Source organism: Gorilla gorilla, chromosome 7 (assembly GCF_029281585.2).
Source record: "Gorilla gorilla gorilla isolate KB3781 chromosome 7, NHGRI_mGorGor1-v2.1_pri, whole genome shotgun sequence".
Taxonomy (NCBI): domain Eukaryota; kingdom Metazoa; phylum Chordata; class Mammalia; order Primates; family Hominidae; genus Gorilla; species Gorilla gorilla.
The window spans coordinates 146,924,308-147,048,015 of record NC_073231.2 but is presented as its reverse complement, the minus strand read 5'-3'; the positions used below and the strand labels follow the sequence as shown (position 1 = coordinate 147,048,015).

Below are 123,708 nucleotides of genomic sequence, written 5' to 3'. Positions count from 1 at the left end.
GGCCTCAGCCCCTAGCCCTGGACGACCACCATTAGACCCAGCAGAACCGCAGCAGTGGTTTGCTGGCCCAGCACCTAGAGCTGCAGAATATGCTCCCTTGACCCTCAGGGAAAGATGCAGAGCTAGTGAGACTTACTCTCCTCCACCACCAAAGTAAGGTGAGTTTACCCCCTCCCTCATCCCAGGATCCTCCCTGAATGGGCCAGGGGCTGCTGCTAACACATCTCAGGACCGCCAGCTTCAGCCCCGCTCCCAGTGCCTTGTTAAAGGTGAGAGCACTAGCGGAAAGAAAGGCGACACGTCAGGGCAAGAGCAGCTTCTGAGGGCCTCTCCAAACCCAGCCCTGCCTCCTTGGCAGTGAGGTATGCCCACAACCTCCACTTTGCTCTTAGTACTGGGGCCAAAGTATCCTGGGTGTAAAATGGGGATGATCCTCTCCATGCCACGGGGTCCTGAGGATCACACACAACAGTGCCCCTAAAGCGCGTGGCACAGCACCTGACCGGAGCACACGGGCAACACACAGGCAACAAACAGGAGCTGGAAGAGTTTCCTGTGGCTGCCAGAACAAACACCACAAACCAGACGTGGCGGTGGGGGGTCATGCACCCGACATTTATTTTCTCACCGTTCTGGAGGCCAGAAGTCTGAGATCCAGGTGCCGGCAGGGCCACACCCCCTCTGAGGGCTCCAGGGTAAGAAGCGTCCTGGCCTCTTCCAGCTCCCTGTGGCTCCAGGATCCTGGGCTTGTGGCTGCGTCGCTCCTGCCTCTGCCTCTGTCTTCACGTGGCCTGTCCCCATGTGTCTTTTCCTCTCCTCCTCAGGACATTTGTCATTGGATTTAGGGCCCACCCAGAATCCAGGAGGGGCTCATCTTCAGATCCTTAATGACATCTACAAAGACCCTTTATCTAAATAGGTCAGATTCACAGGTCCCGGCGGTTAGGACATGGACATACGTTTTTGAGGGCGCCATTTCAACCCGCAACGGGAGCCATCACATTCTCATTTCTCCTTCCTTAATGTTCTCACGGGCCCAGCACACAGGCCAGGATGGAGCATTCTTTGAGGTGTTCCTGGGAGCCCAGCAACAGACTGGGTGTTCAGTGTGCCCCTGTCGGTCTCCACGTGGGCCATGCAAGAAGGAGCCACCCCCGTTTTACGGGGGGTTCAGGGCTTGTGGCCAGATGTGCAGCTAGGCCTGAATCAGGCTCCCGTCCGGCCCCAGTGTGTCTGCCGTGCCCGTGACCCCGGGCTGTGTCTCTCAGAATCCGCCAAGATTCCAGGGCAGATAACTGCAGAGCTCCCCCGAGTCCTGTGCACGCCTCGGCTCACACTGCAGCTCAGCAGCAGCAACGCGGGTGACAGAAACCAGCTCTGTGTCTGTGAGCCTCTGCCTCACCTTCTGGGGGATGGCACAGTATTGCTCCAAGACATACAAACAGCTGCAGACAGTGAGGCAACCCTGCCACACTCTCCAACCATGCCCTCCTCGGGCATGCGGAGAAAGCACCCCTTCATCTGTGCAAGGAATCCTCAAGAAGCAGACAAAATTCATGCACTGTTAATTCAGATGTTACAGTCACATCCAGTGCTAAGGGCTGTCCTTTGAAAACAGCTGAGGTAGACACATCTTCCAAGAACAAATCATAGAAATGTTACCAGGCGATTGTCTTCACAACCTCTGCATCAGTGATGGGGACTTGGGGGTAAGCTTTTGGTTGGCGTTGTGAACAGTGCCAGCTCCCTAAAGCAAGCTTGCTTTTCTGTTGTTTGAAATACTGCAGGAGAACTGAAATTCTCTTAAAATATACCGGTTTCTGGTTCAAGAGAAATACTTTTTTGCACCAATTTAATTCAGGTTTCTAAAGCTGAGGCAGGATGGCATCACAGTCTGTTGAATGAATTCCAGCTCATTTGGGGCCTTTCCATGACCAATCATTCCTAATGGAATCTCTCCAAAGCACAGGGGAAAAAATCGAAGGCATCAAAGTGCCCTTTCCATTTCAATAAACTCCACTGGCTAGGATTCTGTTTGCAGAACACAGAATAAACATGGAACCCAGGCCTGCCCAGCACATTTACTCCCTGGTTAGCACCTCTGTTCACCTGTTTTCTCTTTTATATGAGTGACCATTTCCTAAAACGCAATCAATCACTGTCAAGTAAGATCTTGAAATTATCACCATGGAGAAAAGACATGAAGAGTCTGCATTAAGGTAACGTGACCGGTGCCTAGAGTGAGGAAGGAGCACGTTCAGAATGGTCCCGGGTCACTTTCAAGACCTTTCCCCTGTCACTGTTGGATGAAGTAAGGAGCCGGACATCAGTGTTTATTAAACCAGATTTATTCTCCACAAGCTGAAGATACCTGAGGTTACATGAGGACTGGCATTAAATAATTTATAAATGTATTTCTGACAGACTTTTATCATAAGGATTCATGTGTTTACAAAAGCAAAATCCAACCTCTCCGCAGCTAGAAAGTGGGAAGGTGCCCGGGCTGCAAGCACAGCCTTGGGGGAGGATGAGGCCACATAATTCTCTCCGCCCACACTCTCAGAACGCCCCAAGAAGTTAGTGGTTACGCAAAGCCAAGCCTTGGGGGAAAACCTGGTCCGTGGTGTGGACTCTCCAAAATGCAGACCCAACCGGAGGCCGGGCCCGCCTTTCCATCTGGAGGCACTGCAGAGCTTCTGAAAGCAGCCCATCCCAGGAGCCTGGCAAACACCCCCAGAGACCCTCAGGATGCGCCAGCCCTGGGGCTTTGTCCTGAGAAGCTGGGGCTCCGTGGCCCAGCTTGTGGATGGGTGCCCAGGGGGCAGGCCCCATGCCCTCAGCATGTGCTGACACGCTCCCTCCAGCTCCGGCAACCACACCAGAACCTTCCATAGAACATTTAAGTAATGAAGTCTCAACATTACAGTAAAAAGGTGCAAAGGGTCTCTTTTGCAAATATTTATGTACAGCTAAGATCTTCTTGAGTTCAGTACAGCATGCTGTGCATACACATACGCAGTGTGCACATGGATTCAGGGAATTGAGCGGCACACTGGAAGACGAGATCACACATGATGCTATTTTACTTTTGATCCCATGTAGTTTCCTGGGCATGATATTTTAGATGGAACTTTTTCTGGTCTGTGATCTTTGGTAGAAAAAAGGTCTCTAGGATTATTATAAAAATTTTGCATCTATTAAAAAGAAAAGGAAAAAAAGACAGCTTGCCTCAGCTGGCCCAACCCGTCGCAAACACCTGATCGCAGGGTGGTCCCCTCCACCTGGGTAGGCCCTGTCCACCTTCTCTGATGGGAGAGAGCCCACAGTGGTTACCTGAACCACCCTTCTCAGGCCTCGCTGGAGGCCCCAGGGCTCCCGGCTCCCTGTCATGTGCCCAGCCCAGTGTTCCTCAGTGATTCGTAAGGACTGGGTGAGTGAATGAATGAAGTAAGGAAAGGTAAAACCAGAGACGTGAGGGCCACGGGTCATCTGTGACTCGGCCAAGCTGCTGGCTCCAGTGCCAGCCCCTGGTTGTGGATTCCAGAACTTTCTAGGCAACAAAGTAACCTCCCAGCAGAGGTTATCACCAACAAGATGCAGCTGCCTGCCTGAGACACACCCCAACAGGAAACACCCTTGGTGCAGTTTAACCAGGGGGCCCGAAGGCCTGAGAGAAGGTGCGTGGCCATGGGTCTCGCGGCTGGCCACACGGTAAGTGGGCTCCATGCTGAGCCTGGGCTGCTCTGGCCTGCCACCCCTCCAGGCTTCTGCTCCTGGCAGGCTCTAGGGGGCAGCCAGTCCCCACACATAGGGCACAGTTCCACTTGGCAGACTCAGCCACGTTTATTCCCCTTTCCAAATGGCGACCTTCCCCTCCTCCCTGCCCGACCCACTCAGCACGTATCTGTCCTCAGCCGAGCACAGCGTCCTCACGGTGTCCATGTGCGCCACCAGCTCCTTCTCCACGGTCTTCCTCTCGGCGTCAATCACGTAGATTTTCCCCTTGGGTGTTCCCTGCCCCAGCCCTCGGCTGCCCACCCAGACCTGCCAGGGAGAAACGGGAGGGGTCAGCAGGGAAAGAAGCCCCTCCCAGGAGCGCCAGGGCTTTGCCCGGCTACCCAGAATTGACACGTGTGCCTCCAAATTTATGTCCTTCCTGGACAGGGCCTCTGCCGCCTGAGGGTCAGGGCCGCCTGGCAGGTGCACAGGACCTTTCTCAGGCTTAGAACCTAATGGCCGAGGGGCCTCTGGGGAAGAAGACTGCATTGCATGCTGGAAAAGTGCTGGGGTGCATCTTAAGTGTTCTCACCAAACAACAGCCACCTGTGTGAGGTGACAGATATGGTAATTAGCTTGTGATTATTTCACAATGTATACTGAAATATCACCTTGTATACCTTAGATATATATAATTTTTATTCATCAATTATACCCCAATTAAGTTATGGGGGAAAACACTAAACGAATTCTGCCCCACCCCCGCCGTGTCTCCGACTTGCTCGGGGCCTGAAAGTCCAGCTTTCCTTCCAATTTCTCCCTTTTCGGATGAGAATGTCTAACCTCTGCCTGGCCCAGCCTTGTGTTTTGGGAAGAGACAGCCTGTTTCTAGCTGCGCAGGTTCACAGTGCAAGAGGGGTTGGTTCTGCCCCAGGTGGGACCCGCCCATGGCTCACCCACATCGGAGGGCTTTGGCTTCACTTGGAGATTCGGGGCTCAGAACTGACGCTGGAGGGACTAGGACTTCGGGGGATGTAGTGATGGAGGGGGTGTATTTTGCATGTGGAACAGATGTGGATTTAGGGGGCCAGAGGGCAGACTGTAATGGGTTGAACAGTGTCCCCCCAAATCCATATCCTCTCTGAACCTCAGAATGTGAGCTTCTTTGGAAGTAGAGTCTGCAGATAGTTCAGATGTGGTCACACTGGTTAATCCAGTACGACCAGCATCCCCATAAGAGACACACACAGGGAGAGAGAGTGCCATGTGGTGCAGGCACAGGTTAGAGTGCCACGTCCACAGCCAGGGCACGCCAAGGACGGCGGCCACATGAGCGGGTGGTGGAGAGAAGGGCCTGGAGTGCACGTTCCCCCCAAGCCCCCGAGGGAAGCGGCTCTGCCGACACCTTGGTTTTGGACCTCCAGCGTCGAGAACTGTGAGAAAATTAAGTTCTGTCATTTGAAGCCATCCAGTTTGGGGGAATGCGCTGCGGAGTGCTTGGACCACACCATGAAACCAGCACATGGTGACCTATGGGCCCGTTGGCACCAACCCTGCACGTGCCTGTTAGGAGGGGAGCCCTGAGAGGCGAAGGCAGGAGGGCACGAGGGCGTGCGGCTGGCTCTCGGGAGCATGGGGATGCGGCCAGGGCAAGCGAGACCTGCCAGGGATGCTGGGGATGGCGGGCCCTCCACCCTACCTGCTTCTTCACCCGGATCATGCAGTTGATCTCAGAGCAGTCCTCGAGGGGCACCCTCTGCGGGGGCTGGGCCAGGTCCTTCAGGCTCCAGATGTAAACCTCGCTGCGTCCTGCACAGGCCGCCCACAGCTGCTCCTCCTGAAACACAGGGCACGGTGTGGGCTATGGGCCCCGGGCCATGCACGTGCTGGGCCCACAGCCCCTGCTGGGATACCTCAGGAAGGAGCTGGAAGGCCAGGAAGGAGGTACTGGTGTCTTTGAAGTTCTCCTCAATCTTCAATTCTTGATGGAGGGATCCATTCCTTTTCATGACCATGATGCTGTTACCTGTGCCTGTGGAAGGAAGGAGCTAGGATGGGGCCAGGCAGTGTCATTGGCAACATAAGACGCCAACACCAGAGCCGGCCTCACTGCTCTTTCCAGCGTGGTGATGGGGGGATCACCATGTGCCACCTGGCACCTGAGGAGTGCACGGGTGAGGACTACTGGGAAAAAATGCAAGATAGAACCCTGGGTCTTTAAGAAGAAATGAGGCTCACCAGAAAACCTAAATATATGGGCAATTTCTTAATTTTTCTTAACTTTCTTGAAAGATCATTGACTGCTTAAGCAAAAATTTTAAAGAATATATTATTGGGATTACCACAATTGATACTGTTGTAAGCTTCTTACCCTATCCATGAAGCAGTATCATAGTTAAGGAGGAGGGTGATCGGTTAAGGTTGCATATTGCAATTCTTAGAGCAACCACTGAAAAATAAAACAAAAATATAATGCTTAAAAACAGTAAAGAAGATTAAATTGAACATAAAAATATTCAATACAAAAGAGGGCAAGAAAGGAAGAACAGAACAAATAACAGATGAGGGGAAGGACAACCGTTGGCTTGCACCCAACCACGTCGCTACCGGGCCTGAAAGTGAGCGGAACAGTGGGCAGAGGCCTGCACAGGCACTGTTCCCAGGGAGGTGTCAGCGGGCACCGGGCACACGACAGAGTGCTCAGCACCATCAGCCATGAGGGAGCCACAAATCCAAACCACAAGACACCACTTCACTCCCGCGGGGATGGTGTCAGTAAAAACAGGTGAGAACCAGTTTGGGTGAGGATGTGAAGAAACGAAGCCTGAGACTGCGGGTGGCGTGGAAGCTGCTGCCGCCACTTCAGAAAACAGTCTGACAGTTTTTCAAACAGTTAAGCAGAGTGAACCCAGTGCCCACTTGGGGCAGGGGAAGGATGAGCAAGTTGTTCCATATGCACACAACGGACTATTACCCTGCAAGAAGGAACGAGCTATTGATATTGATACTCAGAACATCAGCGATGAATACTATAAACATCCTGCTGTCTGAATAAAGCCAGATACAGAAGAAGGCCTACTGTAGAGTCCATTTGTAGAAAGTTCTGTAAAAACCAAATTCAGAGTGACAGAACTAAGAGCACTTGTATCCCCTGAATGGGGGCACGGCCTGGAAAGGGGCACAGATGCTTTCAGCTGTGATGGAAATGCTGCGTGTCTTGATTTGTTTCATGGTTATGTAGTTTAGGTGTTTGTCAAAACACAACAAACTGAGCACTTTTTGGTGAGCTTTACTATATGTGAAACACGCCTCCATTACAAAAAAGAAAACGTATTCCCAGCCGTCACTCATGTAAGCTGGCACATGCCGAGGAAGACCTCAAAGTGCCGGCAACTTCTGTGCTCTGGGGCGTCCAGAAATGCAGACACAGCCGCCAGGCAAAGCACCTGCTCCTCCCATCGCCCCCTGGCAAAATCCCCAGTCTGGGTCCACAGAGAGTCCCAGACTGCAGCTCTGTGCCAAGCAGCCGAGGGGAACAGAGCACGGGCTCGCCAGCTGCCCCCAGGTGTAGAGACGTGACGCACACAGAGGCCTCCCAGGAGGAGCAGCCATGACTCCGGGGGACACATGGGCCAGCTTCAACCCCAGAGCAGGGCACAGCGAAAGCCAAGGTGAGGGGCAGGAGAGCAGTGGTGCGTCCAGGCAAGACAGGCATCCCGTCAGCCGCTGGGTAGAAAGGCAGAGGGAGGCCTGGGGAGCCCCCAGGAGCAGCAGTGCAGGTGGAGTAAAGGTTGCTGCGACCACAGAAAGGGAACCCAAGTTTAAAATAAAGACTGGAAAGGCGTGAAGCAAAGGAAAGAGGCTTTCTGCTCTCGTTCAGCATCCTTTTCCCAGAGCAGGGAGGTAGGGTGCCCGCTCTGATGGCAGGGGCCGGACTTACAGCACCACAGGCAGTCGTCGTGCAGTCTGATGGACGTCAGGCCACCTCTCGGCAGCTGGAAGCGGCTGGTCACCTTCAGCGTGCTCACATTCCACGCCAGCACCGTGCCGTCCATGCTGCACGAGTACACGTCGCTGGGGGCACAAAACACACACACACACACCTTTAACTTGGACCCTTGAAAACACTGCGCACATTTTAACCCAGGAGAGAACCAAGTCGCCATGAGAGAAAATGTGCTCAACACGGATAACCTGCAAACATGATAATAACCTGCAAACATGATAACATGCAAACATGCTATGAATGCAGCCACAGCCAGGCTTGGCTCAAATGTAACTGACTTGGCAGGAAAAGGCGGGTTTCTCGGGACGCCCACCTCTCCCACCACCGCGGGCCGCAGGCTCAATGAGGTGTTGTCATAGAGCCATGACATGACCATGAACTGAAATGGAACCTCGTCAGTGGGCCCCGTTCACACAAGGGACCAGGGAGCCAGCACGATCCTCAGAGCTCTCGGGTGACATAGGCTGGCTGCAGGTGCAGGCGGCTGTGGGCGGGGCTGGGCTGGAGCCTGCACCCTGCGCCACCCCTGAACCTCCTGAGCCAGCTTTGCTTCCAGACTAGCACCTCCCTACCCACCCCAACAGGGCCTGACACAGGCACCCCCGACACTAAGTCAGGGGAAAAAGGAGTGGGGAGTGTAGCCCCTCACCCAGGGCTGGGGCTGCCCGGACCAAGTGGGCAGCCTTAAGCACTTTCCCCACCACGGGCCTCTGCTCAAGGAGACCCCACCTCCTCCTCCCGTCTCCCTGGATGCCCACTGTGTCCAGTGCTGCTCCCACTGTGGGAAACAGCAGCGAACAGGCAGCCCAAGGCCAACACTGAGCACTCAGGCGATTATCAGGCGAGTCCAGGCTTCTGACACCATGGCTGGTGCACCTCTGGGAGGCTGTGCCCTCTCGGGGCTGCCCCATGCCACCGTGCCCACAGCAAGCTCAGCAGGAAGGCCGGGTGTGGTGCCTTCATCACTACGCTTGGCCCACATTGGTGTCATGGGTTCTCCGCACCCGTGAGCAGAAGCAGACCGAGGACACCACCCAGCTTTCCTCGTTCTAGATCCACTTCACTCTGTACGCCCCGCCTGGCCCCTGTGGGCACAAGACTTGGGAACCCTACCCGCTGTGCCTTCTGCCCACCCACAAGCCAAACAGTCCCTTCTCCCCAGCAGAGCTTACTGCACCTGGGTGCCTCCTGTCCGTCCTGCACAATCAAATCCGTGACACTGGAGCAGTGGGCTGTGAGCTGCTTGTTGCAGGACATGCTGTGGACGTTGATGATGTAGATGATGGAGTCTTCCGAGCCAACCCACACCTGGTTCTGGTCGGCCATCACCATGCAGTTCTAATGGGAGGCCACGGGAACGTGAGAAATAAATCAGTCTCGATACTGGTGAAGTCATATTCTATATATTTACTGCACATGCCGAATTAGCGGATATGGAACCACTGCTCCTAGGGGACACGCCGGCTCAGGGTCCTGGGAGCCTCTGGCCCTGACGTTGTCATCCACCCATCAGTGCATAACCTTGTTCTCCGCGTGCTCTGTTCACAGACACCTTATTGACTACGAATGATTGATTCATTAACACGAAGCCCACGGCCGCCAGCACTGTCACTGCGGCCTGAACCAAGCTCATCTCACACATGCATTTTCTCTGCAAGACACGTCACCGCCTCCTTGTGCTTAGGGAGCTCCATGCCTGAGGCTATCTTAAATGGCAAAATCACCAACAAAAAGCAAAAAATGTGAAAACTGTGGCACCAATCAGGCCGAGGAGAGGACACTTGTTGGCCCAGAAAATCCATATCAGGCGACTCAAGTTTTTCCCCACTCTGTGCACGTGGATGTCTGTGGATCACCAAGAAAATACCACGAGTATCTGTTTTGGGAGTTACAAGTAAATATTAGCAGGTGGTCGAATTTGCAAATACGGAATCTTCAAATGATGAGACCGACTGTATATGAACAAGCAGAACTGGCAGTGCTCCCAGTGTCTAGAGAGTGTGCTCAGGGTTTCTGGCTAAGCTAAGCAAAGTCAACATAATGATTGCTTTTAGACTCTTTGAAATCAGAATTTTTATTTTTATTTGTTTGTTTGTTTATTTTGAGACAGGATCTCACTCTGCCACCCAGGCTGGAGTGCAGTGGCATGATCATGGCTCACTGCAGCCTCAGCCTCCCGGCTCAAGCGATTCTCCCGCTTCAGCCCCCTGAGTAGCCGGGACTACAGCCATGGGCCACCACGCCTGGCTGATGCCACCACGCCTGGCTGATGTTTGGCAGTTTTAGTAGAGATGGGGTTTCCCCATGTTGCCCAGGCTGGTCTCGAACTCCTAGACTCAAGCAATCCTCCTGCTTCGGCCCCCCAAAGTGCTGGGATTACAGGCGTGAGCCACTGCGCCCAGCCTTGAAATGCTTATAACTAAGAACGAACTGAAAAAAATTAAATTTAGAAAAATAATTTCCCTAATTTTTCCTTTTTTTGTTGTTTGGTTTAAAGCATTACTAGACTTTTGTCAATATTTTTACTGTATCATGGATCCTATTACTTTATCATCTGAGACTCATGATTTGAATATGGGGGGAAATGATTTAGCAGCTCTTATTACCTTCTCACATGTAAAGCTTGCTATTCAGGTATCTCAGAGTGGTCCCACCCTCTTGGTGGTATGTATTTGAATTCACAGTATTTGTTTTATAGCAGTTCTGCAAGCACATACTGTGCCATGGATTTTCCCACATTATTTTTAGACAAGGGAACACAGCCATCAAAACTGATACCATGGCCGGGCGCAGTGGCTCACACCTGTAATCCCAGCACTTTGGCGGGGCCAAGGCGGGAGGATTGCTTGAGCCCAGGAGTTTGAGACCAGCCTGAGCAGCGCGGTGAAACCCCATCTCTACTCAAAATACAAAAATTAGCCGGGTGTGGTGGTGCGCACCTATATAGCCCCAGCTACTCGGGAGGCTGAGGCGGGGAGATCGCTTAAGCCAGGAGGTCCAGGCTGCAGTGAGCAGCGATTGCATACTACACTCCAGCCACGGGCAATGGGAGAGAGACCCTGTCAAAAAAAAAAAAAATGATACCAGCCAATGCCTAATATATACTTAGGTATATACTCCACTGGAGTGTTCTTTTCACATTAAACATGTAAAAAAAAAAAATCCTATCATGCTCAAGGAGTAAGGCATGAGGATTTCTCAGCAGATCCCATGATGGGGTGGCTGCTTGGAGGGTGACCAGATAGGAGGAGAGTGTAGATGCGAAAATATTTTGAAAACTATAAAATGCAATTTAAATGTGAACGTCATCTGCAAATCCATGAGCAAGAACAGGAGAAACATGGACAAAGGGCGCGCAGGCCACGGTGCGGGGGAGTGTGGGGTCGCAGAGCACGGGGAGCTACTCAGCAGCCTCTCGGGCGACAGGGAAGCGCACACAGATCCGCAGGGAGGGGCAGCTCACAGCACCGACGGGCAAACAGGGAAAATCCCCAAGAAATGATGGTCTGCAGGCAGGAGGGGCCGCTGGGGGCCTGGAGGGATGAGCAGGGCAGGAATCCCAGCTTCCACACTCAAGATACCATGGTCATGGAAGAAGCGACACACCATGGCACTGCCAAGGACACACTACTAAAAATGTATTAACAGTTGTACTTGTTTTAAAATTATCAGAAACAGTTCAAACTTGCTTTAAATCAGGGGTGTGCACTCTTGTGGCTTCCCTGAGCCACAGTGGAAGAAGAATTGTCTTGGGCCACACATAAAATACACTAACATTAACAATCGCTGATGAGCTAGAAGGAAAAAGATTGCAAAAAAAACTCAACATATGTTTTAAGAAAATTTACAGATTTGTGTTGGGCCTCATTCAAAGCCGTCCTGGGCCACGTACAGCCTGCAGGCCACAGGTTGGACAAGCTTGCTCTAAATGAGAGGAATAATGTGTGACGAGTGGACACTGAGTTTTGCTGGGCCCTGGTCTCTGCCACCTGGCACGTGGGGACAGGTGGATAACACTCAAGTCACTGCAGAGGCAGCTGTCTCCTCTTTTGCTCCAAAAGAGACCCAGTAACCACTGTGCCACCAGGAAACACCAGGGTTCCCAGGAAACACTGCAGGTTCGTTTTAAGGCCCTGGTCCCTGGGAACCTTAGTGCTGCAGTACAGGATGGAAGACATCGTTCCCAGCCTGGGCAGCATGGCAAAACCTCATCTCTACAAAAAATACAAAATTAGCCAGGGATGGTGGCGTGCACCTGTAGTCCCAGTTACTCAGGAGACCGAGGTGGATCACTTGAGCCCAGAAGGTCGAGGCTGCAGTGAGCCATGACTGAACCACTGCACTCCAGCCTGAGCAACAGAGCAAGACCCTGTCTCAAAAAAGAAAAAAAAGAAGGAAATTGTTCCCAAAGGGTAGTGTGAAGCCTCTAATAAGCAGGCAGAGACCACAATGGCTCCACTTCACAGAACTGACGTCTATTTTTATTATTTTATTATTATTATTATTATTTGTCTGTTTGAGACAGGGTATGGCTCTGTCACCCAGGCTGGAGTGCAGTGGCGCAATCTTGGCTCACTGCAGCCTCGATCTCCCGGGCTCAGCGATCCTACCACCTCAGCTTCCCAAGTAACTGGGACTACAGGCACGCTCCACCATGCCCGGCTAATTTTTGTACTTTTTGTAGAGATGGGGTCTCACTCTGTTGCCCAGGCTGGTCTCAAACTCCTGGGCTCAAGGCAATCCACCCACCTCAGCCTCCCAAAGTGCTGAGATTACAGGTGTGAGCCCCTGCAATCTATTTTTAGATGGGGGCCCGAAATCTGTTTTTAGATGAGAAAGTCAAAGCCATTATCTTCTCCTTCAATAAGGACGTGTAAGTAGAAGTTTGGAACAAGCTTACATTTAATTTGAAAACTCCAGGTAAACGTTAAGACCCCCTGTTTACAGAAACTGAGTGAGGCTGTGGAATAGCTTGTATCCTACTGTCGAATATGGATGGACACACTTGGGTTTCAGAAATCACGTGAATTCAGAGGCTTCTTTCCTGACACTTCGTGTTACTCACCACTTTTGCAGTGCCTACTTTACAGGAGTGCTGGTGGATGGTCCATGAAGAAGCATCGAACACAGTCACCTTGCCTTCGCTCAGAGCACACCATAACTTGGGGTGAGCATCTTCAACTTTTTCGGCTGGGTCAAGATGCCCTAAAGAGGAGAGCAGCACAAAACTGTTAGGAGGAAACGCTTCTGCTGGAGCAGCAGGTGACTGGTGCCCTTACTCAGGTGTCTCCTGGGCCCTCCTAAGCGCCAGGCCCATGTTAGGTGCTGGACATACAAAGACGTGCCTAGGCAGAGGCTGCCCTGCCCTCTGGGAGCTCAGAGTCGGGGGGGCAGCTGGCTGGTGAGAGGGCCACAAAGACAGGGGCAGAGCCGCAGGCAGACGCAGAGCCGAATGCCTGTGAGCTTTGCTAAGCCAGGACCTGCCAGCTGAGTGAGCATTCACTAGAGGAAACAGCCAGGCAGAGGGAACTGGAAGAGGAGCAGGTGGACACAGAGGGAGGGAGGGAGGGCAGCTGGAGAGACGGCGGCAGGGGCCATGGTGTCCCCCACACCCTCATGTGCAGCGGGCTCCGCGTCTTTCCCAGCACTTGGTGGCGTCCATCTTTTTAATGTCGGCCATTCTTAGGGTGTGGAGCTTTTGGCTTTTAAATTGTGGTTTAATTGCATTTCTCTAACTGCTAATGAGCCTGATGGCTTGAACTGGCCATCCCCATGCCCTCTTGTGGGAAGTGTCTGTGTCTCGTTCTCCCTAGTTTGTGGCTGTTATTTTTTTTTATTTTTTTTATTTTTACTTTTTAATAGACGAGGTCTTGCCATGTTGCCCGGGCTGGAGTGCAGCAGTGTTCACAGGTGCGATCACAGCAAACCACAGGCTCCGAGTCCAGGGCTCTGGCCACCCTCCCGCCTCACTGGGACCACAGGCACGCCCGGCCAGCTGTTCCGGTGTTCTGGATACGAGCCCCTAACTGACTCCATGGTGCTGTATTCATAAATTACGTATGACATATAAAAATACCATAAAGCAAAAGACTGGTGAATCTGACTACATTAAAAGCAATGATTTTAGCAGCACCCATTTTAAAGATCCTTCCCAGTCTGCAGCTTACATTTTCACCCTCTCAAAAGTGTCTTCTGTCCATTTCCTGTGGCAGGGACTGGGGAAGGGGCTGTAGGCGCCGTGTCCGGCCATGAAGATGGCAAGAAGCCTCTGAGACAGCCCAAGAAGCAGGCCCAGGAGAGGGACAGGGATGATGAGGTTTCCAGCAGAAAGCAAAACAGACCAGAACCTCAAGGGGCCGAAAGCGCAGGCCGCAGGGAGGCCCAGCCACAGCTGGAACTAAGACCCCTGGCGGAAAGCACGCTGCTCCCTCTGCCTGGGCGGTGGCGGCCTGGACTCCACTCCTGTTTCAACACCGGCACCCCTGCCAGGACAGCTTTTGCCATCTTCAGCTAGAGTGAGCGTTGCCCTGGAGCCTGTTGCACTTTCAAGCATAAACTTTTTTTTTTTTTAATTTAAAAAAAAAAAAAAAAAAAAAAAAAAAAAAAAAAAATCTGACAGTGTCACGTGACGTCTTTAGTGGCTTCTCACCCGTCATTCCCACCTGAGCCTGCCAGAGGGCGCTCTTTGGTCTTCTACCTTCAATTTTGTGTCACCGTGAATTAAACCAGCTCATTTGAAAGGAGGAAAAAAAAGTGTCTTCTTTTTAAAATCATTGCTTTTGGCCAGTTGTGGTGGCTCACGCCTCTAACCCAGCGCTTTGGAGGCCAAAACCGGCAGATTGCTCAAGCTCAGGAGTTCAAGACCAGCCTGAGCAACACGGCAAAACTCCATCTCTACAAAAAAAAAAAAAATACAAAAATTGGCTGGGCATAGTGGTGTGCACCTGCAGTCCAGCTAATCAGGAGGCTGAGGGGGGAGGATCGCTAGAGCCCAGGAGGCAGAGGTTGCAGTGAGGTGTGATCGTGCCACTGCACCTGGGTGACAGAGCCAGACCCTGTCTCAGAAAAAATAAAAATAATAAAGTCATTGCTTTTAATATAGTCAAATTCAACATTCTTTTCCTTTATGGTTAGTATTTTATATATAATGTATGCATTTTTTTCTTTACCATAAAGTCATGAAAATATTCTTCTACCCTATCACCTAGAAGTCTGCTTGCTTTCATTGTTCACATTTGCCTTTTACCACCGGTTGAGATTTCGGCCCCCTTGGGCCTGACCGCAGGGCAGTCTGAAGGGGCGAGGTTTCACCTTTCCCCTGAGGATACTCAAGGGACCCCCCGCCCTGCAGTGCCGCCTCCGTCCTGAGTCCAGAAGGGCAGGCCTCCCGGTCTTTCTGGGGTGCGATTCCAGTGGTCTGTTGCTCCCATGGGTGAGACACTGCCGTCTCTGAGAGGCATGCTCCCCATGGGCAGAGCCTGAGCTGACCTGTGGCCTGGCCTCAGGGCTGGTTCTCCTAACTCCTAGGAACCTGTTGGAGACCCAGCCCCAAGCTAATGGGAGTAACAAGACTCCCCCTTCTTGATGGGGCCTGACCCCACCTCTTGTCCCTGCAATCTCACAAGGCTTGCAAAAGCCCTGCTCGGCTACCAGCTTCTCGGCCACCCCTTCCAGAATCGGCAGCCACAGGAAAAGGCGGCTTCCCCATTCTCCACGGCTGCTTTGCACACTCTCTGCAGGCCTTCGAGATGCTCCTGGAGGGGAAGCCGCCTGAACTCCTCGCCCGTCACAACAGGAAGCCCAGAGTGAGTTTCATTTCAGGGAAACCAACTGGGACCTAAAAATACCATGTATTCAAATGCCATGGTCAAAGTGTCTTGGTCTGTGGAGTTATCTCTGGCGAAGTCAGCACAGAGCCCGGCTTAGACACATCAGGTAGGCCTCAGGCGGGGCGGCCCTGATGACGCTGCCTGCTCACTCAGACAGGGTCTATCGCGTTCCTGGGTTTCTTGGCCTGCCATGAAGAGAGAAAAACTCTCTTATGGGGAAATCGCTTCACACACAGCTTCTCTGCCCACCTGAAGCATGAGCTCCGTGTGTGAATGGCCAGGTGCTCTGTGAAGCCGCGGACATGGCCTGTGAGAGGGGGTGACACCTACATCTGCATCCCTGACACCTACGGCTGACACCTGCAGACACAGATGCAACAAACAAAGTGACAATTTTAAAAATCCCTTCTGGGCTGGCACAGTGGCTCACACCTGTAATCCCAGCGCTTCGGGAGGCCAAGGTGGAGAGGTATCGCTTGAGCCCAGGAGTTCGAGATCAGCCTAGGCAACATGGCGAAACCCCGTCTCTACACAAAATTTTAAAAATCACTTGGTTTCGGTGGCACGTGCCTGGATTTGGTGGTACAAGCCGATGGTCCCAGCTACCCAGGAGGCTGAGGCAAGAGGATCGCTTGAATCCAGGAGGCTGAGGCTGCAATGAGCCATGATTGCACCAACTACACTCCAGCCTGGGCAACAGAGCAAGACCCTGACTCAAAAAAATAAAAAATACACAAAAAATACAAATCTTTTCTGCCGAGAACTGTATTCCTTTGTTTTCCACACTGTAAACCCTCAGCATAAGCTTCCCTGCTGCATTGTCCATAAGCCAAAATTAAATTAAAGTATTTTCCACAGTTTCAACGTGCAACATGACAGCCATCTTTTTTTATACCAAGATCCTTGGCCGCGCCCATTTCCTTCTCCTGCCACCACCCTGATGCGGCGTGCAGGGTCCCAGGAAAGCCAAGCACAGGAGGCAGGTTCAGCCGCACCCAGCGGAGAAGAGGGACTGGCAGGCACTCAGGGCCGCTCAGGGCCACACAGACTCCTTGTCATTCCAGTTTCTATGACAACAAATATCTGAGGCGCCATCACCTTATCACCATGACAAGAGGATCCGATTAAGAGCTTCTGCGGAAACGATGTGAGCGAGAGTGCTTTAGAAAGTGCCAGTGTGTTAGCCAGGCATGGTGGCGGGTGCCTGGGGTCCCAGCTACTCGGGAGGCTGAGGCAGGAGAATCACTTGAATCCAGGAGTTGGAGGTTGCAGTGAGCCAAGATTCACCACTGCACTCCAGCCTGGGTGACAGAGCAAGACTCCGTCTCAAAAAAAGAAAGAGCTAGCATGACCATCGACTGCTCTAGAAGGTGAGGGACGGCAGCCCTGGGGCGGGAGCTCAAGTGCTGGCCCCATTTCCATCTCCCGTGGGCTCTCTGGCTCCAGTCACCATGAGGCTGAGTCCATGGAGCGGTCGTGCCAGTTGCACACCTGTCACTCAGCACTTCACCTCAGAAAGCAACAGGCACCTTGTCCCCACTTATCCCGTGACACTGGCTCCCCTTTCACTTCAGGGCTGACCCTGAACCCAAACCTAAGCGCATCAGATTGGCTGAAAACTGGCAGCGAGGAGCGGGCAGAGGGGCCTTACCTGGAGTGTAGAGCAGCACGTCCACCGCTTGTGGGAACGCCTCCCCCGCCGAGGGGTTGATTTTATGCTTCAGTGTTTCCAGGGTTGTCTCCGGAAGCGTCATGGGCACTGAAAGACAAGACACTTGGAGTGTTACGTCGCAGCCTCAAGGAAACAGACGCGATGCAACGGCCTCACGCACTCTGATTTCTGCAGAATATCAGCTTGCAGGTAAAACTTCCTAATTTGTGAAGACGAAGGTCTCTTGGACCCGGGGCACTGAAAGAAAGCCATGCACCCTCGGCCTCCTTTCCTGGTTGTCACCTGGTGTGCGAGTGAGTGGCCAGGCGCATCCCCCACCTGTGTCCACACCACACCCCCATGCCCCTATGCCTCGAGCTGCCTTTGTTTAAACACAGCCTTCTTCTCTGCTCCTGAGCCATCCCATCTGATCTCTAGCTACACCCAAACATGACACAGTGCCCAGCAAAGCGGAGATATAAAATTCTCCTCAATAACGAAGCCCTCCCAAGATGAAACCCAGAGACCTAACCCATGAGCGCGGTTTCCCAGCCTAGAACCAGGGGCGTGTTGGGCTGGATAATCCTGGCTGTGGGCGAATGCCCAGCATCCTGTGTGCCATGGGATGTTGAGCATCACGAGATGCCAGTAGTACCTCACACACAACCACAGATATCTCCAGGTGCTGTCAAATGCCTCTCCGCAGTGAGGGGGTGCAACATCGCCCCCCGTTCAAAGCCACTGCTCCTCAGGATATCCTGATGCTGCTCTTGCCATCCAATCCATGTTTCCAGGCAAAACCTAAAGCGGCCTCCTGCCTGGAGGCCCCTGGGGACAGCCTGCTCTGACACAGCTCCTCATTGCTGCCCGGAGGCCCCTGGGACCAGCCTGTTCTGCGGTCCCTCCTGCCAGCCCCTGCGGGCGCCTCGACCTCCTGCGTCCAGGACTCCCTCAGTCCCTGCCGTCCAGGGCCTGCCCCCTAAGTGCTTCTCTTCCATCATTTTGTTACTGTCATAGCAACCTGATGAGATTGGTCCCGTTACCCCCATTTTGAGAAAAGAAAGATGAAGAAACCGACACACATCGACATCCGTGATCAAATGAAGATCACACTGTCAGCAAGGGGTCGACCAGGACTCCGCATGAGGCTGGCGGGCTACACCGGGCTGCGGTGAAAGCCAACTGGCCGCGGCCAACGCCTCTTCAGCTCCTGCCTCGGATTATGACATCTTCGGGTATTATTTAATTCTGTACAGTCTGAGACCTTCCATCATGAGTTGACCATAAGCTACTAAATTAAGCTCAGGCTCATGTGTCCTGAGCTTTACACATGGGAAAATGTTTCCGGATTTGTAACGAGGGAGCGGGAGCCAGCGCACCACACCAAGTGACACCAGCATGGCGGCTCCTCGTCTGCCGTCATGCGCTGATAACAGAGGCGTTAGAAGGCTTTCCTGTAAATGCCCGACAGAGATTAGGCATGAGTTTGGAATGAGATCAACAGCTGAAGTAGGGGGTTTGTTTGATTTTGCTCCCAAGGAAAAAGAAAAGAGCAATCAATGTCTGGTTCCAGGACTGTCAGACAAAAGCTCCTTCAAGCCACTCAGCCCGGCTGCTGCTGCAGCTCAAGGTCCCTCTGGGTCACGTGGGAGAGGGATTCTGTACCCAGAAAGTGGCAGAGGTCCTGCAGTTGGTGACAGATACCACAAAGAGAGCAAACTGTGCCCAAGGAAATAAACACGTAAGTGAGGTTTGTTCCTAATTCTGCGACTTTTTAAAAAGCCAGAGTCCCCTAGATCTACGCCCAAGGGAAATGAAAACAGATGTGCACACCAGAGCTTGCACATGAATGCTCACAGCAGCCACAACACAGAGGCCACGCCAGTGCTCACTCACTGATGAAGGGACAGACCAGACGTCCTTCACCCGAACGGTGTCTATCACTCAGTCACAAGAAGACCAGAAAACCCTAGGCTTGAAGATCACCTTTCACAAGAAAAAAATGGGAGTCCAGCACCAGCCTCTATGGCTTCCAGAATGCGAGAGCCAGATGCAAATCTACAGGACAGTCAGAGGATTCCTGTCTGGGGAAGCTGACCCAATCAAGAAAAAAGCGGATCCTGACGTGCAGGGCCTCTCCTCACTCATGCAGCGGTGAAGCCCGTCCGTCAACAGGCCAGCTGTGTAGAGGGTCCCAGCTTCTCAGCAGGTGTGTTCCTAACTGCAAGTCCCAGACACCCGCTCCCCACCAGTCAGAGATTCCAGGAGCCGCTCCACAACCTCCCACAGGTTTCTACTCTGCTTCAGCCAGCCAGAGGAAAGGCTGTTGTTTGTAACTACGAATCACCACAAATGCTTGCAGTGTACATTGCAATGCTATCCAGACATTAAAACGACGAGGTGCCTCAACTGGATGCGCAAGGGGCTCCAAGGTGCACTGTGCAGTGAAGGAAGGAAAGATGCCGGACAAGGTGTGCGACTCGAGAGTAAATTACAAATATAAAAGGAAAAACTGGGGGATCTGGGCTCGGTTCTACTTGATAAAACAGACATCGACCAGATAAAATCACTTAAGGCGTGTAATCAGGACAATGATCCACGCTAAGAACGGGCTTATCTTACTTTCGTTACTCATCTTATCAAAGTAGGATAACTTGGAGGCAGCGTAGATGGCACCTGGTGACTGCAGTGTGCCCACGACGGCGTCCATCAGCAAGACGTTGGTCAGCGCCTGCTGGACGTAGTGAGGGTCCTAGAACAGAAACACGTGCGTTTCAAAACAGCAAGAATCACTAAGATCAGTTCACCGGAGACCTTGTTGCAACACACAGGACAATCCTTCCAAAATGCATTTTTCCAAAGTGACATGAAGAGTTTAAATCACGGATGAATTTGGATTTTATGTCATATATTTCTTCTCTTACTTAAGACAAATATTGATTGTTTATACCAGGGCTCAGCCAGTCTTTTCTAGAAGGGGCTAGGCAGGAGGCATTTCAAGCTTTGTGGCCAGTCTCAGCTGAGATCACCCACTGCCTGCCACTGCGGCATGGGAGCACCGAGGGACATTTCATAAACAAACAGGCAGGACTGTGTTCCAATAAAACTTTACTTACAAAGACAGTGCACTGGCCCACGGGCTTTGGTTTGACTATGCTGGTTTATGCTATGTTTATGCTAAACCAGTGGGTATAGCATCAGATGGCTAGTCTAAAAGCCACAGGGCACTGGAATCTTAGAAAGGACCCAGTCCCCCTCTGCCCTGTGACCGGGAACTTCCTGTAATAACAGCAGCCCTCCTGCTGTGGCCCCATCTGTTCCTCCTAGCACTGCCACTGTAGTGGGTGCCATCGTCCCCGGCAGTTCTCTGAGGATTAGTGGGGCTACACACCTCTTCATAACCTGGTGAACTGTTCCCTTTCTGTGAGTTCCGCGTTCGTGGTCTTTGCCCATTTTCTAAGGCGTCTTCCTGTCTTGTGCCACCGTTGAGCAGCGTGGATGCCTCCTCTACACACCACCGGCCCATGGTTCCCTTCATTACTATGCAATTGTCATTTGATATCATCAAAGCTATCAATTTGGCCCAAAGTAAATTAAGGTACAACAATCCCTAGAAAAATCATCTCAGCCCTGTGGAAGGAAAGCAGTACTGCCCCTGCCGAATTCCAGATCCTGTGACTGTGAAGAGTCGCTCAGAGCAGGGAAGCCCAAAACACCCAACTCCGGCCTGCGGGTGTGGACGGCACCAGCACCGTACACCCCCGGGAGGCCCCACTCTCTGGGATGTCGCCAGTCTGGAGCGGGCAGTGGGGCACCCACACCTGCCCAGACCGCCCTGCGTTTTCTCATCATGCTCTTCCGTAGCACCATGAGGCCTCTCGCTGGGTCACACAGACCACATCTTCAATGCTTCTGTCAAGATGGTGTCCGACAAACTTACTCTGCTTAAGACACTCAGACCCGAGCCCGAGCACTCACAGCTGAGGACCGCCACAGGACCCACAGGTGGCGAGAGGCCCCTGAGGCAGCCACAGCAAAGGGCAGAGGGGACCCGCGTCTCCCACCTTGTGGTCATCGGCCAGCTTCTTCCCAGCCCACATCTCCTTCACCATCAGGTGCCAAAGGTCACACTCGGTTTTCAGGTTGGCTTCGAAGACTTCTTTCTTGGACGCCACTCTGATTTTTAAAGTGGGTATTCTCCGAAGTAGAAATGCAGTAGTGGTTCTCCTGACCTCCTGCAGAGGCAGAAAAGAAAAGTTAGGAATGTCACACTCAGAGAACACGTGGATTCACCAGAGACAGAGGCACAGCGGGCTCTGGAATGAAGAGGCAGATGGGCTGCAGGCACGCACCCTGCTGGCATGTGGAAGGCAGGGCCCCGGGTGAGGGGCAGTGTTCCCATGGACGGCAGGTAGGATTCACCTGCGGTGCGGCACCTACACTCACCCACACAGCTGGGCTCGCCCAGTGTCCGAAGGCAGCACATTCTTTCACATCCTTAAATACTTCTCTCTCCCTCTTTTTGGTTTTTTTTTTGGGTTTTTTTTGTTTTTTTTTTTTTACTTCCATCTCCCTTTCCTCATATTTATTTACATTTCTTTGGAATTCTAGAAGGAAGTCTGGAAAAGCAGGTGTGGAAAAAAGCATAAACTGAAGGCCAACAGCAAGAGGGGGATCTACTGGCCGAGCATTTACTATGGGCTGCGGCTGTGGCTTGACTGCCTTTCTGGCTTCTGTGACCACTCAGCAGGTGATCACATAAAACATTCGTGTATCTGACATGCCTCTTACAGTCCCCTTAAATCTGGGAAAACAACTATAAGGCGTAAGAGGAATCAGGATGAAATTCAGATTTCCTCGACAGGGAAAATGACTACCTTTAGAGTATAATGTTATAACTGTTTGAAGATTTTTTAATTGTTATAAAATAAGCTTGTTATGTTTTATATGAACCAGGTCCGACTGTGACTAGAAAATGTGGGCTACTGCAGCTCACCGTGGCTGGCACATGGCAGTTTCTCAGTAAACATCTCATGGATGAACGAAGGCGTCCTACTGTCCCTAATGAGAATGTCAGCCCACATTCTTACTTCCTGCCTCCCAGATGCAAGTCAGCTGTGTCAGAGAATCAGTTACCATTCTAAGCATGCTCCATATGCAAACTATTCAATCTCCACCACCCACTGAGAAGGTATCAGCCTTATTCCTGCTTTACAGATGAGCAAACTGAGGGACAGGAAGGCATTCGGTCTGCAGAAGGGCTGCAGCTGGTACTTGGCATGGCTGGCAGACTGCTCAGGGCCCACTCCAGCCATCTGTCTCGTAAACACAGGTGGGGTCTGGCGCCGTCTGCCCGTGCTGTCCTTACCTCTATATTTCTGAAGGTGGAAATCTCCAAGTAGCCTGGCCTTCCTTCGGTTAGGAGGAACAGGCGCTTCTGGGTCATGGCGATCTTGCCAACACCTAGGTTTGTCTTGACGGAGCTGGACAACTTACACACACACTCGTTTTTATCCAGGTGTTCCATCACCAGCCACGGCAGACTGACCTCCTGGGCTTCTGCTTCCGTCTCCTTCCAGCAGTTGTAGAAATCTTTGAATGTTTCTGGGTCGATTTGTTTCTCCTGTCCTTAGTTTGATAAGAAGAAAAGAGAGGTTATCTTACAGCCACATACCTCGGGAGCCCCAAGGGCTTCTCCATGACCTGATGAAACCACGCACTACCGGAACCTGGCAGCAGGTGGCGCCAGCACTCAGGGCGCTGGATGGAAACTGCCTAGAAGGTTTCCCAGGGCCTTCCTGGCAGCCCAGGTGTGTCCAGCTGTCAAGGGAGGGACACACGATCTAGGCTGAGCCCGCAGCCCTTTCCAGCCGCCCGCTCTGGGATGGCCACGGGACCTGCTTCAGGTAGTCACAGCAACTCTTACCTTTGGGTAGGAAAGTCCTTCCGGACAAGGACACTCTTCTAATGGGGGCAAAGACCTTCCGCATCACTAGAACTGGTGGCCACTGTCTTGGGGTCACAAGGGGAGCTAGTCCTAGGATGAAGCTAACGCCAGGAAGGTTGGATCCTTAGCGCCGCTGCCCTGCCACTGGGTCGGCCTCTCCTGTAACTGGCCCGACCTCCACACTCTTTGGTTACCAGCAAATCATTGACTTCTGTTGTCTGCAACTGAAATCACCTCCGCTGATGAGAAGCAGTAACCTTCCCACGAGGCCAGCACTCATGGGCTCTGGAGTCCGAGGAGCCTGAGCCTGAAGCCCGCTTCACGACCTTTCACAGAGACTCCTGGCAAGTCGCGGAACGAACCTGCTTATCTGTCAGCGGGAGATGGGACGACCCCTCGGAAATCCCAAGTCCCTGCCGGCAGGTCCTGCCAACTCAAGCCCCTGGCCTGCCTGCTCGGCTCTGCCTCCACCCAGTGTCCCTCTCTCCGTCCCCTGACGTGCAGCAAGTCCCCCTCAGTTCTGCACAGGAAAACCCTCCTCAGTGGCTCCTGCCTTCAGAGCCACCCGCACTCACAGCCTGCTTTGCGTGGCACTCAGAGCCACTTTTCTCAAATGCAGAGAGGAGTTCCCGCTCCCGTGTTTAACACTCAGGGCTGCTTCTGTATACCACAGCCACATTCTTCCAAGATTGGGCCCCACCTACCCACCCCACAGCCCAGCCGTACCAAGCATGCTCCCAAACAGGTCGTGTTGTTACACACACACACACACACACACACACTCATCCTGCCTGCTCACACCAGGAAACTCCTACCCATCCCTCAACACCCAGGTAGGCATGCCCACGCACGCCTTCCCCGATAAGGCAGAGACATCCTGGCCAGGCCACTGCTGAGCTGCACACATGCTTCCCTTATGGCACTGCTGTATCCAGCAACACTTGCTACACCCCAAGAACCAGAATCCACTCTATATGGGGTCCCACTGAATCCTTACAGCCACCTTATGAGGTGGCTCATTAAAAAGGGGAAACTGAGACACAGAGAGGAAAGCCCTTTGCCAGCAGACCTGGGCCGTGAGGCTGGGCAGACGGTCTGCCCAGAGCTGGGGTATGCCTTCCCTGCTGGTCGCTGCTTGAAAGGGGAGTACCTGTGACCTCAGATCCTCAGATCCTCAGATCCCGAGTCTGAAACAGCAAAAGACGTGGCTAATGGTCCAGCTCCGCCACGCCCTGTTCCGATTCCATACCAAAGCATCAACAGCGATGCCTGTCTAGGGAATCCACTATCATGGCCACAGTTGAGTCCGGGACGACTGAGTCGTCACGGCAGCAACTAAAAGACGACCGCCACGGGAAGGAAGTCGGCGCTGTCACAGGCTCAGGAGGAAACTTCCTCATCTCTTACATCTCACTTCCGAGTCACAGGCACTGCCGGCCCTGCAGGGGTGAGCTGAGCGGGAAGGCAGGCTTCAGCACGCGGCACAGGAGCCAGGTGGTTATGCGAAAATCTCCACCAGGTGGCGGGATTCCCAATGAATTATTCTTTTGGCCTGTCGGTATTTTCTAGTCACCAGATCCAACCAGAAGAGAAATATGCACCAGTAAGGGTCTCTGTAGGCCTAGTGCAATTGTTCCAAAGAAGTCACAGAAGGAGGATGCTGTGGCCCAGTGGGCGGGGCCTGTCAGGCCAGGTCTCTGCAGCCCCTGTGCTGGGCAGCAAGGTCATCTGTGAGGTCGCGAAGAGCATGGGGGTCCTCTCCTGACTCTGTACCTAAGATTGTTTGCCAGAGTCTCTCTTCCGTTTTACAAATACCACTCAATGCAGCCACCTCCGCCTCTGACTGGGGTGCCTCAGCCTACACTTCCCAGGGGTTCAAGTTGCTGGATTTATTTTAGTTTTTATTTTATGTATTTCTTTCTTTTTTTTTTTTTTTTTTTAATTTAGAGACAGGGTCTTGCTCTGTCACCCAGGCTGGAGTGCAGTGGCGTGATCATAGCTCACTGCAGCCTCGAATTCCTGCGCTCAAGCCATCCTCTAGCCTGGGCCTCTCGAAATGTTAGGATCACAGGCGTGAGCCAAGGCACAGACTCTGGGTTTAAGGCAGAAGCACTTGTTACATGAATCACATCACATAAAACAATCTTTTGGTCAGGTGGCCAGGCGAGGAGAGGCCCAAGAAACAGGAAAAGGAGAGCAAGTGAGAGTGAATCGGCGAAGCCATCACCTAATGAAGCAGCCAGACACCCTGAGTGTGGAGCCCCAGCCATGGGTCCTGCCCCTTGCGCCACTCAGGGCAAATCTTCTTGCTACCTGGTCCACAGCAGTTACTGGGGGGCTTGGCAGGGTGAAGTGTGTGTCACCAGAGCCTGACACAGCTTCTTCTCACAGATAACAGCACTGACCTCAGTGTGAGGGCGCTCAGGGCTCTAGAAAACCCCAACCAAGGGAGGAGCAGCAAGACCAAAGAAGTCCCATCAGGCAAGAAGCAACACTCACCGCAGCTGCCACCAGTGCTCAGCCAGCCTGTGGACACTACGCCACCAGCACTGCAGCAGAACAAGACAGTGCATGCCCAAAGTCACTGTGCAAACCCACCACCGTGCACACCCACAGACACTGTGCACACCCACGGCCACTGTGCACAGCTACCACAGTGCACACCCACACTGTGCACGCCCACCACCGTGCACACCCACCGCCACTGCACACACCCACAGTGCAGCATGCCCACCACTATGCTCACCCACAGACACTGTGCACACCCACAGTCACTATGCACACCCACTGTGCATGCCCACCACCGTGCACACCCACCACCACTGCGCACACCCACCCTATGCAGCGTGCCCACCACTATGCTCACCCAAGACACTGTGCACACCCACAGACACCGATATGCACACCCAGACACTGTGCAGGCCACCACCATGCACACCCACTGTTCACACCTACCACAGTGCACGCCCAGACACTGCACACCCCCCACCACCATGCACACCCACGGCCACTGTGAGTGCCCACTACCGTGCACACCCACGGCCACTGTGCACACCCACTGTGCATGCCCATCACCATGCACACCAACAGTGTGCACATCTAGGCACTGTGCACGCCTACTGCAGTGCACACCCACAGCCACTGTGCACACCCACTGTGCAGCACACCACTATGCACACCCATAGCCACCATGCACACCCACAGCCACTATGCATGCCCACAGCCACCATGCACACCCACAGCCACCATGCACACCCACAGCCACTATGCACACCCACAGCCACCATGCACACCCACAGCCACTATGCACGCCCACAGCCACCATGCACACCCACAGCCACTATGCATGCCCACAGCCACTGTGCACACCCACTGTGCATGCCTACCACAGTGCACACCCACAGACACTGCACGCCCAGCACCGTGCACACCCACTTTGCACACCCATGGCCGCTGTGCACACCTATGGCTACTATGCACACCCACAGCCACTGTGCACACACACCAACACTGCACACTTATGACCACTGTGCACATCTGTGGACACCAGGCACACTCATGAGCCCATGTGATCCACAGCAGCTGTCATGCACGCGGTTGTTGCACACACCCACGTAGACACAATGCCCAGTCCTCATTTGTCTCCAGTTTCACACAAACACCAGCCGTTAACCTCTCTCTCGTCACCCACACGCCTCCAATACAACTGTTCCTGCTCAGCTAGGTGGCGTGCAGGCGACGTCACCATTGGAGCTGCCCATGGACGTCTTGCTTCTGCACGGCCATGCTGGAGGTGGCAGACATGTCAGCGTCCCTGGGGAAGGCCACCTCACAGGCAGCTGCAACAGGGAGCATATTGGCCTTGCACTGTTAATAGCATATTTTGCCATTAAAGTATGTAATGATGAAATTGCAATATTTTTTTCAATAAAATCTCTGATGTATTCTTATATCACATAAATTCGTCCAAAGATGGTGACATTGAGCTCTGACCAAACCTTGTTTTTTTTTTAACAAATGCCCATTTGGCCAAAACATGTATTAGGTGCTGCTTTACATTGGTAACTTCAGGCTCACATATCCCAGAATCAAGACCACTTCCTAACCTAATCGGCAACGTAAGCAAGGCCAAAGTGACAACAGGGCCACTGATGGCATTATCACAAGCAGCCAGGTCTGCTGGACAGGGCCCACGCACCCTTCCCGGGCTCCCTTGCAACTGGGCGGCCACATGACACGATTCTGCCCAATGAGAGGAAACAGAAGTCACTGTGTGGCGGGGGTGGGGGTGCCTGAAAAGACAGACGGACCCTGCTCTTGCGGTGCTGATGCCCACGGGCTGGCTCGTGACCGGGAGACAGCAGGCCGCTCCAGGCCACAGAGGAGTGACAGAAGGAGCTGGCGCTAGATGACACGGAGGAGCCGCCATGCATGCCCTGGACTCCTGTCATGTGAGAGACAGTCACCCCCAGTGGGATTCAGCCCCTGCCCTGCCCCCCAGGTGGCTCCTGGGTGGTGCTCATCATCCGCAGGAGCTCGATGGAAGTGGGGCCCACCCTGCCCTGCCTGGCTGGTGCATCATCTCAGTGTCCCCGAAGCACAGCACAGGGAGTGACCACAGAGCATCTGAGCTCACCCTCATCGGACTCCACAACTGGGACCAGCGAGGCCATGATCTGATGGCTTCTGAGCTCACCCTCATCAGACTCAACAACAGGGATCAGTGAGCGCACAATCTGATGGCTTCACCACGCAGGGAGAGGTACAGCGCGCACACACACGCACACTCACACATATACACACATACACATTTTCACACCCACACACATTCATATACACACATACACACTCATACACACACTCGGCCATGACATCCCTCAGAGCCCACGGGCACGATAGGCAAGGAAACTGCATTCCGCAGCGCTTGTTTCACAGCCGGAAGAGCGACCTGCCGGGCCTCTGTCACCAGGACAGCTTTTCCCAAGGGCCTGAAGAGCCCTACACATCCCTAAGGAAAGGAGAAGCAGCCCAAGATAAAAATGGGCAAAGACCATGACAACACAGCTCACAGAAAAGAAACCAGAACTGCTTCCAAGCACGTGCACTGTTTGTGACAGCAGTGTGGCATCCTTGCACGCTCACAACGGGCGAGAGTCGAGACTGAGGAATGTGTGCTGCCTGGGAGCATGGAGGCGCGGCCCCCGCCAAGCCCGACTGACGGTTCTCACATCTCAAAGCAGGCCTTGGGTACACATCTCAGAGGAACTGACCCACACATACTCCAGGAAACAGGTGCGACACCACTGATGGTGAAACAGGTGGACAAATGGTGCCCACACACTACATACAGCACAGGCAGTGGTTGAAGTGAATGAACCCAACGGATGTGGAGCAACACAGATACGTCTTGAAAACACCATGAGTAAAACAGCACGTGCAAACTCAAACATACGGTGTGACAATTCCCATTCTCCCATTTTTGTGTTTAAACTCACGACCACTAGGTACTGTGTCAGGTGCATCCATTTGTAGTAAATGCATAAAAACATGGCCAGAAAAGAAAGCTCCAGCTTGGGACAGTGACTCCCTCTGGGGAGGGAGGGAGAGAGGCACACGGAGCCCCCGCTGGGTCTAAGCACAAGCCCACTGCACTCCATGGGAAACGCAGCAGGTGTTAGCCTGGGCGCAGGACCCTGGCATTTGTCCCGTGCCCCTGCTTTTGCATGTCTGCAGCATTTCAGCCGAGGCCATGGTTCTGTGTAGATGCTGAGCAATTCTCCCGGACAAGGAGCGCCTTCATCTCCCATCAGCAATTCTACGTCCCTTCCACCCACACAGAGCGCAGCTCAGAGCCCAGCCTGGAGACAGGCTGTATAAGATCTCAGGACAGGCACATTGCCTAAGGGCCCCGCCAACCACACCCGTTCCCAGGTAAGTGCCCAGGGCAACTGTAAAGACCACGGTGCTGCAGCGGTCTTGCCTGCCACCTGCTGGCAGCTTACCTCACCACTGCTGTTACCTGACCACTGTCGTTAAGTATTTAAAATATATAGGGTCAGGCGCGGTGGCTCACGCCTGTAATCCCAGCACTTTGGGGGGCCAAGGCAGGTGGATCACCCTGAGGTCAGGAGTTTGAGACCAGCCTGGCCAACATGGTGAAACCCTGTCTCTACAAAAATACAAAAATTAGCTGGATGTGGAGGCCCATGCCTATAATCCTAGCTACTCAGGAGGTTAAGACAGGAGAATCACTTGAACCCAGGAGGCAGAGGTTGCAGTGAGCCAAGATCGTGCCATTGTCCTCCAACCTGGGAGACAGAGCAAGACTCCATCTCATAAATAAAGTAAAATAAAATATATGGGCCCAGCGCAGAGGCTCACTCTTGTAATCTCAGCACTTAGGGAGGCCGAGGTGGGTGGATCACTTGAGCCCAGGAGTTCAAGACCAGCCTGGGCAACATACTGAAACCCTGTCTCTACAAAAAATGCTAAAATTAACCGGGCACGGTGTCGCATACCTGTAGTCCCAGCTACTCGGGAGGCTGAGGTGGGAGGACTGCTTGAGCCCAGGAGGTGGAGGTTGCAGTGAGCTGTGATTGCCAGTCCACTCCAGCCTGGGCGACAGAGCCAGACCCTGTCTCTAAATAATAAAATCTGTGATGGTGCCAGGCGTCCTCTTACCTACAGTCAAGGCCTCGAACAGCCGGTGTATGGTGATGGCGTCCTTCACGATCCCTGACTCCTGGACCCGCTTCATGAAGTCGCCCAGCTGCATGTGCTTCTTGGGCAGCTTGAAGTTCTTCACGTGGTCGTCCAGCTTCGAGGCCTCGTGCGGCTTGTCCAGGATCTCGCTGATGAGCCTCATCAGCTCCGGCGCCTGCTCAGCCCCCTCCCACTCAGGGGCAGACATGGATTCCACCGTCCTCTTCACCAAATCAGCGGGAAAGATCCGTATGTCTGTTTTATACAGATTCTGGAAGTCCAAGAGGGCGTTCAGCAGCTGTCCCTGCATCAGATAAACGAGCCCTCGGAGGTACAAATAGCGGGCCAGGAGCAGAGAGTTATCGGGGGCCAGAAAGCACATGGCCTCGCTCAGCATGGAGACAAAGTGGGTATAGTATGCCTGCACGCACTCGCTCTCCAGCGGAAAGTGGATTTCGGGAATCTTGAATGTATATGGGGACTTCGGCGTGACATTCAGAACTAAAACATTCAGGGGGAAAAGGAGACCATTAGCACAGACCTTACAAATGAACACGTGTCCCTGTCACATCACCTTGTCAAGGACAATGTTTCTCTGGATGCAAAATAAAATGAGAATGGGTGTGCTCCCTCCAGAAAGCTCCACACACCCACCCCCCTGGGATGCATGAGAGAACCCTCACTTTGCTTCCATGGTACCTCAAGGAGAATAGCAGCTAGCATTCACTGAACAATTTGGTTTGCTACAACTAGTAATACTACTGAGGTATCGGGTACTGAGGCTGTATTTGAGGATGAAGCTAATAGCCTAAGCCAAGATGTACTTGCTAGGCAGGATGAAGCCCTTTAGAACCATTGTTTCATTTACCTTAAAGACAACTCAGGACAGGGGTATTATTACTATAGTCCCGTTCTACAGATGTGGAAACCAAGGCTTCCACAGCCTGGGTTACTTGTCCCAGGTACACAGCGACTAAGTGCCTGAGCCAAACTTCAACCAGGTGTGTGTCTTGCACCAACTCCTTCTATAGATGTTACCTAAGGGCCCTCCAGGAGCTAGGCACCAACTGGGTACTGGGTTTCCTCTTCTCCCAGGAGCTCCAGAGGACCAAGAGAGCAGGAGGAGGGTCATGGGGGCTCCAGGGGAAGGTTCCGAGGGCAGGGAAAGCGGAGCATGCTCCCAGGGTGAGTGGGCACAGGGCACCTGCCAGCGGCAGACTGACAGAGGAACCGCAGAACCAGGGAGGTGAAGCTGCCTGCCCAGGGTCACACAGCCAGGGGCAGAAGGCTTGGACCCCACAGTGGCCTCCAGAATGTTCGCTCTGAGCTCCAGCGCTCAGCTGATAAAGACAACGTGGTCTGTCATTCATGCGCACTGCCCCTGCTAGACCATAGCCCTCGGGGTCATCAAGGTGTCACTCGTGCAGCTCCTGGGGTCCCAGCACAGTGATCAGGAGGAGTCACATGGTACTTGCTGCCTGGGCCCGAGACAGCAGCAGCAGGTGCCCTGGGGGTTAAGGCCCCGGCCTCCCGACAGTTTCTCCCATTCACTAGGGACAGGACGTACCTCCCCAAGAAGGCGCGAGGCTGGGCTTGGCCTCTCCATGCAGTCCCATCTCTGTGGAAATGTCCCAACCACAGTCAAGCCCCCTCCCCATCCCTGGCCCTGCTCACTTTAGCCCTGGCCCTGGAATGCCAGCTCCACGAGGGCAGGGGCACTGGGCTCCTTCACAGCTCCGGCTCTAGAAAGTGCCTGGTGTGCTCCCTGCCTCCTATCACACGTGTGGATGTGTAAATATGTATTTATACACATGCAATCCACACATACAGAGACAGGCACAGCCTACACCTGTGACGGATGCCGAACCATGCCGAGCCCCCGTTATCTTTAGCGGTGACACTGGGTGGCAGAAAATACAGACAAGAAATAATTTTCTAGAAGGCATACCTTGGCAAAATGAATATTCTAAACATTTCAGATAACTCAGCTGCTAAAACAAGCCCACTCGTCTCTCCTGAAACAAGTCCCAGTTTTGCTCAATGACTTGCAGTGCAGGAACGGTGGGACCGACACACAGCACCATGGTGGGGGGCAGCCCTCACCTGTGCTGCTGCCCCTACAGCCTGCGGTGTCCGTCAGCCGGAGCGAGGAGTTCCTGGGTGCCAGCTCAGGCATGGCAATGTCCTGCAGGTTGGGCATGCTGACCACCATGCGCCTGTGGGTGACAGGCAGGTGCGAGGACTTCCGGGAGGCTATTTTCTCAACGGTCGGTCTCCTTGGACTTAGAAGCATTCCATTTATTCTGGGGTAAGAAAAAGCAACGCTTTAGTTTATAGACACAATAATGATTGAAGAATAAGCCTAAACTAAGCATTTTTCCCAGTGCGATGAAGAGCATGTGACACTGTTGGACACCAGTGGAAAACAGACTGGTAAGAACATGTTGCCCAAATCTCACCAAGTGCAGCCTCAGGGGGACCCAGACACAAGCCCAGAAAAAACCAGCATAAGCCAACAGGGGCCCTGACTGCAGCGGACACATGTTGGAGAGGGCTCAGGAAGAGAGCAAGGAAGAGATGGAAAACAGCAGGCTTTGAGGATGGGGGCAGGTGGGAAGAGAGAAAGGAGATGGGAGAGAGCAGCACCGAGGAAGACGCAAGGGCCACAAACCACAGGGAGCATGCTAACATCCGGCACGTTTCAAGCGTTCCCTCAAGAAGTAGAAACAGGCCAGGAGTGGTGGCTCATGCCTGTAATCCCAGCACTTTGGGAGGCTGAGGTGGGTGGATCACCTGAGGTCAGGAGTTCAAGACCAGCCTGGCCAACATGGCGAAACCCCATCTTTACAAAAATACAAAAATTAGCTGGGCATGATGGTGGGTGCCTGTAATCCCAGCTACTCAGGAGGCTGAGGCAGGAGAATCGCTTGAACCCAGGAGGCGGAGGTTGCAGTGAGCGGAGATTGAGCTACTGCACTCCAGCCTGGGCAACAAGAGCTAGACTCCGTCTCAAAAAAAAAAAAGTAGTAGAAACGTGGAGAGAAGAGCTTCCTAGCTGTCGCCCAGTTCATCATGAGTTTCTAAGCACAAGGCATTTCCCATTGACTTTCTCATTTACTCATTCGAATAAAACTGAGGTCCTTGAACACTGTGATTCCTAAAGAGCTGCGGATCCAAAACACGACAGTGAAGCACCTGTCCTCCTCCGACTGGGTGTCGAGGTCCATCTGAGCAAAGGCGTCCATCCTCCTATTGAGCCGGGCTTTAAGAAAAGAATGGAACATGTAGGTGTCTAAGACCTGGAAAAGACAGAGGGGCTGGTCACTGGGCTGTGCCGACTCCCCAGGTCCCTGCTCCAAAGCCCCTGAGCCTTCCTGGCACAGAACTGGGCATCACCACTCACACCCAGTGGATATTGACTGAGTGAATGAACTCGAGGGTTTTCTGCTCTTCCTCATTCACACAGGAGAAGAAATGGCTGCCATACATTCACACACTGGGTCCCACATACCCACCCCATGAACAAAAGAGTATTTCATCATAGCTACAAGAGGTGGACACAAGCTTCTGGTCATAAGGCAGTAGACAAGGCTCAGACATATCCTCCTGACATAAACTATGAGGAAACTCGATAAAAAAGAGGAAACGACTGTTTTCAGATGCTGGACGAGAGGCAGGCTCGTGGCTGGTGCAGCTCCAGCACGGAGGGCATGGAGGGAGCTCACAGAGGCTGAGGCAGCTGGAAGCCTCGGGCAGGGCTCTGGAGAGGAGGGAATGATACAGGGAGCTCCCGGAGCCTGCATCAGGGTCTCCCTAAGCCTTTGCTGAATACCCAGCTGCCCAGTCATATGGCGAAACTGCATCAAACCAAAGAACGACTGGGAAGCTGTAAGCAAAACAACTCTCCAAGCTCACAGGGCAGAGAGCCAGTCACGCTCCCAACAGCCAAGGCGGAGGGCCCTGGCTGACCCCCCAGCCATTCAGGAGACACCCGGGGCAGCGTACATCACTTAGCAGATGGGTTAGGCTATAAACCAACCCTAGAGAAAGGCTGTTCTCGGCCCACCCCAAAGCTGTAAAAACAAACCCCCAAAGGATCAAGGGGCTCTTCAGGCAGCTTCAGTCGCCTGCCAGGGCAAAGCCCCCAAGGTGATTATTTTTTTGTAATAGTCACAAACAGAAATAACCCCAATGCTCAGTAGCAGGTGGACAGAAGAACAAAGCGCACTCTGTCCCAACCACAGGACATTCCTAGCAAAAAAAGGAGCTGCCGCAAAAAAGGAGCCGCCGCTGAGACACACAGTAGCCCAGCTCAGTCCGAGGCAGGAGGCTGAGGGAGAGAGGCAGACAGAGCGCAGACCGCAGGACTGCACGGAGCAAGACTCTGAGATGGGCCAGCCGTCTATGGGGACGCACACAGGTAGAGTTGCCAGGACCTGGGGAGGGATGGGGCAGACTGGAGCCATGGAAATGTTCTATGTCCAGGTTGAGGAAGTGGTGATAGATATGTACATTTGTCAAAATCCATCAAACCACACACTTAAAATGGCCATATTTTAAGTAAATTATACCTTTTTTTTTTTTTTTTTTTTTTGAGACGGAGTCTTGCTCTGTCGCCCAGGCTGGAATATGGTGACACCATCTTGGCTCACAGCAACCTCCACCTGCTGGGTTCAAGCAATTCTCCTGCCTTAGCCTCCTGAGTAGCTGGGATTACAGGCGTGCACTACCACGCCCAGCTAATTTTTGTATTTTTAGTAGAGATGGGATTTCACCATGTTGGCCAGTCTGGTCTCCAACTCCTGACCTCAGGTGATCTGCCCGCCTCGGCCTCCCAAAGTGCTGGGATTACAGGCATGAGCCACTGTGCCTGGCCATAAGTAAATTATACTCTTAAAAAGCTGATTTTTTTAAAAAAAGAGGGAGAGCCACATGGTCAAAAGGAACCATGCTAAAACAAACTTTTTGGAAAAATTGATACGCTTGAGAACACTTATTTTGAAAAGTATTTAAATACAGAAAAGGATAATGGATTGAACACACACAGGCACACCCAAATCCCACAGCTCTCACCTGCTTATAAAACCGATGGTCCCCTGGAGCCCTGGTTTTGAGAAATTCTTCACTATTAAAGATTCTGTGTTCATAATTTAAATGATTCTTTACATCCCTAACAAAGAGAAAGATAGTCTGAGTGCTAAAACTTTCTTAAATACATGAAAAATATACCACTTTTAGTAGCAGAAAAATGGTTAGAAGAGATACGAACTTTGAAAAAGCCGTGTTCTTCAGAAAGATTCTTGATTACCAAAATGATACGATGTGGATGTATTTTGTGGTCAAGCATAAATTTCCCCCAACTAGAACGAAAGTACAGGAGGCAGTGTTCCTGTTCTCACCTTCCTCCAGCCCACTAGTTCCTTATGCAAATTAAGACACAAAAGTCAGTTGCGGTCCACACACATGAAACTGAGTTCAGGGTGGGGAGCCCAGAGGGGCAGCCAGACTCTCCAAGTGCTGACCAGCTCGGCCGCCAGCCTTCCCGGACAAGTCACTTCACCTCTGTGTTTGTTTGTCTGTTTGTTTGTTTAGACGGGGTCTTGCTCTATGGCCCAGGCTGGAGTGCAGTGGCACAATCTTGGCTCACTGCAACCTCCACCTCCCAGGTTCAAGTGGTTCTTCTGCCTCAGCCTCCCGAGTAGCTGGGACTACAGGTACACACCACTGTGCCTGGCTAATTTTTATATTTTTAGTAGAGATGGGGTTTCACCGTGTCGGCCCTCAGGTGATACACCCACCTCGGCCTCCCAAAGTGTTGGGATTACAGGCGTGAGCCACCGAGCCCGGCCCACTTCACCTCTTTGTACCCGGTTTCCTCAGATCATGTTACAAACTCATCGAGATTTTAGCACCTGGTCTCCCAGATCTAAAGTAATTTATAAATAGAATGAATAACCTTACAGGGCATACTTAGTACATAATGTGCTCAGTGTTTTCTTGGAGAGAATAAATTATTTCATCTAGGGGAAATAAAGTTTTATCATATGTAATCATATTTTCTGCTTCTTTTTTTTTAAAGAGCCGGGATCTTGCTATGTTGCCCAGGCTGGTCTCAAACTTCTAGGCTCAAGGGATCCTCCCGCCTCAGCCTCTGGAGTGGCTAGGACTATTCTGCTTTTCTGTCAACTCACTGAGTTTGTAAAATATTAAGAAATTAAAAAAAAATTGTTCATAAGATATTTCATCTTCAAAGAACAAAAGGAAAACAACATATTTAGGACCACACTAATTATGCCTCTTTGGGCAGAGATAATATCACATGTCTGTAATACACCATCCCATTTTTTCCTAATAAATTATTCGCTTTATGTAAACAAATACATCAAAAGAATAGGCCATTCAGGCTGGGCGCTATGGCTCACACCTGTAATCCCAGCACTTTGGGTGGTCGAGGCAGGAGGATCACCTGAGGTCAGGAGTTGGAGACTAGCCTGGTAAACATGGTGAAGCCCCGTCTCTACTAAAAATAGAAAAAATTAGTTAGGCGTGGTGGTGGCAGGCGCCTGCAGTCCCAGCTACTTCAGAGGCCGAGGCAGGAGAATTGCTTAAACTTGGGAGGCAGCAGTTGCAGTGAGCCCAGATGGCGTCACCGCACTCCAGCCTGGGTGACAGAGTGAGACTCCATCTCAAAAAAAAAAGGCCATTCAAATTTCCATTTTGAAATAATCACGCAGAGTACGATCAAGCCAGCAGGCTCTGTGCTAACCACCTCCCAAAGCGGAAGGCCCCTCAAGAACAGAGGAGGCCAGCATCGGGGGTGCCTCCTTCACTGCTGGACTCAGGGAGCAACCAGCAAGAAGGAGAGGAGGAACACTGCCAGAGAAAAGGAGAAAGGGTGGGAGAAGCCCAAAGGCTTTTGCATTAAAAAGTACTTATCTATGAAGCTATCATTTTTGCCATACATTCCTTAAGTGACTGCATATTTAGGCCAGAAATAGCAACCCAATACCTGTACTGTATCACACTGAAATAAACACGCTTGACTTGTCCACTTAACCAATTCCAGCTCAAGTGCTGGGGAAGCAATAGCATGCAGGAGGTAGCTAATGCTGTAATTAGCGGAATAAGGAGAAAGAAAACTTGCTAACAGGCACATCTTGAGTGCCCCACCCGTCCTGTGGCTCTCCCATAGATGGTTTCATGATCTAGCTTATGAGTCACATCAAAATGGCCTGTCTGTCCCTCACTAGCCCCTGGATGCAGGCCTCTCGGGACAGAGCCCTCCATGGACTGAGCCAGAGCCCGGAGCCAGCACAGGCCAGAGTGACAGGTGCTCCCTGCAGGTTTATCAGATTTGCGTCTTCCTAGAGGGCTGTCCCAAAACAGCCACCTGCAGGGGGTCACCAGGAGAGGGCGTTAGTAAGGCACAGTCACCAGCAGGAGAAGGTGTTAGGAAGGCACAGGCAAGGTCAGAATCAAAAGAACAAACTCCCCGTAACTGCTGATTGTTACAGTCACAAGAAAAGCTTTGGCAGGGGGCGGGGACCACTCCTGTTTGCCAGGCAAATGGTACTAACGGCCTGCCCTCTGGGGCGGGGTGCACGATCCCCATAGAATGGATGGCTGGCTGGTTACCTCCTCATGGATAACGGGAATGTTCTCTCACGTACCTGAAGATGCTCACGAGCAGCTGCAGGGTGGTCTGCTGTATCTGGCAGTTGAGTTTCTGCTGCCAGGACCGCCGGTGGGCTCGGCCCTCCTTCAGGTCTGTGCTGGAGAGGAGGTGGGCGGTGTGCAGCTCGTGGTGGAGCTGGAGGCTCTGCACCCTGGAAGGAGGCAGACCGAAGCTAGCTCAGCCCCAGCACCACTGGCCACGGCCACTTACCAGCACACAGCCCACCAGGTAAATGAACACTTCACAGACACAAATACCGATCAATAATTTGAGGGGCGGGTGGTCGTTAAAGTACATCACTGGGGCTGGACGCGGTGGCTCACGCCTGTAATCCCAGCACTTTGGGAGGCCGAGGTGGGTGGATCACCTGAGGTCAGGGAGTTCAAGACCAGCCTGGCCAACATGGTGAAACCCCTTCTCTACTAAAAATACAAAAATTAGCCAGGCATGGTGGTAGGCACCTGTAATCCCAGCTACTCGGGAGGCTGAGCCAGGAGAATCGCTTGAACCTGGGAGGTGGAGGTTGTAGTGAGCCGAGATAGTGCCACTGCACTCTAGCCTAGGCAACAGGAGCGAAACTCTGTCTAAAAAAAAAAAAAAAAGTACATCGCTGGAAGACTGGAAGAGTGAATTCACCTCCACACATGGACTCACATGGGCCTCGACTTGGACTATGCACACTTCACCCAGGCCAGCTCATTCCTGTCCTGCCACTGCAGTGAGGGCACTCCCCCTTCTAGGTCACCAAAGGCTTCCAGGTCAGGCTGCCTCTTGACGGATCACTCATGGCTGCCTAGAAGGGACAGTCACAGCTCCCCCATGGCTTCCCCTCTGTACTTCCTGCCCAGGCAGGATCAGATGCCCCTCTGTGCCCTGCAACAAACGTCCTGGGTGTCACCACTCTTGGCCCACCAGGAGATGGCCAAAGGCTCACCCCAGAGGGCCTCACTCAGGGACAGGAACTCACAGATATCTGTCAACCCTGAGCCACCATGAGATTGGACCCCTGGCCTTCCCAACACCACTAAAGGCTGCATGTCTAGAGGGACGTTAGAAATATACAAAATAAACAGAACCAACGCATATCTGGTCACACATATTTCTTGAGCACCTACTGTATGCCATACACTGATCTGTGTGCTAGGGATGGGTAGTGGACACAGGCCAAGCCCCTGCCTGCAGGGCACTTCCATGTGAGTGGGAGGAAGCAGGAAAAGAGACAAATCAAGAAAACAGGAGATAATGAGGACATCACGCAGAAACGCACATCAGAGCGATGGGCTAGAGAGACACGGCAGTCAGACTGAGCGGGCAGAGAAGAGTTCTCCCAGGAGACGACCTGGAACTGGAGATGTGCCAGGAAGACACAGACGGGGGACTTGATGGACCCAGTGCGGCCCAGCATGGTAGGGGGAGTGGGAGTGTGAGCCAGGTCAGCATGGCCGGCAGGAGCCAATCTTCTCTGTGATGGGAAGGGTGCATTGGCCACAGGCCCCTGCCGCTGCCTGACCCTCCTGGAGGCAGGGAGAGGAAAAGGGAAGAACGGGATTCTGGGTGGAGTGGCCCACCAGGGGATGGTAGCAGGCAGGCACGCGGCGCCAGGGCCAGGACCAGGGTTCTCTCCAAACGTGCTGAGCAGCAGCTGCTGAGGGGCCAGCCCAGCCCTGGCTGACCAGACTCACAGGACTTGGGCAACTACCCTTGTCTAGATGGGTCTCAAGAACTGCGATGTTTACCAGCACCAAACTGGCCTTTCATCTGAAAGAACACGCAGAATGCCAGGGAAAGAAATTTTCATGACTTTCCTCATGTAAAAAGGGCTATGATGCCACCTGGAGTGGCAGCTTCTCTTTCTGCATCTTCTGGTGTAGGGACAGTGGGGTCTGAAGGAGATGGCCGTCCCCTCCCCTGGAACCCCATGCCTCCCTCACCCAAGCACGCAGCCAGCATAGCCCTGAGCTGGGGACCCTGCCCCTGCTGCCCAGGGAGAGAGCGACTTCCATCAGAGACAAAGACAGCAGTGAAGAGAGTGACCAAGAGCCAAGGGTGCTGGGGAAAGCTGGGCAAGGAGGGGGCTGCCCCGTCCCTCCCAGCCACACGCTCACGTGCAGAGAGATGCATATTGTACTCCAGAGCCCCTTGAGCAGGCGCCCCCCCGACACCGCAGCCCACAACCTGTATCACGAGCTCAGAGGCCTCTTATAGACAGGTCACCCATGGCACATGGATTAGCTTGTGTTTATAAAACAGTCTCCAAAAATGAGGCTGTGGGAGACACGACATCCTGCATCCCCATTCTGGGGGATCTAGCCAAAGCGGGGTCCAGCCTCTGTACCGTGTGTGTTTCTATTCCGGAATTCTAACAAGAAGATGAGGACGCAGGCGGAATCCTACCTTCCTGGGAATGCTCAGAGCTTCAACACAGTCTCACAAAGCTCAGTTCTATTACAGAATGTCACGCTCTAAAAGTCAAGGAAGCAGCTGTGGCTTACCAGAAAGTAACTGAGATGATTGGGAAAGCACGTGTCTCCTTCAAAGTTCACGCAGAGGACAGTTGCCAAGAGAACGGGTGCTCAGGTGCCCTTGGCTGGGGAGGAGAGCCCAGAGATTCCACAGCCCAAGCAAGCAGAAACAAGCCTTGCCTGTGCAAGACCATCGCTTGGCTTTAAGGCCTTAGGGAATTTTTTAAGATGCAAGAACAATAATAAAGGTAGTTCTCCGACGGGGTATGGTGGCTCACGCCTGTAATCTGAGCCCTTTGGGAGGCCCAGGCAGGTGGATCACCTGAGGTCAGGAGTTCGAGACCAGCCTGGCCAACATGGTGAAACCCTGTCTCTACTGAAAACACAAAAATTAGTTGGGCATGGTGACAGGTGCCTGTAATCCCGGCTACTCGGGAGGCTGAGGCAGGACAATCGCTTGAACCTGGAAGGCGGAGGTTGCAGTGAGCCAAGATCACGCCACTGCACCCCAGCCTGGGTGACAGAGCAAGACCCTGTCTCCAAAAAAAAAAAAAAAAAGGTAGTTTTCCTAAACATTTTTCAGAAACCTTCCAGGTAGAAGGAATAATCCACACCAAGATAAGAGTCAGAAATCAGAAAAGCCAGGTGAAAGGCCAGGCCAGAAACCGCCCTCCTCCTTCCCACTCCTCCCAATGCAGACAAAGGAAGGCGAAGAGAAGAAAGGTGATGGCTGACTGAAATCCAGACTGCATCACAGGCTTCACCAGAAGCAAGTACAGCCCGGCTGTTTGCAAAAAGCCTAAGCGCTCCCCTCCCTCCAGCGTCACCTCCACGACCGCACTCAGGGCCTGGCTGCAGTTGGACCCACAGGTTGTGAGGACTCAAGAGCAGGATCTCTCCTTCTGTTATCATTTTATAAAATGCTGAAGGGAAAAATGAGCTCCGCAGAGCAACCCCGAGGGAGCCCTGGCACCGAAGCTGAGTCACTGCTTGGGGCACGCCCAACACCTCCGTCCTGACGTAATTAGCAATTACACCTCCTCTCACCCTCCCCTGACCAAAGTCCCTGCCAAGCCTTTGCACCTCGACAGAGACCTCAGAGCCCCAAAGCATGAAATAATATTTGACACTTGTTGGAAAAAGTTTGCTGACGCCTAATCTAAGCCAATGAGGTTGAGTAACAGAGATGAAAGAAAACATAAACTATAAAACGGTGTGAAAAAATTAAGTGCCAGGCCAGGCACGGTGGTTCATGCCTGTAATCCCAGCACTTTGGGAGGCCGAGGTAGGCAGATTACAAGGTCAGGAGTTCAAGACCAGCCTGGCCAACATAGTGAAACCCATCTCTACTAAAAATACAAAAAATTAGCCAGACATGGAGGTGCAATCCCAGCTACTCGGGAGGCTGAGGCAGGAGAATCGCTTGAACCCGGAAGGCAGAGGTTGCAGTGAGCCAAAATTGCACCACTGCACTCCAGCCTGGGCAACAGTGCGAGACTCCATCTCAAAAAAAAAAAAAAAAAAAAAAAAGAGGAAAGAAAAAGAAAAAATAAAGTGCCAATACAGTGGCGGGAGTGAAAGAAATGGACAACTTCTAGCTCGGACAGAATGCGTCACGCCCATCAGAACCCAGCAGACAAACTCATGGGGCAGGGGCCATGGCTGTCCTGTCATTAGTACACAGGCACTGCCCAATTCCGGGTATACAACGGGTATGCAATACACATCTAGTGAATGAATGAATGAATGAGTGAGTGAATGAATGAATGGATAGGGAACTTCAAGGATCACAGGCACAGGATCCTGGGGCACAGCACAGAGGTTGAGTAGGTTTCCTCTCAAGAGACAGGATGTGACTGTCTCTTGACTCGAAGTAACATTCAGACAAGATTGGAATAAAGACAAATCACTTTCATTTCAAAATATTCACGGCCGGGCACGATGGCTCACGCCTGTAATCCCAGCACTTTGGGAAGCCAAGCTGGGCAGATCACCTGAGGTCAGGAGTTTAAGACCAGCCTGGCCAACATGGTGAAAACTGAAAATACAAAAATTAGCCAGGAATGGTGGTGGGCGCCTGTAATCCCAGCTACTTGGGAGGCTGAGGCAGGAGAATCGCTTGAACCCGGGAGGCAGAGGTTGCAGTGAGCCGAGACTGCACCACTGCACTCCAGCCTGAACAACAAGAGTGAGACTCCATCTCAAAAAAAAAAATTCACAAATAATTTCCAAACTATAATATATAAAACATCTATCAATTATATAAAATTGGAAAAGATACTCAAAGTGGCAAATACAGAATCTGAACAAAGACGGTCTGAAATTCATACTATTAATGTTTCCCGTTACCTCTGAATAAACGTCTGGGCTGCCAGGAGGGGGACATCAGGAATGTCCACGTTATCGTCCGTGGACTTGGAGTAGGTGATGCTCCCATGATCAATATTTATCAGAACTAAACCATCGGCTTCCTAGAAAACAAGGAATCATCTGTAAAGATTGATAAAAGAATTTTGGAATTTGTATACCTCTTTGAAAACACATAAATATGTTTTGAGTTCACTAAGACAGTGTCATCATTAATTAAATGACCCTCTTTAAAATGCACACATAGGCCGGGTGCAGTGACTCATACCTGTAATCCCAGCACTTTGAGAGGTCAAGGCAGGCAGACTGCTTGAGCTCAGGAGTTTGAGACCAGCCTGAACAACACAATGAGACCCTGTCTCTACAAAAAATTTAAAAGAAATTAGCCAGGTGTGGTAGCTCATGCCTGTGGTCCCAGCTACTCGGGAGGCTGAGGCAGGAGGATCCCTTGAGCCCAGGAGGTTGAGGCTGCAGTGAGCCGAGATCACACCACTGCACGGAAGCCTGGGCAACAGAGCAAGACCCTGTCTCAAAAAATAATAATAATAATAAAATAAAATAAATGCACACATAGCCTCATATTTTCTACACAAAAATCTAGTATATATCATGAGCTATGTTAATGGGCTAAATTTGATTAAATATGCCTTTCTCTTATTTTTCTTAATTGTGGTAAAATAAACATAAACTGTGTCAACATAACCAATGTTAAGCGTGCAGCTCGACAGTGTAAGTGCATTCGAGTGGTTGTGCAAGCATCTCCCCCAGCCATCCCCAGAATGTTTTCATCATCCCAAAACTGAGACTCACTATTCAGCACAGCTCCCAGCCTCCCCTCCACAAGCCCACTAATCTGCTTTCTGTCTCCATGAATTTGACTCCTCTAGGGACCTCAAATGAGTGGATTCACGAACAGCATTTGTTCTTTTGGGACTGGCCTATTTCACTCCACGTTGATGTCTGTGAGGCTCACCCATCTGAGGCATGTGTCAGAACATCCTTGCTTCTTCAGCCTGAATAGTCCATTATTTGGAAAGACCACATTTTGCTTACCCATATGCCTTTCTCTTTCAGTGAAGATTCCAACACAGGCCGGGTGCAGTGGCTCATGCCTGTAATCCCAACACTTTGGGAGGCCGAGGTGGGTGGATCACCTGAGATCAGGAGTTTGAGACCAGCCTGGCCAACATGGTGAAACCTCGTCTCTACTAAAAATACAAAAATTAGCCAGGCATGGTGGCGTGTGCCTGCAATCCCAGCTACTCAGGAGGCTGAGGCAGGAGAATCGCTTGAACCCAGGAGGCGGAGGTTGCAGTGAGCTGAGATCGTGCCATTGCACTCCAGCCTGGGCAACAAGAGCGAAACTCCATCTCACAAAAAAAAAAGAAAAAAAAAAAAGATTCCAATACATGTTGTTGACAAGGTTTCTCCTACCCTGGAACAAACACTGCATGTACTGCTTTTTGGGAGTCTTGGAGGGAGCATTCCAGAACTCCAGTGAGGGCACCACCAACCTCCAACATCCACTGTGTTGGCTCAGCTCCCCAGCCAGCTCCGCCCCTCCAAGCACCAGAGCATGGGCAAGGGCCTGGGCTAAGAGACCGCATAGCCCTGGAATATTTGAGATATGCATATGATGACTTGGAGAGGCTCCTGTGACAGAGTACACAAATACTGAGTCACGCACCCGAGCCCTGCACTTCAACAGCCCCGGAATGCGATGCCAGGTTCCTGGGGAAGGCCCCGACTCCCCAGCTCTCATTCTGGGCCCTGCCCTTTGGAGTGCAGTTCAGGTGGCTACATGAAATATGCGCAAACACATTCTTGGCCTCAAAACCTTACAAGGCAAATACACAAAACGCTAAAGCAGCGAGGCACACAGCCGGTCCCATGGACGTGTTAACGCCCAGCGTCTTTGGGAGACACAAGTGTTTGGTGGAGGCGCATAGGGTCACTGCCAGCTCCTTCCTGCAGATCTCACCGCCAGCCACAAAACACAAAAACAAAACACCCAAACAAATCCAGAAGAGCAGCTGCCTCTCCTGAAATCTTTCCCAACAGGTGAGTGCCTCAAAGGTGTCCCCCACTGCTGACTGGAACTGCTAGGTTAACATGTGGAAGAAAGTTGTCCTCCTAAAAGAGCCTGAAACACAGTTTTGTTCCCCTAATGACTGAAAAAAGAAACAACTTTAAACTTCACAACACAGTTTATTTTCTCCTCGTCTGCGAGGCGGGATGGATGACGCTTTTCCGTTCCTTCCACAGAGGTCTGCCTGGCCTTTTCCTGAAGTGTGTTTTCCCCAGTGAGTCACTCGCCTTGGCAGGAACACACAAGCACTGTTCTCCCCCGCAGCGGGGACCCTGGCCGGGCCCAGCCAACGGGCCCTTCCCAACACTTGTGGGGGAAGCATCTGGACCCTGGGATTTGCTTTAAAACGCTCCGGGAAAAGCGGGGCTGGGGGTGACTGTGAAGCTGGCAACAGGCTGAGGACTGTGAGGGGCGCATGACACACGCTGTGTTCTTCTATTTTTGTGCACACTTAGAAATTTTCAAAATGGGGCAAGGCATGGTGGCTCACGCCTGTAATCCCAGCACTTTGGAAGGCCAAGGTGGGCGGATCACTTGAGGCCAGGAATTTGAAACCAGCCTGGGCAACATGGTGAAACCCCGTCACTACTAAAAATACAAAAATTAGCCAGGTGTGGTGGCACATGCCTGTAGTCCCAGCTACTCGGGAGGCTGAGACAGGAGAATCGCTTGAACCCGGGAGGCAGAGGTTGCCGTGAGCTGAGATCACGCCATCGCACTCCAGCCTGGGCAACAGAGCGAGACTCTGTCTCAAAAAAAAAAAAAAAAAAAAGAAAGAAAGAAAGATATTGTTCAAAATGGAAAGTTAAATGTAAACCTACCCTGTACAAACCACCAGTAACACAGGAAAAGATGCCCAACATCATTCGTCACCAGGGAAATGCACATCAAACCACAGTGAGATACCAGCTCCTCCTCACTGGGTCGGGGGGAGGGCTGCAATTCGAATGGCAGACAACAACCAGCGCTGGCGCGGACGTTAGGAGAAGCTAGAACCCTCGTACTGCTGGTGGGAGTGTAAAACGTCACGGCCGCTTTGCGAAAACAGCTTAGCAGTTCCTCAAAGGGTTAAACAAAGAGCTGCCTTATGACCCAGCAATTCCACTCCTAGGGACACACCCGAGAGAAACGAAAGCACACATCCACACAAAAACTTGCACACAAGTGTTCAGAGCAGCCAAAAGGTGGAAACAACCCACACGGTCATCACTGAACAGTGTGATGAAGATTTTATCACAACGACCTCATTGTGAGTGGATGGACAAAACTCGGTCTATTTATACAATGAAACCCTAGTTAGCAACAAAAATAAAGTGCTGAGAGATGCTACCACGTGGAGGAGTCTCAAAACCATGACGCGAAGTAGAAGGAGCCAGATGGAAGGATAGCGCATGGAGCGAGTCTGTTCCCACGAGAGGTCCAGAACCGGCAAACCCAGAGAAAAAGCGCATGGGTGTGGCTGTCAGGCCCTGGGGGCTGACTGCTAATGTGTGATGAAAATTTCCCTTCTAAAATTGGACGGCGGCTGATTGCACAACTCTATAAATATCCTAAAACCCACTGATTCATACATTTTAATTGGGTAAACTTTGAGGTATGTAAATTGTATCTCAATAAAGCTATTTTTAAAAACCAAACCCAGTCCACCTCCTGGCATCATCGCAATATTTAGCACAAATCCATCAGCTCACCAACTAAAAACATGCTGTGTCAGATCCACAGAGGGGTCACAACAGCACCACCTATGAGCACCTGCTGCAGGCCCAGTGCTGGCTACTGCCTCACTTGGCCCTCACCGGGACAATGAGGTGAGCACACTCACTGTCCTGTCTCCACTAGGAGACTAAGGGGTCCCGGCTTCATCACAGGACAATGACACAGTCAGTGAACAGCCACTTCTCACGGTACCCGTGACCTCTCTGCGGCACACAGACCCCGCCTTCACCGCGGAGCACTTTCAGACGCATCTTCCCATGTGTCCCCGTAATGGACTCACAGGAATTTAGCATTCCAAATCAAAGGTTCGCTACCTAACCTTGCTGACTTCTTCGAAGTGGTCGAGATGGCAGCCCATCAGGAAGGACGTGGGGGCCATGACGAAATCCAGCATCTGGTCCGACAGGATGGGCACGAAGGGGTGCTGCCACTGCAGCGGATACAGGTAGGCCATGAAGCACTCGGTGACCAGCGTCAGCAGAGCCCAGTCCGAGGAGAAGAAGACGATCCGCTGTTCCGTCAGGATGCATGTCAGGATCTGAGGGGAGAACCCGCCGCACTGAGTACACGCTTTAAAAAAAAAAATAAAGTACAGACAGGGTCTCGCTGTGTTGCCCAGCCCAGGCTGGAGTGCAGTGGTGTGATCATAGCTCACTGCAGCCTCGAACTCCTGGGCTTAAGCAATCCTCCCACCTTGGCCTCCCAAGCAGATGGGACCACAGCAACGTGCCTCCACATCCAGCTCATTTTAAAATTTTTTTGTAGAGACAAGGTCTCCCTGTGTTGCTCAGGCTGGTCTCAAACTCCTGGCCTCAAGTAATCCTTCCACTTCGCCTCCCAAAGTACTGGGATTACAGGCATGAGCCACTGCACCCGGCCCATGTACACACTTCTGATTCAGTACAATAAAGAGAAAATGCTCATAAACACACCACCCAACCAAACCAGACTGACTGCGGGCTCTTCCCTGGTCCCTCAGCTCCATCTGCCAAACAAAAGCCACCTGAGACTCTGCAAAGGGTGCCATTTGCAAATATCATGCACTGTAGGGAACACTGGCTTTAAAAAATAATAATAAACATTTCGAGTATACCAGTCGGTGCATTGTGGAATAAACTCGCATCTTCATCATCTCTGATCGTTGCTCTGACGCCCCACTAAGGCAGGGAGCACAAGACGCGCTCGCCAGGGTGGGGCTGCGTACCTGTAGCACCTTCTCAGGCCGGAAGCACAGCAAGGGCAGGTGAAGGTCCAGGTCCAGGATGGGGCTTTCGGGGTCTGCTCGGGCAGGTAACACAATCTGAAGCGACTTCATGTTAAATACCTACGACAACCAGTTCCCATCATTAGTTCAGAGAGCTGCTCCGGGCAGAGGCTGACATGCACTACCGTCACTATTTCGGTGCCCAGGGCATCAGAGTTAGAAAACATTTCTGAAGACACAGGCTGCCACGTTAAATTCTGCAGAATAACCAAACGGTCTAAAGATATACAGAACTGCCGATAAAGGCTCAAACATAAATTAAGTACTTAATGTCTTTTTCTAAGTAAGCCAAAATTCCTTAAGCTCTAATTAATCAGCAAACTACTCATTGTCTAGACAGAGATAAACTACAGGACAGATATTTGTCCCAATTAACACAAATTCTAAATCAAGCATGTTCAAATTATTCTTAGGTATTTCATATTCTTTTTAGTTAGTGTATGCTATGAACTCTCTTTTAATAGCTTTGACAATTTAATAGTCAAAGCTCCTTCAAGACATGTGCATTTCAAATTTTAAGAAGGACGTTTTTCTAAATGTATTACTTTGAAGTCACACTTCAGTTCAAATTCTGTATTCACAGAATGGCTACTGAGACACGGCTGGACCTGGCAGAGGAAATCCAGAGGAGAAGGTTCAGTTCCTTCACTGAGGGAGGGCTTCTGAGCCTGCCAGGAAATGGGCTGCAAACGGCGAGTTCCTGCCACCTGGGTGCTGGCACGTGGGAGGCCCTCAGGAAATGCTGGGTGCCTGGCTTGGCACCCAAAGCTCCAGGAAACGAGCGTAATGGACGGATCTAAGTGTAAGCAAAGCACAGGGAGACAGAAAGGAGAGACATGATCAGAGCAGACAGCTGAGACTCCATCAAGGGAACGCCTGGGAGGGTAAGAAATCAAGCGAAGCAGGGAGCCGGGGGGAGAAAACAGGTCACAAACAAGGTCTCCCGTGGCCCTGCTTTCTCCCCGTCACCCAAGTCTGTATTCTAAGCATGCCTGCACACGAGAAACTGAAAACAAGAAAAGGTGGTACTTTCTTGGTGGTGGGGACACCAGCGTTGCTTCCTAACAAGACGCAGGTCCTTGAATAACATCGTTTTGTTATAATGTTGATGAGAAAAAGGAATCGCGTCCCAGCGGGGGACACCTTCACATTCTCCTCATGCCCGTGCCCGGCTAGGTTTTCTCCAGGTCCTCCTGAAGCCCAACTAGCACATATGGACAGGTCCCCGTGTGAGCAAGTGTGGGAGAGCATGGGATTGGCCCTGCCATGGGACAGCATCTGGCCAGGGCTGGTTCCCACCTTGGCCCTAAGCTGCCGGGATGGCCTCCGTCCACCCTCAACCCTGAACTGCAATAAGCAGGTAAATGATGTTCCTCCTTACTTTAATTAATTGTTCTTAAATGTGTGTACAGCTCCCATTTACTTCAGTGTTTAATATCAGAAGTGCTTTGGGTCTTTATTTAGAAGTTTGGTGATTTTTTATGACCAGTAGTATGCCATAGGAACTTAACTCTTGTCTGCATCAATTAGTTTATGGTGAAATTGATTTTGTGACCCAGGGCTTAATGTTGCAGTTTCTGAGAACCTGCCAGCCACACTGAGGACCTACTGTGCTTGGGTCTCTTTGCTTTCTTGTTACCAATTTGTCTACAGAAGCAAGCCATGTTAAAAATAAGGCAAATTCGGCCGGGTGTGGTGGCTCATGCCTATAATCCCAGCACTTTGGGAGGCTGAGGCGGGCGGACCACCTGAGGTCGGGAGTTCAAGACCAGCCTGATCAACATAGAGAAACCTTGTCTCTACTTAAAATACAAAATTAGCCAGGCACGGTGGTACATGCCTGTAATCCCAGCTACTCGGGAGGCTGAGGCAGGAAAATCGCTTAAACCCAGGAGGTAGAGGTTGCGGTGAGCCGAGATTGCGCCATTGCACTCCAGCCTGGGCAACAAGAGCGAAACTCCTCTCAAAAAAAAAAAAAAAAAAAAGGCAGATTCATTTATGTGAATAAAGTTCTTTTATGTAAAAGAAATCAAAGTTAAATTATCCAAGTTGTGGCACAGTATTAATAATTGTCAACTTTACATGAAACATTTTCAATATTTCAAAAAACAAATGTGCCAACCAGCTATCCAATTAAAGATTAAAAAAATATATATACAAATGCTAATCACTCCACCAGCCTTTGGTTGGCTCGGGTGCATGCTAGAGACTTTCCAGCATATAATATTCATACTCTCTGAAGTCGGCTGTTATTTCACCCACTCCATAGATGAAGAGACTGAGGAGAGAGATATTTAAGGTAAACAGTTTCCAAATCTCAGCTTGACTTGAGCCCCAGGAAAGCACAGGTGTCACATACAAAGCAACATAGAAAATGACTCAGGTACGGTACAAGAGAAGAATATGTGTGTGTGTGTGTGTGTGTGTGTGTGTGTGTGTGTGTGTGTGTGTGTGAGATTTTGCACACCCAATTAAGCCAAAGATTTGCAAAGCAAGTAAAATCAGTCCCGCTGGAGGGCAAGAAAAGGCAGGTGAGCGCAGAGTGGGGCTGTTTCTAGTCTTTGACATGCTCCGGCTGTTGGTCCATGCACCATCAGAGGAAGGGGGCTGAACGGGAACCAGGGAATCAAGGCACAGGGCACGGCTCTGTCCTCTACGCCCTGTGCCATGGGGCCCCCTCCCTCCTCCCTCCTCCCTCCTCCCTCCTTTCCACCAGCATAGATCAGAGATAACCTGGACCAGAAGTAATGAGGAACGCACACACACGCATTCAAAACACAAGACCCATCTCACTACTGCTCTTGAAAACAGCCTCTAAGCTTGCAGTGGGTTCTAGAAAATATGGCTGGGTTGGCTCCTGCATCAGATGAGAACCTTGGCCTACACTGACCTCTTGGATTTATTCAAAACAATAAACACTCATGTATGACATTCCCTAAAACAGATCACAAGCATTATACCAACTTAGAGCCAGTAGCTAATTAGACTTGGTATGGGAGAGCTGCACTGAGTCAAGCCCAATACAGACTGAGTCACTCATTCAGACACACGCACGGGATGCAGATCAGCGGGCATTGACTGGCTAACACAGGAATCCGAGGCATCCCTGCACACGCTCGCCCACCACACAGCTCACTGCTGGGCAGCTCTGTGCGGGCCCAGCTGTGAGCTCTGGATGTGCGGTGCTGGGTGTGGCCTCTACCTTCGTGCAGCTCAGAGTCTGATGGGGGAGACGAACATTAAACAAAAACACATGCGCAGAAGCCCTAATTACAAACTGTGCCGTGCCCTGCTGGATGAGAACTGGGTGCTATTGGAGAGACGGGGAGCGGGGGTCACTCAGAGAACACGATCCGAAGACCTGACCGCTGAGAGTGACAGAGATGAGCCACAGCTGGCCACAAGAAAATGGAGGAAACAGTGTTTCTGGAAACAGCGTGTGCAAGGGCCCTGTGGCAGCACCTTCAGGGGATGGACAGGAGTCCAGTGAGGCCAGACATCAGCACGCCATGGGGGGGTGGCATAAAACAGAGCTGGACAGTGAGACAGGGTCCAGGCTGCAGGACTGAGGGAGGTAGATGGTGAGAAACTATTGTGGGGCTTGGGGAAGAGAAGCAAAGCCCAATGTCCACACGTTAATAATCTCTGCAGCCACTGTGCAGAGGACAAATGGAAGGGTCGAGAATGAACCAAAGCAGACAGGCCAGTGGTCCCCAAGTCACGCAGCGGGGAGCAGCTGGTGACCCAGAGTGAAGTGGCAGCAAGGAAATGGGCAAACTGGAAAGGAACGCTGAAGGTAGTCCGGCGAGGCTGAGTGATGGACGGAATGGGTGAGGGAAGAGCAGGCCAGCGGCAACCCTCAGTCACCTTCCTCACGGGTGCGTCGAGATGAAGGAGCCGAGAGTCATCGGGCCAGGAGACCCGGAGCAGCGCTGGGAGTGCTACGCACGCATTCCTTATGTTCAAAGGCCGAGTGCAGCTCATTACTGCTGACCCTGAAACTGCTCTCAAGTCAGAGGTCTGGCTCTGTTCACGGATCTCACAGGCCCTCAGTAAATACTTGCTGCGTTTACAGAACAAGAACATAAACTTTGATGATTTCACTGCACATACCGTTGACAAGAAAATGCCAACTATCCACATAAAACAACGCGGCTGATAAACATGCCCTGCAAAGGCTTCGGGGAGCAGAGCTGACGGAGACGGGTGGCCTGCTGCGTATCTGGACTGGAATGCACCGGCAGGATTTTCCACCCAGAAGACTGCTGGGGTTGGGGTAATGTTAAAAACGCACATTTTAAGTTCACAATCATGTGTCTTCTGATACAAGAAACTTATTTTTTCCATTGTCAGTAAAGAAAAATGTAGAAGATCAAGATTAATACTTATAATCTTTCAGAGGACTAGCACAATGAAACTGAATTGACATTTACTAAACATTTTGAGACGTTTGACGGGTGTCTATTAAAGGAAAAAATAAAAAGCAGCATCCTAAGTACAGTTAAAATTAGTTTGGAACATGCTGAGTCAAACGGGTTTCTTCACATAGCTGAGCAACCTGACATGTTTCTCAACAAACAAAAGGGGAAGGTGGCCAGCCACATCTCCAGCTTCACTTAACCCCAAACCCTGTGTCTTGAAATCGCCAATAACATCTCTCAGAAAAAAAACCAGCCTGGGAAATGTTTGCCTGTTCATTAAGTAACACAGCACTACATCTAAGAGTAACAAAAAATATAAAACCAGTTACTTCTCATTAATCACACTGTACAAGAGAAAACACTAACAAATGAAATACAATATCCAGGGTGGGCGCGGTGGCTCACGCTGTAATCCCAGCACTTTGGGAGGCCGAGGCGGGGAGATCACGAGGTCAGGAGATCGAGACCACCCTGGCTAACAAGGTGAAACCCCGTCTCTACTAAAAATACAAAAAATTAGCCGGCGTGGTGGCACGCGCCTGTAATCCCAGCTACTCTGGAGGCTGAGGCAAGAGAATGTCTTGAACCCAGGAGGCGGAGCTTGCAGTGAGCCGAGATCACGCCACTGCACTCCAGCCTGGGTAACAGAGCAAGACTCCGCCTCAAAAAAAAAAAAATATATATATATATATAAAATATTCAATTTTAAAGACAAATAAACAAATAAATGAAAAATCTGTAATTTGAATAAATTCTTCTACAAAAGGATTCAGGTTTCCATGTATTATCTGCATAGGGAGCTATGGACTGACATGCTAACCACTGAAGTGCCACGACATATCACCAGCTCTGTTTATCACAGGCCACTCTGCAAAACTCAAGTCTAAATATTTAACTTTTCACCTTTAGGAAGAGTATATAAAATGTTCCCATAAGGACCCTGAGAAACATAATTTAAGCACAGTGTTAATGGAAAAACCAAACTCTATCAAATATTTTAAAGGGGTTTATTCTGAGTGACCATGGCCTAGAGAACAGTCTAAAGAGTGGTCCCCAGAGGGCCGGGTTACAGTTTGGTTTTATGCATTTTACAGAGACAGGAGTGACAGGCAAAGACATACATCAGTCCATGGAAGGTTGAGGTTGGTTTGGCCCAAAAAGGTGGGGCATCTCAAAGAGGGAGGAGGGTATAAGTCATAGGTGGGTTTTAGGGATTCTTTACTTGGCAATTGGTTGAGAAAGATGAGCTACTGTCTAAAGATCTGAAGTCAGTGGGAAAGAAGGCCTGAGTCAAGATAAGGGGGTGTGCGGCCGAGGCCCTTGCTACATAAATGAAGCCTCACAGGTGGCAGCCCTCAGAGAGAAGAGATGGTGAATGTCTCTTTCCACACTTTAAAGGTGTCAGGCTCTCAGTTCATCTCTCCTAGATCTGGCAAAGGCCTAGGAAGGCAGGCCTGGCTGCATGAATAGATTCTCTACAGATGCAAATTTCCCCCACAAAAGACAGCTTTGCAGTGCCATTTCAAAATATGTCAAAGAAACATATTTGCAGTAAAATACTTTGATTTTCTTCAGGGTCTGCTATCTGTCATAGATGCTATACCAGAGTCAGGTTGGAAAGTAAGCTATATTATACCTGTTTAAGGAGCTCTTATGGTTTGTAGGGAGTGACTTAACCCTTGCTTTGTGTGACCTTAGGTTTTGTTCATAATTTGGAATCTTATGGCCACAGAGAGTCTGTTCTGTTGGTCTTAGGATCTCCATTTTAACCTAATGCTGGTCAGCTGTGCCTAAACTCCAAAAGGGAGCGGGCATAACAAGGCGTGTCTGACCTTCTTTTCTGTCATGGCCGGGAATTTCATTTTTAAGGTTTTTCTAGGGTCCCGTTGGCCGAGAGGGAACCTGTTCAGTCAGTAGGGAGGCTTAGGATTTTAGTTTTAGTTTACAACCCTATACACAAACACCCCATACACTCACGCAAGAGGGAGAGGGTATAACCAGGCATGTCTGACCTCCCTTCCATTCTGGCCAGTCATTCTGTTTTTTTGGGTTTCTCTGGGGTCCCCTTGGCCAAAAGGGGGTCCAGTCAGTCAGCTGTGGGGAGGCGGGAGGGTTAGGATGTTATTTTAGGTTTACAACAGCTAGAACTTCAGAAATAGTTGTGAGCATTTACATTATCTTCAACATCTTACTTTTACTATTTGCAAAGAAAAAACAACATAATTTCAGATATACTTTACCAAATGGAGCGGTCCAGGTGGCGGGCTGGGTATTAAAGACAGCTTCGCAGCGAAATCTTTTATACGACTGTCCACTTCAAAATCTTTACAGGGCTTCACATGAGCCAATAAACTGAAATTCGAAACACAAAACTCAAACCGCAAAATAAAGATGAGAACCCAGTTGTCATCGTTAGCGTTTCTAATCACACTGGAATCTCCCCAGGGTCTGCAGCAGCAGCTCCAGGACCTTTCACCAAAAGCAGAGTCACCAAGCTGCTGGATGACAGCAGAGTGGCCCCAGGTCTGCGGTAGTGCCTGACAGGTGGCACAAAGGGAGGTATACTTTGGAAGGGGAAGGCCTGGTCATGCTCTGTTTCCTCATCTGGGTGCTAGTTACATGTGTGTGTTCAATTTGTGGGAAATCACTGGAATTTGTGCGTTTGTCTGTATGTGTGTTTTACCTCGGTAAGGAATAAAAGAACAAACACCTGGAAGGAGAGTGCTTGAGAAAGTCTGTTTCCAAAATGGACTCTGACTTTTAAAGTACTGTATACAATTTAAAACTATAAGACGGGTGGGTGCGGTGGCTCACACTGGTATTCCCAGCACCTTGGGAGTCCGAGGTGGGAGAATCACTTGAGGCCAGGAGTTCAAGGCCAGCCTGCGCAAAATAGTGAGACCCCCGTCTCTATAAAAAATTTAAAAATTATCCTGGTGTGGTGGTGTGCACCTGTAGTCCCAGCTACCTGGGAGACAGAGCTGGGAGGATCACTTGAGCCCGGGAGTTTGAGGATGCAGTGAGCTATGATAGCGGCACTGCACCGCAGCCTCAGTGACAGTGAGACCTTGTCTCTCAAAAAAATTTGTAAATGAAAATTAAAATACCCAATGTAAATGACGAGTTAATGGGTGCAGCACACCAACATGGCACATGTATACATATGTAACAAACCTGCACGTTGTGCACATGTACCCTAGAACTTAAAGTATAATAAAAAAAATTTAAAAAAAACTACCCATATTCTGATTCCCAAAACACAACTAAATATATTCTTGCCCATTTTTTGTCCACGTGGAGACATGTTTTGCATATTATCACACTAACAGAACCGATTTTTTTGAAACTACAAATTCGTGTTGTCATACTGCAATTTGAATTTCTGTCATTTGCCTCTTCTGGCTGTATTCTGTTTCTGTATTTCGCCCCTTCTAGTTCCGATCACACAGCAATGGGCAATGAGAAAGAAAGAAGCATGAAAATGAACACATTTTCAAGTTAAATATGTGTTTGCTTTAATGTCTGGCAGGAGGGTATCTGTTGCCAATCACACTATGAAAGGTCAATTGCTGAATAAACACACATAACATCGACCAGGAGGCGGAGAAAACACCTCCTTTCTTCCTGTCTTCCAAGGGCATCTGTCTGGCGACCACCCATTCATTTCAGCAAACAAAAGGTGGAAATAACCATCTACATTTTACAGAAGAGGAAACTAGAGATAGTGAAAACGCTGTTTACCTTCAAGTAATGAAGATCATCAGTTAGTAAATAAAAGGGGACCATGTACAGGCTTAGCATTCTGTCACTTCCTGGGCGCTGGTGACGGACATTCAACAAACATGCATGTGCTCAATTCACCTGCTCATTGGCTACGACCAAGTCACCTCTCTGTTCTCAACGATATTTTATGTCTATGGCAATAAAATGTAGGCTAGACCCAAACTATGTCCAAAAGCCAGTTATATTTTAAGAAGTAAACCACTAAAGTGCTGGGATTTGAATTACGAGTCATTGATTTGAACAGTAAGGTTCCTGCTCACTCTCCACAGGGCTCGTCCCTCTGGTCAAGGCAGAAGGTCTCAAATGACTGTGCTTTGCAAGAAGCAAGAACAGCACCAATTCAGCGATTTGCCGTGGCTCATTCTCCAGCACGATGACACAAAAGGGAACTGTTGTTAACTGCTTTCTCCTCGGCCTTTAATCAAACAAATACAAATTCTCAGACTGTAACTTTATTAGACTAAAAAGAAACAGCTCCGTGCACAAGTGCCCACTGGGACTGACCATGTCTGAACTTGGGCTACAGCCCCCAATGTCACAAAAGCATCCTTTGATAATGAGAGCCCACTGGGTTCTATACGATGTCTTTCTGATTTTTCAAAAGTTCTTTACGTCCTCAGCCTTTCTACTTACCATCAGTAGGGAGACAGTTACAGATTCTACAAAACAAGATGACAGGGTCTTGCTCTGTCACCTAGGCTGGAGTGTGGTGGTGCAATCACAGCTCACTGCAGCCTTGAACTCCTAGGCTTAAGCCATCCTCCTGCCTTAGCCTTCCCAGTAGCTGGGACTACAGGCACACACCACCATGCCCAACTAGTTTTTAAATTGTTTTTTAGAGACAGGGTATTGCTATGTTTCCCAGGCTTGTCTCAAACCCCTGGGCTCAAGCAGTCCTCCCATCTTAGCCTCCCAATATGCTGGGATTACAGGTGTGAGCCACCGCACCCAGCCAAGGTCATCTTTAAAATGTCAATAAAACTCATTGGAACAAACAGCAGCCTCCTAATATTCTCAGCTAGGAAAAGAGTTTTTCCTAATATATGCCTTTTTGTGAAAAACTAAACAAAATGAAAATCCTGAACATCAACCTTACTTGCAACAGTGTGGCTTCATCCCTTTCCTACCATGCCATTACCATATGTTACCAGTCACAGAGAGGAGCGCCCGCTGCCACACCCCCTGCCCACTGCCCCCAGCCTTAAGCAACAGCCTAAGAGGCACAGAGAACTGCCCCTCCTACTGCCCCCAGTGCCCGGTCCCCTGGCTCACCAGGAGAGGAACAGAGAGCTGCCCCACCACCACCTCCAGCCCCCTGGTCCCTTGGCTCACCCGGAGAGGCACAAAGAGCTGCCCCCTACCACCCCTGGCCCCCGGTGCCCCAGCTCACCAGGAAAGGCAGTCCTTGAGGGAGTTGTAATAGGGGAACCTGGAGACCACGCACACCGCGAAGGGCACGAAGCAGCCAGGACACTCCCAGTGCGTTTTGCCATTGTAGAAACAGTAGTCATCCTACATGAAAAGCAACAGCGACATGGTCACCTCCCCACCTTGGCAATTCCAGTATCTGTTTCCAACTGGGTCACGTTTCAGCACACAGCAAGCTGAGAGTCTACCATCCCCACCCCTGCAATGCGTCCAAGCCAGCACCGGCCCTCCGGTCGAAGTCTACGGGGTCCCTATTTGGTGCTTGCACCATTTGAGGTGCTGAGGCTATAAAGAGAGCAAGATGCATTCCTGCCCCAGAGAAGCTGACAGCCTTGAGATAAGAAGGAACACACGATGAGAACACAGTAAGACCCAAGACACACAGAGGACACTGCTTTACAAGGGGAGAAAATGCAGGAACCACACACAGGAAGCGGCACCCACGCGTGCCCAGGAGGACGGAGCAGGAGAGGCCTCAGCCTGTGTGGGAGCCACAGCCGCAGGGTTCTAGAAGGCCCAGCACACTGTAGAACTTACAAGTAGCAAAGTATTTGGGGCTCACCAACTGGGCTCTGGGGAAGTGTTGTTAGTTTGGGGTTTTTTGTAGGGATGGAAGGGCATGATGATAGCTTCAGTGTGAGAACTTGCTGAATTTAGGGTACTTATAAGATATCCAGGTAAAGGGAGACATCAGGAAACAGCTACATCATTTGTCTATCTAGCAAAATTTAATAAACATCCACTTTTCTAGGGTCAGTCTACTCAAGTTCCAACCCTGCCTGCTCTGTCATCTCAGGCAGGTCTTTTAACCTCCCTCTGCCACCATTTCCTCATCTGTCATTTCCCAACCTCATTCGTTGTGGTTAGGATTAAATGAATGACTACACAAAGCGCTTACGTCATGCCTGGTGCTGAGCTGCTCACACGCGCGCGTGGCTGCTGCTGCTATTGTTACAGTAGCCCGGGAGGAGCTGGAGCTACCCAGACACAATATGGTTCCCACCCTCAAGTCACGTAGTGTCGGTGGAAAGGCAGAGGAGAGTGTATGAGAGGGGCTGGGGCTGTGTTATCAATAGAACGATAGTTGGGGGCTGAGCATGTAGCTCACACCTGTCATCCCAACACTTTTGGAGGCTGAGGCAGGATTCCAGTAGTTCAAGATCAGCATGGGCAACATAGCAAGACCTCATCTCTACAAAAAATAAGAAAAATTAGCTGGGCATGGTGGTGCACACCTGTGGTCCCAGCTACTCAGGAGGCTGAGGTGGGAGAATCACTTGAGCTAGCCCTGGAGTTCAAGGCTGCAGTGAGCCGTGATCACACCACTGCACTAAAGCCTGGGTGACACAGCGAGACTGTCTCAAAAAGAAAAAAACGATAGATAGCATCATCCGGATACTTGGTGAAGAAGGAGAGATGAGTGCTGTGGGACCTGGGGATACCCCGAAACTACACAGCTGCTGGAAGGCAAGAGAGGGACCAGGCATGCCCACGCCAGGCCGGCACACTGGGAACAGTGGCATCTGCTGTACTCATGCAAACCAGAGGGACTGCTCCTTTTTTTAACATGTATTATATTTAATGATAACGAAAACAACATGAGCATTGCTCCTGGTAAGTGTTATTTCACAGGCAAACTCCCAAGGTGCTTTTCTGAAAGATCCAACATTGTGGATCCTTTCTCATCTGGAACACTGGCTATGTGGAGGGGCACCTTCCTCTCATCCCTCCATTAACATAACCCCGGAAGAAAGGCCTGTGGCTGCTGGCAGCCAGGTCACAGAGGCGGACACTGGTCCCCTGCATGCACCGCCCGAGAGCTGACCTTGGTTCTGCTCTTGGCACACTGTGAAAATGACCTCTTCCAGAAACGTAAGATTATGCATTCAGAGCATCAAGTAGTACGCTTTGCTCCTGCATATTCATTAAGAACATCCGGGCCTGTCTGTGCTGCCCCATTAGCTTACAGGGACAGAATCCATGTGATTATACCTCACACCTCCCAGCACTCAATGTCACATGTGTAAGCACGCTTCTACCAACAAAAACACGTGCCCCGGGCTCTGAGGGAATCCAGGCCAGCCACTTCTCTCGACTGCATGGAACTCACAGACTTCCCTTCATGGCACCAGGGCACCTAAACTAAGGGTCTGGCTCGCTTTTTGCTTCGGGAAACCCTCTGGACGTGTGCAGCAGGTCACCCTGCACCTTTGGATACATCGTTTCCCCTATGAGTTCCCCAAAGGCCCACTGATTCACACACACGGCCCTACCCAGACAACACTCCCAATATGTGTGACAGATGTAATGTGTTGTAAAGTCTAAACGCCAGTCACTCACACCAAAGACAAAAGGCGGAAACAACCCACAGGTCCATCGATGCATACATGGAGAAATAAAATGTGGTCCATCCAAACGATGGAATGCCACTCGCCGTGAAAGGCCACGGGGCACTGACACATGCGCCCATGATGAACATCAAAACATGCTGAGGGAAAGAAGTCAGACAAGCAGGCCACGGGCTGTATGAGTCCACTTACACGAAGCGTCCAGAATAGATACATCCAGAGACAGAAAGGGTATTAGCCGGCCGGGCGCAGCGCTCACACCTGTAATCCCAGCACTTTGGGAGGCCGAGGCAGGTGGATCACCTGAGGTCAGGAGTTCGAAACCAGCCCGGCCAACATGGTGAAACCCCGTCTCCACTAAAAACACAAAAATTAGCTGGGCATGATGGTAGGCACCTGTAATCCCAGCTACTCGGGAGGCTGAGGCAGGAGAACCGCTTGAACCCAGGAGGAGGAGGTTGCAGTGAGCTGAGATGGTGCCACTGCACTCCAGCCTGGATGACAGAGTGAGACTCCATCTCAAAAAAAAAAAAAAAAAAAAAAGCAAGCAGATTAGCCATCGCCAGGCAGGAAGGGGAAGCAGGACCGAAGGCTTAATGGTATGGGGTTTTCAGGGATGATGAAAGCGTTTTGGACCTAGACATTGGTGGTGGTTGCACAATGCTGTGAATGTACTTAATGTTACAGAACTGCACACTTTAAAATGGTTAGAATGGTGAATGTTGTGTTATGTGTATTTCACCATAATAAAAAATCTAAACCCAATTTCAGAGGGGAGTAATGGGAACCACCTACATGCAGGGGCCGGTAGTACTGGGCCACCACACCGTAGGTCCTATTCCCACAGACATCGGTCAGCACCAGGAAGTGGACGCAATCCTCCTTAGGTTCAGTGGCCACGCACACACCCCCTGCAGGCAGAAAGAGACAGAGAAGAATCCTTTTCTTGCCATGTGGCCTGGGTTACCCACGAGCTGATTTCTTCACAGTGTTTAGGACACACCTCCACAGTTAGCAGTGGCGGTGCCTTCATGTCCAAGGCGAGTTCATTCTTCCGATCATGCCTCCGGCCGTCTATCCTCCCTGAGTCCCTCCCCACACAGCAATTTCTTTACAAGCTCTCAAGCACCTGCTAGCCAGTGGCAGTGCTTGCTGGGCACAGCCGCCCATCTGGCGCCTGTCCCAGGTTTATAATCCCTGTGACCAGGAAATAGCACCAAGTTCTGAGGTGGGTGCTTATGCTAGGTGCTTCGTCTGAGTTTCCTACCTCGGCCATTTTAACATTCCTGAAGACCGCAGGAAAAATAACGCCCCAAAACGCAAGCTCACCTGTTAACTGGAACTGGTGAGCCTGGGGACTAAGTGCAGGCCTGTGCTTCTTGCCCCAGTGAAACGGAAAACGGGAGGTGGAAGGGAGAGGCTCAGGCACACTGGGGGTGGAACTGCTGCAGATGAACTGGGTGTGTTTTTAATCCATCTGCCAACCACTGCAAGACTTCATTTTAAGTCAAAGGGGAAAAGCCTTGAATGCACCAGGAACAAATGGTTTTACCTGGAAGTTCACGCAGACTCCCTTCCAGGACTCAATTCTCCAAAACACCAGGACCACACGCAATGATTTACATTTCCTTCAGCTTTAAAATCCCCAAGGTAGGTCGAGCACGGTGGCTCACGCCTGTAATCCCAGCACTTTGGGAGGCTAAGGCAGGTGGATCACTTGAGGCCAAGAGTTCAAGACCAGCCTGGCCAACATGGTGAAACCCCATTTCTACTAAAGACACAAAAGTTAGCCAGGCGTGGTGGTTGGCACCTGTAATCCCAGCTACTTGAGAGGCTGACGCAGAAGAATCACTTGAACCCAGGAGGCAGAGGATGAAGTGAAAGGAGATTGTGCCACTGAACTCCAGCCTGAGTGACAGAGTGACGCTCCGTCTCAAAAAAGTAAATAAATAAATAAATATAAAAAATTAAAAAATCCCCAAGATTAAGAAAACTAAATCCCACAAGAGGAGGCAGTGAGGGGTCCCTGGCTCTGCCGCTCACGTCACTTCCCTCTGCCTGTGGGTTTCTGGGAATAGACCACTCTGGGTGGCCGGCAGCAGGAGGCGCCCAGTGGTGCCCACCTCCTAGACATACCTGGGAAGCACAGCTGGGGCAGGGTGAGGAGGTCCACGCCGCCCGGGACGGCGACATCCTCAGGCTCTGGCGCTCTGGGGGGCCCCGGGAGGCCCTTCCACTGCTCTGGTCTGGGCTTCTCTCTCTTCTTTCTCAAGGAGCGCATCCGGGTTTTACCGAGAGTGCCGCAGTTGGCACTGGCCGTTTGACTGTCCTCTTTACTGATAAAAGGAGGCACGAAAATGGACAGGACCTCTGGATCAAGACGAGCAGAAAGATGTTTGTCTCCCTTTTTATGAGCAACCTAAAAAAGGGAAAAATATGAGTTACTGCCACAGCCTCAGCTCTTGTTTGAGGGTATCCTTTCTGTCTGAGCTTCACTGCTTGTTTTTCTCCTCCCCTCGGTGCCCACGAACACTGGCGCCTCAGGCTCCTAACAGTAAACGGCTCCTGGGAAGCTTCTTTTAGGAACCTGCCAGGCCCTATGTTCAGGGAAGCCACGTAGACTCGCAGAGCCTGGCTCTTCAGCTGTGGACATGGACAGCAGGACCTCGCCTCCTTCCTATAAAGCACTGCTGTCCAGGCTGCGGACTGGGATCCACAGACCTGAGTTCAAGTCCTGGCTGTGCCTCCACCTCCTGGCAGCAAGCTTCTTTGTCCCTCCAAGCTTCCCTTTAAGCGGCGAGTACAGGGAATAACAGAGACAATGTGGGTCCGGTATGCAGCCCAGCGGGGCTGCCAGGAGCCCATGGATATACTGTTCAGCCCTCCCTGGGTGGGGGCAGGCTCTGTATATTGTCAAACCCCACACATACACATTTACCAGGGCCACGCCCTCCACACCCCCACGTGGGCCAGTGCTGCCTCCTTTCTACCACACTGATCTGGGAGGATGCATGGCGTGAGAAACAGCACTGGTGGGTACAGATGAGACACGTGCCCTTCCTCAGCTGATCAAACAGTCCCTCAAATCAATAAAAGGGGGGCATTTGGCCTGAATTCTTCTCAACTTTAACTTGGCATAATTTTTGTTTTTGCCTTTTTTCCTCCCATTCTTTTCTAAAATAATACAAAGCACATGGGCCATCCCTTCAATCTCTCTTCCATGTTACTACTATGCCCAATACAGCTCCTAGTACAGAGCTAGGACAAAACAAATACTGCTGCCCGGCTGATTTCAGATCTTTCCAAGGTGGACACCCTGCAGTCTGCGAGCAAGAAGGAAGTGGTTCTGGTACTAAACTAGCCCGAAACAGCAAAGCTTGAAGCAAGGGGCCCTGGGTACCCAAGGCATGGAGAGACAGGAGGTGGCCAAAGGCAGGTAGTCAAGGGTCTTTAAGGGACCCTAGAAAGGACAGCATTGCCGGGTGCAGTGGCTCACACCTGTGATCCCAGCACTTTGGGAGGCCAAAGCGGGAGGACTGCTTGAGCCCAGGAGTTCAAGGCCAGCCTGGGCAACAAAATGAGACCTCGTCTCTACAAAAAATAAAAAAATTAGCCAGGCATAGTGGCACATGCCTGTGGTCCCAGCTACACGGGAGGCTAAGGCAGGAAGATCGCCTGAGCCCAGGAGGTTGAGGCTGCAGTGAGCTGTGATCACACCACTGCGCTCCGGCCTGGGTGAAAGAGCAAGACCTGGTCTCAAAAAAAAAAAAAAGAAAGAAAGAAAGAGCTGGGCGCGGTGGCTCACGCCTGTAATCCCAGCACTTTGGGAAGCCGAGGCGGGCAGATCACGAGGTCAGATCGAGACCATCCTGGCTAACACGGTGAAACCCCGTCTCTATTAAAAATACAAAAAAATTAGCCGGGCTTGGTGGCGCATGCCTGCAGTCCCAGCTACTCGGCGGGCGGGGGGCTGAGGCAGGAGAATGGCATGAACCCGGGAGGCGGAGCTTGCAGTGAGCCGAGATCTCACCACTGCAGTCCAGCCTGCGCGACAGAGCAAGACTCCGTTAAGAAAGAAAGGAAGAAAGGAGATAGCACTGCCATCCAGAGAAATGGGACCTTGGCTGATAGAAAACGCACAGCCAACACTCGACATTCCAATAAGACACAGCAGTGACAAAAGGGGAGTCTTACGCTGGAAGAAATTTCAACAACGGCAGCAGTTTCCATCCGTAAGCACACTCTGATCTCTATATGACGATTTGCACGCTACATCACTCAAATTCGGTCAACAATTGCTTTACATTTGGAGAAAAAAATGTATCAGTAGGAACCAGGACAAAACATGGGAAATCCGACTGGGAGCGGTGGCTTACGCTTGTAATCTCAGCACTTTGGGAGGCAGATTATGAGGTCAGGAGATCGACACCACAGTGAAACCCTGTCTCTACTAAAAATACAAAAAATTAGCCGGGCGTGGTGGTGGGCGCCTGTAGTCCCAGCTACTCGGAGAGGCTGAGGCAGGAGAATGGCGTGAACCCGGGAGGCGGAGCTTGCAGTGAGCCGAGATCACACCACTGCACTCCAGCCTGGGCAACAGAGCGAGACTGTCTCAAAAAAAAATAAAATAAAAATAAAAAATAAAAAATATGGGAAATCCATATTATTGTATAACTTAAAAGCTCTAGTGTAGCATGCACGAAAAGTCCATTTCCTCAATTACATGTCACTTTCTCTAAAACTTTCCTGTCAGAATTGGACAGTTCTGACCTAACTCATGGTGCACATTCAAGGCAGCATATGAGATGAGTGAGCAGCCCTCCTCCTGGATCCTGGAACTGTCTTGATCTCGCCTCCCTTCTGGTTTCCCTTGGTCTGATGGCTCCTCTCTGGCCCCTACAGACCCTTCTCAGTCCTGCTCACAGGTTGCGACTCCCAGGCCTGGGTCCTTCGCACCATCCTCCTGAAGGACCTCAGCACTCACAGCACAGACCTAAACGGACAGCCCAAAGTCCTATTCCCAGCCCACACCTCTTTCCAGTCCCAGGCTTCCCCTGACTGCCTCCTGCCACCCCCACTGCACCTCTGGGGTCCCTTAAACTTACGGTCTCAAAAATTAAGCTTCTGCTAGTTTCCAAAAAGCCTGATCTCCCACCTGTGTTCTCCTCTGCAACAAACAGTGCAGTTCGGGTCTTCAGAGCTGGTACTCCAGCCCCTCGGGCCCCAGCCCCATCATGCTCCACCATGCCCCACCTGCAGACCCACACCTCAGCCACTGGTCCTGGAGAGCCTCTCCATCAGCTCGATGCTGCCCCGCTGCACCATGTTTCCACGCCAAGCACCTGCAAGACCCGTGGCTCCGGACAGGTAGCAAGTAACCAGAAGCAAAGCCTTGGAGGTCTCTGTCAGGAGAAGGAGGAAGATGCTGCCTCCCACCCAGCCCAGGGCTCCCCACTAGCATCTGTGTCCACTCTCCCAAAGAGGGACGTCCCTGTCTGACCGCAAACCAGATACTTTGTGGCCCCAACCCAGCCTTGAAGCATCACAGCCCCATCCCCACATTGAAGAAAGCAAAGAAAGAGTGTTTGTTTCGCCACATCATGATACTGTATCTTCCCATGTGTCATACGTGGGCATGAGTCATAGGACAGTGCACCCCTGAGCAGCAGGCCAGCTCGCTCCCTAAGCCAGGATGTCCCCAAAGCCAAGCAAAACTAAACTCCCTGGGGTTCTCAGAACACACAGCACCTCTGCAATGACCCTGCTCTTCCATGGGCTCAGGCCCCAGCCCCTCGCTGCTCCACCTGCACGGGGGCAGACCCTCCACCCCCCACGCTCACTGCAGAAGGTCTCTGCCACCCCGCAGCCAGGACCACAGGCTCCTCCAGGCCTCCACCTCCCAGCTCATCACCCCCTGGAGCATCTCGGCCCTGCCCAGTGGTATTTTACCACCTTCCATTTGAGGGGGTGCGGTGGAGCAGAGATTGTGTTGTATTCCTCTCTGTCCCCACATTTAGCAGAGAAGATGACTGAGGCGATATCGTTCCTCATTCACACTCCTGGCACCTGGTGATCTCTTAGAGGCATGCTCAGCCTGGACTGAACACTGGTGATCACACTAGACTCAACACCCCACCTGTCATTCCTCTAGTTATCTCTAGTCACTTATAATGATGTGCCCCAGATCCGATCAACTTGGCATTCAGTAGTTCACCATACACCTGCTTTTTCTCAGAATGAAATCTCTGTTGTCTTTTCTCAATGGACAAGCAATACAATCTCATTTTTAAAAATAACAATATAGAGGCCAGGCACAGTGGCTCACGCCTGTAATCCCAGCACTTTGGGAGGCTGAGGCAGGTAGATCACCTGAGGTCGGGAGTTCAAGACTAGCCTGATCAACATGGAGAAACCCCCTCTCTACTAAAAATACAAAATTAGCCAGGCATAGTCGTACATGCCTGTAATCCCAGCTACTCGGGAGGCTCAGACAGGAGAATCGCTTGAACCTGGGAGTCGGAGGTTGCAGTGAGCCGAGATGGCACCATTGCACTCCAGCCTGGGCAACAAGCGTGAAACTCCATCCCCCACAAAAAAAAAGTAAATAACAATATAGAAATAATAAAGGAGCTAATAGAAAGGGACGGCCCTCCCATAATTCCATGACACACCTTGCACAGGGTGGATACATCCTTCCCATTTTATGCCTTTTTATGCATTTTATACATTTTAATGCATGTATAAACGTATAATTTTGTTTCATAAATGTAGTCATCCTACATAACAGGTTCCATTAGCTGTTTTAACTACTTCATGTGGCTGACCTCCCTGTTTACAACCGTACAGTACCACAATATCGCAGCATGTGTCAACTCAGTCATGTATTGACCCAGCCTCCTCCCGAGAGATGTGTGGGTGGTTCTCAAGTCTTCACCACACTGAACAGAGCGGTGACACACACTTGCTCGCACCCAGTTCTTTCCCTAGAATAAATTCCTAAAAATGGAAGTCTTGGCACAAGAGTGTTCCGACGTTACTTGGTGATACAGGTTGTGGCTGCCCTGAACCACCAGACCCCGCCACCACCGAGACGCTAGTCACCTCTGCCAGTCTGCCGCAGGAGGTGAGGTCATTTCCCATTCTTCTGTCCCAGGTGCTGACTTATTAAACCCCTACCTAATAACCATCATTTTGGTTTTTAAAACTGCTAATTCAAAAGTAAAAACCAGAACACTCTAATTTACTTGAGTCACAGGTTAATTTCTAAGTTAGAGTACACAGTGGAATTCATCTTCACTATAGGATCGGCCATTATTAAGGGAATAAAACAGAAATTAATCTATTTTTTTATTGTTCTCCAACTGTTTAGTTAGAATTAAATGAAATTTTAAATCCAGTTTCTTAGCTCACTGGCCACACTACAAGCTCAGTGACCACATGTGGCCAGTGGCTATTGTACCGCACGGTGCAAAGAGAGGACACGAACTGCCATCACCTGGGAAGGCCAGCTGGCCAGTGCTGTTCTGAAACTGAAAGTCAGGACGATGTCCACTAAAAGCCATAAAAATGGAGCTTCACACGCAAGAATTATGCGGGTGACCTGCACTATGCAAGGTACTCAGAACACTTTCTGCTCCTGTGTGATGGATTTATAATGGATCCTGTCACACCTATGTCTAGTCTCCATAGCAACCAATAATGGGGTTGAGGAGGGCTCTATAGTAAAGGGGTGGAGGGGAATGTAACTAACCACAGTAACTAACATTAGCCTGCATTCTCAAAGTCTCGGTCACCATTCCTAAAAAAACAAACACTACTCCCCCTTCTAGGAAATGAAACAAAAGGGCCCTCCACTATCCAACACGAAGCTGGATATTCCTCATACCTCCAGACCTCTGTTTTCCTGTGTCATCAAGAAGGAATGCCCGGGCCACAGAGAAATGGGGATTTGTAAAAGTCAAGGTAAAAAATATTTAAAAGCAGCCAGGTGCGGTGGCTCACACCTGTAATCCCAGCACTTTGGGAGGCCGAGGCGGGCAGATCGTGAGGTCAGGAGTTTGAGACCAGCCTGACCAACGTGGTGAAACCCTGTCTCTACTAAAAATACAAAAATTAGCTGGGCATGGTGGCACACGCCTGTAATGCCAGCTACTTAGGAGGCTGAGGCAGGAGAATTGCTTGAACTCAGGAGGCGGAGATTGCAGTGAGCCAAGATTGCACCATGGCACTCCATCCTGGGCAACAGAGCAAAACTCTGTCTCAAAAAAAAAAAAAAATTATTTAAAAGCCTTGGACATTCAAAATAGAACCGCCAAAAAAAAATCTAAATAAATAAAATCATATGTTTGGTTAACTATAACATTAATATTGACCTTAAAAGTAGGATGGCTCCAAGAAATGGAATCCATCCCCTAATGCTCCTTATTTTCTTAGTCCTTCACTATTTTTCCCTCCACCCTCTGCCAAACCCCTAACAGAATCAAAAGACAGAGTAAAGAGGGCAAAGTTAAACATGCACAGTAGCAGACCGTCCATACTCTCACTTGACCTGGGAACATGAAAATGTTGCAGCGTGTTTAGTTCAGGAATGCACCACTGGCCAGGCGCAGTGGCTCACGCCTGTAATCCCAGCACTTTGAAAGGCGGAGGCGGGAGGATCACTTGAGCTCAGGAATTGGAGATGAGTCTGGGCAACACAGTGAGATCTCCTCTCTATTACTAACATAATAATAATAATAAAGAAATTGAAAAAAAGCACCACTGCAAATATTCCAGTTGATTCACCCTGCCCTCAAAAGACATGTCTCACACCAAGCAACTAACACCCATGTTGTAACTGCCCCAGAGGAAAGACGTTCAACGGCTGAGGAGACCACAGCGACAACTAGATCACTTCCTATTTGAAGAAAAAGGAGGAGATGCCATCTGGCAAATTCGAGGTAGGGAGACAAATCAATCGATGACGTTGCGAGGAGACAGAGGTCAAACGGGATCTACTGACATGACAGGGCGTTGAAGGGAAGGAAAAGTTGAGGGAAACGAGGAAACTATTTCCATAGGAGAATGCTTTTTCACTGAAGTCGAAACCGGCTTTGTACTGACGCCCAGCAGGGGAAACTCCCCGGACACTCACAGACATTCATCTGGTTACTTGCAGGAACATCTGCCTTTCCTGGTGACACCCTCTGCCCTGCAGTCTTCATTTTCCCTGGATAGCCCAGCGTCATTTAAATACTCAGAAGCCTCTCTGCCTTTCTATGCTGTTGTCTGCAAAGAGATGAACGGACCTGTGCAGACGGCTGGCCAGTGACGCCGGGATCTCTAGGTAACATGACCCAGTGACGGTTTCACAGACAGGCGGACCAGGAGGAAACCAGAGCCACAGATGGATTCCAGGGAAAGCCAGCGTTACAGAATTAAGAAAAGCTGGGGAAGAAAAAGGAAAACGAGAATTTCCAAAACTGCCGCTTTCCCAGCAGAAGGGAGATGAAGTTGTCACTTTGGCTGCGAGGGTGCAGAGATGGAGGAAGGGTTGGGGGTGGGGGTGGTACTGCAAGTGAGAAAAATAGCTACAGGCTTCATCGCAAAGGGGTTCATGCAGAACACGGGAGGCCGGCGGCTAACTCTAAGACTTGCTCTCTCGTTATTCTGTGCCTGGTGCAAAACCCACTACTCAGGGGACAACACATCCCAGCATAAAGAATGAAATCATTTCAGCAGCGAGGGCTGGGCCCGCTACACCGTGAGGCTCCGGCGGCTTCCGCCCGTTGTCTCGTGCACCCCACCTTCAGAAGCACCTGCCCAAGATGGGGGCGACTGAAGAGAGAGGCCCCAGAGACTCTCCGAGGGGCGGCACCCCCAGATTCCCAGCCGGCAGACCAAGTTCGCAGCTCTCAAAAGACATGTCTCACACCAAGGGCCCCAGGCGGGGAGAGGAGAGGAGAAGAGGGGAGGGGAGCAGGGCGCTGCTCCAGGGCACCTGCCTGAGCTCGGGCGCGATCCCCGGCCACAGGCGCGCGGGGTCACCGCCGGGGGACCGGGACTCAGCCCTCGGAAAGTCCGCGCCAACCCACAGGGCACCCGGGCGCCCGCTCTCCGACTGCTGTCCCGGCTGCCGACTCGCGGCCCACGTCCGCCTCAGTTTCCCCGCCCCTTACCTGCTCGAGGCTTCGGAGACTGTCCCGGGGGGCGCCCAGCAGCGCGCACAGCTCCAGCAGCCCCGAGGACAGCGACAAGTGCGGCGACGCGGCCTCCGCCATGGCTGCCCGCCGCCCGCTGCAGGTACCGCACTCGGGCGCCTCAGCCGCGCAGTCGCCCGCAGACCCCTGGGGACCAGCCGCGCCGCCTGGGGGCCGGGTGCGCTGCGAGCGCCGTCTGCGGGGCGGGGCTGGAGGCGGGGCCTGGAGGGGCGGGGCCCGAGCCGAGGCGGGGCCTGGAGAGCCCCAGAGGATCCCGCGGGGAGACAGAGTTTGGGGGCGGGGCTTGACTGGACGGGGAGGTTCTGGGCGGGGCCTGGAGTGGCGTGCCCGGCCCTAGGGACCGGGACTTGGGGGCGGGGCCGGTCCTGGGGCGGGTGCTGCTGGAGACCCGCGCGCGGTCGTCATTTCCTAACCCGCCTGCGGGCCCTGGCGCGTGCGCGGCGTCGGAGCAAGCTGCCCCTTCCTTCGGCCCCGCCCAGCCCCGCCGGCCGCCGGCTACCTGGGGAACCGAGGGAGGAATGGGCGGGGTCCTCAGGTGCCCGGCGACGTCATCCAGCCCCCAAGGCTCCAGGACGCAAAGGGTCCCCTGATCTGGCAGTCCCTGGACCTATCCTGGAGAGCGTGGGGGGACAAAGGCCGGACGCGCCGCCCGCTGCCGCCTCCAGGAAGCCCTCCCTTACCAGGACAGTGGAGTTGGCCGGGTGTGGACAGCAGGAAGGGCCGGCGGGAAGGGGGGGTGGAAAGAGCCACTCCTGGTTAATAACTCTGCGGGGTTAACCTAGGGCCGGCCATACTCAAGTACGGACTTGAGTAAAATTCAGCAGGAAAGGGAACAGGGTGGGCGCCGCTAGAGGGAGGCTTCAGGACTGAGGGTCAGAGGCCCAAGGCCTGGCAGGGCCCTTCCCTGGTCAGCTCCAGGCTTGGCCTGATGCCCGGTGGGCCACGGGCCTCTTCCAGCCTCAGGCTGACCCCAGAGAAAGAGGACAGCCCACAAGCCCGGGAGGCCGGCTTGCTGCCTGGTCATTGCTGCAGAGCCTGGAGGGGGCCTGCGCTCAGTCCCCGCTGACCGTCCCCTCCCTTGACCCTGCCATAGCCATCTGTGTAACCCAGGGGAAATTATTCCAAAGGGACTTCCACTTCTGATAATCTATGATTCTATTTTTTAAAAAACAAAACTCTAAAATGCTTAATGTCAAACATCTGTCATCAGCTGAACAGGAAAAGGAACAGTAGGTACAAAGCAAGGCAACATCAGAAAGGGAAGCCCTGAGGAATTTCTCCCTCCTTCCCTGAGCCGGGTGAGGCCGTGACTGCAGCCTGACTCACAGGTTTTATTTCACTTATTAACCTAAAGATGGTGAGGATCCGCTGGTTCTCCCCCAGGCCTGGAGGCTGCCTACCATCGGTGGCTCTCATCGGTGAGCTGAGGCCACAGTTGTTATAGTCTCTGACTTCAAAAGAAAGACCGATTTCATGAACAATTGCCTGTCTCTCTCGACGGTGGCCTCGGTTGCTTGTTGTTGTTTTTCTGTTTGTTTTTGAGACAGAGTTTTGCTCTTGTAGCCCAGGCTGGAGTGCAATGGCGTGATCTCAGCTCACTGCAACCTCTGCCTCCCAGGTTCAAGCGATTCTCCTGCCTCAGCCTCCAGAGTAGCTGGGATTACAGGCGCCCACCACCACACCTGGCTACTTTTTGTATTTTTAGTAGAGATGGGGTTTCACCATGTTGGCCAAGCTGGTCTCAAACTCCTGACCTTAGGTGATCCACCCGCCTTGGCCTCCCAACGTGCTGGGATTACAGGCGTGAGCCACCACACCCAGCCTTGGTGGCCTCATTTTTAGCAGCCTCTGCAAAGCACACAGCCTGAGTCCGTCACCTAGAGTCCCCAGCATGCAGGAGAGAGGCTCTCAACCCAGGCTGGAGCCATGAGCCACTCCCTGAGGGCACACAGGGCCTGAGTCTGGCTCCTGTGTGTTGCTGTGTGACAGGTGAGCTCAACAGCCCTAAGCCGTGACTTCCTGAGGGGCAGTGGTCAAGATCCAAGGGAGGTAAACACATGGCAGCTCTTGCCACAAGGACCCAGTAAGGCTCAAGCAAGAGCAGGTCTCTGCTGTCCCTTTATCACCAAGAGGCCAAATGCTTTAAGGAAGAGAGCTCCAGCAGTGCACAGAGCTTGCAGTCCACTCCTTTATGCCCCCTTTTCCTCCTCCTTAAAACCAGATAATTGGGCCAGATGACCTCTGAGGGGCTCCCAGTTCTGCACTTTTCAATACGCTCCCGTCTCTCATGCCACAGGTCCTTCCAAAGTGCCTACGGAAAGCTTTGTCCCATCCTTGAAAAATTGCTAATGGGTTTGGAGATACAAGGTGGAGATGACTGGCAATCAAACTCAAAGGTGGAAGTCACATCGAGGCAGATGAGCAGATGAGGGGACCTAGAGAAGAAGAGAGGTGCAAGGAGAGCCCAGCCAGCAGGAACATCTGCCCCAGTAGGCAGCACTGCCCCACATCAGAGTCGAGGAAAGCAAAGCTCGGATTGGATAAAAGAAACCTGCAAACACGGTCAGTGCTTACTGCACGTGGGCTCAGAGCACGTTACCCTCCTTCCCTGCATGTTCCTGTGAAACGGGTTTACTGCTCTAACTCTCAGGGACACTGTGAAGACCAAACGAGAAAATAGAAACAAACATAATTTATAAACCATAAAGTACTGACACCAAAAGAGGGGCGAGCACAGCATTGTGAATGTGCTGATACTAAATGGTTTGTTTTAAGATGATTTTATGGTGTGTGAATTTCACTTGAATAAATTTTTTTAATGGAGTTCATGGGGACGCTGCAGGATGTCAATTAACTTTGGACATTTTAGCAGCGCTTTAGGTGTTAAAATTATTTTTAAAAAAATACACGATGAAGAGAAAAGCTTCATGACATTGGATTTGGCAGTGATTCCTTGGATATGACCCCAAAAGCACAGATAACAGAAGAAAAAATAGTTAAATTGTCTTCATCAAAATTAAAACTTTTGTACATCAAAGAACTCTTTCAAAAGAGTGAAAAAGTCACAGAATAAGAGAAAATCATGTACCTGATAAAGAATTAATATTCGGAGCCAGATGCAGTGGCTCATGCCTGTAATCCCAGCACTTTGGGAGGCCAAGGCAGGCAGATCACTTGAGATCAGGAGTTCGAGACCAGCCTGGCCAAAATGGTGAAACCCCAGCTCTACTAAAAATACAAAAATTAGCCAGGCGTGGTGGCGTGCACCTGGAATCCCAGCTATTCAGGAGGCTGAGGCAGGAGAATCCCTTGAACTCAGAAGGCAGAGGTTGCAGTGAGCCAAGATCACGCCACTGCACTCCAGCCTGGGCGACAAAGTGAGACTCCATCTCAGAAAAAACAAAACAAAACAAAACAAAACAAAAAGAGTTACTATTCAGAATATATTAAGAATTCCTACAACTCAACAACAAAAAATCCAACCCAATTAAAAAATGGGCAACAGACCCAAATAGACATTTCTTAGAAGAGACACAAATGGCCAATAAGCCCATGAAAAGATGTTTAACATCACTAATCATTAGGGAAATGCAAATCAAAGCTAAAATGAGATACCAGATCACACACATTAGGTGTTATTTTTTAAAAATAACACAACAACAAAAAATAAGAAATGTGGGCGAGGATGTGAAGAAATTGAAACCCTTGTGGACTGTTGTTGGGGATGTAAAATGGCACAGCTGCTGGGGAAAACAGTATGGGAGTTCCTCACAAAACTAAACAGAATTGCCAAACGACCCAGCGATCCTGCCTCTGACATATACTGGAAAGAACTGAAATAAGGTGCTGAAACAGACACTTGTAACCCATGTTCACAGCTGAGCCAAAAGGTGGGAGTAACCCAGATGTCCATCAGTGGATGAATACTGGCAATAAAAGCTGTGTCTGGAGGCCACTCCGTTTCACACAGCTCTCCACACGGGTGAGGGCACAACCTTCTCGTCTCTTTCCTATGCTGCATCTTCAGAGCTAGCTATGATATGATATGTTGTGATATGTACATATCGAATATACATGTTTTACATGCAAATGCAACCAGTTTATTGAGGGCTTGATGGGGGATATGGGAGTGGTGGGGGGGAATGGTCTTATATTTCCAGTTTAAAAATCTCAACAACAACAAAACAGGGGACAGAAGTGCAAGACTTTTAGTGTTCTCTAGAGCAATGTCACTCTGTCCCTAGACGAATGGTAGGAGCGGGACATGTTCATATGCCCTCGAGGTGTGACCGCACATGGGCACACAGTAGCCCAAAGCATATCCCAGCCGGGAGCAGTTCCTTTTATGGGGCCGCCTGGGCAGGATCCAAGGTGCTGGGTTTGAAACAAAAAGGAGTGACTCTGTCCCACACCAAGTAACTCACCAAACCTCACTGACCTCAGTTTTCTTATCTGTAAAAAGAGCAATGTGGGGGCTGGCTCAGTGGCTCATGCCTGTAATCCCAGCACTTTGAGAGGCCGAGACAGGTGGATCACCTGAGGTCAAGAGTTCGAGACCAGCCTGGCCAACATGGTGAAACCCCGTCTCTACAAAAGTACAAAATTTAGCCGGGCATGGTGGCGCATGCCTGTAATCCCAGCTACTCAGGAGGCTGAGGCAGGAGAATTGCTTGAACCCAGGGGGCAGAAGTTGCAGTGAGCCAAGATCGCACCACTGCACTCCAGCCTGGGTGACAGAGTGAGACTCCATCTCAAAAAAAAAAAAAATTTTTTTTTAAATTTAAAAAAGCAATGCCTACCTTGCAAGGCTGCTGGGAAAATCAAATATGCCAATAGATGTGAACAAGCCCCGAGCAGAGAATGGAAAGCTGCCTGCCTAACTATTATATTAGAGCTGTTTGGACAGACTAGGGAGCTCTCCTACCTGCACTAAAGGTCAAACTCTGGGGCATCTACGAGACCCATCACAGTCTGGCCTCAAGTAAGTGCTTCCCGCCGCACCCCTCCCAAACAACTATGAATCACTCACTGTCCCCCTAAACGTGCCCTTCCCTGTGGGCTGCCCAGGACACACTTTTCCTACTCAGTCTGAAACCCACCTACTTGTCCTTCCAGGTCTTGTTCAAACAGCACCTTCAGGGAAGCCCTCCCTTCCCTCACCCCCAGCTCCCCCAGTGAAAACTGGGGCTCCCTCTAAACTCCAGAACCCTCCACCCTGCATTCCAGGCACTTCATTCTCAATGGCCTGGTGCAAATCCTGACCCAATAGCGGTAAGTATTTGACCCTGCACAATGCGTGGAGTGTCACAGAGACCATGGTCGCTGATAAAGGTGCAATCGGCATTGCCCTCTGCTGTCATCATTCACAAGAATTCTCCTCAAGGGCCAGTCTCCCAGCCTGATGGTGAGTGAGGAGCAGGTGAGGTTGACACACATACCCCAGAGTGCACAGCCCTGAACGTCCACACATGGCAAACACACAATCCCGTGTGTGGTATTTGGATGCACTCTACCTTGTTACAACTGGAGTTCAAATATTTGGATTATGTATTCCTCGCAAAAACTTTGAAGTGGAGTTAGCTGGATCTCCATGCTATGATACATGCTAAGCTTCAGCTTTTCTGGGAAAGCATAATCACGTCTCTGTAAGCAAAGAAAAACATGAGCCTGAATGAGCAGCTTTCTCCAGGAGCGACATGATGGGGACACCATACTGCCATAGTGCAAGGCACATGCAAACACTTCCAAATCCAACCCCTGCTCTCACTAGCCCTGTGACCTCGGAAGTCCCTTAACCTCCCGAGCCTTGGTTTCCCCATTTCTTTTGAGATGTTTATTGAGCACCTGCTATATGCTTGGTCCTATGATAATGGCTAAGAACACAGAAGAATAAAATAAAACTACAGACCTTCCTGCCACAAAGAGCTCACAGTGCAGAAAATGAGTGTTCAGTGGAGAGAGGGAAGCAGGGATTGCCCTGGAAATGGAGAAGCAGGACCCCTGACCCAGCAGGGGATTCAGGTAAGAGGAGAACACAGAAAATCAACCATGAAAGGGGAAGAGGCATTTTCTGGGGGTACAAAGGCACAGAGGGCAAGACAGGCTCAGCAGCGGGAACAGCACTGCCAAAGGCGAGGCTGCAGCAATAGCACTGTGTGTGCAGAGGCCACCACAGCAACGCTTGGATGCTGCCGAGAAGTGTCTGTTTCATGCTCGTTGCTCTGCCCAGTCCCTGAAGCAGTGCCCAGTGCATGGCAGGTGCTCTGTACACACCGAGGGGAGCAGTGGAGAGGGCCAGTGGGCTGGTGTCTGTCCTGGGGTAGTAGGAGGCTAGGAGGACTTTGACAAGAGAGAAAAGGGTCCAGACTGGTATTTGAGCAAGGGGACCCCGGCTGCAGGGAGAGGCAGGAAAGTGCACGTGAATACTGCAATCTCCAGGCAAAGGCAGAGGATCCAAACAGGCCATGAGGGGAGCAGCAGGAAGAGGGGCAGGAGGCAAGTCAGGAGCACTGGGATGGGGCGGCGGTGGGGAGGGGGCCGGGGCCATCCACGTCTCGATTCCCTAACTCCACAGATGAAATTCAGCTCCCATTCCACCACTGCAGCTTTGACCCCACCGTACTCCAGTGGTTTGTGGGCCTGTCCCCCCGTTGATCTGTCCATTCCCTGAGGGCAGGGCCTATAGCTGAGATGCTCCTGCTGTGTCCCCAGAGCTGCACAGAGCAGGTCCCCACTTATGTGAGGAGAGTCCAGGAGCACCAGGCTGGCAGGGGCAGGGGCAGGCGGGGTGTGGAGGAGCCCCGGCGGGGTTGGTTTGGGACAGGTTGACCTTGCAGGACTGTGGACATCTAAATGGGCCATCCTGAAAGTGGTGTGTGCCTCTGTGCTCGTGCATGTGTGTAGTGTGTAGTGTGTGTGTTTAGCAACTGTGTGCTGTCACGTTTAGGCCTGAGCCTTTCTCCCCTCTCTTGTGCTGGGAAGGGAGGGAGAATTGCAGAGAAAGCCAGAACACAGATACAATGGGGCTGGTGCCGCAGGCTCTGGGGAGTAGATACCAGGAAACAAACCCTTCACCATCCACAGTGAGAACGGTCACGTGATGGGGGGGGGGGGGGGCGGCCAGCAAACAGCACAGGTGCTGTGAACATCACCGTTAACCATGCCACAGGTGGGCCGCCTGGTCAAATGCCCCTGGCCTGCTCAGGCAGCCCCCTCCTGTCCTAATCAGCTATAAACCCATTTGTGAAAAGTTGGTTTCCCTTTAAAATATGAATAACTAAGAGGAAGTCATGTGTTGTCGAACACTAACTGTCTGGGCTCAGGTTAGATGGTGCAACCTCTACCCACCAAGTTCACGTGCAGACAGTGCAAGTTCTGAGCTCAGTGTCTCGTGGGGCTTTGGAGGGTGCAATGGCAGCTCTCAACACTGGCCACCAGTAAGACCCATGTGGAAAGTTTGGACAAACCCCTATGGCCAGGTCCTGCCTCAACTGCTCAGAACATCTAGGGGGCTGGGGTGTGGGCAGCTGAGGATCCAGCGGCGCCCCCAGGTGACTCGGATGTGCAGCCAGGCACCGCTGCTGGGCTAATGCTGTATTTTGTCATTTGTGAAACGAAAGTAATAGCACTTCCTCCTGAATGAGGAAAACATTTAGCTCCCCTCCATAAGCACTTATTGCATGCCTACTCTGTGCTGGTTCCCGTAGCACCTACCGCTGCTGGCACACAGTGGGGCTGAACACACGTGGTGAGTTCGGTCCTGCACTGACCTGGACCTGGCTCAGCACCTACAGCCTGGGTGACCCTGGGCCCCTTGCCTGAGCCCTGTGGACAAATGTTCCCATCACCTGGCCCTGTGGCTGACACACAAAGTGACGGGAGTACCATGAGTATTTGACGAATAAAAGCATAAAGGCTAAATTCCACTGTCCGCTGATCATGGTCTACCTGTGCAATGGGCCGCCAGTCGGCAGAGATTCGCTAACCCCACGTGGAGTACAACACACACCGTGATCCCACTTAACAAAGTCCAGGAGCAGACAAAGCACACGTAAGTAAGAAAACCACACAGAGGATCACCGCGGGGTGCACACCACGTGCAGGGTGCTGTACTCCCTGGGGGGGCCCTGGGGCCATCTTAGTGGCGCCCTGTTCCTTCAGCTGGTGGGACAGGGCTGTTCATGTTATAGTTATTAGATATAGTCTTTGCAAATATGAAATATTTTATCAGAAAAGAAAAACAAGTGAATTATCTTTTTCTGGAATTCTACTGTGTCTAAAACAAATTGCCCAACTTCAGATATCAAGCAACTATCCTAGAATCTAGAAAATGCCAGACTGAGGAAGAATGATAAAAAGATGGGAAAGGGGCATGTTCTCTGGCTTCCTTTGTTGCCCCACAGCCTGGAGGCCTGATGGTGAGAAGGGCCTTCCACTCGGGGCTGTCCCCACTCTCAGCAATGCTTGCTCTGAATGGCCCCTAAGAAGCCATTGAAGAAAATTCAGCCGGGCACGGTGGCTCATGCCTGTAATCCCAGCACTTTGGGAGCCTGAGGCAGGCGGATCACCTGAGGTCAGGAGTTCGAGACCAACCTGGCCAACATGGTAAAACCCCCATCTCTACTAAAAATACAAAAGCTAGCCAGGTGTGGTGGTGGGCGCCTGTAATCCCAGCTACTCGGGAGGCTGAGGCAGGAGAATTGCTTGAACCCAGGAGGCAGAGATTGCAGTGAGCCAAGACTGTACTACTGCACTCCAGCCTGGGCGACAGAGTGAGACTCAGTCTAAAAAAAAAGGAAATTCTAGGAAGCCAGGGCTGAGGAAGGATGTCGGGAACGTGTTGCTCCTGCTGACAGCTCAGAGCTGCATGGCCTAGCAGCCACACTCACTTGTGACATTCTCTTCCTCCTGGGTATGAAGAAAGACAGGAAGCTGTGGTCTGGCTGCCGCTGTGTGCTTGGTCAGGGAGGAAGGGGACAGATGTGAGAACTATCTTAACCCATCCGGACTGGGAATCAAGACAAACAAAAATAGACAACTGACAGTAAATAGGCAGAAAGGGGGAAGTCAGGTACAAACGCCACTCACCCAGGGCCCAGGAGGGAAGCTCGGACCTCCCAAGGTTATTCAAAGGCACTCTCTGCACCTGCTGCCTGCTGCTCTGAATGCCCTGCCCTCTCGTACTCCATGGCCAACTCCAACTTGTCTTTCGTCGGCTCAGATACAGATACCAACTACCCCAGGAAGGCCTCTGTCCCCTGCCCCCCTACTTCCTCCATCCAGGCTGTGGTGCCCCTACGCCTCTCAGGGCCTCCTCATGTTGCTTCTGACCATGACCATGTGGGGGACAAACCCGTGTCCTTCGTGCCTCTCCACAGCCCTGCCTTTGGGCCTCCGACAATGAACCAACCTGACCCCTCCCTTGTCCCCACTCTGGAGCCACCGCCCAGCCCCCACACATGGGCACTTCTCATGTGGTCCCCATGGGAAGGGCACTGGCACTAGAGGAAGAAAGTCCCGGGTGCGAGCCCCGCTCCACCCTTCCCCAGCTGTAGGGCAGGGAAGTGGCCGCACAAACCTCGAGGGGCTGTCGTGCAGAACAGGGTGATGGGCAGGGCCTGCTGTGGGGTGGCACTCAGTGACTGCCAGGCACCCCCTGCTCCCCTGGCCTCAGGCTTTCCCCTGGTCAAAACCCGCTGGTTCTCTGCAAGGCAGGGCAAGGGCAGACATGGCGAGGGGCCACCCTAGTGGTGGTGACGATGGCTGCCAGTGGCTCATCTACCTGAAACTGGAGGCTTTCCGCATGTGTGCACATTCTCTTACCAATCTTCTCAGCAACCCTATAAACCCTGTCACCCCATTTCACAGATCAGGCACCTGAGGCTCAGCCAGTTCAGCCACATGGCCAGGAGCACACAGCAGTGAGCATGGGAGCAGAGGTGTGCACCTGGGAAGATCCAACACCAAAGCCCAGGCGCCAGCCACTCCGAGGAGGAACTGCTTCTCCAGGTGGGGCCAGAGCCTTCCCAGGCTGGACTTCCACCCCCGTCCCCCGAATAGGCCCTGCCCACCCTGCCCTGTCACCCCTGCTGCAGGTGGTTCTAAAGTTTGCTTGGGGCTGGGCACGGTGGCTCATGCCTGTCATCCCAGCACTTTGGGAGTGGGTGGATCACAAGGTCAGGAGATGGAGACCATCCTGGCCAACATGGTGAAACCCTGTCTCTACTAAAATATAGAAAAAATTAGCCAGGTATGGTGGCCTGTGCCTGTAGTCCCAGCTACTCATGAGACTGAGGCAGGGGAATCGTTTGAACCTGGGAGGCAGAGGTTGCAGTGAGCCAAGATCGCACCACCGCACTCCAGCCTGACGACACAGAGAGATTCCGCCTCAAAAAAAAAAAAATAAACAAATATGGGTGACAAGACCTCCCATGCTGGAATCTTATAATTAGAAGAGATTTAAAACCATCTGGCCAAACTCAGTCAACTCTAACTCCCCTGGGCCCAGCAAAAGTTCAAAGCCGCTTCCTGCGATTCATTCTCACAGCTCTTTGTGAACACCCCAGTGGGGCCCCAGTGGTGTAGGTGCCGGGACTGACCGGTGGCTTCCCTGTCTCACTGCACCCAGGGCAGAGGCTTCTGCTGGGTCCTGAGTGCAGTGTCCAGCAAGGAGGCTTGGAGAGGACGCAGGGGCTCCCGGTCATCCAGTGCCCAGATGGGGCTCAGGAACGCAGACAGCACCCGCGGGGCCAGGCTGGAAAAGCCACGTCCCCTCTGCCTTGAGCAGGAAAAATGCCTTCCCAAGAGCAGGGGCCGCATCTTCTGAGGGTTCCCAAATCCCCCAGCCTCCAGGAGCCCGTGCAGGCCAGCCCCCAGCAGGGCACACTTTTTCCCAGCAGCCCAGGAGGAGTGTCTGCTGCCCACCCCACAGGGCAGGGCATGACCTCCTGGAGGTGCTGGCCCAGCTAGCAGGTGGTGAGGTTGGAGGCCAACCGGGGCCGCAGGCCTTGACCACAGGCACCTCCCTGACCCCTGGGCCTGGCTCAGGCCGGAGCATTACCCCAACTCTCCCGTCCCCTTTCAGCCCTCTTCTCCAAACCCAAAGCCAGCAGGCCCCCAGGTGGAGGCAGGGCAGAGGCCTGGAGGCCAGCCACTGCCCAGCCCTGTCACTCCTCTCCCATCTGGCCATGGGCGGAGCCACCGACAGCCATCACCCAGGGATGTGTGTGTGTGTGTGAGAGAGAAAGAGAGACAGAAAGAGAGGGAGAGGGAGACAGGAAGAAGGAAAGAGTCAGGGAGAGAGAGGGAGACAAAGAGAGGGAGATAGCACAGTCTGTGGCTCCGTGGTGGGAGATGCCAGGCAAGGGGGGCCCTCCTGGACATGGGTCACCTCTGATTCCCCACTCACCCTCGACCCACTGAGACATCGTTTTCAAGCACCTGGAATCTTTCCAAGAACTACACACACAGATCTTCACGGCGCCACCAGGAAAAGGAAGGAGCCGCACCTCCTCCCCCTCGCATCTGGGAACCCTTCCCTGGGCAGAGGGAGGAGGTAGCAGGCCCCATCCCATCAAATCATGAGGAAAAGCCTGGTGGGGAGAGTTGGCTAAGGGTGGATTTGTTTAAAAACAGCAAAGGCCTTGGGCCCCGGGTTTTTGCACCTGTGGGCTCCAGGCAGCAGTTTCTGTTTCAGGAGCTCTCCCGCTCCCAATGGGGAATCAGACCCAGAGGAGAGGGGTGATGAGCCCATGTTCTCTGGGCCCACACTGCTGACTGCACTGACACCCAGGCTGGGAATCTTCTCCCCTGCAGGTGGGGATGCCACAGGCTCCTCCACTCCCCATTCCCACCTTCTTCCACTCACTCCAACTCCCCCAGAATAGAGGGTCCCAGGAACCTGCAGGTGGCTCAGCAGCTCTCCTGCTGAGAGCTGCTCAGCCTCCACCTCCAGCTGTCCCCCATAGCCCTCACCCCTCCTGTGCTCCTCTCCCGCCCACCTTACCCACTGGACAGACTGGTCGTCCCGGGGTCTCAGGTCAGCACCATCAGCACAGATTCTATTGACAGTGGAACTAGTGCCTTCCCAGTGCACACCCCACCCTCTTGGGCCACACCTGTGAGCTGGGGCCAGGGCATCCCCTTGGCTTCATGCTGTCCCCTACCCCAGCACTAGATTGGGGAACCACATCTCTGTGCCAGCCAGCAGTGTGGTGGGGGACAATAAGGTCAGGGGTCAGACCACCTCCCACGGTGACCCCTGAGCCCTGAGGCATGTCCTCATGGACTCCACCCCTCCTGGGGCTCAGCATCCTAAGCCCAGACCCATCTCCTTCCCAAAACCTGCTCCCCGCAGAAAGAGGCCACAGGTCGGCAACCACAGCTGCCACCCTGGCTGACAGAGCCAGACACCTGGGTCAGCCCAGCCTCCTTGTGCCACTGCTGGACACTGGCCACCGGCCCAGTCTTCCCTTTCCCCACCGCAGATGAGCCCCTGCCTCTCAGGCCTGACAACTCTACATCCCTACATCAGCCCAGGTCCTCGGGGGAGCCAACACTGAGACAGGATTAAACAGGCAGGAGCCGCATGACAGGCACCTGTGGGATAACCTGGGGATGGAGCTGGGGGCTGGGAGAGCCCTCGGAAGCTGGGAGGGAGTGAAGTGCCCCAGTGTCCAAGTCTACCCAGAAACCCCGAATGTGACCTTATTTGGAAATAAGGTCTCTGCAGATGTAATGAGCTAAGTGAAGATGAGGTCATCCTGGAATAGGGTGGGCCTCAGATCCAATGGCTCCTTATAAGAGGAGAAGCCACCCAGAGACACACAGGGGAGACGAAGGCCGAAACTGGGAACATGAACAAACCAAGGGACACCGAGGATTTCCAGCCACCACCAGGAGAGGCAGGCAGCCTCCCCTCCCCCAGCCTGAGGGGAAGCCTGGCCCGCCCACCTTGGCTTTGCACTCGCCGCCCCGCCCCCCCACATGCCCATCGCTGGGGAGGCAGGGGCTCAGTGCATCGTCTGTATTCAAAGCATCGTTTCAAGGAACCAGTGAGCAAATGAACTCAAATGTGTCCTGCTATTGTGTTGTTGCTACATGAACCTCAGCAGGGCCATGTGTTCATTCAGCAGCTGCTGGGACCCCTTGGCCAGTACCTGCACCAGGCTCCAGAAAGCAAAGCAAAGCAGCAAGTCCCCGGGGCCAAGGGCCAGGTCCAGAAGAGGAGCCCCACCCGGCCAGGTGCAGGGTGCAGATGAGGCTCCCACAGCCCCGGTGCCTCCCCGTGGACTCACGCTCACGGTCCTGCCCTCCCAGAGCTTGGGAGATGGCAGGGGTCTCTCCATCCTGCTTTCCTCTCCACCCTGCTGGTCTGAGCACTGGGGGCCCTGCTGCTGCCCTTTGCTCCCTCTCCCATCCCCACTGCCACAGCCTTGGCACCCTCCTGCTCCCAGTCACCACAGCGCCACCCCCCACCCTGATGGAATAGCCTCTGGGCACAGGGCTCTGGATTACTCTAGTTCTGTGCTGCCAACACGGGAAACCAGCCACACAGGATGTGTCCAAATGGAGCTGTGCTGTGGGTGTGAAATACATACGATGTCAAGGGTTTGGCAGGAAAAAGAACAGAAAGTACCTGGCTATTCATTTATGGATTGATCACATGTTGACATGATAATACTTTCAATATAGTGATTAGTAAAATATTGTAGGAAAATAAATTTCACCAGCTTCTTTTTAGTTGTTTTTGTTGTTGTTGTTGTTGGTTGTTTTTTTTTTTTTTATGGAGTCTCACTCTATTGCCCAGGCTGGAGTGCAGTGGCACGATCTTGGCTCACTGCAATCTCTGCCTCCCAGATTCAAGTGAGTCTCCTGCCTCAGCCTCCCAAGTAGCTAGGACTACAGGTGCCCACCACCACACCCGGCTAATTTTTGTATTTTTAGTAGAGACTGGGTTTCACCACGTTGGCCAGGCTGGTCACGAACTCCTCAGCTCAAGTGATCCACCTGCCTTGGCCTCCCAAAGTGCTGAGATTACAGATATGAGCCACCATACCTGGCCTCCTTTTACTTTTTAAAATGTGGTTTCTAAAATTACATCTGTGCCTTGAATTCTATTTATTTTTTAAAACAATTTTATTTCTAATCATTATGAACACCTATACTTATATATGTATATGTGACATAGGTGTGTGACGTATAATGATTGCATGAGAGCAATTGGGGTGTCCGTCACCTCAAGCACGCATCATTTCTTTGTGTTAGTAAAATTCCAGTTCAACTCTTTTAGCTATTTTAAAATATACAATAAATTATTGTTGACTGTCTTCACCCTGTTGTGCTATCAAATACTAGATCTTATTTATTCTAACGATAGTTTTATACCCATTAACCATGCCCGTCCTGCAACTCTTCCCAGCCTCTGGTAACCATCCTTCTATTCTCTGTCCCATGCATTCAGTTGTTTTCATTTTTAGCTCTCACATATGAGTGAGAACATGCAAAATTTGTCTTTCTGCACCTGGCTTATTTCACTCAACATGTTGACCTTCAGTTCCACCCAAGTTGTTGCAAATGACAGGATTTCAATGGATTCTATTTCTTTTGGACAGCGCTAGTCCACTTGTAATGAGTCTCTTGAAAAGGAGTCTAGAAGGCACCTCACCTCACATTAACTGAGCACCTATAAGTCAGGGATGTAGAGACACGGGCAGCCAGTGTCCTGCCTTCTGCGACCTCCCAAGGGGCCAGGTGACCTGCTCCAGGCTACACTCCAAGGCCAACGAGGGTGCAGGTTTTAGAAGCGGGTCTTGGGGCTTGCTAAGCATGGGTGTTGGTCTTTCCTTCTCAGAGAGGCTGGCGTTCTGCCACGACCGACAGAGAGAAGCAAAGTGTTTGGAGCAAACCCAGCTCTGGGCTGAATCCCACCTGGGTGATCTTCAAGTACTACTGCCTTTCTCTATGTTAAAGGGGAGTGGTCATCCCAAGGGTCACAGAAGGGGACCAGTGTGGGTGACACGCCTACATGATGCTGACACTCCAAAGCCTCTCCAGTCATGGGCCCCAACTCCATCCCACCCTGCCCCAAACCCAGACACTGGAGGAAGATTTACAAAAAGGGCTTCTATGGTTTTGTATTTACTATGGGGTTTTTCTTACAATCATCTTACAATTACTATGGGGTTTTTCTTACAATCATCTTACAATTACTATGGGGTTTTTCTTACAATCATTTTCTTACAATAGCCCCTTACAAAGGGGACTATTTTTATTACCCACTTTTTAAAGACATGTAAATGAAGTGCTGAGTCAATCTGTAATTCTACTTTCCCTTAATGTGAAATCTTTCTTTAGACTAAAACTTGTTTATGTAAAAGAAGCTTTACTGAAATAAACCATGTGCTTCTCATGACCCAATCATTCCACAAGTCTTTTTAACCTCCATACTGATCAGAAAGGCTGTTCTTGTCACCTCACCACGCTGGCCACAGTTTGATGATAGATACTGAGTCCGCTGTTTAGTTTTCCCGAAAGCGTTTCATTCTCACCCTGGTTTTTGCTACCTTATCACACGAGTTAAGCACCTCCTCTTGCTGCATTAACGTCCAGTTTTAATCTTCCCAACTAGCTCATACGTGAGACACTTGACAAGTGTGTAATTGATTATTCTAATTGGAAACAAACACCCAGAGAAACATATAAAGGATGCATGCCGGGAAGCACGTGGCTTCCTCACTGTCTGCAAAACTCTGCAGAGCTCTTTAACGCTGGTTTACGGAGAGGCCTGCATATTGACGACAGCTGCACTCATTGGGTTTTAGAGCTGTCTACACATTCTCCATTATTTAATCCTCACCATACTTCAAGAGGGAAGAGCAAGCATGCCCATTTGACACAGAGAGAATTGGGGGTCCCAGCTAGCCAGCCGGTCCCGCTCACTAGGGGCCCGCTTCATCCCGGGGACTCTGAACAGGCTTCTCCCATCACCTCCAGGCTCCCGTTAGTCCTGCTTCAGAAGAAGTCCTGCTCAGAGGCACCCCGAAGTCCTGATCAAAGGCACCCCACAGCAGGTCTGCAGCTGGGAGTCCAGCCCCCATGTCCACATCCCTGGAGAGGCCTGGTGCCCTGCCGCGTGCAGCAGAAAGAAGCATTGGTGCTCTGCCCTGAAGCCTCGTTCCCCACACTTGCCGCCACAGTCCAGCCTTGGAGCATCTTTGTGGCCATGGCCTCTTGGGCCGATCCCTGTCTGCCTCCTAGTGATGGCTACGGGTGACCACCCCAGGCAGCCCTCCTCCCCAGCCTGGCCTGGTGGAGCCCTCTTTGGACCCTGCTAGGGTCTTGGCTTGACCCCAGCTCTCCCGCTGAGCTGAGGCTGTAGCCACAGGGAGCCGGCCGTGCCTCTCTGGTAGCACTTTCCTGGCCGGGCAGCCACATGCTGGCCTAGGGGCCCAGGCCCTACTGATCTCTCCTCCTCCAGGAAGCAGCTCTCAGCACAGACCCAGCCCAGAAGAAGGCTGGAGGTGCCACCTGACCCCCTCAGCCTCCGCTCTGTCCCCTGCCCTGGCCCCTGCATCTGGTAATGCCTCCCAGTTTCCCTCCCCTGGCGAAGCACGTGGATTGTCAGGCACCTACCCTGCTTAATGATTCTCCTGCCTCAGCTTAGGATTCTCCAGTGGCTCCCAGTGCCCTCAAGACGTGCTGCAGCCCCACGGCAGATTCAAGGCCCTCCACAGGGCAACGTGTTCCGTCGAGATCCCTGCCAGGCCCTCTGCACTTTCCCAACTCCCACCCAAGATAACCTTGGCTACGTCTAATTCTCCAGCCCTTCCTTGCCTTCGCCCAGGTGCTCCTCTGCTCCTTCCCCACCTGCCCCATGCAGTGCCTCCTCCTGACTCACCTGTGCAGGTGCTCCCTTGCCACTGCCCTCTCCCCGTGCACACACTGCTTTGTAACTACGGAACAACTACTGCAACCCAGAACAGGATGTCAAGTCCAGGTCCAGGAACGGCGGCCATGCAGGCATGGGGCTAGACCCTGGAGGCACAAGGATGGATGAGGCAGGGTCTCTCTACTCATGAGGGGCTTAACTGCTTGTCCAACAGACAGGTGCAGAAACAGTCCATCCCAACAGAATTCCCCAACGACAGCCCCAGAATGCCACAGAAACAGTCCGTCCCAACAGAATTTCCCAACTATGGCCCCAGAATGCTGCAGAAACAGTTTGTCCCAACAGAAATCCCCAAGGACAGCCCCAGAACGCCACAGAAACAGTCCGTTCCAACAGAATTCCCCAACAACGGCCCCAGAACGCAAGGGCGTTGGAGCCACGCTGTGGGAGGAGGGGCTCAGGAAGTCTTCCTGTGGGGGAGGCCGTGTGGGCAGAAGCTGGAGTGGCCAGCATCCTGGTTTCCCTGGGGCTGTCCCAGGTCTAGCACTAACAGCTCTGCTTCCCAGGAAGTCGCTCAGTCCCAGGCAAACTGGGACGGTCGGTCACCGTAGCAGAGCCAGGTGGCAGCCTCTTCGTGGTTCAGAGGCAGAACCGACAGGGGAGCAGCGTGGGGCCCTCAGGAAGGGCTTGTTATTAGCAGCCAATCCACTGAAATCCCGAAGGACCCCAAAGCTGGGTGCTCCCACCCTATTCTGCATACCCACTGGCCCGTCCTCCCTGACCCTACACATGGGCCCCAATAGCCTGGAAGTCTCTGTAGAATGTGTTCAGGTGTGGCCCACCTGAGAAGCAGGTTCAGGGCCCAGGGTGATGGTCTTGCATGAGTGAATGAATGAATTATTAAGTGAACAAATGAATGAACATATGGCTCCTACTTTCTCTTTTTTTTTTTTGGAGACAGAGTCTCCGTCTGTTGCCCAAGCTGGAGTGCTGCGGCACGAACTCAGCTCACTGTAACCTCCACCTACTGGGTTCAAAGGATTCTCTTGCCTCAGCCTCCCCAGTAGCTGGGATTACAGGCGCTCACCACTGTGCCTGGCTAATTTTTTGTTTTTGTTTTTGTTTTTACTACAGACAGGGTTTCACCATGTTGGCCAGGCTGGTCCCAAACTGCTGATCTCAAGTGATCTGCCCACCTCTGCCTCCCAAAGTGCTGGGATTATAGGCATGAGCCACTGTGCCCGGCCCTCCTTTCTCTTTAAAGACATTTTGCAAATAAAGGGCAGAGCTGGGGGGTCGTTCTTGCCTCACACATGCACCCCTCCCACGACAGAAGCAAATTTTCATTTAATTCTGCCCTTGCCCTCCTTCTATTCTCAACATGCGATGGTCCTGCCTCACTCAGAGCAGAAGCAGGAGTGTGGGTCCCTTGCTCACAGCTGTATCCACAGCGCCTGGATCAGCCCCAGGAGCGGAATGGGGGCTCGTGAGAATTCCTGGGACCACGGCTGAAGGAATCCCCTCAAATCCTCAAGAAGAGCCACGGGATTCCCCTCTCAACCCAACCCTACAGATTTGCCCCACCCTGATCAGAATGACTCCAGGGGTCCCTGCACGCCTCTCGGCTGGAATGAGAGACAGACACATGGCCTGCGTGGGACATAGTGAGAATAGCATCAGGACAACAAAGCTGATGCAGGGCCTAATAGCTCAGGAAGTTGGTGCTATTGATAACCAATTACCTATTTTAAAGATACATATATATATTTTTGAGATGGAGTCTCACTCTGTCCCCCAGGCTGGAGTGCAGTGGCACACTCTCAGCTCACTGCAACCTCCGCCTCCTAGTGGTTCGAGCGATTCTCCTGCCTCAGCCTCCTGAGTAGCTGGGATTACAGGCACCCGCCACCACGCCTGGCTATTTTTTGTATTTGTGGTAGAAATGGAGTTTCGCCATGTTGGCCAGGCTGGTCTCGAATTCCTGACCTCAAGTGATCCACCCATCTCAGCTTCCCAAAGTGCTGGGATTACAGGTGTGAGCCACTGCACCCAGCCATATATATATATATATATGTATATATACACGTATATATATACACATATATACCTATATATACGTATATATATATATATTTTTTTTTTTGGAGACAGTGTCCTGCTCTGTGGCCCAAGCTGGAGTGCAGCGGTGTGGTTACAGCTCACTACAGCCTCAACCTCCTGGGCACAAGTGATCCTCCCACCTCAGCCCCCCAAGTAGCAGGGACCGCAAGAGCATACCACCATGCCAGCTAATTTTTGCATTAGCCTCAAAAAGGAAGGAAATTCTGGTACGTGCTGCAACAAGACCGAAGCTTGAGGACATGGCACTCTGTGAAAGAAACCAGTTAGGAAAGAGCAGATGCTGTGGGATTCCACTCACCTGAGTCCCTAGAGACAGTGAGGAGCGTGGTGGGCACCGGGGCCTGGGGGAGGGGAATGGGGAGCCAGTGTTTCGTGAGATGGAGTTTCAGCCTGTGAAGACAGACAGTGAGGAGCGTGGTGGGCACCGGGGCCTGGGGGTGGGAGAATGGGGAGCCAGTGTTTCGTGGGGATGGAATTTCAGCCTGGGAAGATGAAGCCATTCTGGAGGTAATGGTGGTGATGGTCATATGATGTTATGAATGTGCTTAATGCCACTGAACTGCACACTTAAAAGTGGTAAACATGGCCGGGCGCGGTGGCCTGGCCAACATGGTGAAACCTCGTCTCTACTAAAAATACAAAAATTATCCGGGCATGGTGGTAGGCACCTGTAGTCCCAGCTACTGGGGAGCTTGAGGCAGGAGAATCGCTTGAACCAGGAAGGTGGAGGTTGCAGTGAGCCTCAGGAGTTTTAGGGTCCCAGACAGCCCATGTTCCCAGCACTGCCACCTTCTTGCTGGCGGGCGCTGCCAGGACAGCCTCACAGCCAAGGGCAAGGATGGGTTTGTGCCCCCAAAACCCACCCAAGGTGGGCAGATGGGCTGGCAGGATCAACTCTGCCCTCTAATGGGTTCCCGTGAGGAGAGACCCCAAGCACATCCCCACTTCATTGTTTAAAACTTTTTTTTTTTTTTTTGAGACAGTATCTGTTGCCCAGGATGGCTAGAATGCAGCAATGCCATTGCAGCCCACTGCAGCCTCGACTCCCCTGGCTCAAGTGATCCTCCTGCCTCAGCCTCCCAATTAGCTGGGACTACAGGTGAGCGTCACCACACCCAGCTAATTTTTTCTATTCTTTGCAGAGACAGGGTCTCACTATGTTGCCCAGGCTGGTCTTGAACGCCTGGGCTCAAACAGTCCTCCTGCTTCAGCCTCCCAGTGTTGTGATTACAGTCATGAGCCACCACACCCAGCCAAAACTTATTTTTATTACCCAAGTAATACACATTCATTGTAGAAAAAATAGAAAATACATATAAACAATTGGCAAAACAAACAGCAATCGCCTATAATCCCAGCACCCAGAGAATTTATCATTAACACCATGTATGACCCAGATTTGTGCAGAGAAGTGCATGTCAGCATTTTTAGAGGCTGACTTCATATTCATATCTCCAGAGTCCATGTGTCTCCTGCTATGACATTGACAAGGACGAAAAAGAACGTGGAGAATGTGAGGAACAGGGCCTGATGGATTCCAGTAGGGGAGGGCCCTGGTAGCCTCCCGAGGGAAGGCGTGATGTAACACAAGCGGCTTGACCTTGACCTTACACCTTCACTGTTGGAATTTACCCTAAAAACAACTGACCAGGCACAAGAAGGTGCCGTTGTGGATGAGCCATGCCACTGGCCACATCCACGTGATGAGCATGATGCTGCTACCTACCAAACAGGTGTGGAATCTATGTTCATGAAACATGGGAGGTGCGAGCAGATTATGGTTTTCGAAACGTTGGTTCTTCAGTGGGTGAAACACAGAGCTGCCATCAGTCCCAGAAGTCCCACAGCGGGCACCTCACACACCCAAAAGAGCTTCAGGCATCACACACACCCAAAAGAGCTGCAGGCATCTCACATCCAAAAGAGCTGCAGGCACCACACACACCCAAAAGAGCTTCAGGCATCACACGCCCAAAAGAGCTGCAGGCATCTCACACCCAAAAGAGCTGCAGGCATCACACACACCCAGAAGAGCTGCAGGCATCTCACACCCAGAAGAGCCGCAGGCATCACACACACCCAGAAGAGCTGCAGGCATCACACACACCCAAAAGAGCTGCAGGCATCTCATACACCCAGAAGAGCCGCAAGCATCTCACACCCAAAAGAGCTGCAGGCATCTCATACACCCAGAAGAGCTGCAAGCATCTCACACCCAAAAGAGCTGCAGGCATCTCATACACCCAGAAGTGCTGCAAGCATCTCACACCCAAAAGAGCTGCAGGCATCACACACACCCAAAAGAGCTGCAGGCATCTCTCACACCCGAAAGAGCTGCAGGCATCTCTCACACCCAGAAGAGCTGCAGGCATCTGACACCCAAAAGAGCTGCAGGCATCTCACACCCAAAAGAGCTGCAGGCATCTCATACACCCAAAAGAGCTGCAGACATCACACACACCCAAAAGAGCTGCAGGCATCTCTCACACCCAAAAGAGCTGCAGGCATCTCTCACACCCAAAAGAGCTGCAGTCATCACACACACCCAAAAGAGCTGCGGGCATCACACACACCCAAAAGAGCTGCAGGCATCTCACACACACCCAAAAGAGCTGCAGTCATCACACACACCCAAAAGAGCTGCAGGCATCACACACACCCAAAAGAGCTGCAGGCATCTCTCACACCCAAAAGAGCTGCAGTCATCACACACACCCAAAAGAGCTGCAGGCATCTCTCACACCCAAAAGAGCTGCAGGCATCACACACACCCAAAAGAGCTGCAGGCATCTCTCACAGCCAGAAGAGCTGCAGGCATCACACACACCCAAAAGAGCTGCAGTCATCACACACACCCAAAACAGCTTCAGTCATCACACACACCCAAAAGAGCTGCAGTCATCACACACACCCAAAAGAGCTGCAGGCATCTCACACCCCAAAGAGCTGCAGGCATCTCACACCCAACAGAGCTGCAGGCATCACACACACCCAAAAGAGCTGCAGGCATCACACACACCCAAAAGAGCTGCAGGCATCACACACACCCAAAAGAGCTGCAGGCATCACACACACCCGAAAGAGCTGCAGGCATCACACACACCCAAAAGAGCTGTAGGCATCACACACACACGAAAGAGCTGTAGGCATCACACACACCCGAAAGAGCTGCAGGCATCTCTCACACCCAGAAGAGCTGCAGGCATCACACACACCCAAAAGAGCTGCAGGCATCTCACACCCAGAAGACCTGCAGGCATCTCATACCCGAAAGAGCTGCAGGCATCTCATACACCCAAAAGAGCTGCAGACATCACACACACCCAAAAGAGCTGCAGGCATCTCTCACACTCAAAAGAGCTGCAGGCATCTCATACACCCAAAAGAGCTGCAGACATCACACACACCCAAAAGAGCTGCAGGCATCTCTCACACTCAAAAGAGCTGCAGGCATCACACACACTCAAAAGAGCTGCAGGCATCTCACACCCAAAAGAGTTGCAGGCATCTCTCACACCCAAAAGAGCTGAAACTGGTCTTCAGATACTTGTACATGAACATCCATAGCAGCATTATTTATGATGGCCACGATGTGGAAACTACCCGAGTTTCCATCAACAGAAAAATGAACACTTGAAATCGGGTATCGCCATACAGTGGGGTTGTAGTCAGCCCTGTGAAGGAATGAAGGGCTGACTCACGCTACAACGTGGGTGAACCTGGAAAACATCATGGCCAGTGAAAGAAGCCAGCCACAAATGCCCGCACCTTGCATGCCTCAATTTATATGAGACGTCCAGGATAGACAGAGCGAAGAGATAGAAAGTAGATTGGGGGTTGCCAGAAGCTAGTGGGAAGGAGGAGTGAGAGGTGACTGCTGGCGGGCTTGGGGTCCCCTTCTGGGGTGATGGAGCTGTCTTGGAACCGGATAGAGGTGGCGGTAGAAGTTAGTGAGTGCAGTAAGTGCTACTGAACTGTGTAGGTCAAAATGGTTGATGGTGAATTTTGTTATGTGAACTCTTCCCCAGTTGAATAAAACACTGAGTTTTCCTTTTAAAAAAAACTCTGAGTGGTGCTGTAAGGCCTCGCTTCTCAAAGTGAGGTCTGAGGACCAGCAGTGTCTCATTAGCCCAAGCCGGTCAAAAATGCAGAACCCCAGGTTCCACCCAACCTCCCCTGCCGTGGTCGTGTGGACACACCCTCCAGTCTGAGAGGCTGTTTAGCAGGGCACGGCCCAAGAGGAAGGGCTGTGCTAGATCCATCTTGGGGGTCCCAGCTCCCCATGTATCCCTCCTCAAAAGCTCACACCCTGACTCCTGCAGGCTACACTGGGGAGACCCTGCTCCTCCCACATCCCCTCACTCCTGCAGCCGCGGTCACAGCTGATTGGACCAGGGGTGGTGTCTGACTGGGGTCCCTGGAACCTGCGCTGGGTGTCCTGGCTCATCAAGGTGGGCTCCGTCTCTCTCTGGGATCTGGCCCAGGAGACCCCTGGGAAGCTGGGCTGGGAGCAAAGGAGAAGAGCTGCTGCTCAAGGGGAGGAGCCACTGCTGGGGGCCAGGGCCCTACGGGCACCTCCAGCCACTCACTCGTCCCTCCTGCAGCCTTAGGTTCAACAAAGTATGGACAGTGTCTGGAAACAGGATTGGATGAAAGGGCTGATCTAATGTGAATAGACAGCAGGGAAACCCAGTGGGGCCTGTCCATCAGGATTCCTCCCAGAAGGGCATGGGGCAGGACCCTCTCTACAATGGGGGTCTTAGGACCTACAGTCAAATGAGGTAGTCAGATCATTTCTTTAGGGCCAGTTTTTACACAGAAAGGCAGAGAGAAAGTTTGCATCGTATTTTTAGGTTTTATAGCTGCCTTTGGGAGAAAGGGGTTCGGGATTCCAGGACCTGCCTTGGGGAAGAGGGATTCTAGTCTCTGGTTGGCCTTGTGGGAGAATGAGTCTGAGACAGGAGGGCAGGAAAAGGTCAGAGAAAAACTTCTTTTTTTTTTTTTTTTGAGACAGGATCTCCCTCTGTCACCCAGGCTGGAGTGCAATGGTGCAATCAGGGCTCACTGTAGCCTCGACCTCCTGGGCTCAAGCAATCCTCCCAACTCAGCCTTCCGAGTAGCTGGGACCACAGGCACACCACCATGCCTGGCTCATTTCTTTTATTATCATTTTTTATAGAGATGGGGGCCTCACTATGTTGCCCAGGCTGGGCTCCAACTCCTGACCTCAAGTGATTCTTCCACCTCAGCCTCCCAAAATGCTGGGATAACAGGTGTGAGCCACCACACTCAGCCAACTTTAGCTTTTGAGGCTGCTTCTGAGTCCCTCATTTTGGGGTATTGTTTTCTGAGCTCCAACAAAGGTCAACCTCCCAAGGCCCCTGGGGCTACAGGAGATGAGGGGCCCTGAGTGGGGTGGAGGTGGACAGGCTCAGGGCCAGGCTGACTCGGCTCGCACAGGGGCTCTGTATCACCCTAGGCTGGGCACCTTTCTGGCCTCCGCAGCCTCACCTGAATGATGGGCAGAAAGAGGCCAACCTCGCAGGGAATTGGGAACACGAGCAACCTCCACGGGGACGGTCCTCAACACAGCAGGGCCTGCAAGGGAGCCACTGCCCCAGTCCTGGCAGCACCTGCCATGGAGCCCTGGGGGTGGATCCTGCTGTTATCGGCGCTTCTCTCCAGAGGCTCAGCAGGAAGTGGGGAGGTTAAACCCCCACAAGGAGTCAGGGCCGCTATGCCAAGAGGCCTCCACTGCCACGGCCACGCTCCCCGGGCCAGGACCCTGGGGCCTCACAACAGCCAAAAACCAGCACCCAGAGGGAATCAGCGAAGAGGCCGGGCACCTGTGTTCCATCCCCTCTCTCGCTGGGCCTTGGCCCCACATCCACCGCCATGCACTCCCTGAGGTTGGAGCTGTGTCTTTCATCCCCATCCCCAGGACCAGCCCAGGGGAGGTGCCAGTAGGACTCAGGAAGACAGTGCAGAGCTCCCTGAAAAATCAGGAACAGATGATCCTCGGCACAGCGAACACAAGCTCAACTCAATGGTGAATAAGCTCCAAGTCGCTCAGTGTCACCCTGTGTACTTGAAAGCATTTGATTCTCTTATGCCGCACTGAATACAGCCTTGGCCAGGTTAGGCGGGAGAGGGAGGAAGCAAGATTAGGAAAGACTTCACCGAGGAGTCACTGTTTGGCTGGGGTCTTGAAGGTTGAATAGGGGTTTTCCAGGGGATGAAAGTAGAGAGAGGGGGACAGGCATGGTGGCTCACGCCTGTAATCCCAGCACTTTGGGAGGCCAAGTTGGGAGGATTACTGAGTCCAGGAGTTCAAGGCCAGTCTGGGCAACATGGTGGAACCCTGTCTTTACAAAAAAAGAAGAAAAGAAACTACAAAAATCAGCCAGGCGTGGTGGCATACACCTATAGTTCCAGCTACTCAGGACGCTGAGGTGGGAGAATCAATTGAAACTGAGAGGTCAAGGCTACAGCGGGCTGTGATGGCACCCTGCACTGCAGCCTGGGTGACAGAGAAAGATCCTATCTCAACTATAACAACAAAACAAACCAAAAAACAAAAACAAGAAAATAAAGAGAGGCAACTTCAGAAGAAAGAAAAGCCTGTCAGCTCATTCTCCAAAATGCGGTCTGGAGCGGCCCAGCAGCCTCCATCTCACCCGGGTCTCAGGGTCTCCGGCCTCCCCGAGGCCCCGCGGCATCACATTAACAATGCCCGGGTGATGCGTGTACACGTGGAGGTTTGGGAGGCACTGACCGATCAGTTATTCAGCAAATACTTTCAGGGAGTGCCTGTCAGGCCCCAGGTGAGGCACTGAGGGCCCAGACAGGAGCAGGCTCCGGACGCTGCAGGGGCCCAGCCTGATGGGGAAGGGGGCAGGGCTGCCCCGAGAGGGCATATGCTTCTCTAGGTCTCCAAAGGGGAGTTGGTGTCCACGGAAGAGGGTCAGGTTGAGGACACTCTAGGTGCCTGGCAGAGGCATGTGGGTGGGCAAGCCTGGTTTACTTGGGGACCTGCAAATGGCTGGCCTGGAGGGGGATGACATGAGGACAGGGTGGGCTGGGACATGCTGGGGGTGCAGGACTCTGCCACCCAAAGGGCATGTGGACCCAAGCCCGGAGGAGAACTCTGCTGCTCAGCAGTGACGGCCTGGCAGCTGTGCAGACACAGGTGAGGTCCTGCCAGGGGTGCTCTTGGCCACCTCTGAGCCACTTGCGCTGCAGGGACAGCTCCTGGCACACCAATAACTTCACCCCAGCACCGAGTCTCGGCCTCTCCAGCTGAGGGTTGACTTAGTGACGTCTCAGGAGCTGGCTCAGCCTAGCCCCGGGCAGCACCAATGTCCAGGGCCTCAGGCCCCCAGAGGCAGCCTCAACCAGTGAGGGATAGAAACCCCAGAAGCACCCAAGGGGTCCTCAGAGGATCCCGAGGGGTGACCTTGGTGATGTTCATTTCTGTCACTCACAACTTAAGGAGATCTGCACGAGAAACCGGCTGCCACCTCCAAGCTGTGCCCAGCAAGGGGGTGGAGGAGCCTTGCCCGGTGAGTTCTGCCAGCCTGGTGCCTTTTCAGGAAGGGGCATGGGGAGGAGCAGTGGCACCGGGCGGAAGCCTGGGCCAGCTCTGCCCACCGAGCGCTGAGCCTGGACAGGGCTGCCGGCTTTGCTCCCAGGCCGCTTTTCTTTCCCCCTCCCCGGCCCTAACTCCTGCACCCACCAGGAGCACTGAAGGGGCCTGGCTGGTGAACATGTCCCAGGAAAAGCATGGAAAAGAAGGCAGGAGGAAACTTTAGCCTCAGAGCCTGCACCAGCAGGGCTTATATTGAGCAGCCCTCATAGCAACCCTCAGAGTGGGGAGAACAGTCCTCATTTCTGAGATAAGAACACTGAGGCCCAGGGAAGGGACACAACCTGCCCTGGTCCGAAACCTGGTTCCTCCAGCTTCACGGCGGGAGCTGAGCTACTGCCCCGAAATGTTTACAGCCAGGGTCGTGGTGACTGCGAGAACTGGAAGCTGTCCCATCACCTAACAGTGGGTGTGGTTGGGGAGTGAGTGAAAGGCACGGGAATCCATCAGTGGCTCCGGGGTAAGGACACGACCCCTGCCGTGCTGGAAAACCCGTGCGCCAAAGAACTGGATGGGGAAAAGTGGGCCCTGAACCCAGTTTCACCCCAATGCGGCCGTTCACAGGGACACGGATGGGTCATCAGAATAACACGGCCATGAGTGTTCCATCCCAGCGCCCGGGGCACTGTCCCCATGCGCTGCCCCTGGATGTCCAGCTCCCCAAACCAGGCTTGGGTCTCCCCAGAAATAGCCTTGCCCCATCTCACTCTTTCACTCATCTCCCCTGTGAAATGTGCCTGTTTTGAGTCCTGTTCATGGGGACAGCTCTGATAGTCATGAAAATCCCAATAGGCATGCTATAGTGCTTCTTCTTCTTATTATTATTATTATTTGAGATGGAGTGTCACTCTGTCGCCCAGGCTGGAGTACAGTGGTGCGATCTCCGGTCACTGCAACCTCTGCCTCCCGGGTTCAAGCAATTCTCGTGCCTCAGCCTCCCAAGTAGCTGTGATTACAGGCGCCCGCCACCATGCCCAGTTAATTTTTGTATTTTTAGTAGAGAGTGTTTCACCATGTTGGCCAGGCTGGTCTCGAAATCTTGACCTCAGGTGATCTGCCGCCTCAGCCTCCAAAAGTGCTGGGATTACAGGCATGAGACACCACACCAGGCCAGTAGTGCTTCATTTTTATCATGCACCTGCAGACTCGTTATAAGCTCACTTGACCCTAATAAAAACCCTGTGATGGGCAAGGCAGAGGCTGCCCATCTTAGCCTGGGTTCCCCAGAAGCCCACTGTGAGTCAGGATCCCAGATGCAAGCTGTTTATCTGGGAAGTGATCCCCGGGAGCAGTGGGAGGGCAGTGGGGAAGGGCACGGAGAAGGGGGAAGCCACAGGGGTGTGTGTTCATGATACAATGACCATCTGCCTGCTTTGCCCAGACCAGAGAGTTTTCTGGGATGTGGGACTTTGGATGCTAAAACTGAGACCCTCCTAGACAAGCCAGGGCGGTTAGTCTCCCTGGTTCGTGGGCAGAGCTGTCCTGTGAGGAGCTGGCCTCTGTCTGCTGGGGCTCTCAGGCAGATGCTGCAGAGCTGGCCTCAGAGCTGCCCCCCACAAGGAGTGAGGTAGCTGGGGTGTTTATCCTCCGTGACCCGGGGCCACATGAAGAGTGGCTCCTGGGCGCAGCTCCCTGGCACGTGCACTCTGTCCTCCAGGGGCTGCTGGAGAGCATTCCTCCGGCCAGAGACAGCCCTCAGGCAGAACCACGAGGGTGGCACAAGAGGGGATCATAAATGTCAAGTGGGCGTTGTGGGAGGGGGCATCTGTCATTCTTGCTTCTTCATGGTCTCCATTGAACAGGCAGGGAAACAAGCTGTGAGAGCTCAGTCATGGAACTGGGCCGGGGCTCCAAAACCCTCACCCTGACACTATTCTGGGCTACTTACAAATACTTTTGTTACAGTCATTTTGTCAAATCTATTATAATTTAATTTCCTCTCCAATATCCAGATCATGTTTTTTTCTCCTTTTTAAAATATGATTACAGTGAATAAACACCTTGATGACAATGATTCATTTCCCAAGTCGCTCTGTGAGGAGAGTCTGCCCGACACTCCTGGTCTCATGCCAGTATCCATGCTCCCCTTCCTCTCTGTGAACAGAACCCTTCTATTACTGCGGATGGCAACATGCTCAGCGAAACCAATGACATTTTCCAGCCTCCCTGAAAAACAGGAATGAGCAAGCTGCCACTGGTGACGCCTCCAGGAAAGTTCTTGTGCACTACACTCTTCCTTCTTTCTCTTTCCTGCTCCCTGGAGTTGAGATGTGATGGCTGGATCTTCAGCAGCCAATCTGTACCACAAGGTGATAAGGATGGCAGAATAGAAAAAGAGAAGGTGCCTGAGTCTCTGGTGACCATGGAACTCTCCTAGCCGTAAACTATGTAGTTCCAGATTTTTTAATGTGAGAGAAACCAGCTTTTATGTTGTTTGAGGTTTTCTGTTATATGTTGTCTACTCTAATCCTAGTGGCTGCAGAAGGCATAACTCTTATCTCTATCTTATAAAATTTGACATTAAGCACCTACTATGGGCCAGGCTCCAAGCTGAGCTATTTACATATACAGTGTGATCTTGGGGGAAAAAAAAAAAAGAAATAAGGGTCTCTGCCCCTGGTTCCTGGCATATAGCTCCTGAAACCCTTGTAATCTCGGGACTCTAAGAGTGCCTTTTGTGTGCTTATGAGACAGCTAATGCCTTGGGACTCCTGGATCACCTCAGGATGGGGCACTGGTTGAGGGCGGATCACCTGAGATCAGGAGTTCGAGACCAGCCTGGCCAACATGGTGAAACCCCCTCTCTACTAAAAATACAAAAATTAGCTGTGTGCGGTGGCGCGTGCCTGTAATCCCAGGAACTCAGGAGGCTGAGGCAGGAGAATCACTTGAACTCGGCAGGTAGAGGTTGCAGTGAACCGAGATTGCACCACTGCACTCCAGCCTGGGTGACAGAGCGAGACTCCGTCTCAAAAAAAAAAGAAGCAACCAAGCGTGTCCAACCTCACGGCTCAGGACAGCTTTGAATGCAACCCAACACAAAGTAAATCCAACAAAGTAAATTTTTAAACTTTCTTAAAATATTATGAGATTTATTTTGTGACTTTTTTTTTTTTTTTTAGCTCATAAACTATCATTTGTGTTAGTGTATTTTATGTGTGGCCCAAGACAATTTTTCTTCTTCCAGTGTGGCCCAGGGAAGCCAAAAGATTGGGCACCCCTGGAGTAGACAGTTGGGTCTTTCAGCCCCAATCCCGCTTCTCTGGGGAGTGAAGTGGGGGCAGAAGGCTGTGTTGATCACTGATGGCCAATGATGTAATCAGTCATGCCTACTTAAGGAAGCCCCTCAAAACCTCAAAAGGACAGGGTTCAGGGAGCCCCCAGATAGCTGAACACATGCAGGTGCCGGGAGGTGGTGCTGGGAGGGCCTGGGAGCTCCGCGCCCCTCCCCGTGCCTGCCCCGCGCGTCTCCTCCACCTGCTGTGCGTCCACACCTTCATCACAGCCTGTGTCATAAATGGGTAAACGCAGCTCAGCGTGTCCCTGAGTTCTGTGAGCCGCTCCAGCAATCCATCAAACCCGAGGAGGGGGTCGTGGGAACCCTGATTCATTGCAGGTCGGTCAAAAGCACAGGCCACACCTAAGGCTTGCGACTGGCATCAGAAGTGGAGGCTGTCATGTGAGACTGAGCCCTCCAGGTGGATGGTGTTGGAATTGAATTAAATGAGAGGACACCTGTTGGTGTCAGCTAGGGAGAAGAATTGCTTGCTGGTGGACAGAAATCCCCACACACATTTTGATGAAGTATTCCGTGCCGAGTGGTAAACGATGTGTCTGAGAGTAGGAAAAAACCTGTTCGTTTTTTAATTTCAGATGCTGTCTTATTAATTCTCACAGCAGCTCTGGGGGTAGGTTTCATCATCCCATTTTCTTTTTTTTTTTTTTTTTTTCGCTCTGTTGCCCAGGCTGGAGGGCAGTGGTGCGATCTCGGCTCACTGCAAGCTCCGCCTCCTGGGTTCACGCCATTCTCCTGCCTCAGCCTCCCGAGTAGCTGGGACTACAGGCGCCCGCCACCACACCCAGCTAATTTTTTGTATTTTTAGTAGAGACGGGGTTTCACCGTGTTAGCCAGGATGGTCTCGATCTCCTGACCTCGTGATCCACCCGCCTCGGCCTCCCAAAGTGCTGGGATTACAGGCGTGAGCCACGGCGCCCGGCCTCATCATCCCATTTTCTAGGGGAGGAGGCTGAGGTCAGGGAGGTAACATGGCTTGCCCGAGTCAGTAGCCAGGCCAGAATAGAAGGCCTCCTGACTCTGGTGTCCTTCCTGTCCTGGCCCAGCCACTCCAAAGGAGAAGAAGCTAGTGAAGGAAATGTTCTCTGCAATGGGACAGTGAGGAACAATTTGGGAGTAAGCAGGGCTTTCTGGCTCCCCTAAAGCTGCAGTGCCAGAACCTGTCTGTTCACAATGTCAACCAATCACCTGTTAAACGTTTAAACACTTAAACCCTCGGGGACTCAGTTTTCTCGTCTGTAAAGTGGGTGGGGTGGGGGTGAGCTGCTGTCAGCCACTGAGACACCCCCAGCTCACCTCTGGGATTCTAGCAGTGTCCTCTCACCTGCTTTGTTTTTAAAACAATCCCGTTAAAAAGTGGGCGAAGGATCCAAATAGACAAATAGACATCTCTCAAAAGAAGACACACAATGACCAACAGGTATATGAAAGAATGCTCAACATCACTATCATCAGGGAAATGCAAATCAAAACTGCAGTGTGATATCATCTCACCCCAGCCAGAATGGCTGTTGTTAAAAAGGCAAAAAGTAACAGATGCTGGCAAGGATGTGGAGAGAAAGGGACTCATCCACTGGTTGGTGGGAACATAAATTACTACAGCCATTATGGAAAACAGTAAGGAGATTTCTCAAAAAACTGAAAGTAGAACTACAAACCATCCAGCAATCCCACTACCAGGTATTTAAAGGAAAGAAAATCCATCTATTAAAGGGATGCTTGCACCCGCATAAACATTAACTATAGCACTATTCACAACAGCAAAGATACGGACTCAACCGGAGTGTCACCAACAGATGAAAGGATAAAGAAAGGGCGGTATATTTACACAATGGAATATTATCCAGCCATAAAATGAGAATAAAATCCTGTCATTTGCAGCAACGTGGATGGAACTGGAGGTCATTGTGTTAAGTGAAATAAGCCAGGCACAGAAAGACAAATGTGGCACGTTCTCACTCATACATGGGAGCCAAAAAAAGTGGATCTCATGAAGGTGGAGAGTAGAATGTTGGTTAACAGAGGCTGGGAAGGGAAAGGAGGGTGGGGGAATGAAGAGAGGTTGGCTAACGGTACAAACATACAGTTAGATAGGAGGAATAAGTTCTAACGTTGGATAGCAGAGTAGGGTGACTCTAGTTAACAACTACTGTATATTTCAAAATAGCTGGAAGAGAAGACTTGAAGTGTATCCAACACATACAAATGATGCATACTCAATGCTGGGCGCCAGTGGCTCATGCCTGTAATCCCAGCACTTTGAGATGCTGAGGTGGGTGGATCACTTGAGGTCAGGAGTTCGAGACCAGCCTGGCCAGCATGGCAAAACCCCCTTCTCTACAAAAAATACAAAGGGCATGATGGCAGGCACCTGTAATCCCAGCTACTCAGGAGGCAGAGGCAGGTGAGGCTCTTGAACCCAGGAGGCCGAGGCTGCAATGAGCCAAGATTGCACCATTGCATTCCAGCCTGGGAGACAGAGTGAGACTCCATCTCAAAAATAACAACAAAAAAAGGCCGAGTGCGGTGGTTCACGCCTGTAATCCCAGCACTTTGGGAGGCTGAGGCAGGTGGATCACGAGGTCAGGAGATCCAGACCATCCTGGCTAACATGGTGAAACCCCATCTCTACTAAAAATACAAAAAATTAGCCGGGCGTGGTGGTGGGCGCCTGTAGTCCCAGCTACTCGAGAGGCTGAGGCAGGAGAATGGTGTGAACCCGGGAGGCGGAGCTTGCAGTGAGCTGAGATCGGGCCACTGCACTCCAACCTGGGCGACAGAGAGAGACTCCTTCTAAAAAATAAAAAATAAAAATAAAAATAAAAAATTCCCTTTCCTCCCCAACAAGGAGGGCAACATCAGAAGCGCTACCTGAGCCCCTGTACAGGCTGGGAGGGAAATATTTCTGTAGTTTGAGAACCTTCTGGATCAGGCAGGAGCCCTGTGGAAGCGAAAGAGGAAGCGTCCTTCTGTTTTACCTCCCTCTGGTGGCGTCACACTTCCTTGCTTTGTGCATAACTTGCAGGCCGGCGGCCCACCCGTCCCCTGGGAGCACCTGGCTGGCTCAGAGGTCTCTGCAAAGCAGCGCAGAGCAGGCTTTGGTCGCTCCCCCAGAAGCAGGAGCCACTCCTCTGGAGCCCGTGGTGCTCTCACAAGCGTGTCTTTAGTCCGGCCGCCCTTGGCAACGGCGGCACAGAGGTCAGCCATCAGTGGCCAGCACATCCCACGGGGTGTTCCTCGGTGCAGTAGAATCAGGGGTGGCTGCAGCCAGGTCTCGGAGTCCTCCGAGAGGGCAGGGAATTCCAGAAGGCACAGGTTCCAGCCCCAGTGCCTGGTTTGAGAACAGTGTCTTAAACAATAGAATTCTTTGTTTCAAAGAACGTTTTAGGCAAATCCAAGTGAAGCTGGGTGGGCGTGGGAGCTCAACCTTCCATGTCCCCTCTTCCTGCCCCTGGGACTTATAGAGGAACTCAGGGCCTTGGGAACTTGGGGCTCCCAGGTCTGGCGCAGTGGGGCCTCCCTCCAGTCTCTCTTGAAACGGTTGATGGTAGCCACAAGGGTCATGAGAGTGGCAGTTCCCAGGATGTTCCGCTACATACTCCACACCCGTCCTCTGGTTCACTCTGTCCAGGGTGCCCTGGGATGCAGGCTGACCATGTCACCCACCCCTCTGGCCTCTGCCCCTACCTGTGGGGTTTACAGAACTCAGTGGAGTGGCATAGATGCTGCAGGTGCTCAGAAAGGACACATGAGAGAAAGCTCTTAGGACAACGCAGGGGCTTAATAATGACATGCTCAAACGAGGGTCCCATCTACCCTGGGAGTAAGGACATCTGAGTTCTGGTCTGGCTCTGTCCATAACTAGCCTGGAACCCCCACCCCAGGGCCTCAGTCTCCCCACCAGTGAAATAAGAGCCTGAGCATGGGGCTCTGCGGGCCCTCCCGGCGCTGACACTGCAGCTCCGCCACTGTCAGACGCAGCTGGCTGGGCCAAGTAGCACCCTGGGGCCGGGAAGGGCTGCTTCTGCCCTCCGTGTGGCTGTGGGCAAGGCACTTCCCTCCCAGCCCCAGGTTCCTCCTCAGTCTGGGGAGGGTGTGATCATGTGGTCAGACACCATCAGGCCTGGGACTATCCCGCATCCTGGCTCTGGCCACAGCCAGGGTCACAGGGCCTCTTGAGAGAAGGAGCTCCAGCTGGGACAGCAGGCAGGTCTGCAGGAAGGCCCAAGGTCAGGCTGTGAGACCCAGGGTAAGGCTGGGCAGGAAGCAGACTCCTGTGAGGACCCCAGGCAGTGGCCATGCTGGCCTCTCACAGAACTAACACCTAAGGGCAGGAGGGAGCGTCTGCAAAGCTCAGATCCTCCAGGGAGTTTCAGGCTTTTCTCCATTTCTAATCTGTGTGTGGTTCTCGGATCCAGCAGTTCTCAGCTGGGGGAAATTTTGGGCCAGGTGCGGTGGCTCACACCTGTAATCACAGTGCTTTGGGAGGCCAAGGCAGGCTGATCACTTGAGGTCAGGAGTTCAAGAGCAGCCTGGCCAACATGGTGAAACCCCGTCACTACTAAAAATACAAAAATTAGCTGGGCATGGTGGCAGGGGCCTGTAATCCCAGCTACTCAGGAGGCTGAAGCAGGAGAATTGCTTGAACCCTAGGGGCAGAGGTTGCAGTGAGCCGAGATCACATGACTGCACTCCAGCCTGGGCAAGAATGAGACTCCATCTCAAAAAAAAAAAAAAAAAAAATCAACTGGGGGAAATTTTGTTCCCAGGGAATATTTGGCAATTTCTCGAAATGCTTTTGATTGTCACAACTGTTGGGGGTTTGAGGGTGCCACTGGCATCAAATGCGTGGAGGACAGGGATGCTGCTCAGCACCCTGCAGTGCACGGGACGGCCCCTCACCAAAGAATGATCCCCAAATGTCAGTGTCAAGGTTGTGAAACCCTGGTCTACACCAAATCCCGTCCACTCTCCAAAGCCCTGCTCCAATTCCACCTCCTCCAGGAAGACATCCCTGGTCCCCAGTGAGTCGTTAGTGACTCCATTGGCCTTGAATCAGGTTTTCTGATATTCTCGTTATTTGTGGTAGCAGCACAGCTCTCATTTCTCACCTTCTCACGCAGCCTCAGAGAAACATACAAAACATGTGTGCACCTTAGTGATTATCATAAAGTAAATTCTTTTGAACCGCCTTCCAGGCCAAGAAAGAGACCTTTGTTGCCCCTGAGTCCCCTGAGGTACAATAACAGCCCTGCCTGCCGTTAAGCAACCACTGTCCTAACTTTTAGGGAAACAGCCTCATTGTGGGTTTTGTTTTACAGGCTTATCACCCAACCATCCTTCTCTAGATAATGTAGTTTAATCTTGACGTTGTAGACAATTTTTTTTTTGAGACTGCGTCTCACTTTGTCAGCCAGGCTGAAGTGCAGTAGCGCAATCTCAGCTCACTAAAACCTCCACCTCCCGGGTTCAAGCAATTCTCCTGCCTCAGCCTCCCAAGTAGCTAGGATTACAGGTGCACACCACCACGCCTGGCTAATTTTTGTATTTTTAGTAGATATGGGGTTTCACCATGTTGACCAGGCTGGTCATAAACTCCTGACCTCAAGTGATCCACCCCACCTTGGCCTCCCAAAGTGCTGGGATTACAGGTGTGAGCCACCGCGCCCAGCCTTGTAGACATTTTTGATGTGCCTTTTGATAAGTCTCTAGTCACCTGCAGGCTGCGCCTCCCTCCCTGTCTTTTCTTCGCCCTGTTTCCTGCAGCCCGCATTGTGTTGCTTCAGGTTCACTCTGCTGTTTGACACCCTCCTCTGTTCTCTACGTTCTCTGCAAATTGGCAGCTGGGTCCAGAAGCTCCATCAGGCTCCTGTTCAGTCCCTTGGCGAGTCCAAAGGTTGCCTTGTGTTCCCACTGCAGGGCACGGGAAGGCCAGCTTGTCTCTCCTTTGGTGACCTCAGTAGTTCTTGATGCTCCAGGCCCAGGCCCATTAATTCATCAGGGGCTGCAAAATGATGCAATTCTGACTCTAATGTTCCTGTTTTAGTTATTCTGTGGCACCCTCTTAGAAAGAGATGCTTCTTCTCACCTGCTGCTGGCTACCCAGTGGCACAGTTCAAATAAGAAATGCGGCTGGGCCAGCCGTAGTGGCTCATGCCTGTAATCCCAACCCTTTGGGAGCCGAGGCAGGTGAATCACCTAAGGTCAGGAGTTCAAGAGCAGCCTGGCCAATATGGCGAAACCCTGTCTCTACTAAAAATACAAAAATCAGCCAGGCATGATAGCATGCACCTCTAGTCTCAGCTACTCAGGAGGCTGAGGCATGAGGATCACTTGAACTGGGGAGGTGGAGGTTGCAGTGAGCTGAGATTGTGCCACTGCGCTCCAGTCTGGACGACAGAACAAAACTCCATTTCAAAAAAAAGAAAAAAGAAATGCACCTTCTCTTCTTTACCAGTTTTGGGAGAGTGACTTAGTTCCCTCTCACCTTCCACCATGGAACAATCAGGTTTTCTTGTTTAATAACACTACAAACACTTGGATTTAAACATATTTGAGGTCGCACGGGTGGCTCCCGCCTGTAATCCCAGCACTGTGGGAGGCCGAGGCGGGCAGATCACCTGAGGTCAGGAGTTCGAGACCAGCCTGGACAAAATGGTGAAACCTTGTCTCTACTAAAAATACAAAAAAATTAATTAGGCATGGTGGTGCACACCTATAATCCCAGCTGCTTGGGAGGCTGACGCAGGAGAATTGCTTGAACCCAGGAGGCAAAGGTTGCGGTGACCCAAGATCGTGCCACTGGACTCCAGCCTGGGCGAAAGAGCAAGACTCCGTCTCAAAATAAATAAATAAATAAGCAAACAAACATTTGAAAGCTTCAATCAATGGCAATGACTATCCTTTTCCAAGCTCAAATGGTCTGATCTTTGCCCAGTGGATGCCTCTTAAGTTGGCGGCAGAAGCCTTGGAGGTGGCCCTGGTGGCTTTGACGGTTTTGTGCTATGCAATGTGTCAGGGTGGCCCCCACTCATCTTGCATATTTCCTGCTCCAGACCTAGAATCAGCCATTGCTCCAAAAAGCCCTGGTTTCTTGCTGTAGGAGTTTGTATTTCAAGACCACAGTGTGGATTCTAGGGATGCTCATTGCTACTGGGTTGGTCTTTTTTTTCCTTTAAGACCTTTACAGTGGACAGAGCTAGGAAATATACCAACATTTTTTTAAAACATAAAAGGGCCTCATGAGTTCAAACTAATATTTCCAATTAGAATTCAGGACTAGAGTTTTTACTTAAACCCTACTATATTACATTTGCCATCTCCTTTCTTCCACACTTAGAATTCTGCTTCTCAGGAAAATGAATGTACACTGTCTCTCACAGTTGTTTATTTGCTCTTTTCCACTTTACACACTCAATGGTCCTAGAATAACAATAGCAAAATCCTAATGACAACCACCACTACTGCTACTAATACTCTACCAGCATTACTGAAAACAATTACATTGTTCTCATATGCTCTCCCCATTCTCCACCCAGTTTCCTTATCCCATCTATATCTACATGGTCAGAAAATGTAGCCATCACATGCAAAACATACGGTCCTAATAAGGGAAAAGGAGTGAGGCTGGCAAAAAAAAAAAAAGTCAGATAAGCTATAAGTCTGCCTTTCTTCTTGATCCAGAACACATAGCCCTCCTGCACAAATAACTCACAACCTTCCCACACCTGACTTATCACCAGACCCTTGGCTGATAGAAAAATGCAAGTTAGCTCGCTGCAACCTTGGTGTTAGCGATACTTCACATGGCCCACTCCAGCACACAGCACAAGCACCGTCCTATAAAATCCCCAGCAAGCCTTTGTCTCCTGGCAGTCAGCTCCTCTCTTGCTGATCTGCCCATTGCACCCTTGCAACGTCTTTCTTTCTCTCTTTCTTTCTCTCTGTCTCTCTTTCTCTCTTTCTGTTTCTCTCCTTCTCTCCTTCTTTCCTTCTTTCTTTCAACAGAGTCTCACTGTCACCCAGGCTGGAGTGCAACAGTGCGATCTCGGATCACTGCAACATCCACCTCCCAGGTTCAAGTGATTCTTCTGCCTCAACCTCCTGAGTAGATGAGACTACAGGCATGCACCACCATACCTGGCTAATTTTTTGTATTTTTAGTAGAGATGGGGTTTCACCATGTTGCTCAAGCCGGTCTCAAACTCCTGACCTCAGGTAATCTGCCCACCTTGGCCTCCTAAAGTGCTAGGATTACAGGTGTGAGCCACTGCATCCTACCTTTCATACTTCAATAAATCTGCCTTTCTTTACCTACAACTGTCTTGGTAAATTCCTTTACTTCCAGTGACACTGGCCCCAAGTAGTCGCTATCCAAGACACTATACTCTCCTTTTCAGCCTTGGTTTAGCCTTGGTTCCTTATCTAGTGCTTCTGTTGAGGACTCTCTTGGTTGCCTGAAGGTCATTCTCTGATAGGCTCCTTGGGCCCCTCAGGCGCTGAGAACATTATTTCCTGAGTCCTTTGGGGCTGCTTTTTGTTTGTGCCTTTTATACTCGAAAGTCTGTTTTGCTGGGTGCATAGTACTTGGCTCGCATTTTCTCTCGAATATTTTCAGTACAGTATGTTTCTCCTCTCTCTTCTGGCAGAGCGTGTTGTGGTTGAAAAGTCGCGCGACAATCTCATTTTTATTTTAGTATAAGTCCCTCGCTCTTTTAACCTGGACTCCAGGATTTTTTTTTTTTTTTTTTTTTTAGATTGGTAATTTTACTAGAACATGTTTTGATGTTGGTTACCCTGGGTCTGTCTTCTCAAACACATGGTGTACTCTTTCAATATGTAGTTCCAATCTTTTTGTTTTAGGGAAGTTTTCTGAAGGTACAGATGTTTGTATTTATTCTGTTCTTTTCCTAGGGTCATCTCATGGGAAGAGATGTTAGTCTTGTCAAATGTTTTGTCACTGCCTAACTTGGGACCTCACTGTTCCTAGACGTCACCTCCTGCTGCCCCTGGCTCAGGGAAGGCAGCTTAGTCTCTCGGCAGAGCAGGCCACAGCCCCCAACACCCAGGCCAGCCCCCCAGCCAGCTGCTCCTGCAGCCAGACACCTCATCGTCCAACCACTGCCTGCGTCTGTGGGTCTACCTCACCCCCATCTGACATCCACAGGGCAGCCAGAGCCCCCAGGTCTCCCACCATGGTAAGAACACACCCAGCCCTAGAGGGGCAGGCAAGGCTCCCTGGGAGCACACCCTTGTCTCTATCTTCTTGTCTCCATCTTCCTCTCGTCTCCGTCTTCCTCTCATCTCCGTCTTCCTCTTGTCTTCTGGTCAGGTCAGTGCTGTTGCCGCGAGCGGGTTGAGGCTCTTGAGATGTGAACCACTGTGGGTTTCCCCCGGACTTCCTGCTACCCACAACCCTTCCCCCATCTGGGGTGAGTGGCCTGGGAAAGGGGTGGCAGAGTGATTCAGGAAGAACAGAGGGGCTGAAATCGAGGCAGCAGCAGAAACCCAGGCTCTGGCCATGCCCTGCCTGCCACCCAAGCCCACAGGGAGGGCGATACGAGGACAGACAGAGAGCCGGCCCCACCTCACTTCAGGCCAAGTCCCTTTCCAGGGTGGGGTGGGAATGATAGAAGCTCAGAAAAGTTTGGGGGAACTGAAAGAGAGGGGACTGGAAAGCCCTTTCCTTCACCTTCACTCCAGCCCGAGGCAGCCTCCCAGGCACACACATCTAGAGTGGCAGAGCGCATGTTCCCAGGGGCCCGAGAGTGTGCAGCTTTGGGCGGACCCACAGGGGCCTGTCTGTTAGACACAGGGCCCACAGCCATTTCCTGCATGGCGTGACGCCCAGAGACAGACGGAACTGGGGCCACCCGAGCAGGTGTCAACACGCAGGGTCAGAGGCCCCAGCTCCATGCCAACCCCACAGCCTGGACTAGGACAGACTCCCAGGACAAGAGGAGGCCCCAGAGGAACTGAGAATAAGCTGGATAGTTAGGAACAAGCTGGCCACGACCCACATCACATTCAGCCCTAGAGCCACGTGCAGCATCGGGTACGGAGTGGGAGCTGATCAATGCTTTCAGAACTGGAAATCCCAAGTCATGTGAACAGAAGAATAGGTGCACTCTGTTTGACTAGTCAGGAAGCCAAAGAACTTGCCCAGTCATCCAGCAAGAACGTGGGGACGCTGGGGTCTGAGCCGGGGATTCTCTGAGGCCTGAGCCCAGCCCACCACCCACCCATCACGAGCCATGCTGAGTGCTAAGTTGGCCCCAGCCTGGCTCCTGGCTGGTCTGGGCAGGCCACCAAGGCCCTGAGGCTGCAAGAAGGTATCTGGCTAATCCCCAGGGAGGGCACTCATCTGGGAGGGAGGCCTGGGCATCTCACGGAGCCAGGGGGTAGAATTGAGGCCTGAGCAAAGACTATGCGGCTCAGCTTTGGAGTGTCTTCAGGAGAGAAGGATGCACCCCCTGCCGCAGAGCAGACCCTCCCAGCCCATCCACCCCACATGTACCCAGAAGAGGAGGAGCTTCTCAAACCTGTTCCCCAGGGCGGGGCCCTAGCTGTCCACCCCCCTGGCCTGAGCCAGGTTTGATTCCCTGCTACTTAGGAGGGGAGGGGTCCCGAGGCACCTAGGCCCCTCCCACTCTGAATGCAAGTGCAGTGGCTGCCAGAAGCCACTCATCCATTCACCAATTCCAGTTGTGCCCCTGCTATATGTCAGGCACTGTTCCGGGTGAAGAGGGCGGCGGAGAGCGCGCTGGCAAGCTGGCCTCATGGAGCTGGCATTCTAGTGAGGGAGTCAGACACCAAGTGAGAGGTGACATTGAGAACACAGCTAAATTGACACAGTGCCAGGTATTGTTCTAAGTGTTTTGTTCATGTCACTTAATTGTCACAGCACCCATGACATAGATATATTGCTGTCTCCACTTGCAGATGGGGAGGCCGAGACACAGAAGAGTGAACCTGAGGAGTCCGCGGCCAGAGTCCATGTTAAATACGTGAAACGGAGAGGGTATCAGATGTGGGAGTGCAGAGCAGACAAGGAAAGCAGTAGCAGGAGAGAAGCGCATGTGTCTCTGTGCGCACGTGTGTGTGTACATGCATGTATCTGTGTGTACAGGTGTGTGTGTGTGTGCATGTGTATGGGTGTACATGTGTATATCTGCATGTACCTGTGTGCAAGCATGTGTGTACTGTATGTGTGTATGCGTAGGTTGTGTGCATGTGTGTCTGTCTGCATGTATGCATATGTGCGTCTATGAGAGGGTGCATGTGTGGCTATGTGTGTATATCTGTGTGTGTGTCTGTGTGGGCCTTGCGGGAGGTTGGTCACCATTTCTTCAGTCTTGTGGGTATACTGCTCTCTGGAGGGGGCTCTCCCGGGCACTTGAGGTGGGCTCTGTGTCTCCATTATGTGATGTGACCAGGGCCACAGAAACCAGGCTCCCTGTGCCCACGCCCACCCACTCCAGACCTGGAGAAGGGAGGTGGCATGCACAAGGGTGCACACGGCTAGAAGCCTTACCAAGCAGATGGATGCAGAGATGGCTCATTCATTCATTCTCCTAGACAACGTGGCAGGCAATGCACTGAGTTCTGAGGAAGGACCAGGGGAAGGAACCATATTGCTGGGGACACGTTCAAATCCCAGCTCTGCCACTGCAGCTGAGAACCGAAGGACTGCAGGCCTCCCTTGGAAAGTTGCTCTAGGGATGGGGAGCCGTCAGGCTGTGAAGCACACACCCACCCACCTCCTGCTACCACACAACCTCACGCCCCCTTTCCTGACTTCTTTTCACCCCTTCTGGGCCTGACAGGCTCAGTCCTGTCACTCCTGCCCTCCAAAGTCCAGGGGAGCTTTGTCCATAGGGCCGACTGCTCTCCCCACATTCACCCCTGCTGGGGCTGGAGAACTGGGGCTGTCTGCTAGAAAAGGCAGGCCCTGTGTTCTATAGAGGCACTGGGCCACAGAGGCAGGAGTGGGCTTGAGAAACGGTGCTCCTCACACAGGCAAAGATGGGAAGGCCCCAGGATGGGGCACTGGGGCCCACAGAGGGACTGTGACCTCACAGGTGGCCATGCCTGAGACTTGCCCTAGCAGCTGGGTGTCTGCTCCTGACAGGATATGGGGTTGCGCCTGGACAGAGTTGACGAGAAGAGATTTGCAATGTGGAAACATCCTCCCTTGCCCCAAGTATAAATAAGACACATGGAAGAGGTGCCCGGAGGCACACTGCGTTGAACGCAGACACCACCAGTGTAGACAGCCACACTGTGACGCGTTGTTGAATGGGGTGAATAGATGAAACCTCAGGTCCCAGGTCCCTCCATCTCTGTATGGATTTGTTTTGCTACTGCCGTTCCCCAGGGACCCCCAGTGCCTGGCACACAGCAGGTGCCTGATACATACATGCCAAACGAATAAGGAAATGGGCAAATGAGAAGGTGTGATGGGAAGGACTCATGCTGCCAGGTGGCAGGGAGGTTCTGGGTGACTTTTTTTTCTTTTTTTCTGATTTTTAAATGGCTTTGTAATAACTACAGTATATATAACTTCTAATATGAGAAAAAAGTTATTTCAGTGTTTTGAAATAACCACACAGCAGGGGTAGCCACAGGGACATGAAGGGGCCTTTGGCCAGAAGCAGCCCTGTGACTCCCTCACAGTCACAGTGACCAATGTGGCATCCACACATGGCTGCGACATGGACATGGCCCAGGAACCACTGGCGCCGAGGGCTGGGCTGGGACTTTCTTTCCTTTTCTCAGTTCCTCCATGTCTGTCATGTTCCTGGGTGAACAATCATATTCAGGAAGGAAGGCGGGGTGGGGGTGCCCCCTGTGCAGGGGGAGTCAGCCACGGAGGTGGGGGTCGGGGCCGTGAGGCTGTGAGGGCTCCAGAGCCCGGGCTGCTCACTTCACTTCTTGGGGCCCCCATTTTCCCACCTGTAAAATGGGGTGCTGACGCAGACCCCTGGTGGTTATGAGAAGTGGCTGCTGCGGGCTCGACACCACTGTGTGCCTGGGAGGCCTCTTTCCTTCCCTTTCCCTGCCCTGCTGCTCACAGGGTTGAGCAAGACTGCTTATGCTGGTTTGCTGTCCCCAATCTCAGAACCCACAATGGCTGCACATGACAAGGCTGGTTCCCACCCCACTCATCACTGAGCACCACAGCCCTGCTGCTGGGCTGCGGGCACCTCGCCCCTCTGTAACATGGGATCAGTAGTGCCCATCTCTTGAGCCCCTTGAGATGAGTGGCTATGCTCAGAGGACCCTCTGGCCCCAGCCCCACCCTCCCTCGTGGGGACCTGCACTTTCTCTGGCAGCTTCCTCTACTGCGCCTGGCCACAAATATGATCTTGATAAATAACTCATCTTCATCTTACTGGAAGGGCTGAGGGCGGAGATCTAGTTTACAACATGGTCCTCACAGTGTCAGACTCTAGTACACTTCAAAAAACAATTGTTGGATGGATGCACCAAAAGGTAGACAGGTGGATGCAGGTGGGTGAACTGGAGGATGAAGGATGGGTGAGTGGCTGGGTGTGAGTTTAAGTCACCTCCTTACAGCTTGCTAATGGCAGAACTGGCAAGGGTCCCACTTCAAGTCCAGACACTCAACCACTTCTCTGAAAGAAATCTGTGCTGCCTTTCACTCACACGCAACAACACATCTGCATTCACTGGAGCTGCACGTCAGGGACCCCCACAATCGTACCCCTCTCCTGATTCCTCCCCTGGGATCCACCCCAGGAGGTTCCAGCACCTCCGATCTAGGCACATGTTTAATTTCTCCCTCCAGACATTGGCAAGGTCAGTGTCACGGACCTGGAGCACGTGGCATCACACAGAGCTTCACTCAAAGAGCCCCACGTTGGTTTAATGTTCTGCTGTCACCATCATGGAATTATCAATAATTTCTTTTTTAACATATCCATATCGTGAAACAGATGATTTTATCTTTAAACTCGTGTTTTGTAAGTGAAGTCCAATGGGACAGCGTCAGGGTGTGTGAGCAGAGGAGACCTGCGTAATCCAAGTGTCCGGGTCCTTGCCGCCCTGTCCACATTCAGCGTTCACCGTGTCCTATGAGCACAGAATTCTGGTGGGGCTGACGTGCCTGGGACGTCTGAGATCCGGGCTCCTACGGGGTGTTGGCAGAATGCACGAGCCCCAAAGGTGACAGCGGGTTTAGATTTGTGCAGCCTTTCCATTGTCCTCTAAGATCGAAATACACGTGCCTGTACGAACTGTGCGCTACCCATGTGCCATGTGGCGCGTTAGTGCACAAGTGAGACGCTTTGCGCCTAAGACGGCATCACACCATAAAATGATGAGCCGAACAATTCATGCGAATGACTCGACTGCTTGTTTTTCCTTTACTTAGAATGACATTAATTACCAAACTTAAAGAACCACGGCAAGTCAGAAGGAAGGAAGGGAATGGGAGGAGCCGGTGCTGAGCCCCTCAGGCCGAGTCTGGGCCCTCCCGGGGCCGCAGGAGGACCACTGGTGTCACCGCACTTTCGCAGAAAGACCCCTGGTGGTGTCCACGGGCATTCCTGTGTTGGCTCCTTCATTCATTCAGCCAGTCACCCGCAGCACGCACCGTCCACCTTCAGCGTGGCCTGGGACAGGACACCGAGGGCTTCCAGGTAGGGATCAAGCTGGGGAGGGCACTGCAGGTCACAACGGCAGGTGAAGGCGAGGAGGAGACACAGCCGGGCCCACGAACGGGGTGAGAAGAGCTTCCTGTCACTAGCAGGGACAGTGCAAGGGGGACACTGCGAACAGGAGGTCCCTTCTCTTCCCGTGCCTCAGGGTCCCCAGAAGGAAGCTAAGTGCCTGGCTCCGGCTCTGAAGTCCCGGGGTCCGGCTCACCTTCCCAGCAGCAGGGAACTCCGCGGAGAGGGCGCGCGCCCCCTAGCGGGCCCGGGGAAGAAGCCGGGCCGGTCCCAGCCTCCGCTCCCTTGAATACACCTCTCCGCCAGCCTCTCTGGGGAGGGGAGGATGCCTAGCAGGCCGTGGTCTCAGCTGAAGCTTCAGGAGGGAGCTAAGCCTGACCCTGTAGGGGACTCTGCAGGGTGAGCTTGTGGCAGCAGGGCTTTCCTTACCCCCACTGCTAGTGGTTGGCTGAGGGCTGCCCTGGGAGATCTGAATTCCCAGCTACTTCTGACTCTGCATGTATAGACAAAGCAGAATCTGGTAGTCCAAGATCAGTCCTTCAAATAAAAGCTTCAGGCTCCAGCCCTCTAGAGGAAGCACACCCAGGTCAGGGGAAGGATGCACACCCGCCCACACGGTCTCTGTGCACAGGTGCACAACTGGGGCTCAGTAAGGAGAATGCACACGGGACTTGCTTGCCTGTGTACAAACTGTCGCTGGACACACTGGGAGTCTGGCATCAGTGGCTGCCTCTGGGGAGGCCCCAGGAAGCTGGGCAAGTCACTCTTCTGTACTCTTTTTAACTCTGCACGACAGATAACTTCTACCTACTCAAAAAATGTTATCACATTAAAAGCCAATCTTGCCACATTCATGGATCAGAAGGCTTACTAGTGTTACAATGGCAATAACTCAACAAATCGACATATGGATTCTGTGGAGTCAAAATCTATCAAAACCTCCCCTGACAATCTTGGCAGAAATTGACAAGCTGAAACTGAAGTTCATACAGAAATACAAGGGAACCATAATAACCAAAACAATCCTGAAAAAAGAATAAAATTAGAGAAGTCACACTGCTTCATTTCAAAACATACTACAAAGCTATGGTAATCAAGATTGTGTGGTACTAGCGTAAAGATAGATGAATGGAATAGAATTGAAAGTCTAGAATAAGCCCTTACATTTATGGTCAGTTGATATTTGACAGGGTGTCAAGACAATTCAGTTGGGGGTGGGGAGAAATGGTCTTTTTAACAAATGGTGCTGGGACAGCTAAATATCCACATATAAATGGATGAAGTTGGACTGCTCCCTTACACCACTGTGAAACCAATATATGGGATTTCATCCACGGTTCCTGACTTGTAACCCCCATAGCCCTTGCTATAATCTTTCGTTATAACGTTGGGGCACTTTAGGCCTCAGGAGCAGGCTGCAGAAAGCAGAATCTCTCTGACCTCCTTCTGTTTTCCTTTTATATGCCCAAGGCAGGACTCTAATCAGATTGTGGGCCAAAAGACCCTCATTTAGCCAGGTGCGGTGGCTCATGCCTGTAATCCCAGCACTTTGGGAGGCCGAGGTAAGTGGATCATCTGAGCTCAGGAGTTCAAGAGCAGCCTGGCCAACATGGTGAAACCCTGTCTCTACTAAAAATACAAAACTTAGCCAGGCATGGTGGCAGGTGCCTGTATTCCCAGCTACTCGGGAGGCTGAGGCAGGAGAATTGCTTGAACCCAGGAGGCAAAGGTTGCAGTGAGCCGAGATCATGCCATTGTACTCCAGCCTGGGCAACAGAGACTCCATCTCAAAAAAAAAAACAAAAACAAAAACAAAAAAAACCAGACCGGGGCGCAGTGGCTCATGCCTGTAATCCCAGCACTTTGGGAGGCTGAGGCAGGTGGATCACGAGGTCAGGAGATCGAGACCATCCTGGCTAACATGGTAAAACCCTGTCTCTACTAAAAAATACCAAAAAAATTAACCAGATGTGGTGGCGGGCACCTGTAGTCCCAGCTACTCCGGAGGCTGAGGCAGGAGAATGGCGTGAACCCGGGAGGCGGAGCTTGCAGTGAGCCGAGATCACACCACTGCACTCCAGCCTGGGCGACAGAGTAAGACTCCGTCTAAACACACACACATACACACAACCTCATTCCAGAAAGGGTCCTGCCCCATACTCTGGAGGAAGGAATGCTACACAGAGGAGCCAAGAGAGGTCAGAACAGACAGGCCTTGCTGGGTTCAAATCATGTTCTTTTTGTCCAGTCACATTCCTACATGGTTGTTGATCGTGCCTATGTGAAGAAGCCTCCATAAACCCCCAAAAGGATGGGTTCGGGGCTTCCAGATGGCTGAACAGGTCCCTGGAGGGTGGTGCACCCAGGGAGGATGTGGAAGCCCCTCACCTCTTCCCCATGCCTTACTTGAGGCATCTTTTTTTTTTTTTTTTTTTTTTTTTGAGACAGGCTCTATTGCCTAGGCTGGAATGCAGTGGTGTGACCACAGCTCACTGTAGCCTTGACCTCCTGGGATCAAGCAATCCTCTCACTTCAGCCTCTAGAATAGCTGGAACTATAGGTGGACATCACCACATCAGGCTAATTTTTTACTTTCTGTAGACATGGGGTATTGCGATGTTGCCCAGGTTGGTATCAAACTCCTGGCCTCAAGTGATCCTCCCGTCTCAGCCTCCCAAAATGCTGGGATTCCAGGCGGGAGCCACCACACCCGGCCAGAGCATCTCTTCATCTGTATCCTTTGTAGTTTCCTTTATAACAAACCAATAAATGTAAGTAAATGTTTTCCTGAGTTCTGTGAGCAGCTCCAGTAACTTAAGCAAACCCAAAGAGGGGGTTGTGAGTGACCCAACCAGAAGCCGGTCAGTGAGAAGTTCCCAAGGCCCAGGCTTGTGACTAGTGTCTGAAGCAGGGGGGAGTTTTGGAGACTGAGCCCCCACCCTGTAGGATCTGATGCTGTTTCCAGGTAGTGCCATAATTGAAGAAGAGGACCCCCAGCTGGTGTTTGCTACAGAATTGATTGCTCGCTTACTGGGGAGGAGAAACCCCCACATATTTTGGGGTCAAAGAAGTCTTCTGTGTTGATTATTGTAGTTTTGGTGTGAGAGCAGAAGAAAAGCACATTTGAAAGGTTATTTTAAACAATCATATACAAAAATTAGCTAAATGTGGATCAAAGACCTAAACATAAGAGCTAAAACTATAAAATTCTTAGAAGAAAATACAGGAGTAAATAAATCATCACCGGTCAGACACGGTGCATGGTGGCTCACGCCTATATCCTAGCTCCTAGGGAGGCAGAGGCAGGAGGATAGTTTGAGCTCAGGAATTCAAGACCAGCCTGGGCAATATAGCAAGACCCCATTCTCTTTTTTTAAATTTTCTATTTTTTGAGACAGACTCTCACTCTGTCGCCCAGGCTGTAGTGCAGTGGCGTGATCTCGCCTCACTGCAACCCTTGGCTCCTGGGCTCAAGCGATTCTCCTGCCTCAGTCTCCCAAGTAGCTGGGATTACAGGCACCTGCCACCATGCCCGGCTAATTTTTGTATTTTTAGTAGAGACAGGGTTTCGCCATGTTGGCCAGGCTGCTCTCCAACTCCTGACCTCAGGTGATCCACCCGCCCATAAGCCACCAGGCCCAGCCAAGACCCCATCCTTGATTTAAAAAATAATAAAAGTAGCCGGGTGCGGTGGCTCACACCTATAATCCCAACACTTTGGGAGGCCAAGGCAGGCAGATCACCTGTGGTCAGGAGTTTGAGACCAGCCTGACAAACATGGAGAAACCCCATCTCTATTAAAAACACAAAATTAGCCAGGCACGGTGGCGCATGCCTGTAATCCCAGGTACTTGGGAGGCTGAGGCAGGAGAATCACTTGAACCTGGGAGGCAGAGGTTGCAGTGAGCCAAGATCACGCCACTGCACTCCAGCCTCGGCAACAAGAGCAAAACTCCATCTCAAAAATGAAAAAAAAAATTTTTTTAAGTAAAAATAAATAAATACAATTCATCATGACCTTGGATTAGGAATGGTTTCCTAGCTATGACATCAAAAGCACAGGCAACAAGAGGGGAAAGAATAGATAAGATAGGTGGCTTTCATTAAAAGTAAAAACTATTGTTCTTCAGAGGATTCATTAAAAGAAGTGAAAAGACGAACCACCGAATGGGAAAGAATATTTGCAAATCCATATCTGAGAAAGGATGTGAATCCAGAACATATAAAGAACTCTTACCACCTAAAAATGAAAAGGCCAATAATCCAATTCAAAAATGGGCCAAGGATGGAAAAAGACATTCATCTCTTCAAAGAAGATACACAAACAGCAAACAGCACATGAAAAGACGTTCAGCATTATTGGCCATCAGAGAAAGGCAACCAAAACTAAAATGAGAGGCCACTTGTTTCAGTCTGTTTAGGCCACGGGGTGGCTTAAACAACAGAAATTTATTTCTTTACTGTTCTGGAGCCTGGCAATCCTGAGATCAAGGTCCCATCAGGGTTGGTTTCTCACGAAGCCTCTCTTCCAGGCTTACAGACAGCTGCCTTCTCACTATGTCCTCACATGATAAGAGAAAGAGAGAAAAATCTGGCATCTCTTCCTCCTCTTCTAAGGATGCCAGTCCTCTCGGATCAGGGCCCCACTCTCCTGACCTCCTTTACTTTTCATTACCCCCTTAAGGTCCTGTCTCCAAATACAGTCACTTTGGGGACTACGGTTTCAACACATGAATTTTGGGGAACACAATTCAGTCGATAACACGGCTCACACCCACTAGCTCGCTTACTCAAAAACACAATGACAAGTATCGTAGAGGGTATGGAGGAATCGGAACCCTTGGACCTGCTGGTGGGAATGTGAAACGGCACGGCCCCTTTGGAAAACAGTCTGGTAAGTTCCTCAGTCAAACGCAGGGTTTCCATATGACCTAGCAATTCCACACACAGGCTTAAGAGAATTAAAAACATGTCAACACAACACACACGTACACAGATGCCCACAGCAGCATTGTTCATAACAGCCAAAGTGTGGGAACAGCCCAAATGCCTGTCAACTCATGAACGGATCCACACAATGGAACACTCTCTAGCAGTAGGGAGGAAGTACTGACACACGCTACACAGCCTCCAGTGGAGGGACCGGGAAAACACACCGAGTGAAAGAAGCCAGACACAAAGGGCACACTTTGCATGATTCCATTTACATGAAATGGTCCAGAGAAGGCAAGTCATAGAGACAGAAAATAGATCCATGGTTGTTTAGGGTTGAGGATGATGGGGGAATTGGGAGGTTACTGCTTTTTTTTTTTTTTTTTGAGGTGATGAAAATGTCCTGGCCAGGTGTGGTGGCTCACGCCTGTAGTCCCAGTGCTTTGGGAGGCCAGGCTGGGCGGATCACCTGAGGTCAGGAGTTCAAGACCAGCCTTGCCAACACAGTGAAACCTCGTCTGAAACCCTGTCTCTACTAAAAATACGAAAATTAGCCGGGCATGGTGGGGGGCACCTGTAATCGCAGCTAATTGGGAGGCTGAGACAGGAGAATCGCTTGAACTCGGGAGGCTGAGGTTGCAGTGAGCCAAGATCGCACCATTGCACTCCAGCCTGGGTAACGAAAGTGAAACTCCATCTCAAAAAAAAAAAAAAAAAAAAAAAAGAAAAATGTTCTAAAATTGATCATGGTGATGGTTGCACAAATCTGTGAATATACTAAAAATCAATGTACACTTTAAATAGGTGAATTGGATAGTATATGAATTCTGTCTCAATAAAGCTCTTCCAAAACAAACCAAAACGTAACAAAACCAATCTTGGGAGGAGGGTTTAATTCAGCTGCAGGCTGTGAGGATGGCTGGAGCTGGGCTCAAATCTCAGCTCTCCACTAACCACCTGTGCCCCCTGGAGCTGACTGCTTCACTTTGTGAACGTGGGTTTTCTCCTCTGTGACCTGGAGCCAGTAACATCGCCAGCTCCGGGGCTGTCAGAGGGGTTAAGGCAGATGAGGCAAGAGACTGTCTCACAAGAAGGCTGCCCCCAATCCGGGCTCAACCCTGGGGCTGTGGAGTGCTGTAAGACCTCTCCAGCCTCCTAGCTGACGCCCCACCCCCCAAAACACCTGACACAGGATGCAGGTCCCAGGGTCTTTGGGACCCTCTGTGACCACCCCACTTACGTCTCCAGCCCCTGCACTCACCAGCTTCCCAAATGTGAGTAAGTCTCCCCAACTTCCTCGACTTTACTGTTGTAGGTGGAATTGCGGCCCCCCAAAGATATGCTCAAGCCTGAAGCCCCAGTACCTGTGGATGGGACCTTACTGGGAAACAGGGTCTTTGCAGACGTCATTCAGTTAAGAAGAGGCCATGCTGGATTAGGGTGGGCCCCAAACCCAGTGGCTGGGGTCCTTATAAGAAGAGGGAAGTCTGGAAAGAGAGACGCAGGAGAAAGCCAGGTGAGGATGGAGGCAGAGATTGGAGTCATGTGTCTACGGAGCCAAGGAAGGCCAAGTATGGTTGGCAACCACCAGAAACTAGGAAGAGGCAGGGAAGGATCCTGCCCTGGAGACTTCAGAGAGAGCATGGCCCTGCCCACACCTGGATTTTAGACTTCCAGCCTCCAGAACCACGAGAGAATAAACTCCTGGTGTTCTAAGCCGCCCAGCTTGTGGTGCTTGGTCATGCAGCCCTGGGAGACAAATTCACTGACCTGTTCCCGCCGTGTCCGGAATTGGTGGGTTCTTCGTCTCACTGACTTCAAAAATGAAGCCGCAGACCCTCGCGGTGTGTTACAGTTCTTAAAGTTGGCGTGTCTGGAGTTTGTTCCTTCTGATGTTCGGATGTGTTCAGAGTTTCTTCCTTCTGGTGGGTTCGCGGTCTCGCTGGCTCAGGAGTGAAGCTGCAGACCTTCGCAGTGAGTGTTACAGCTCCTAAGGTGGCGCGTCTGGAGTTGCTCGTTTCTCCTGGTGGGTTCATGGTCTCGCTGGCTTCAGGAGTGAAGGTGCAGACTTTCACAGTGAGTGTTACAGCTCATAAAGGCAGTGTGGACCCAAAGAGTGAGCAGCAGCAAGATTTATTGCAAAGAGCGAAAGAACAATGCTTCCACAGCGCCCAACTGGACCCGAGCAGGTTGCCACTGCTAGCTCTGGCAGCCTGCTTTTATTCTCTTATCTGGCCCCACCCACATCCTGCTGATTGGTCCATTTTACAGAGAGACAAGTGTTCTGTTTTGACAGGGTGCTGATTGGAGCATTTACAATCCCTGAGCTAGACACAAAGGTTCTCCACTTCCCCACTAGATTAGCTAGATACAGAGTGTCGACTGGTGCATTCACAAACCCTGAGCTAGACACAGGGTGCTGATTGGTGTGTTTACAAACCTTGAGCTAGATACAGAGTGCTGATTGGTGTATTTACAATCCCTTAGCTAGACATAAAGGTTCTCCAAGTCCCCACCAGAGTAACTAGATACAGAGTGCCAATTGGTGCATTCACAAACCTTGAGCTAGACACAGGGTGCTGATTGGTGTATTTACAATCCCCTAGCTAGACATAAAGATTCTTCAAGTCCCCACCAGACTCAGGAGCCCAGCTGGCTTCACCCAGTGGATCCCGCACCGGGGCCGCAGGTGGAGCTGCCTTCCAGTCCCGTGCCCTGCACCGGCACTCCTCAGCCCTTGGGCAGTGGATGGGACTGGGTGCTGTGGAACAGGGGGCGGCACTCGTCAGGGAGGCTCGGGCCGCACAGGAGCCCACCGCAGTGGGGAGGCTCAGACATGGCAGGCTGCAGGTCCCCAGCCCTGCCCCACGGGAGGCAGTATAGGCCGACAAGAAGTCGAGCACAGCAGCTGCTGGCCCAGGTGCTAAGCCCCTTACTGCCCAGGGCCGGCCGGCCACTCCGAGTGCGGGGCCCGCCGAGCCCACGCCCACCCGGAACTCACGCTGGCCCGCAAGCACCACGTGCAGCCCTGGTTCCCGCCAGCGCCTCTCCCTCCACACCTCCCCACAAGCTGAGGGAGGCGGCTCTGGCCTTGGCCAGCCCAGAAAGGGGCTCCCACAGTGCAGTGGCGGGCTGAAGGGCTCATCAAGCGCGGCCAGAGTGAGCGCCAAGGCCGAGGAGGCGCCGAGAGCGAGCGAGGGCTGTGAGGGCTGCTAGCACGCTGTCACCTCTCACCACCACAACGCCACTACCATTCACCTTCCCCTGTCCCAGTACTGCCCCATTCTTCCAGGTCCATGTCAAAAGCCTTCTCTTCCTCCAGGAAGCCTTCCCCAGGTGTCCTCCTTCCTCCTCCCCCTCCCATTGCCACCTCTGCAAGAGTCTGCTCCTGCCCCCAGCATCCCATAGCACCCTGTACCCGACTATAAAATGTATCACATTCTGCTCTAACGTGAAATATGCCAGGTGACCTTCTTGAAGGGGTTCCAAAGATGCTTCCTTCCTGGAAGGAAAGGGGTTTTGAAGGATGAGTAAGAGTTTGCCAATTGGCCAAAAGTTTGATGGCTTTGTCCCGGTCAGTGAGTTTATTTATTTACTTATGTATGTATTCATTCAATAAGTATTTGTTGAGTAACTTTTGCACTGACTTGTTCCTCAGAATGTGGCCCCTGGGGGCAGGATAGCACCTCATGGATCTCTGGCCACACCCCTAACCACCATGCTTACCCCTCCCGCCCAAGAGCTCCTGGCAGCTCTGGGTCAGCCTCAGCCTGAATTTATGCTTAGCCAAGGTTTGTGAATCAAGGGTGTTTTCTAAGTGTGTGTGGCAGGAGGAAGAGGACAGAGGGCCTCCTGGGTTAGAGAAAATGGAGGTCCCTCTGTGTTGAAAAGCACACGGGCTGGTCAGACAGTCCCGATTCCAAATCCTGGCTCTGCTCCTTTCCAGCCGCGTGGCCTGGCAAGGTCTAAGGCCTGCTGCTTCTGTGCAATGGGGACGCGGGAGGCATCCCCGCTGGGTCTTGGGGCCCCTCCCGCAGTAACTAGTGCTGGCCAGCAGGGGGCGCCGTCGACACCGCCACCCCCCCACCCCCCCCCCCACCCCTTCCCCCCACCCCCCGCCCACCTTCCTCGGGGCACGGGCCGGGCTGAATTCCAGGCGGCGTTAGAGCCAGTGCCTCTCTGCCCACAGGCCCCCAGCAAAGCTCCGAGAGGCTAGTGGCCGGCCAAGAAGGAGGAAGGAGGGTGGTGAGGCCTGCAGGGGCCAGATCACGGGAGCCGCTGGTGGTCTGAACGCAGGGGAGCCACGGGGTCTGGTGTGCGTCTCGAACTTTCTTTTAGGCGGTGGAGTGGAGAGGGGCCTGATGGGGCAGGAAGGCCTGTGAGGAGGCCAGCGCCATCTCCAGGGGCAGCCCCAGAAGGCTCAGGACTCCAGGCTGCTGCGGCCAGGCTCCTCAGCCCGGCCTTTCTCAGTGGCCAGCGACAGAAACCCGCACAGGGCTATGAGGTGGGAGGACCCAAGGCCTGCCATGC

General features: G+C 51.9%; 1 protein-coding gene across 12 annotated transcripts; it reads right to left on the bottom strand.

Annotated features, from left to right (window-relative positions):
* Positions 1-2,332: 2,332 nt before the first annotated feature.
* On the bottom strand, positions 2,333-69,777 carry DENND3 (DENN domain containing 3). Of its 12 annotated transcripts, none has more exons than XM_004047573.5 (23): positions 69,563-69,777; positions 61,542-61,824; positions 60,201-60,316; positions 57,020-57,141; positions 54,087-54,198; positions 47,366-47,485; positions 46,481-46,699; positions 42,339-42,460; positions 37,523-37,678; positions 34,926-35,022; positions 33,048-33,151; positions 31,956-32,155; positions 29,832-30,353; positions 22,572-22,831; positions 21,268-21,438; positions 19,826-19,955; positions 17,204-17,311; positions 12,789-12,928; positions 8,901-9,061; positions 7,658-7,791; positions 5,631-5,749; positions 5,417-5,554; positions 2,333-4,044 (listed from the first exon to the last, which is right to left on the bottom strand). In XM_004047573.5, exons 1-23 carry the CDS (start codon positions 69,662-69,664, stop codon positions 3,844-3,846), a joined length of 3,837 nt encoding a protein of 1,278 aa, XP_004047621.2. In that variant the 5' UTR covers positions 69,665-69,777; the 3' UTR covers positions 2,333-3,843. The 12 variants fall into 12 exon arrangements, with proteins under 12 accessions (XP_004047621.2, XP_055205337.1, XP_063565617.1 ...); XM_055349362.2 differs by having other exon boundaries at positions 19,880-19,955; positions 69,563-69,770; XM_019032428.4 differs by lacking the exon at positions 2,333-4,044 and having other exon boundaries at positions 4,051-5,554.
* Positions 69,778-123,708: the final 53,931 nt, after the last annotated feature.

What these genes read in the sequence shown, in the direction of transcription:
- DENND3 (XM_019032428.4), bottom strand. Translation starts at nt 69,664, where the DNA reads ATGGCGGAGGCCGCGTCGCCGCACTTGTCGCTGTCCTCGGGGCTGCTG. An exon ending in CACCTGGACCGCTCCATTTG is followed by an intron (nt 47,486 to 54,086) that starts GTAAAGTATATC and finishes TGGTTGTCGTAG; the next exon opens with GTATTTAACATGAAGTCGCT. An exon ending in ACTTCGAAGAAGTCAGCAAG is followed by an intron (nt 42,461 to 46,480) that starts GTTAGGTAGCGA and finishes CTTGTTTTCTAG; the next exon opens with GAAGCCGATGGTTTAGTTCT.